We start from the raw sequence: 144,179 nt of genomic DNA, 5'->3' as shown, positions 1-144,179 counted from the left end.
TGAAATTCATTCCAAAAGGTAATCACCGAGACATCTTGTCCAATTAACGAATCATTTGAGAGAATTATTCTCTGTCAAAGTCAACTGCAAAATAAATTTACATGTACAACCTGAATGCGATATCACATTTCAGCCACAGTGAAAGTTACATGATGAAATTTCACCCACACGGTGACAATTCAGCAAGAAAAGTATCTGTCTACAATTCAACAATAACTACAACAAATTAAATTTCTGGTCCTTCACTGAAAACAACTTTATCAATAATGTAAACACAGTTGCAATTATTCTGTTAGTGTAGTCCGCAAATTCAGATACTGGATGATTACCATAGTCAGAAATTAACAAGATAATTCACCTGGAACTCCGATAGCAGCAAGGACGGGATAATAAATAGCAAACACTGGACCTGTCGTTATCGCATGCATTTCTATCGTAAGATTTGCGTGTTTACTGCACTTCCCGGGAAAATGCTCTTATTTATACCTGATGTCAGTCTCCTGGTAGATAATTAGGGAGGTTTCATCATTATGGGCATTGAGGATATTCTCAGAAACAAAGCTATGAGTTAATGCTCACCTGTTTATCTTTTGAAGGAACAGCATTTTCTCATGTGCTGTGACTGTGTTCCAAAGGTCAACAAATGTGGATCGCAGAGTTATCCTGACAACATTTGTGCTTAACAAACAATAACAGCCTGCATAATACCACTTCGTAAGATGTAGGGGCGCTGTTCCTAATCAAGGATGATGAGTGATTTTTTTAAGAGTGAAACAAGATCATGTTTTCATTTCTGATTGTCTGTACGGCAAGTGCTCACCTAAAAGTAATGATTCCAAATTGTCCAATATATTTGCTGTCGATAGCCTTTAATGTGCAGAGTTCCACTTCAGTGCTGTATATTTTCTGTGCACTTTGAAAGAATCAACAAGACAAGGGAGTGCACAATAAATGGTAACAACTTGGGAGGCTCAGAGGGGAAAAAAAGATCTTTGGTTTCTTGCCCATTGATCCCAGATTATGGAACGGCAATCTAAAAGGGTAGTTAAGGTTTCATATCAGATGCTTCCCTTTGTCAATGGTTGACAGATTGTAAACACGCAGAGTTAATGTGGAACAGGCAAACATTAGCTTTGAATATCCTTTATTGTCACGTTTTTCCAATATAAAATGTGAAATGTGTGTAACATCGTTCGTACATAAGCGCCAGTCACAGAATAAAATAAAGACGGATAATTTAAAGAAAGTTCAACTTTTCCTTTTCCACTGCTGCAGCATATCACTGCCAGAGTCCTGCTCCTTCACCATGCTGTGAATAGTGTCCTGTTATGGACTTCCTAACCCAGGCCATGCTGTGGCGTGTGTCCTGCTCCAGGCTTCCCAGTTCATGCCATGTCACAAGACTGCCCTGATCCAGGCTTCGCAGCTCATGCCATGCCGAGTGTTCTACTCCAGGCTTCCCAGTTCATGCCATGCTATCGAGAGAGTGGACAGCTAACTGTGTGCAGCATGGTTACTACATTCTTGTAAGGGTAGTGTTATGGTGGAGGGGGTGCAAAGGAGATTCAGAGGGACTTTGTTTTATGGGCTAGATCGGACCACTCGAAGATTCTTAAGCAGGTAACCCCAGACCTAACATTGCAATTTGTTTTGGTAAGTGTACAATGAAAATTATCTGGAGTAAGATAGCTAGATTGACTACTAGATTTTAAAACAGACAAAACAAATTCACAAAATGACACAATGAAGCAGAAAGAACAGAATAAAGAATCCCTACAGAACTTAACATATCCAGCCAGACTTAATGCTGCTGTTCTGAATACACAAAACAGCCCCAAAAATCAAACTCCATTTAAAACCCAGTATAAATGGAACATGTGCTGACAGGTTGAAGTTGAAGGGCAGAAAAGAGAGAGAGTTCCCACACAGTTCCCTGTTGAAATTCCCAGTTCAAGACTGAACTAAAACCTGCTCAGCTCAGCGAGAGAGCTGACAACTCCCCTCTGTTTGTGCGGGGCACTCCTAAAGCATGACCGCTTTGGCCAGATGTTTCACCTGTTTACATAGAAACAAAAGGCCTCTCAAAGTCCTTTTCATCTCTGACCAAACCATACTAATCGGAATCTGGCCCAGTTTATTGCCCTTGTGAAAATAAAAAAAATCAAGGAAAGAGTCTCCTTGAGCCAAGGAACAGCTTTTTAGGAAGAAAAGGACTAGCGTTGTGACATTTGCCTCTGAAGGATTATTTCAGCTATGAAAAGAGAACCTTGAGTTGTTTGTGATAGAAGATTTTGAGGGAGAACCTGAGAGATTAATTGACTGAGTACTTGGAGGCTCCAAATCTAATGTGGCAAAATGGTCGTACTGTGAGCCGTCACAGAATCATGCAGTCTTAGAGCACAGGAACAGGCCCTTTGGCACAAACTGGTCCACATTGAGTACTGTGCACCTGAACCCCAAGATCCCTTTGGTCCACTACACTTCTTAAAGCCCTACCATTCACCATGAAACTCCTACCTTGACTTGACTTTCCAAATGCAAGACCTCACACTTATCTCTATCAAACTCCATTTGCCATTTCTCAGCCCACTTCCCCAGATGATCAAAGTTCTTCTGCAAAATCGGATAACCTTCCTCACTGTCCACAATACCACCTACTTTAGTGGCATCTGCAAATTTACAAATCATGCCTTGTACATTTTCATCCAAACCGTTGACATAGATAGCAAACAGCTTGGCCCCCGCAATTTCTTTTCTAGCCTCTTGCAATGTTCTTGGATAAACTAGTCAGGACCGGGAGATTTAAACACCTTCATACATTCTAATACATCATACATCCGTCATTGTTCAGTCTCAATGGGTTAAATTACTTTTTCTGTACTGAATAATTCTGTGAACCTGATAAAAGCTTATAAGGAATATGTACAGCTTAAGTAGAATGCAGCTTGATTCTTAATCAAAGGTCAATATTTAAGTGAAGTTTGAAGGAAATGGCAACAGTTTTAAGTTGGATTAATAGAGAAAGATTTTTAAGAGCGTAATTGTAGTCTGGAATATACTGCCGAGGAGGAGAGCTGAGGTGGAAACCTCACAGTGTTTAAACATACTTCATTGAGCACACCTCATGTCTTTCAAGGCTTTGACATTAGTGCAGGAAGTAGGACACATACAGTTCTAGTATGTTCCGGGTGTACATAAACAATGGGCTAAAGAGCCTCTCATTATGGACAAGGCCACACTCCCTTGAAATATTTTAAGAAACTAACCTAGACCCTAACCTCTTATTTAAAAGGTAGATGTGAAGTGGGTGCTCCAGGTGTGAAGCAGCTGGTCAAGCAAAACAGAATTTATTTAAACACTACGGTTGAAACACAAACAAAAGAAAGCGGGATTTAGAATAGCTTAACTGTTGGAAAACTTAACCGACCAGATACAGTCAGTATCACTAACTAACTGTTCCAATACAATAACTTCCCATAAACTTGGAAAAAAAGATAATTTCAAACAAAGATTCCTACAGGCAGCAGGGAGTAGCATCAAGAGAGAAATCTCAAAAGAAAGTCAGAGTAATTCTTCACTGAAGCTTGTAATTCCCCTGGGATTGACACACCTTTAGACTGCTTCAGTTAAAAACAAATTAGGATAAACTAGAACTGGGAGAACTGGCCACTCCCCTTCCATTATTAAACTAGACTCGTTGGTACTTCTGCCTTTACAATTTCTCTTCAAAAAAAAACTAAGGACAAAATAATCTTTTTTAAGTGACAGCATCATCACACTCTTCTGAATGAACTGTATGATTCAATGATCCTATATTTAGACCGATATCTTCCAAAAGGATCAAATTTTATATCATATCTAAGAATACTCTTCTCCTGCCCCTTTCAGGTTGAAGAAATGACTGTTACGTCCACATCTGTCTCTCTCTCTCTGTCTTACAAATATTACCACGGGGGAGAGCATGAGAAAAACGTGACACGACTATTTGGAAAGATGAGAGGGCTTGCGATAGCCTAATACCTGATCAGAGCTTATGAAGAAAATATTACAAATGGACCAACAAATATTCCACGAACTGTATATTGAAAGGATTTTTAAACATTTTTAATGTCAAGCTGATGGATGCAACATCAATGCAGCTCTCAGGGCCATTGAGACATTTGAATCCAAGCATTTAGATTTCGGAATATTGTTGACGGCATCAAAAGTTGTCAGGGTTAATGTAAACTAATAGGGTTGGGGGATGGGTCTGAGTGGGATATTTTTTGGTGGACTTTTTGGGCCGAATGGCCTGTATCCACACAGTTGGGTTCTATGATACAGTAGCTCCAGCCAGCAACCATTGCAGTTCAAACATCAACGTTCCTTGCAATGGAAGGAAATTGAATGTTCAGTTTTGTCTTTTCCCTTCTGAATAAGCCAGGGACATACAGAATTCAAGGCGAGACGGTCATTTGCTTACAATTCTTTCAACCGATTACATTATAACCTCTGTTCCAAGTTTGTTCTTTAATTCATGGATGATTTTGGCCAACTCCTGTGAGTCCCAGCAACCCATATGATAATCTGCATCTAATTCAAATTATTCCACACAACAACACACCACATAGGAAGGCATTGTATCCAACAACTTTCCTGGGGCTTGAAAACATATGAACAGTAACACCGTGGACTGATGTGGAACAATTAGCTGTACATGGAGCCAACATGTTCTCGAACGGAAGCAATGCTCAGACGTATTGGATCATGTTGGAACATTGGTCAAACACATCCTGTTCACACAACAGCAACAATACCAACAACAACAAAGACAACTGGGAGAAAGCCGATTAGATTCTAACATTATCTAACATTCGGTATCCTGACATGATTTGTTCAGACTCGTGTTCAGTTAGAATCCACTTTTAACCTCTTCATAAATGAATTTTCATGCATCAAATTGTTAAATGTGCAACAAATAAATACGCCTGAAGAAAAGCGATGTACAATTTACACAAAGACATCACCTTTCCCCAGCAATGGCAAATGTAGTTACGATCACTGATCATTTTGCTCGTTACTGTTTTGTTTTATCAGACAGTGACACACCTTCTTTTCATGAATATTCTTGTGTGTCTGACAAGGTAAATGTGAATCAGGTAATAGCTTGAAAATTGCCATCTCCAAAACGAAAGCAAAGTAGAACAAAGAGCAAACACACATCCAGAATATCGAATGTAAAGATACCCACCATCGTTTATTCTCCAATCATTACCATTATGGAGTTCAAAACAACCAGCAAACTCATTGCAAGAGCGCAGAAATACAATGGCTAACAAATGTTGAGGATGCAGTAGCAAGTACCTTTCCACTGGACTCCCATCAAGACGACATCTGGGGAATGTGAACACATGTTCTCCCTTGGTCCAGATGGCTCCAGTCCCAACAGCATTGAGAATGTTGGACATGATCCTGGAAAAATCAGTGCAGTTGGATGGAGCCCTGTCCACTCTCAACATCAAGTCCCTTCAATAATGGCGCATAATATTCAACATGGGAAACATAAACAAAATGAACTGCTCAGATTGCAAATGACAGAGACATGTCTTGGGGATTCTGAAACCGTAAGCTCCAGGCTGGCCGTATCCTCCTCTCTCTCTCTCTCTCTGTCTCTCTATATGTCCTTCTCTTTGCTGTCTTTTGCTTTTTCATCTCTGTAGCTGTGGTGGTGGCTGAAGCGAGGCCTGCTGATTCTCCAGGGCCAGAATCTGGTCTCTGGCACTGGCTGGGCAGACGGCTGTGGAGTCGAAAAGTGTGGTGCTAGAAAAGCACAGAAGGTCAGGCAGCATCCAAGGAGCAGGAGAATTGGCGTTTCAGGAAACAGACAATGGGGATAATGCAGCTCGTTTATCAAATCGCGATAGTGCAGATAGAGGCCACTTGAGACTGCAGTGACCCTTGTGATGATCATCCCTTACCAGCCCCCAAACCCCCACATTTAGTGCAGTCAAACTACCTAGCCTGCACATTTCTGCATTCTACTGGGCCATTTAACATGGCATTTAACTTCCACACCTTTGTGGGAGGAAACCAGATCATCCAGAGAAAGCCCACACAGACACAGAGAATGTGCAAACTCCAAACAGAGCTGGAATTGAACCCCAGTCCCTAATTCTGTGAGGTAGCGGTGCCAACCATTCTGCCAACATTCCACCCCTGCCACAGTGCCAGGCAGTGACTAGCAGAGTACCAGAAGGATCTAGTATCAGTATAGATATATATATCGATACACAATACATCTATGGAAGGGTTCTGAAGGTTTGTAGCTCAGGTTGAGGTTTAGGATGTAGGTTTGCTTGTTGAGCTGTAGGTTTGATAAGTTTCATTACCTGGCTAGGTAACATCATCAGTGGCGACCTCCATGTGACACGAAGCTGTTGTCTCCTGCTTTCTATTTATATGTTTGTCCTGGATGGGGTTCCTGGGGTTTGTGGCGATGTCATTTCCTGTTCGTTTTCTGAAGGGTTGATAGATGGATTTAGATCTATGTGTTTGTTGAGGAAAACCACCTATACACTGTATTCAAGAAGAATGGATACTCAAAAAATACAGTGCGCAGATTCCTCAAGAACAAACCATGACAAGCAGACCAAACACAGCCAGAAGCCCTAACCACCTTACCATTCATCAAAGAAGTTTCAGCTCGAAATCCGAGTAGCACACAAACCCACCAACACTCTCAAACAAAAACTAACAAACTTAAAAGACCCAGTACAACCCATGGACAAAACCAACGCCATCTACAAAATTCCATGCAAGGACTGCCACAAACACTACGTAGGATAAACAGGAAGAAAGTTAGCCACCAGGATACACGAACCCCAGCTAGCCACAAAAAGACACGACCCTCTCTCCTTCATAGCCCTACACACGGATGAAAAAAACACCAATTCGACTGGGACAACACATCTATCCTGGAACAGGCTAAGCAAAGACATGCCAGAGAATTCCTAGAGAAAATGAGGACTGCAGATGCTGGAGATCAGAATTGAAAAATGTGGTGCTGGAAATACACAGCAGGCCAGGCAGCATCCGAGGAGCAGGAGAATTGACGTTCCATGCATAACCCCTTCCTGAAGAAGGGCCTATGCCCGAAACATCGATTCTCCTGTTCCTCGGATGCTGCCTGGCCCGCTGTGTTTTTCCAGCACCACATTTTTCAACAGAGAATTCCAAGAGGCCTGGCACTCCAACCACAACACCATCAACAAACACATAAATCTAGATACCATCTATCAACCCCTCAGAAAACCAACAGGGAATTACATCAGCACAAACCTCAGGAACCCCATCCAGGACAAACATAAATAGGAGGCAGGAGACAACAGCTTCGCTTCACTTGGAGGTCGCCACTGATGATGTTACCTAGTCAGGTAATGAAACGTCTGGGTATCAGACCTACAGCTCAGTGAGCAAACCTACACCCTAAACTATACATCGATAGATAGATTAGATAGATAGATTAGATAGATAGATTAGATAGATAGATTAGATAGATAGAAATGATCAGGCTGAGGGAACCAAATGTCACATTCCTGACTTCGCTGACAACACAAACCAGCGTGGCTGTGAGTTGGAGGGAGGTAAATAGGCAACAGGTGATTCAGACACGTCGAGTGAGTGAACAAAGAATGAGTGATTGATGAAGTATAATGTAGCAAATGTGAAGTTATAAACTGTAAACAAAAACAGAACGGAAGAGTGCTATTTAAATGCTGGTAAAAGTTTGGAAGTATTGACATACAAAGCACTCCAATGTCTTTGTGCTGCAGTCACTGAAAGCAGACAGACACATGCAGTGAACAAGAGGAAGGCAAATGGTAGATTGGTCTTCATTGCAAGAGTAAAAAAATCACATATCACCGGGTGATAGTCTAACAGGTTTATTTGGAAGTATAAACGTTCGGAGCACTGCTCTTTCATTAGCTAGCAATCTGAGGAAGGAACAGCACTCAGAAATCTGGAACGTCCCAATAAACTTACTGAACTCTAACCTGGAATTGTATGTTTTTAATTAAGCCACTAAGATGAGGCAACATTTATTCACTAAAAGGGAACTGAATCTATGGAAGTTCCTACCACGGAAATCAGTGGAGATCAAGTTACTGAATATATTCACAGAACGAGGCAGATAAATGTTTGGGTTTTAAAGGCATCAAGCTTCATGGGGAGAAAGCGAGAATGTAGAATGTGATTGAGGATTAGTTCTGATTATATTTAGTGGCCGAAAAGAATCAAAAGACCGCTGTCTCTTCTAGCTTAAAATGTCTGTGTTTCAGAATATTGATCACCGATATCACCATTTTTTCTGGAGCAATGCAAGTGATTTCTAAACACGATTCATGTCTCTTGGTGGTTTATGGTTAAGATTTGACATGTTTAACTCTGACCCCAGTTTGACTCCAGTTCAAATAATGAATCCTTGCTCATTTAAGAATTGTTCAAATCGCTGAAAACATTGGAGGGCTCTTGTGTTACAGTGGTAATGGGTATGCATCAAGCCAATTGGTCTGGCATCAAGATCCAATACAGATGCATGCAATGTATGTAAGGCAGATATTCCAGGAGATGCAGCTGGCCAAACCACTCAGTTTTAAACAGAACAGAATTTATTTGCAAGATTGTCAAATGAAACACAAATAAAAGAGAACAGAATACAGAATAACTTAACCTAGCAGACTGTACCAGCGTAATGATGCTGTTCCAAATACTTGCAAGAATGCCCATAAAAGCCGCTTGGCACAAAAGGTAAAATCAAACTTAGGGTTTTACAGGAGAGATGTCAGAGAGAGAGGAGGATCAGCCTGGACCTGCTTCTTTGGGTCCAACAGCTTTTCAACACTATTGCTCAAAACCAAACCAAACCAGAGTAAAACTGAGCTGGGAGAACTGGCCGCTGAAGAGTCATTGTACAAGTGCTTGTTTTTAAAATTGAAAGCCTTCTACCTGAGGCAATATCTGTTAGTTATAAACAAATTGGCTCTAAACCCCTTCAATTAGACTTTTCTGTGTCTGTGTTGTTAACAACCTCTCTGAAAAATAACGAAGGACAACATTACCTTGTTAAATAGAGCAACATCATCACAATTGTTTTCTAAATGTGGTTGAATTGTACTTGGAATGATAAAATCCATCATGTGGCTGATGATTGAATGTAGGGTACAAGGCTGTGAATGAGAAGTGCTACATGTATTCTGTCCTTTTTGTGGGTCAAAGTAAGGAACACTTGAGGTTGATCAATGACCTCATTTGATGATGAAATGGGAAGGTTATATCATGTTGTGTTATGACATCAATGAGGTGAACTAAGATGTTTTATTTTGGGATATGAATCTTGGAATTGCAGAGCAGCAGGTCATTTAGTGCCAGGCTCAGCTGATTTCTAAAACTGGGACAGGAGCTGATGCTGTGATTCTCAGTTGGTCAGACTGTAGCAGGGATCTTGGTAGTGCCCAGTACCAAAAAGTTGTCTGATTTGTATTGTACTCTGTCACAATGTCACAACGTGAGTATGTACATTCTGGGCAAATGTTCCTTGAAGCAGAGACTTAGAAAACAACCTGCAAGGATTTAAAAAATGTAGAAAGATCTCTGATATTGTGGTAGCAACTGGCATTTTAACCATCATGTAAGCGATACATATTTTTAACTTATTTGTTCAGATGGGTCAAATGTGGATACCATTGGCTTGCTGCCCAGTATTTATTGTCTTTACTGAACTGCCATTGAAAAGGGCCTCCTTTTTAACATGTGCAGTCCACATTTGTCGGTTAACCCACAACATCCTTAAGGAACGAATTTCAGGATTTCAAACCAGGGACTGTGATGGAAAAGTGTTAGTGGCATTCCGATGTATCTGCTGCTCCTGTTCTTCTTGATGAAAGGGCTTGGAGAAGGTGCTGTTGAAGAGCCTTTGGTGAATTTTTACAGTGTACCTTGTAGATAGCACACACTGCTGGAACAAGGCATCACTAGTTGAGAGAATGGATGATTGTGGATGTGAGAGCAAAAAATCAAGCAAGTTGCTTTGTCCTAAACAATAATTAAGTTTCTTGAGTGTTGTTGGTGTTGCCAGGAAAGTGGGAAGTATTCCATGAAGATGGTGGAAACACTTTCAGAATGAGGACCTGAGTTATTTGCCATTGTATTGCTCACTTCTAACCTGCTCTTCTACCCATTGTGTTTATATGGTGAGTCCAGCTGAGTTTCTTGTCAAAGACAACACTCAGGATGTTGATAGTGGGGGGGGTCCAGTGATGGTGATATCATTGAATGTCAAGAGGCGGTTGTTAGATTGTCTCTTATTGCTGATAGGCATTGCCTGACCTTTGTTTGGCATGAATGTTACTTGCTACTCATCAGCCCAAGCCTGCAGACTGTTGCATTTGATCATGGATGGCTTCAGTATCTGTGGAGTCGTGGATGGGTTGAACTTTGTACAGTCATCATTGAACATCTCCAATTCTGACCTGATGATGGGGGTAAGGAATTTGATGAAGCAGCAGAAGGGTTAGGCTTAGGACCCCACCCTGATGAACTCCTGCAGTGATGTCCTGGAGCTGAGCTTACGGACCTCCAACAAGCACGACTATCTTCCTACATTCCTGAAGAAGGGCTTATGCCCGAAACGTCGATTCTCCTTCTCCTTTTATGCTGCCTGACCTGCTGCGCTTTTCCAGCAACACATTTTTAAGCTCAGATCTCCAGCATCTGCAGTCCTCACTTTCTCCTATCTTCCTACATATGATAGCTATGTGGAGAGTTTGTCCCCGATACTAATTGATTCTTGATTTGCTCAGGTTCTGTGATGCCACACTCAGTATAATGCAGTCTTGATGCCAAGGGTTGTCACTCTCATTGATTCATTCTCAAGATAAGGGCATCATTGGTTAGACCCAGCGGGCATTCCAACTACATTCCTGTTAGTCTGGAGTCACGTGTAGGCCAGATGAGGTAAGAATGGCAGTTGGCTTCCCTAAAGGGCATTTGTGAATCAGAAACATTTCCTTCCAACAGTCTACAATGGTTTTATGGTCTCATTGGATTCCTAATTCCAGATTATTTTACCGAATTCAATTTCCACCATCCGCTGTGACAGGCTTCAGATTAAGATCCCCAGAGCATTTCCTAGGTCTCTGCATTAACAGTGCAATGATAATGCAACTTAATCCATCACCTCCCCTGAAGCCTCACCTCTGCTTTTCAGGTGCTTTATCCATGTTTGAACCAAGATTGTAATGAGGTCAGGAGCTGGCAGAATCCAAATTAGGCATCACTGATTGTGGCTGTTCTGAGGAGACTCGGGTCATCGCCGATGGCTGAAGAGGGGATTGCTAACTGGGGAATGTACCAAAGTCATAATGGAGTATGACTGAGAGGGGACTCAGTCTGCAGTCTATATTAGGGAAGAACGATGGTTGGCAGCAGCTGAGTGAATGGTTTGTTTGCCAGGAGCAATGACATCCTCGGGTAATAATGCAGAATTGTAATGTGATATTAGAATTGTAAGATTGCAAAGATTTCAAGGGAAGCAATTGCGAGGGGTCTTGAGCTGCAGTTGATGCCAAGGAAGAATTGTATGCATACAGAGTGGGCCAATAGTGGCTGTTCTGAGGAGAGCAGGGCCACAGCTGAAGGCTGAAGACAGGAATGCTAACCCAAGAACTTACTGAAGTCATCATGGAGTGCGCCTGCAAGGGGATTCAGTCTGCAGTCTGTATCAGGGAAGAACAATATGCCAGCAGAGTCGGTGAGGGAGTGGCAGACACAAGAGCATTCATTGAGGTGATTCAGGGTCTGAATGGCAACTTTACTCGAGTGGCAAGGAAAATTCCCAACGATGGGAAAAAAAAGAGGTGTGTCAATTTGTAGCCATGGAACCAGTTTCTGAAAGACAGAAAGTTGGATGGTATACCCTGAGCGTTTTAGTGGTTTCGTAATGGAGTACAAAGTGGTTGAATGCTTAATAGTACCAGTTTTCTTGAACAACATTGGGCATAAGTACTTCAGGATTCTAAGGATCTGGTGCAACCAGAGAAAATTATGGAGAAGACAAGTGATTGGAAGTTAATTTGCACCAAAGCCACTGGTGAGCGTGGAGCATTTCCATTTTTATAAACTGGTGCAGAACAAAAGAGACTCCATCGCCAATTTGTGGCTACCTTATAGTGTTTAGAAGAATTCTTGTGAATTGGGAGAGTTCCTCTAAGTTGCTTTGTGACACTGTTTGATTTATGTCCTGAGACAAGAAGCATTTCAATGGAAGCTACGATCAAGAAAAGGCCCGGAGGCAGCTTTTGAAATTGCTATCTCGATAGAGTCGGCCACCAGAGAAGTAACCCAGTTAGGTGACGATGCCTGAATGCATCAAGTCGCAGTTACTCAGCAGAGTGTGGTATCCACTATGGAATGCCGACAACATGTCAAGAATGGCCACATTCTGTTGCCACATTCTGTCAACCTGTTGGAGTCAAGAATCCCAGTGCTGCAGGTGTGAACGGGTGGGCATTATTGCCAGAATTTGCCCCATTATAACTCAAGCAAGGGAATGGGCCTCTGAAGGAGACAATAATTCACAGGGCAATGTCTAAGCACATGCTGCCAGCTCGGGATTGAGGAGCAATCAGTCAGGTCTGAAAGAGAGATCAAAAGCCCAAAGTCAGTAGAGTTTTGCTTAAACATCCTGTTGAAACATCCTGTGTGAAGCTAATAGTTTCTGGGTTCTTTGCAAATTATATGAGAAGAAGGGTAAAATGGGAGTGAATACGTGTGCAGTGTTATCTCTGAATCCTGAACCAATATATAGGAAACAGTTAAGGGGGGTGCCATTGAAGTCTGCCAAAAATACTTCACAGACATACCCAGACAATTGGTGCTACTGAAGGTCTGTGTAAGGGAACAGTGTGCCAGCATGCACCTCTGTGTCATGATATTCAAAGACTCCTGGTTACAGAAATTAAAATTAATTTGGGTAATGGTTAATAGACCGGTGGTCTCAAAACAAATTCGCAATAGATTTTCAGCAAGTATTAAGATGTCTTCTAAGGAACCCTGGGTCAAAAGAAAGGAATAGAAATCAAACATCAGTTGAGGCAGGAGGCTTATCCAATGAATCTGAAGGTGTGTACAGTACTTTATGCAATCCGCCCAAAGTGGAAGGCAGAGCTGGAATGACTGGTGAAGGTGGGAGCATTGGAACCAGGAACCACCAATTGATGGGCCACTCCAATCATTTCTTTCTTAAACACAGAAGGCACAGCGAAGACTTGTGGCATCTGTTAGATCAGAGTCAACTCAGGCCAGTGTGAGGATCAATACCCACTTCACTGAGGACCTCTTCAGTGGACTGGTTGGGGAAAAGGAATTCTCAAAAATGGATCTGTTGCATTCCTGATCACAGCTGAGAGTCATGAAGGAGACTCAGCCACTGCTGATGACAGTGACACCCAGGGGACAGTTCTGCTGCAAACTACTTCCGTTTGGCATTATCTCAGCACCATGTCTGTTTAAGAGGACCATGGAACAAATTGTGAATGAATAATGGGGTGTCCAGCATTATTTGGCTGAAAGTTCAGGTTACTGGATCCTCCGAAAATAATCATTTGAGCAAACTATAAGAAACCCTAATAAGGTTGCAGAAGAATGGCCTCCAAGTAAAATGGGAGAAATGTGAGTTTTCTTCTTAATGACTCCATCAAGTATCTGACCATAAACCGATGGTGATGGACTGCACAAAGTGCTGAAGAAAATGGAAGTTGTCATCAAGGTACCTTTACCAGAGAAAGTGTCCCAATTGAGATCACTCTTGTGACATGTAATTCACTATGGCAAAATCCTGCCTGATCGGTCAACCCTGCATCAGTTTCTGCATAAATGGCGGCTGCAGAAATGGATGCAGGAATGTGAAGGAGGTCACAGAGAGTTGAAGCAAGCCTGAAAAATGTCACAAGTGTTGATTCATTTTGACCCGAGGTTGCCACTGCAGTTGACATGCGATGCTTCACCTTATGGGGTTGGCATTGTACTGTCACAGATCTTGCCGAATGGAGACGAAAGGCCCATTGTTTTCACACTGACATTGCTAATGACAGAGGTTAATAATGCCCAAGTGGAAAAGGAAGGATTGGGCATCATGACAGTGTTAAGAAGAACAGTCAATTCCTTTATGGCAGGCTGCTGACAGACCACAGGCCACGAACCTCCATTTTTGGCCCATACATAGGAATACTGTTAACAACAGCAGCACACCTGCAGGGATGGCCACTGGTTCTGTCAGGTAGGTAAAAAAATGGCTGCAGATGCTGGAAACCAGATTCTGGATTGGTGGTGCTGGAAGAGTACAGCTGTTCAGGTAGCATCTAAGGTGCTTCGAAATCGACGTTTCGGGCAAAAGCCCTTCATCAGGACTGGTTCTGTCAGCCTACTTCATGTGAGATGCGGATCCAACAAGAAGAGAATAATGGCAAGGCAGATGCTTTGTCAAGGTTAGCACTGCCAAGAAATTAAGATGTTGTTGACTGCAACCTAGAAATTATACACCTTTGCCCAGAAGACAAGATACTGGTGTTCATCTGTCAGGTGTAGAGCTCTACTCAGAATGATCATGTCTTGAAGTCATCAATGGACTTTGTCCTGGAAGGAAGGACTTGTCATAGAAACCACCCAAAATTAAACCTTTGCCTGTCCAGTAGGTGGGAGTTGTCCATATCAGATAATGTGTGGAATGAGAGTTGTTATCCCTTCCCCATTAAGAGGATTGGTACTAGAACAAATGTACCCAAGGGCACCTCAGCATGGTATGAATGAACGAAATGGCCAGGAGCTCCTGTTTCTGGCAGACGATAGAGTCCAACGTTTGAGGAGAATATGGGGTCATGCCAATTTTGCGCATTAATAAGGAAGCTGCTGACACTGTCATCACTTCAGCTGTGGGAATGGTCTCAATCATCATGGCAGTGGATTTGTGTTGATTTCGCAGGACCAATAGAAGGACAGATGTTACTTGTGGTCACAAAATACTCACTCCAATTGTCTGGAGGTGTCAGTCATGGGGTCATATCAGGCAGAAGCAATGTTGCACCAACTGGAAGAAATATTTGACAGATTCAGGAGCTCAAAACAATTCACAAGAGCCAACAGTGGACTATTTCTGGTGCAAGTATTCAAGGAGTAACTGAAAAGTCACTGAATCAGACAATTGACCTCAGCTCCCAATCATCCTGCAATGGCTAGGTGGACAAATTTGTACAAACCTTGAAGCAGCCTTATAGGCCTCTCAAGGGGAGGGTTCGCTAGGATAGAAATTCAAAAAGTTCCTCAGCATTGACAGGAACAGCAAAGATGCAGCACTCGCTAGTGTTCTTAATGTTCCACCACCAACTGAGAACCACATCTCACTTAACACACCCAGTAGAGACCAGAGCAGTGGTTGAGTAAAATCTAGGATGGCCAATAGTCAGAAGGGCGGGAACTGCATGGTCATGTGTATTCCAAAAAGGAGAGTGTTTTGGCCTGGAATTATATAGTTGGTGACAAATGGATCCCAGTGGAGAATGTGCAAACTCCACACAGTCAGTCACCTGAGGCAGGAATTGAACCCAGGTCTCTGGCGCTGTGAGGCAGCAGTGCTAACCACTGTGCCACTGTGCTGCCCCTCCCAGGACATGGGCCCCTCCCAGGACATCCACCACTGCTGCTGCCTGGGACTAAGTTTTGGGGCTGCCTGGGACTTGCCTTGGGGACCCCCCCAACAGGCCTGCCTCCACCGCCAAGACCGGGACCTACCTGAGACTCACTCTGGTGCTGCCTGGGACATGCCTGAGGCCTGCCTCCACTGCTGCTATTGCCTGAGGCCTGCCTCCATCACCGCTGCCTGGAAGTTGATTTGGTGCTGCCTCGGACTTGCCCTAGGCCCCTCCCCACAACCTCCACCACTGCTGCGACAAGAAGCCTACCTGGGACTTGCTTTGGAACCCTCCCAAGATCTCCACTGCTGCGACCTGAGGCCTGCCTCCACCTGCTGCTGCTGCCACTGCCTGAGACCTCACCCGGACTTAACAACACAGCTGGTTCCTGGGGCCTACTAACATACAGCAACACAGTATGGCCAGAACCAAAATTGCAGGACCCAGCCGCACCTACACCGGGGAGGCCGCTGCCTTAGGGGCGGCTGCTCCAACCCTGGCTGGAACCCCAACCCCCTTCAGGCACCTGACTAAACGTCTGGGGGTAAAGGCCTATCCCCACTCCAACATGACCATCAAGGCCTGCAGCAAGGCCATGGCTAGTGTGGTCGGCCCACTGGCCATCGTCGCTGCAGCCAGAATGTACGGGGAAGGCCGTGTTTTTCCTAAAGACCGAGCAGGCGGTCCACCTGGCCATGGAGAGGGTGCTCACTGTGGGCGGGACACATCTGCCCGTCGACCCTTTGGAGGTTACGGCCCAGAGGCTCGTGATCTCCAACGTCCCACCCTTCATTTCCAGTGAGCTCCTTCTTCCCCACCTTAACACCTTGGGGGAGATCCGGTCGGGTGTCCAACCGTTCCTGCTCGGTCTCAAGGACCCTGCCCTCCGGCATATTTACTCCTTCCGACGCCAGGTGTTCACTTGCCTGGCCTGGGAGGAGGTCACAGAGGGCTCTTTTAACCTCCTCCATGAAGGCGCGGCCTACCGCATCTTCTGGATGGCGGACGGCATGCGATGCCACTTGTGCCGCAAAATGGGGCACATTAGAAAATACTGCCCCCCCCAGAAGGCTGCCCAGCCCACACCAATGGCTGAGGGTGGCGCCGCTGCATCACTCCCCCTCCCCTGAAGCCAACACCACAAGCCCTGGCAGCTGGGGCTAAGCCAGAGGCTTCCAATGCCTCAGCCTCTGGCGGGGAGGGGGGTGAGCATCCAGCCAGCCAGAAGGAGTTCAGGAAGACGCAACACACCAGACCCGCCCATGGCGAGACCACCCTATCACCTTCCCCTACAACTAGCCCACGACCTGCCCCACCCCGGCACAATAATGTCCCCGCAGCCGTGCCAGCAACACCCCGGCGCAGGAACCCTGACCCCCAGACCCCCAAACCCGTACCTGATCCTGGCCCTGCTGCACCCACAGACCCCACACTCAACCCCCACCCCGTTACAGACACCCCTGGGGCTTCAACGCCTGCTCCTGGCACTACAACACCTGGCCCTGGGGTCCCTGAGCCCGAGCCCCACTCCACACAGCCACACACTCTGGTACTAACCTGCGGGGATCCACCACTGCCTCACCTCCTGCAAGAGCTGCCTCTCTGGGCCCAGAAGAGGGAACTGGGCCCCTGCCCCACCCACCATCACCTGATAAACCAGGGGCGGGGCAGGAAGTGACAAGGCCGACCATCTCCACCCTGGCCAAGCCCCAGCTAATAGTATTCCGGGAAAGGTGGGGGGGGACCTCGGGCCCCATGACCACCAATTTGGGCGGGGAGGGGAAGGCCCATAAATTCCCCCCGTCTCGCTGGGGAAGAGGTACTGGCCCTTGGAGAGGAGAGACACTCCAGCAGCATGCCAGTGGTATTGCTCCTCTCCAAGGGATCTTGCCTGTCCTGCTCTGTGGCCTGGCCTACCTGATCCCCCAGGGGCAAAAGTAGGACCTTCTGCTGCCATACCTCCTCTGGCCCCTGGGGAGGACTTTACTAACCACATGGGCTGTGGTGTGGGTGACAATGGCGAACTCTCTGCTGGGTCTTGGAGGGGAGGAAGGTGCTATCCTCACTCCTCCCTCCCAGACTGTTTTTCCGGGGTGCCTGGCCCTGGGGGAGGACCTTTTCCCTGAGGAGCAGGGCGTCCTGGTGTCGGGAGAGGAGCGGGGCCCCGAGCCTCTGCTGCCTGACGACTTGAACTCGGGGTGTTCCAGGAAGGGGTGTGCCGAGGAAGGTACTGCCGGTGATCCTGGGGGTGGGGTTGCTGGGGGTCTGAGGCCAGTTGGTGTTGGTGTTGGTGGTGCCGGACCAGCCCCCACTCTCTTGGTGGGGGAGGGGTCGGTGACCGAGGGTGACTTCCCGGCGGAGGGTTTGGGATCAGTGGCGGATACTGGGGATGATTCGGAGTCTATCTCCAGCAATATTTTTGAGTTGCAGGTGCCCCCCCCCCCACCGATCTCCCGCCTCGAGGAACTCTGGGAGTTTGCCGAGGAAACCCGGAGTCGCCAGGATAGAGCCCAACTGGCGCTTGACCGCTGGAGCTGCTTTGAGAGAGTCTCCTGGTTGGCCCACGCTGCTCGCGAGGCGCCTGGTCTTGATGTGAATGAGTGAAAGTGAGTCAGGAACTTCCTGGGGGGCACTCCTGGTGAGGGTGAGGGACTTCTGTGCCCCTCCCTTGTCCTCCCAGTAAATGTATATAGCTTTTAACTGTACTGGTGGTGGTTACACAATGCTTCCGACATGAAGACAACTATAGCCAGCCTCAACATCAACAGCACCAGGGGGTCACAGTGCAGATTCCAGACCCCTTCGGTTCTTCGGGATGGGAGGTATGCGGTGTGCTTCCTGCAAGAAGCCCACACTACCCCAGGAGACAAAGCCACCTGGCTCCTGGAGTGGTGGCGGAGGGGTCTACATGAGTCACCTCACCCGCAGATCTGGCGGGGTGGCGATCTTGTTGGCCCCTCATTTTCAGCCGGAGATCTTGGGGGTCAGGGATCCTGTGCCAGGCCATTTGCTTCACCTGACGATTCGGCTGGGGGGGGACACGGTGCTTCCATTGGTAAACGTCTACGCTCCCCTGGCCAGGCCAAGGCAAACGAGCTTCTTCGGAGAAGTGTCCGCTCATCTCACCTCCATCGAGAGCCAGTGCGTCATCCTCAGGAGATTTCAACTGCGTCCTCGAGGGCAGGGACCACGGCGGTGCCCGCATGGGTTGGGCATCGGGGAGGAGGTTGGTCAAGTCCTTCGACCTGGTGGACGTCTGGCGGAATCTCCATCCTGACTCCATCGCTTTCACCTTTGTGAGGCCTGGGGTCGGAGTGTCCAGAATTAACCGCCTGTATGTTTCGCGGGCGTACGCCTCCTGTTTTCCGAAGGCCTCCACGCGGCAGGTGTCGTGCACAGACCATCACCTGGTGTGGGCGGAACTCCTTCCATTCAGCGCCAGGCTCGGCTCCGCGTACTGGCACTTTAACAACCTGCTGCTGGAGGACGAGCAGTTCTGGGACTCGTTTTGTCGTTTCTGGGCCGGCTGGAGAAGGAAGCAGGGAAGCTTCCCCTCCCTGAGGCTATGGTGGGACGTGGGCAAGGCTCACATTCGCGTTTTCTGTCAGGAGTAAACAAGGGGGTCGACAAAGAGGTGGAAATCCAGGATCGGGGAGTTGGAGAGGGAGATGCTCGACCTGGAGTCACGCCTCGGTCAGCCCGACGTGGACCCGGCCCTGCGTGGGGTATACGAAGAGAAGAAGGCCGCGCTCCGGGACCTGCAGCTCGTCGGGGCTCGGGGCGCGTACGTGAGGTCGCGGATCCAGCTCCTCCAGGACCTGGACTGCGGCTCCCCCTTCTACTCGCTGGTAAAAAGGTGTGGCACCCGTCAGCTGCTCCTTGTGCTGCTGGCTGACAATGGGTCCCTCATCTCAAGATATCTGGGCCTACGTGCAAAACTATTACATGGCTCTGTTCTCTCTGGATCCATCCAGCAAGGATGCTCGCAGAGTTTTGTGGGAGGACCTGCCGCAGCTCGGCCCAGAGGACGCCGAAAGGCTTGACGCTCTCGTCACCTTTAGAGGAGCTGACTGGCGCACTCGACCGGCTCTCTAGGAGCAAGTCCCCGGGGCTGGACGGGCTGACTATAGAGTTCTTCAGGGCGTCCTGGGGAGCGACTACGCACAGGTCCTGGGGGACTGTCTAAATGCCGGAGAGCTGCGCCTTTCTTGGCGCAGAGCGGCCATCGTCCTGCGGCCAAAGAAGAGGGACCTTTTGTTCTTTGAAGAACTGGCGTCTGGTCTCCGTCCTCAGCACGGACTACAAAATCTTTGAGAAGGGTGTTGTCGTCTTGTCTGGTTTCTGTGCTGGCCCACATGATTCACCCGGACCAGTCCTACACTGTCCTGGGCCGGACGATACACAACAACATCCACCTGGTCTGGGACCTGATTCATTTCTGTCAACAGGCTGGTCCGCCGAGCACCTTCCTATCTCTCGACCAGGAGAAGGTATTCGACAGGATCGATCCTGAGTACCTGCTCTGGACTCTGCGGGCATTCGGGTTTGGGACACAGTTCGTCACCCAGATCTGACTTTTGTACGCCACCGCAGAGTGTCTGGTTAAAGTTAACGGGTCCCTGACGGCGCCCCTTCATTTCGGGAGAGGAGTGTGTCAAGGCTGCCCCCTGTCCGGCCAGCTGTATTCCCTGTGCGTGGAGCCTTTCCTGCGCCTCTTGCAGAGGAAGTTGTCAGGGCTGGTTCTGCGCAGCGCGGGCACAGGGGTGGTCCTCTCGGCCTAAGCCAATGACGTGCTCCTCACTTTCACTGACCCGGCTGACTTGGAGGATGCGCGAGTGCCAGGCCGTGTACGGCAGTGTCTTCCGCCAGGATCAACTGGGCCAAATGTTCCAGACTGCTGGTCGGTCCGTGGCGGGTGGACTCACTGCCGGAGGAGTTACGGGGGTTCAGCTGAGTACCTTCTCTACCTGGGGGTCTACCTCATCCCGGCTAAGGAATCCTGGCCGGCCAACTGGCAGGAGCTGGAGGCCAAAGTCTCGGCTCACCTAGGCCGCTGGACAGGATTGCTCCAAGTGCTATCTTACAGGCGTTGAGTGCTGGTCATAAACTAGCTGGTAGCTGCCATGCTGTGGTACCGGCTGGTCACATTGGTCTCTGCTCCTGGTTTTGTCACTGACCTCCAGAGAATGTTGGCTGACTTCTTTTTTTTGGGACAAATAGATGCACTGGATCGCTGCGCAGGTTGAGTCTCCCTATTGAGGAGGGCGGTCAGTCGCTGGTGTGCATCCGCACCCAGGTCACGACGTTCCGCCTTCAGACCTTGCGGCGATACCTTTATGTCGAGCCTCCTCCTAGGTGGTGTACCCTGGCGATGTATTTTTTTTTCCGCCAGGTGCGTAACCTCAACTACGACACGCAGCTCCTGTTCGTCGACCGTGATGGTTTGGAGGTCGCCCTCAAGACACTGCCTGTCCTTTTACCAGGACCAGATCACTGTCTGGAACATGGTCGAATCGCGTCGCACCTACCCTCCGGCTGGAGTAGCGGCCGTCGTCAGGGAGCCGTTGCTCAGGAATCCGCACCTCCGTACTCGCGGGTTCGAGTGGCTGTCGGAGGGGAGGGCCGTGGCGGAGAGGGCAACCAGGGTCAGGGACGTGCTGGGGGCCTGGGCTGGACACTGCCGCAGGACATAGCGAGCAGGGCAGCGGTAGACATCCAGTACATGGCCACTGCCATCCAACACCTTAAAACGGCAGTGCTCGGATCCAACGTAGTGTACCAGTTGGAGGATGCTCAGGTGTGCGGTGGGATCCACTCCGTGCATGCAGCGTTCCCCTACAATCGCAGATTGCAGTGTTTCACTGACTCCCAGCCCAACTGCTTGTTCTGTGCACCATGTGTCTATTGGGTGTGGGCGTTTGCACTCCCCTTTTTGATTTTTCTTAAAAACCTCCTCCTCTGCTTTTGGTTGTACTTCAGTCCTACGCTCCTGATTTTTGGGTACCCGGTACTGAGGGAGGGCAGGTCTGAAGACCTCCTTCATGGGTCTGCTCCTGGGCCTGGCCAAACTAGCCATAAGCAGGTCCATAGAGGGGGTCATTAAGGCCAACTACCTGCCCCTCTTCTGCAGTTACGTTAGAGCCTGGGTGTCCTTGGAGAAGGAGCACACAGTGTCCACCAATACCCTGGAGTTGTGCAGGGAGTAGAGTGCATTATTTCCCCCACCCCTTCAATTCTCTTTTGATTTAGTGCCTGCCCTCCCCTTTCACTGTTTGTTTGATCACACAGCATTGCCCTTTGATGTGAAGGGCAGTGCTTGTCACTGGCCACTCGGGTGTTTCCTTCCCTTTCTTCCTGGTGGTGGAAATTGAATACAGATTCGTACACAGTGTCTCTCACTGTGTCTCACACCTGCGCACACACCCAATATGGGTGCTGGGGCAAACATAAGTACTATCCCAGTTAGGCGATAGTGAGGGGGTTTAAAGGAGGAAAAAAAAGTAAACTGGGTGTGTACTCTCATTATGCTGAGAGTCGACCCCAGGCATGTGAAGGATTTGACCTGACAATCCAACCATTCCGCGCCTGGGCTCCACAAAAACTAGTTCTACTAGTGGAAAGGGAAGTTTAGGACCAGCACAAGGCAAAGCAAACAGTCTGCATAAGAACCCTCTAACACAACCCACAGTCTAATTCCAGCCTAGAGGAGCAAGGGAGGGAAGCAGAAATAAATACAGGAGATTAAAGAATAATCCCTTTTCATAAAAGTCCCCTTCATACAAGGTAGTTCATCAGGAACACTGCGAAACATCTATTTCCACATTGGTGACAACCCACCTCTCCACTCTACACCCTGCATACAGGTCATTTATTATATCACATCACTTCTTTTGTGTCCTTTTAAAAACCAAAAAGGAGGGCCAGGAATAAGTGACAGTTGGACAATTTGACAATTTTCTAATGCCATGTAAAACATGGTGTCAGACATTAGGCCAAAATATTTATAGAAAACACTCCTGTTCTCTTTATAGGAAGAGCATTGGAGCAGTCATTCCAACGCAGTGATGTGACCCTTCTAGAGTATCTGTTGTGTATTATGTATAAACATTATAATGAAAGCGTGTAAAAATGTAGCATAGGTACAAGGGAAAACGAGGTGATACCTGTAGTACTACCAACCAGATCTCGCAGTATATGTGTAGATGGAGCCCTCTGGGCCCATCCAGCAAAGTTGGTGGTATTCGGGTGGAACAATCAGCTCATGGTGTACAGGAACTCCTATGAGAGTTCTGCATTTTGTTATATAAGCATGGGGACCATGGAGGATTGGTGAGAATGGGTGCATAGTTGAGAGATGCCAAGCAGACAGCCTGGACAAAGGGTCAGAGTTAGGATAGTGATGCCCAAGGAAACCCCACCAGGCAGAATTACACACACACACACAGACACAGACACACACAGACACACACAGACACACACACACACAGACACACACACACACAGACACACACACACAGACACACACAGACACACACAGACACACAGACACACAGACACAGACAGACACAGACACAGACACACAGACAGACACAGACAGACACACACACACACACACACACACACACAGACACACACACACACACACACACACAGACACACACACAGACACAGACACACACACACAGACACACACACACACACACAGACACACACAGACACAGACACACACAGACACAGACACACACACACAGACACACACAGACACACACACAGACACACACACAGACACACAGACACACAGACACACACACACACAGACACACACACAGACACACACACAGACACAGACACACACAGACACACACAGACACACACAGACACAGAGTCACCTTTCATAACTTTTACCACAAACAAATGCCAACCATAATAGATGTATCAGGGATACTGTGACTGGAGTGGTGTACTTCCCCATTAAAACAGCTGTATTTCCACCTGACCTGTGGAATAATGGGATGAGGGATAACCCAGACCTGCTGGTAATAGACAAAGAGAATGGTCTAGCCATAGCATATGGGCAGGAGTGTCAACAGGTACTACTCTTGAATTGGCTCATTTGGGCAATGATAAACTTTGGGTTTTGACCCAGCAAGTCGAACGAGCCCAACAAGAACTGAATGCAGATGATGGGACAACTGGCAGAGAATCAGGCTAGCCGCCACTTCGTGACCATACTACAGGGTCATGCCAAAATAATTAACCAGATCAGGGATGATGGTGAGCAGCAAAACCACGCCCAGTGCTGCATCGATGGTAAATGGATGATTGAACAGCTGAGGGAGGAGCTCAGACAGGCTTGCAAGGGTAAGTTCCATACTGGATTAGTGACAAACAGCATGAACCTTTGCTCCAGAAAGAAATCCACATGAACATCTCTAGCTGTCAGCTGCAGCAGCTCATCAAGGTGTGGTTTCTTTACAGGGACAAGGGGTAAGACAAGCCAATCCCTTGTATGCCCACAGCCTGTCATCCATGAATTTGGTTCCTCTCACATCTAGCTGTGGTCCTAATGGCACTCGCCTTGATATACCTCATGAGACTGCTGATTAAGATTGCAGGCTGGAAACACAGGTGGGCACAATCGCAATTCTAACAGGTGGGCACAATCGCAATGAATAATTCCTGTCCACATACAAGGAGATGATTAAGATAAATTTAACTTCTGGGATTATCACTATTGTCACTTCTATTTCTTCTGATTACTGAATGTTGTCCATGGACCACAATCCTGAATGGATTATCATGACAAGATTTTCCTTTTTGTTTCGTACACGTAATTATATCACTTATCAGACATATAGGCTTGACCAATGTACTAAGTGGCTTTGACATGAAAACATGTGAGGCTCCCCAACAACAAACAGAACCAATTTTTACAATTAGATTGGAACTTCATTTGCATAAACTTCTTTCCATTCAAAAGGGGGACATATAAATAGACAACTTGGTCAAACAGCAAGGGATGCTGGGCACATTGGCAAGTAAGTCATTAAACCTAAACACCAGACACAGTGCAAACACAGCAGCAAGTTGTGAATTACATTTGTATAATCAAGCAGACATATCCCCAATAATGTATTCACCAATCAAAGAAGGGCTCAGAGAAAAAGGCACCAGGTGATGCAACACAAAGCAAAAAACAGGAACTAACCACCCCAGTGGTTCACAATGTTTCAAATTATTGAGTGAGTCTCCCTGATTGTCCAGGACTATAGAAAGTTCCAGAAATCCACCCAAGGAGGTAAAAACAGGGTACACCTACAAACTGTTCTCTTACGCCTTTTGAAGGCCTTCTGAGGAGATCTGCATGGGAAAGGGCAGAGACCATTTGACTGTCTTGAGAGTCAGAGGGGAAGAGAGAAAGCAGCTTCACAGTCCCACAGATGAGAGAGAGAGAGACTGCATAAGTCTACAAGAGGCTCAGGAAGTATTGTAAGCTTAAGAGAGCTGAATAGAATGAGAGATAGTATTGTTTAGCATTGAAGATTATTGTAACTCTTTTCCTCTTAAAATAGAGTCTGTTTAAATTGGTACCAGCTTGTATTTGTAGTGATTTGACTGTTTCAGTATTGAGGACACCTTGGCAAATTCCTTCATAACATTCATAACCACAGCATTGGTTAAAATTGCTGCCTCACAGTGCCAGGGGCCCGGGTTCAATTCCAGCCTCGGGCGACTGTGAAGTTTGCACATTCTCCCCGTGTCTGCGTGGGTTTCCTCCGGGTGCTCCGGTTTTCTCCCACAATCGAAAGATGTGCACATTAGGTGAATTGGCTGTGCTAAATTGCCCATCGTGTTCAGGGATGTGTGGGTTAGGTGCATTGGTCAGGGGTAAGTGTTGAGTAATAGAGTAGGGGAATGGATCTGGGTGGGATACTCTTCGGAGGGTCGGTGTGGACATGTTGGGCCAAATGGCCTGTTTTCACACTGTAGGGATTCTATGATTTGGGCTGAAGTTGGCTAACTTGTTTTAAGTAGGGATTAGACAACATCTTTCTATTGAGGGGAAATGTTTCACTCTATCTACCCTGTCTAAGCCTCTTTGAGCTTTGAACACTTCAGTCAGATCCCCCCTCAGCCCTCCTTGCTCCAGGAAAACAACCCAGCGTATCCAGCCTGTGTTCAGAGCTAAATCATTCCAGCCCATATATCTCCTCACTCCCCTTATCTACCTGTCAAGCTGCCTTCAAGTAGTTATAGACATGCACACCCTCTGATCCTTTGTGCTTCCTAGAGTTTGACAATTAAATGTGTACTCTCTTACCTTGTTCATGCTCCCAAAATGTATCACCTAACACATTTCTGTTCACCCCATCAGACCAGCCCACCTAATATCATCTCATAGTCTAAGGCTTTCCTCCTGTCTGTTTACCACATCACTAATGTTCCTATTATTGGCAAACTTACTGATCATCCGAACCTCCATTTCATGTCTTAATCATTAAAGTGCACTGCAAATTGCAAAGGACTCAGCAGTGAACCCTGTGTTGTTCCACTGGTCACAAAAGCATCTGTTGACTATTTCCCTCTGATTCTTGCTGCTGAGCCCATTTTGCATCCATTTTGCGAAATTTCTCTACATCCCTTGGGCTGTTAGCTTTCTAATCATGCGAGAACCTTACTGAAATCCACGTAGACTACATCAACTATACTACCTGCATCTACGCATCTAATCACCTCTTTGAAAAATTAAATCAAAGTTGTTAGACACGACCTTGCCTGACAAAGACACACTGTCTTCTCTTGGTTAAACCTTCCCTCTCCAAATGTAGATTAATCCTGTCCTTCTGAATTTTTTTCTGCTAGTTTCCCATCACAGACATTAGACTAAATGTAATGTCCTGGTTTAAACCTGAAACCTTTGTTTTACTCATGGTACTACATTAGCTATCGTCCACTACCCTGACTCCCCTCGTCAGGTGGAGAGGAACTGAAAATTTATGTCAGAGCAACTGCAGTCTCCTCCTTTGACTTACAAAGCAGACTGGGATACATCTCATCTGGGCCTGGTAATTTACCCACTTTCAAGCCTGCTAAAACCACTCTTTCCTCCCCTCTCTCAATGCTAGTTCATTCAAATATATCATAGTTCCCTCTCCAATTTATTTAACTATTGTTGTCCTTCCACTACTTTGAAGCTTTTCGCACTTTGTCTATTCCAGTTAATATTGGGGAAATTGAAATCCCGTACTATTACTACTCCAATTGTTTTGCATTTCTCTGATATTTCTCCCTGACCATTTGAGGGTCTATGGTTCAAACCCAGAAAAAGATTGCTTCATTTTGTTTTTAAGTTCTACCTGTATGGCCCCATTTGAGGCACTTTCTAAGATATCATTCCTGCAGTAACTGATTCCTTGATCATTATTGTGATACCACCACCTTTTGTGCACTCCTCTCATCTTGCTTAAAGATTATATATCCTGAATACTAAGCTGATAATCCTGTCCTTCCCTCAACCATATCTCTGTGATAGCAATGATATCACATCCCCATGTATTAACCAACACCCTCAACTCATCTGACTACAGCTCCACCTTCAACACCATAATTCTAACTAAACTAATCTCCAAACTCTGAGACCAAGGTCTCTGTACACCCTATACAACTGGATCCTGGACTTCCTGATGCACAGACCGCAGTCAATGAGAATAGGGAACAACACCTCCTCCAGGATAGTCCTCAACACCGGTACCCCGCAAGGCTGCGTACTCAGCCCCTTACTATAATGTCGTCCTAACTCCGTCTACATGTTTGCTGACAGCACCAACCTTAGTAGGCCAGATCCTAAACAATGACAAGACAGAATATAGGAAAGAGATAGAGTTCTTGGTAGCACGGTGCCAAAATAACAATCTCTCCCTCAACATCAGCAAAACAAAAGAGTTGGTCATTGATTTCAGGAAGCAAGGTGAAGGGCACACCCCTTTCTACATCAACGGTGCTGAGATGGAGATGGAGATTCCTCGGAGTGACAATCACCAACAATCTGTCCTGGTTCACCCACATTGTTGAGACAGTCAAGAAAACATAACAACGTTCTACTTCCTTGGCATGTCCGTAAAGATTCTTGCCAATTTTTAAAGATGCATCATTGAAAGCATTCTACCAGGATGCATCACAGCTTGGTATGGGAACTGCTCTGCCCAGGACGATAAGAAACTAAACAGAGTAGTGAACACAGCCCAGTCCATCGCACAAGCTAACCTTCCAATCATTGACTCCATCGAATGGTACCCTACTCTTTGTTTAGCTATTTGCTTTCCCTTGATATGATTGTGCAATGTCTTGGGATTTTCATTTATTCAAGCCTTACCACTGTTTTCTCATGCTCGCTCTTTGCTCTCCTAATTGCTTTCCTAAGGTTTCCTCCCTTCCACTTTCTGTACTCCATCGAGCCTCATTGATTCACTCCCTTTGTACCTGTTGCATGCTGCACTTTTCTTTTTTTATCCAGTTCTGAGCATCCCTAGATATCAAGGGTTCTCGGGGCTTGTTGCTCTTACAGTTCACCTTTTTACCAATTTATCATCTCAGCTCTTCAGTTTAAAGTTTATTGTTTTGAAGTAAGTCTTCGAAAAGATTAAGAAATACTCAGAATCACCGAATCATGCAGTACAAAAGAGGTCATGGAGTCATAAAGTCACAGAGTCATACAGCACAGAAACAGAACATTCAGTCCAACCAGTCCATGCTAAACATAATCCCAAACTAAACTAATCCCACCTGCCTGCTCCTGGCCTATATCCCTCCAAACCCCTTTCCCATTCATGTACTTATCCAAATTATTTCCTAATCAGTCTGTTCAGAGATGTTAGTACACACCTCTAGAGCAAATGGAACCAGAAGCCAGGCCTACTGGCTCAGATTTAGGGACACTATCACTTCACCGCAGGGGCCTTCTTACATATACAATATGTAATTGCTTTAAGCTGGCCCAGAGAAGATGAACAGTATGTTGACATGTTAGACAAGGGGACTTACCACTTTGGCTGCTGGCTGTCTGCACTGTAACATTCACAGGACCTGTGATGTTTTGAAATGTTGGACACACAGCCGTGCTACCAGTTTGCACTGTCTGCTGAGATCGAATGAGAGTCCGGGGTCCAGAATGTGTAGGGGAGCTGGGATTGTGGCTTTCTGTTTGAAATTAAAAGGAATAATCAAATCAATGTTTAATATGCTCACCAAGAAATCACAAACAAATGTCCTTTCGTGGTACAAGGCAACCTCGATTATCCGAACAACACAGGTGGGGAATATTTTGTTCAGATAATCAAATGTTCGGATAATGAAATGTTTGAATAATACAGTTTACCCAAGCATCAGGATCTTGAGATCTTGTACAGATAATCTGAAATTAGGATGATCGACATTCGGATAATCGAGGTTGCCCTGTGTTGGGTTGAGATACAAATATTCACTTGCTAATATATCTTCTGTCCTAACCATTAACACGATGTGTGTATTGCTGGTGGGGCCAGCATTTATTACCCACTCCTAAGTTATCCTTGAGAAGGTAGTGATGAGCTGCCTGCCTGAATCACTGTATTCCATGTGCTGCATGTTGACACCCTATAACATTAGGGAGAGAGTTCCGGGATTCTAACCCAGAAATGTTTTATTTCCAAGCTAGGATGAGAAGTGGCTTGGAGGACTCTTGCAGTGATGGTGTTCCCATGTGCCCAATAGGAAGTGCACCCTGTAAGCATTATCACATTGAAACATTCTGGGAAAAATAATATCAAAAAGTAATTTGGGATAAGAGGAAGCAGCTGATTGAGTGAATAGGTTTGGGTGAGAATTTATACCATGTTTTTATTGCTTAAAGTTTGCAAGTTTTTTGTGGGTTATTAATTTGGAAGGGCTTTGATGTAGTGGTTCAGAGAATATGGGCCCTAGAGTAGTTAATGTGGGAAGTTGGGCACAGTTCCAGTGCCTGGGGCCAGAATGTATACAGGAAGTGTCTCCAGCTGCAGCTCCTGGAAGCCTGAATTTTGGAGCTGGAGCAGTAGCTGGGAACATTCTGGAAAATCTGTGTGGCTGAAACAATTGTAGATGGCACACACATAGAGGTGATCACTTCAAGGTCGAAGACTGCAGAGGCAAGGAGAGAATGGATGACACCAGGCAGAGAAAGGGGTCGAGGTAGGCTGTGTAGGAGTCCCCTACAAAATAGAAAATGCCACTTTGGATACTACTGGGTGGGGGAGGGGAATGGCCTCTCAGTGAAAAGTAGTAACAGGCAAATTTGTTGCATCATGGTTGGCTCTCATGCATGGGAGAGTGCGAAGGATATAGTAATAAAGAATTAAGTTGGAAGGGAAATGAGACCACTGAAAGTAAGCTTGTGAATGCAAAAGCTGGTGAAGAAGGCAAATGGTATGTTAGCCTTCATAGAGACAGGAGTAGAAGGACAGTGGATCAATGATTAGTACTGCTGTCTCAAAGGGACCAGGTTTGATATCACTCCTGGGCATCAGTCTGTGTGGAATTTGTACATTCTCCCCATCTTTGCATGGGTTTCTTCTAGATAATCTGGTTTTCTCCCAAAGATGTACAGGATGGGTGGTTTGACCATGCTAAATTGCCCATTCTGTTCAGTGACAAGCAGACTCGGTGGATTAGCCATTGGAAGTACAAGGTTACAGTTAGGTAGGGAGGGAGTCTGGCTGGGATACTCTTCAGTGGGTCTCTGTGGATTTGATGGGCCAAATGGCCTCCTTCCACATTGTAGGGATTCTATGATTCTACGAACAGAGATATCTTGCTATAATTGTACGGAGCTTTGATGTGACTACATCTGTATTATTGTGTGAAGTGTTTGTCCCCTTATCTGAGGAAGGATGTTCTAGATTGGAAGGAATACAACAAAAGTTTACCAAATTGATTCCAAGGACGGCAGGACTGATGTATGAAGAGAAACTGAATCAGTTAGTTCTATATTCAGTGGAGTTTAGAAGAATGGGCGTAATCTCAATAGAAATGAAAAATTTCTAACAAGGATGTCCAGAACCAGGGGCCGTTATCTAAGGTTACAAGTTAGGTCATGTTGGACTGAGATGATGAGAAATTTCTTTGGTGGTTTTAGCAGTGACCCTTCTGGCAGCTTCACTTGGTACTAGCTCACCAAGCTGGAAATGACACTGTTAACTGACCACCGGCCAGTCCTCTACCCTCCAGGGCACAGCAAACACCATTACCTACATGGCACAGTCTGACTTAACATCGTAATGGTGTCATGTACTCTCTGAAAACAACTAGAGAAAGTTCATGGAGGGATGTAGAGAAATGAAAGGTAAAGAGAAAGAGAGAATGAAGGAGACACAAATGGAAGGATAGAGACAATATGTGTGTGTGTGTGTGTGTCTGTGTGTGTGTGTGTGTCTGTGTGTGTGTGTCTGTGTGTGTGTGTCTGTGTGTGTGTGTGTCGGTGTGTGTGTGTGTGTGTGTCGGTGTGTGTGTGTGTGTGTCTGTGTGTGTGTGTCTGTGTGTGTGTGTCTGTGTGTGTGTGTGTCTGTGTGTGTGTGTGTCTGTGTGTGTGTGTGTCGGTGTGTGTGTGTGTGTGTGTCGGTGTGTGTGTGTGTGTCTGTGTGTGTGTGTGTCTGTGTGTGTGTGTGTGTCTGTGTGTCTGTGTGTGTGTGTGTCTGTGTGTCTGTGTGTGTGTGTGTGTGTCTGTGTGTGTGTGTGTCTGTGTGTGTGTGTGTGTCTGTGTCTGTGTGTCTGTGTGTCTGTGTGTGTATGAGTGAGAGAGACAGAGGGAGAGACCTCATGGAACTGACTAGCTCCCTAAATGATTAAACAAAATTCAGTGACTGACCTACTGTTATCGGATAGTGTGGAGATGGCATTTCAAACCCATGGCCAAGGAGTGTTTGATGGGAACAGGGTAGAGGTGGGATGTTATTCTCTACCTAACACATGCTGTCCCTGTCTTGGGAGTGTTTGATGAGGATGGAATGGAGGTAGATTTATGCTGTATCAAACCCAGGAGTGTTCTGTGTACAGAAGGTATTACAGAAACAGTATTTCTCTTTGTATAGCCTCTAGTCACTGTCCTGTGAATTTTGATGGAAGACAGATGAAATGGCGGTATTTGAGTCCTTGAAATGCTAAGCAAGCTCCATTAAACAATTCCTGGATGTCAGACTAACATAGGATATTCACACACCTGGGTCAGGTTCCTATATTCTGTATGGAAACCACCCCAAAATTCTCGATTAGATTCCAGTCTGTAACTCAATCCCGGGTATCTGTTATTCTGTATATAAACCACCTTGATTAGATTCCAGCCTGTAACCTGTTACTTTATATATAAATTACCCCAAACCCTTCGATTCGGTTTCAAACTGAAAGTCACTCCCCATTGTATTGTGTAATAAATAAACTCACTGAGACCATTAATGTGATTCCAGTTTCTAACTCAGTATAAACTAACTGGTTGAATCTAAAATTGGGAGCAGAATCAGAGAAAGCTGCATTTTTGTTTCGCTGTCCCATTTTTGTTTTGCAGCAGGAGGAGCAGGAGCGATGACCAGAGGGCTGCTGGGAAGGAACATCACCTCCTTAAAAACTTGTGACACACGCTGAGCAGGAGCTGAGTAAGTGAAGTAATGTATTTGTTCGGGTGCGTTACCCGAATCACTACTTAAGTAGTGTCTCCCACCCATCCTCATCCTCTAAACAAAAAAAAGAGCTCCATGCGTTGGATTGGTAAGGTAACTCGTATTATTTTTATTCCTTATTTTTCAATAGTCTCTTTGGGAATTCAGAATAGTGGGAATGGTGGTTAGGGCAGTTATATGGTCCCCCTGCAGAATGTGGGAGGTGAGGGTCACCATGAGTGTCCCTGTTGACTTTCTCAGTGGGAAGTGCACCCAACTCCAGCTCCACAAAAACCACGTTAGGGAACTGGAGCTGAAGTGAATGAACTTTGGATCATTCAGGAGGTGGAGAGGAGTTACAGGGAGGTAGTTACACATCAGGTAAAAGAAATAGGCCAATGGGTTACAGTCAGCGGACGGAAAGGGAACTAGCAGGCAGTGCAGGCATTCCCTGTGGCCGTTCCCCTCAATAACAAGTATACCATTTTGAATACTGTTGGGGGGGACAAATTGCCAGGGGTAAGGCATGGGGTTCATGGAGCATGGAGTCTGTCCCTGTTACTCAGAAGGGAAAGGGGGAGAGGAGCAAAGTATGAGTCACTGGGGACTCCATAGTTAGAGGGACAGATAGAAGGTTCTGTGAGAATGATAGATACTCACGGTTGGTGTGGTGCCTCCCAGGGTTTTTGATGTTAGATTAGATTAGATTACTTACAGTGTGGAACCAGGCCCTTCGGCCCAACAAGTCCACACCGACCCACCGAAGCGCAACCCACCCATACCCCTACATTTACCCCTTACCTAACACTACGCGCAATTTAGCATGGCCAATTCACCTGACCTGCACATCTTTGGACTGAGGGAGGAAACCGGAGCACCCGGAGGAAACCCACGCAGACACGGGGAGAACGTGCAAACTCCACACAGAGAGCCGCCTGAGGCGGGAATTGAATCCGGGTCTCTGGCGCTGTGAGGCAGCAGTGCTAACTACTGTGCCACCGTGCCGCCCTGTCTCGGATCACGTTTTTGGGAATCCTGAGGGGTTGAGGGAGTAGCCCCAAGTCGTGGTCTACATAGGCACTAATGATATAGGTAGGAAAAGGGATGGGGATTTAAGGCAGAAATTCAGGGAGCTAAGGTGGAAGCTTAGAGCTTGAACAAACAGAATTGATATCTCTGGTTTGTCTCCCATGCCACGTGCTAGCAAGGCGAAGAATAGGGAGAGAGAAGAGTTGAACGCGTGGCTACACAGATGGTGAAGGAGGGAGGATTTCGTATACTTGGATAATTAGGACTCTTTCTGGTATAGGTGGGACCTCTACAAACAGGTTGGTCTACACCTGGACCAGAAGGCTACCAATATTGTGGGGGGATACCTGCAAATGTCTTTCGGAAATGTTTAAATTAATTCAGCCTGGGGATGGGAACCTAAATTGTCATTCCAGTGTCCAGGAAGTCAAGAGTAGTGAAGTCAGGAATAAGGTTTCATTTCACAAGTGTGCACCGGCAAGCAAGAAGTTGGCTTGAAGTGTGTGTAATTCAACCCCAGTGTGTGTATTCAATCCGGAATAAGGTGGGTGAACTTGCAGCATGGGTTGGTACCTGGCACTTCAATGTTGTGGCCATTTCGGAGACATGGATAGAGCAGGGTCAGGAATGGTTGTTGCAGCTTCTGGGATTTTGATGTTTCAGTAAGGACACAGATGATGGTAAAAGAGGAAGAGGTGTGGTGTTCTACGTCAAGAACAGTATTACAGTGGCAAAAAGGATGTTTGAGGATTTGTCTACTGAGGTAGTATGGGCTGAGGGTTAGAAACAGTAAAGGAGAGGTCACCCTGTTGGAACTTTTCTCTCGGCCTCTGAATAGTTCTAGAGGAAAGGATAGCAAAGATGAATCTGGATAGGAGAGAGAGTAACAGTGTAGTTGCTGGGGGGGGACTTTAAATTTCCAAATATTGACTGGAAGTATTGCAATTTGAGTACTTTAGACAAGTTGTCTTTATGTCCAATGTGTGCAGGAGGGTTTCCTGACACAATATGTAGATAGGCCAACAAGGGGTGAGGCCACACTGGATTTGATACTGGGTAATGAATTCGGCCAGTGTTAGATTTGGAGGTAGGTGAGCACTTCAGTGATTGTGACCATAATTCAGTTATGTTTACTTTAGCGATGGAAAAGGATAGGGATATACCGCAGGTCATGTTGTATAGCTGGGGGACAGGCAATTAGGCAAGGTTTAGGATGCATAGGATAGGGCAAGGAAACTGCAGGGGATGGGCACAATTAAAATATGGAGCTTAATCAGGGAACAGCTAATGCGTGTCCTTGATAAGTATGTACCTGTCAGGCAGGGAGGAAGTAGTCAAGTGAGTGAGCCATGATTTACTAAAGAAGGTCTTGTCAAGAGGAAGAAGGTGAGTCGTACCTGAGGACTGGAGAGAGGCAAATGTCATTCCTCTCTTCAAGAAAGGAAATAGGGAAATCCCAGCAATTACAGACCAGTAAGTCTCACGTCTGTCGTCTGCAAGGTGTTAGAAAGGATTCTGAGGGATAGGATTTATGACCATCTGGAAGAGCGTGGCTTGATTAAATGCAGTCAACACGGCTTTGTGAGCTGCAGGTTATGCCTCACAAACCTTGAGTTCTTTGAGGATGTGACTAGAAAAGTTGATGAGGGTCAAGCTGTGGATGTGGTGTATATGGACTTCAGCAAGGCATTTGATAGGTTTCCCCATGCTAGGCTCATTCAGAAGGTCAGGAGGAATGGGATTCAGGGGAACATAGCTGTCTGGATACAGAATTGGCAGGCCAACAGAAGACAGCGAGTGGTAGTAGAAGGAAAATATTCTGCCTGGAAGTCTGTAGTGAGTGGTGTTCCACAGGGGTCTGTCCTTGGGCCTCTATTGTTTGTAATTTTTATTAATGACTTGGATCAGGGGATTAAAGGATGGGTCAGCAAGTTTGCAGATGACACAAAGGTTGGAGGTGTCGTTGACAGTATAGAGAGCTGTTGTAGGCTGCAGCGGGACATTGATAGGATGCAGAGATGGGCTGAGAGGTAGCAGATGGAGTTCAACCTGGATAAATGCAAGGTGATGCATTTTGAAAGGTCGAATTTGAAAGTTGAGTACAGGATTAAAGACAGAATTCTTGGCAGTGTGGAGGAACAGAGGGATCTTGTGGTGCAGGTACATAGATCCCTTAAAATGGCCACCCAAGTGGACAGGGTTGTTAAGAAAGCATATGGTGTTTTGGCTTTCATTAACGGGGGGATTGAGTTTAAGAGTCGTGAGATCTTGTTGCAGCTCTATAAAACTTTGGTTAGACCGCACTTGGAATACTGCGTCCAGTTCTGGTCGCCCTATTATAAGAAAGATGTGGATGCTTTGGAGAGGGTTCAGAGGAGATTTACCAGGATGCTGCCTGCACTTGGAGGGCTTATCTTATGAGGAGAGCTCGGACTTTTTTCATTGGAGAAAAGGAGGAGAAGAGGAGACCTAATTGAGGTATACAAAATAATGAGAGGCATAGATAGAGTCGATAGCCAGAGACTATTTCCCAGGGCAGAAATTACAAAACAAGGGGTCATAGTTTTAAGCTGGTTGGAGGAAAGTATAGAGGGGATGTCAGAGGCGGGTTCTTTACACAGAGAGTTGTGAGAGCATGGAATGCGTTGCCAGCAGCAGTTGTGGAGGCAGGGTCATTGGGTTCATTTAAGAGACTCCTGGTCATGCATTTGGTCACAGAAATTTGAGGGTGCGTACATGATGATCAGTGGTCGGCACAACATCGTGGGCTGAAGGGCCTGTTCTGTGCTGTACTGTTCTATGTTCTATGTTCTATGAGACTTGAAGGCTCAGTTAGGGTGCTTGAGAGTTACATGTTACCCAAGAAAGACCTAAACAGAGAACTAAGAAGAACCAGGAAGAAGTCGTTAGCAGATAAGATCAAGGAAAACCCTAAAGCATTCTATAGTTATGTCTCAAATAAAGAATGACTAGAGTAAGATTAGGACCAATCAAGGACAGTTGTGGGTAGTTGTGTGTGAAGTCTGAGGAGATAGGAGAAGCGCTAAATGCATATTTTTTCCTCAATATTCACACTGACAAAAGACAATTTTGTCGATGAGAATACTGAGATATAGGCTACCAGACAAGATGGGATTGAGGTTTACAAGGAAGAGGTGTTAGCAATTCTGGAAAGTGTGAAAATAGGTGAGTCCCCTGGGCTGGATGGGATTTATCCTAGGATTCACTGGGAAGCCAGGGAGGAGATTGCAGAGCCTTTGACTTCGATCTTTATGTCATCATTATCTACAGGAATAGTGCCAGAAGACTGGAGGATTGCAAATGTTGTTCCTTTGTTCAATAAGGGGAGTAGAGACAACCTTGATAATTATAGACCAGTGAGTCTTACTTTGGTTGTGGATAAAGTGTTGGAAAAGGTTATAAGAGATAGGATTTTTAATCATTTAGAGATGAATAAGTTGATGAGGGATAGTCAGCACAGTTTTGTGAAGGGTAGGTCATGCCTCACAAACCTCATTGAGAACTTTTGAGAAGGTGACCAACCAGGTGGATGAGGATAAAGCAGTTGATGTGATGTATATAGTTTTCAGTAAAGTGCTTGATAAGGTTCCCCATGGTTGGCTGTTGCACAAAATACAGAGGCATGGGATTGAGGATGATTTAGTGGTTTGGATCAGAAACTCGTTAGCTAACAGAAGACAGAGGGGGTGGTTTAATGGAAATGTCCATCCTGGAGTTCAGTTACTGGTGGTGTACCACAAGGATCTGTTTTGGGGCCACTGCTGTTTGTCATGTTTATAAATGACCTGGATGAGGGCGTAGAAGGATTGGTTAGTAAATTTGCAGATGACACTAAGGTCGGTGGAGTTGTGGATAGTGCTGAAGGATCTTGCAGGCTACAGAAGGACATAGATAAGCTGCAGAGCTCGGCTGAGAGGTGGCAAATGGAATTTAATGCAAAAAAGAGTGAGGTGATTCACTTTGGAAGGAGCAATAGGGACAAAAAGGATACTGGGTTAATGGTCAGATTCTTGGATGTGTGGATGAGCAGAGATCTCAGTGTCCATGTACAAAGATCCCTGAAAGCTGCCACCCAGGTTGATCGGGTTGTTAAGAAGTCAGACGGTGTGTCAGCTTTTTTTATTGGTAGAGGGATTGAGTTTCGGAGCCATGAGGTCATATTGTAGCTGTTCAAAACTCTAGTGAGGCCGCGCTTGGAGTATTGTGTACAGATCCGGTCACCGCATTATAGGAAGGATGTAGAACCTTTGGAAAGGGTGCAGAGGAGATTTACTAGAATGTTCCCTAGTATGGGGGAAAGGTCTTACAAGGAAAGGCTGAGGGACTTGAGGCTGTTTTTGCTGGAGGTGAAGAAGGTTGAGAGGTGACTTAATTGAGACATATAAGATAATTCAGAGGGTTAGATAGTGTGGACAGTGAGAGTCTTTTCCCTCGGATGGTGATGGCTAGCACAAGGGGTCATAGTTTTAAATTGTGGAGTGAAAGATATGGGACAGATGTCAGTGGTAGTCTCTTTACTCAGAGAATAGTAGGGATGAGGACTCGTCAACTTTAAGGGTATTTAAATAGTCATTGGATAATCATACGGATGACAATAGAGTAGTGTAGGTTAGATGGGCTTCAGATTATTTCCACAGGTCAGTGCAACATCAAGGGCCAAAGTACCTGTACTGCGCTGTAATGTTCTATCTTCTATATTCTATGTTCTAATTTCTGCAACATTCTGTTCTCCCAAAGCAGTTAGTTCTTTGGAGTGCAGCAGTTCCATAAGGCAGCTCAAGGGCATGGAAGGTAGATACTGGCCCAGCTAGTGAGGCTCACATCCCGTGACTGAATAAGAAAAGAAGTCTAAGTCTGAATTGGACTGATATCTGTTGGGAATCGAAATATCATTCTGTCACTCTCTGTCCCTTGGTTAGTGTGTGTCTGCCTATTTCTCTCTCTCAACCATATTGTATTCAATCTGCCAATTACTGACCTACTCAGTGAAGCTGTCCATATCAGTTTACAGTCTCTTTGTTCATCCCCACAGCTTTCTTTCCCACTCAGCATGCGTCTTGTCAGTGAACTTGAGCAACTTGAAGTTGGGGAGCATTTCAGCAGTCAGGGGCATTAGACCTCAGACCTCCAGGTGACCATTTTCCAAGGCGGACTTCAATTAAAGTGGCCGAGCAGAGGCTGATAGCCAAGTTCGGTCCCCACAGGAATGGCCTCAACCAGGACCTTGGGTTCACATAACACTACAGGTGACCCCACTACACACACACACACACACACACACACTCATATGCACTCACTGTCTCTCTCTCTCTCTTTCTCGCTCTCTCTCTTCTGTACACGCACACACATACAAGTTTATGGGGTGAAGTTATATTTGCAGAATTATATTTGCAAATACATTCTAATTTAAACTAATTTGGCAGGGGGATGGGATCCGGACTTGTAGTCCAGCAAGTAAGCTAGCTGTGTGTCAGGATGTCCAAGACTGTAGGGAGGCTGTGGAGAAGGTAGCACTGACAGGGACTACTTGCGGACACAGAGATGGGCTCAAGTGCGTATACTTCAATGCAAGGAGTATCAGAAATAAGGTGGGTGAACTTAAGGCGTGGATCGGTACCTGGGACTACGATGTTGTGGCCATCACGGAAACATGGATAGATGAGGGACAGGAATGGCTGTTGGAGGTTCCTGGTTACAGATGTTTCAGTAAGATTAGGGAGGGTGGTAAAAAAGGAGGGGGGGTGGCATTGCTAATTAGAAATGGTATAACGGCTGCAGAAAGGAAGTTTGAGGGGGATCTGCCTCTGGAGGTAGTATGGGCTGAAGTCAGAAATAGGAAAGGTGCAGTCACCTTGTTGGGTGTTTATTATAGGCCCCCCAATAGCAGCAGAGATGTGGAGAAACAGATTGGGAAACAGATTTTGGAAAGGTGCAGAAGCCACAGGGTCGTAGTCATGGGCGACTTCAACTTCCCAAATATTGATTGGAAGCTCTTTCGATCAAGTAGATTGGATGGGGCGGTGTTTGTGCAGTGTGTCCAGGAAGCTTATCTAACGCAGTATGTAGATTGTCCAACCAGAGGGGAGGCCATATTGGATTTGGTACTCGGTAACGAACCGGGACAAGTGGTGGGCTTGTTGGTGGGTGAACATTTTGGTGCTGGCGACCACAATTCTGTGACTTTCACCTTGGTTATGGAGAGAGATAGGTGCGCACAACAAGGTAGATTTTACAATTGGGGGAAGGGAAATTACGATGCTGTAAGACAGGATTTGAGGAGCATACGTTGGGAGCATAGGCTGTTAGGGAAGGATGTGGTGGAAATGTGGAACTTTTTCAAGGAGCAGATACGACGTGTCCTTGATATGTATGTACCGATCAGGCAGGAAAGAAATGGTCGTGTGAGGGAGCCTTGGTTGACGAGGGAGGTTGAATGTCTAGTAAAGAGGAAGAAGGAGGCTTACATAAGGTTGAGGAAACAAGGTTCAGACAGAGCAGTCGGGGGATACAGGATAGCCAGAAGGGACCTGAAGAAAGGGATTAGGAGAGCTAAGAGAGGGCATGAAAAATCCCTGGCGGATAGGATCAAGGATAACCCCAAGGCATTCTATGCATATGTGAGAAACCTGAGAATGACGAGAACGAGGGTAGGTCCGATCAAGGACAGTGGTGGGAGACGGTGTATTGAGTCGGAAGAGATAGGAGAGGTCTTGAACAAGTACTTCTCTTCAGTATTTACGAACGAGAGGGACCGTATTGTTGAAGAGGAGAGTGTGAAACGGACTGATAAGCTAGAAGAGATACCTGTTAGGAAGGAAGATGTGTTGGACATTTTGAACAACTTGAGGATAGACAAGTCCCCCGGGCCTGACGGGATATATCCTAGGATTATGTGGGAAGCAAGAGAGGAAATTGCAGTACCGTTGGCAATGATCTTCTCGTCTTCACTGGCAACTGGGGTGGTACCAGGGGACTGGAGAGTAGCGAATGTTGTGCCCCTGTTCAAAAAAGGGAATATGGATAACCCCGGGAATTACAGGCCAGTTAGTCTTACTTCTGTGGCAGGCAAAGTAATGGAAAGGGTACTGAGGGATAGGATTTACGAGTATCTGGAAAGACACTGCTTGATTAGGGACAGCCAGCACGGATTTGTGAAGGGTAGGTCTTGCCTTACAAGTCTTATTGAATTCTTCGAGGAGGTGACCAAGCATGTGGATGAGGGTAGAGCAGTGGATGTAGTGTACATGGATTTTAGTAAGGCATTTGATAAGGTTCCCCATGGTAGGCTTATGCGGAAAGTCAGGAGGCATGGGATAGAGGGAAATTTGGCCAATTGGATAGAAAACTGGCTAACCGGTAGAAGTCAGAGAGTGGTGGTAGATGGTAAATATTCAGCATGGAGTCCAGTTACAAGTGGAGTTCCGCAGGGATCAGTTCTGGGTCCTCTGCTGTTTGTAATTTTTATTAATGACTTAGAGGAGGGAGTCGAAGGGTGGGTCAGTAAATTTGCAGATGATACAAAGATAGGTGGAGTTGTGGACAGTGAGGAGGGCTGTTGTCGGCTGCAGAGGGACTTAGATAGGATGCAGAGCTGGGCTGAGGAGTGGCAGATGGAGTTCAACCCTGCCAAGTGTGAGGTTGTCCATTTTGGAAGAACAAATAAGAATGCGGAATACAGGGTTAATGGTAGGGTTCTTGGTCAGGTGGAGGAACAGAGGGATCTTGGGGTCTATGTACATAGATCTTTGAAGGTTGCCACTCAGGTGGATAGAGTTTGTAAGAAGGCCTATGGAGTATTATCGTTCATTAGCAGAGGGATTGAATTCAAGAGTCGTGAGGTGATGTTGCAGCTGTACAGGACTTTGGTTAGGCCACATTTGGAGTACTGTGTGCAGTTCTGGTCGCCTCACTTTAGGAAAGATGTGGAAGCTTTGGAGAGGGTGCAGAGAAGATTTACCAGGATGTTGCCTGGAATGGAGAGTAGGTTGTACAAGGATAGGTTGAGAGTTCTCGGCCTTTTCTCGTTGGAACGGCGAAGGATGAGGGGTGACTTGATAGAGGTTTATAAGATGATCAGCGGAATAGATAGAGTAGACAGTCAGAAACTTTTTCCCCGGGTACAACAGAGTGTTACAAGGGGACATAAATTTAAGGTGAAGGGTGGAAGGTATAGGGGAGATGTCAGGGGTGGGTTCTTTACCCAGAGAGTGGTGGGGGCATGGAATGCGCTGCCTGTGGGAGTGGTAGAGTCAGATTCATTGGCGACCTTTAAGCGGCATTTGGATAGGTACATGGATGGGTGCTTAATCTAGGATAGAAGTTCGGCACAACATCGTGGGCCGAAGGGCCTGTTCTGTGCTGTATTGTTCTATGTTCTATTCTACTTTGCTCCAAAAATGCAGAACCTTCAAGCAGTCAATCCATGTAATATTTTATAAATTCCACTTTAGAAGTAGAACCAGTCTGACTCAAGATTAAGATACAGACAGACACTAACCTCACACTTTTGAAGAATTGTCATCTGAGCTGAAATGTCACCTTTTGTTTTAAAACTTTGTTATCTTGAGAATGTGACATAAAAGAAGTTCTGAGATTTACATATTAAAGAATCAAACCAGCAAACCCATTCTAAAAGATGTAACAATCTAGGTTTGTTCAAGATATCATTTCAGTTGCATGACATTGCAATCTTTTGCTATTAATTCTGTGTCTTATGGTCCCGCTTCACAAACACCTGATGAAGAAGCAGCACTTCGAAAGCTAGTGCTTCCAAATGAAGCTGTTGGGCTATAACCTGGGGTAACTAGAGAAGAAATAGCTGGTGCCATAACAGGTATCTTTGCAACATCCTTGGACACCTGTGAGGTCCCAAGGACTGGAGAATTGCTAATGTTATCCCCTTCTTAGAAGGGTAGCAGGGATAATCTAGGTAATTATAGACAGTGATCCTGATGTCAGTGGCAGGGAAGATGCTGGAGAAGATAGTAAAGGATAGGATCCATTCCTTTTTGGAAAAAAATGCGCTTATCAGTGATTGGGAACATAATTTTGTGCAGGGAAGGTCATAGAACATAGAACATAGAACAATACAGCACAGAACAGGCCCTTCGGCCCACGATGTTGTGCCGAACTTCTATCCTAGATTAAGCACCCATCCATGTACCTATCCAAATGCCGCTTAAAGGTCGCCAATGAATCTGACTCTACCACTCCCACGGGCAACGCATTCCATGCCCCCACCACTCTCTGGGTGAAGAACCCACCCCTGACATCTCCCCTATACCTTCCACCCTTCACCTTAAATTTATGTCCCCTTGTAACACTCTGTTGTACCCGGGGAAAAAGTCTTACCAACTTAATAAAATTCTTTGAGGAAGTGACAAAGTTGATTGATAAGGAAAAGGCTGTAAATGTCATAGACATAAACTTCAGTAAGGCATTTGATAAGGTTCCCTATGGTATGCTGAAGGAGAAAGTGAAGTTGCAAAGGTTCTAAGGTGTACTAGCTAGATGGATAAAGAATTGGCTAGGCAACAGGAGACAGTGCGTTGGAGTGGAAGGGAGTTTCTCAAAATGGAGAACTGTGACCAGTGGTGTTCCGCAGGGATTTGTGCTGGGATCACTGTTGTTTGTGATATACATAAGTCTGGAGGAAGGTATCGGTGGTCTGATTAGCAAGGTTGCAGCTGACATTAAGATTGGTGGAGTAGCAGATAGTGAAGACAGCTGTAACAGAGTACAGCAGAATATAAATATATTGGAGAGTTGGGCAGAAAAATGGTGGAAAAGTCCTGGGGAAAATTGATGTACAAAGAGATCTGGGTGTTCAGGCCCATTGGACCCTGAAGCTGGCAATGTCAATAGAATGGTCAAGAGGCATATGGCATGCTTTCTTTCATCAGACAGGGTATTGAGTACAAGAGTTGGCAGGTCATGTTATAATTGTATAAGACTTTGGTTTGGCCACATTTGGAATACTGTGTACAGTTCTGGTCACCACGATACCAAAACGATGTGGATGCTTTGGAGATGGTGCAAAGGTTGTTCCCAAGGATGGTGCCTGGTATGGAGGACGCAAGCTATGAAAAGAGATTTTGGTAGATTATGATTATTTTCATTAGAAAGACAGAGGTTAAGGGGGGATCTGACAGAGGAATACAAAATCATGAGAGACATAGACAGGGTGGATAGCAAGAAGCTTTTTTTCCCAGAGTGGAGAACTCAATTACTAGGAGTAACGAATTCAAGGTGTGAGGGGAAATGTTTAAGGGAGATATGCATGGAGGGGGTGATGGATTGCCTGGAATGCGTTGCCAGTGGAGGTGGTAGAGGCGGGCATGATAACATCATTTAAGATGTATCTGAACTGATACATGAATGGGCAGGGAGCAGAGGGATACAGATCCTTAGAAAATAGGTGACAGATTTAGATGGAGGATCTGGATCGGCACAGGCTTGGAGGGCCGAAGGGCCTGTATCTATGCTGCAATTTTTTTTTGTTCTTTGGTGTTGTGTGATTTTTAACTTTGTCCACCCCAGTCCAACATTGCCTCCCACAAATTGTAATCTATACCAAGGCAGTGGTCACTCTGCTGAAACTGCTGGGATGGGGCTGTGTATTTCTCAGCTTAAAGTTACTATTGATTGAAACTGGTATATGGTACCATATTCACATGTTGAGAAGCTCATGGTAGCAGCTCCTTGCCTGATCTGATGCATGTTATTTAAACAATGTGGTTCCTGAGTTGTTGGCACCTTGAGCTCAGCCACGATTATCGCCCAGCCCTAATTGCTGTTGATCTGGGTCACTTTTCAGGATGTCTGAAGGAGCAGGAGAATCAACGGTTCAGGCAAAAGCCCTTCATCAGGAATGAGGTTGGGAGCCTAGTGGGTGGAGAGATAAATAGGAGAGGGGTGGAGCTGGGGGAAGGTAGCTGAGAGTGTGATAGGTAGACGAAGGTGGGGTAATGGTGGAGCAGATAGGTGGGAAGGAAGATGGACAGGTAGGACAGGTCGTGAGGGCGGTGCTGAGTTGGAGTGTTCGAACTGGGTTAAGGTGGGGGGAGGGGAAATGAGGAAACTGGTGAAATCCACATCCCAGAACCTCTTTTAACATTGTCCACCCAAGTCCAACTCTGGCTCCTCCACATTCAGTTTTGAAGAGACACTAAATAGGCTGGGATTGTTTTCCTCAGAGCAGAGAAGGCAGTGAGAGAGATCTGGATTGTGGCCAACAAATTCATGAGGGTTGATAGGAGGAAACTTTTTCCTTGGAGGTTGTGAGGGTTGGAGGAATGAGAAGAGACTTAAAGTAAGGGCCAGGACATTTAAAAGAAAAGTTTTTCACCCAGACAGTGATGGGCATCCAGAAATCATTGCCTCAAAGGGTGGTAGAGGTGTGAACCATGACAACCATTTAAGAAACATTTGGAAGATAATATAGCACCACAGCATAGAAAGCTAAAGGTCAAGTCCTGGAAAATTGAATTAAAAGTAGATGAATATTTGATGACTGGGAAAGATGGGATGAGTTGAAGGTAGCGTTTGTGCTGTAATAAATATCAATGATGCCATCTCCCACATTCCAATTTCAAAACCAATCTCTTTCTCCTTCTCTACTTGGGCAACTGGGACCTCCATTCTCTTGGGCAACTGTCTGTGTGGGTCTCCTCCACAGTCCAAAGATTAGATTACTTAGTGTGGAAACAGGCCCTTCGGCCCAACATGTCCACACTGACCCTCTAAAGAGGAACCCACCCAGACCCATTCCCTACATTTACCCCTTCACCTAACACTACAGGCAATTTAGCATGGCCAATTCACCTAACCTGCACATTTTTGGACTGTGGGAGGAAATCAGAGCATCCGGAGGAAATCCACGCAGACACAGGGAGAATGTGCAAACTCCACACAGATAGTTGCCTGGGGCAGGAACCCGGGTCTCTGGCGCTGGGAGGCAGCAGTGCTAACCACTGTGCCATCGTGTGAATTGGCCATTTCTAAATTACCCATAGTTTTTGGTGGGAGATGGGAGATAGTTTTCAGAGGGAAATGGGTCTGGGTGGGTTATTCTTTGGAGGGCGAGTGTGGACTTGTTGGGCTGAAGGGCCTGTTTCCATGCTGTTAGGAATCTAATCTTCTAAAATAAAACTGTAGATGCTGGATATCAGAAGAAAAATCTGAAATTGCTGGAAAATGTCGGCAGCATCTGTGGGGAAAATCACACTAAACGTTACAGATCAGTGACCCGGCTTCAGAATTCCCATTAACTTTACCCACTCTCCTTCATTCCAATTTGATACCAATGCCCACCCCACTCCTTTCAAAGATCACCATTCAGGTATTTAGAAGGTCAAAACAATGACTGTAGATGCTGGAAACCAGATTCTGGATGAGTGGAGCTGGAAGAGCACAGCAGGTCAGGCAGCAAAACTCCCGCCTCGCCCTCCTATTGGCTACTGAAAGTGTAGATTGGCAGCTTGGTGGGCAAATCGGAAACGCCGAGGACTGAAGCCCCGCCCATGCACTGTCGGACTGTGCACGGACCCGGAACAGTCAGCGGGAGATTTCCTGGTGTCTTGTGCAGACGGTGAGAAATAGGGTTAATGTTCTTTCTGGGAAGGCTATCGTGAGGATACTGTAATGGAGGTCCCAGAGAGGTCAGACAGTGTGTGACCCCAGGGAGGATGGAGGTCCCAGAGAGGTCGGACAGTGTGTGTCCCCGGGGAGAATGGAGGTCCCAGAGAGGTCAGACAGTGTGTGACCCCAGGGAGGATGGAGGTCCCAGTGAGGTCAGACAGTGTGTGACCCCAGGGAGGATGGAGGTCCCAGAGAGGTCAGACAGTGTGTGTCCCCGGTGAGGATGGAGGTCCCAGTGAGATCAGACAGTGTGTGACCCCAGGGAGGATGGAGGTCCCAGAGAGGTCAGACAGTGTGTGTCCCCGGGGAGGATGGAGGTCCCCGTGAGGTCAGACAGTGTGTGACCTCGTAGGATGGAGGTCCCAGAGAGGTCAGACAATGTGTGACCCCGGGGGGGGATGGAGGTACCAGTGAGGTCAGACACTGTGTGACACTGGGGGGGAGGGATGGAGGTACCAGTGAGGTCAGACACTGTGTGACACCGGGACTAAGGAGGCCCCAGTAAGGTCAGACAGTGTGTGAGCCCCTGGGGAGGATGGAGGTCACAGAGAGGTCAGACAGTGTGTGACCCCGGGAGGATGGAGCCATAAGGAAAGGAACGGCTATTCTCATCTGGTCTACTCACGACAAGGTTGTTGACCCTTCTCTGCTGTCTGGGTTCTTGGGGATGGGCAGTGAATGCTGGTTTAGTTAGTCATGTTAATTCCTGTTAAGATTAGAATTCCCTACAGTGTGGAATCACGCCATTTGGCCCAACAAGTCTCCACTGACCCTCTGAAGAGTTACCCTCCCAGACCCATTCCCCTACCCTATTCTCTTACGTTTACCCCTGACTAATGGATTGAACACTATGGGCAATTTAGTATGGCCAATTCACCTGATCTGCACATGGACTGTGGGAGGAAACCCACGCAGACGTGAGCAAAATGTGCAGATTATACACAGACAGTGGCCCAAGGTTGAATTAAACCCAGGTCCCTGGTGCTTTGGGCACCAGTGCTAATCACTGTGCCCCCCTCACCCCCACCCCCACCCCCATGAACGAATAACAAAAAGAAATCTGATGTGGAGAGTTTATAAATTTCGATGATCGGTGAAAGGAGGGAAGGTTGATCTGTTTAGCAAGGAACTGTTCTCCTCACTGCAGTATTCTTTATCACAGCTATTGTTATGGATCTATTACAGAATCTGAGAATACCTGTCACTGCATTGCTGAAGGACTAAACAGGGAAGAACATCCCACATTTCTCAAAGTATTAGAATGGATGCAGGTACGTTGGCAAGTTATGACTTTTCTTTTCTTGAACTGGGCCCCTGAACCCCTGCAACAACCTGCAGCCCAGACTGGAAGAGGATACAAGATGGGCTGTGTCGAAAGAGGGAAATGAGTCATCACCTTTGTCCTTCACTCTGGAAAAGATGTGGACTTCAGGAAAAGGGACTATGAGAAACTTGCACAGTTTGATATAAGAGCCAGGGAGTTAATGGAAACTCTAACTGGCTTAAAAAAGGACAAATCCCCTGGCCTGGATGAATTGCATCCCAGTTAGCTGTGGGAGATAAAGTAGGAAATTGCAGGAACTCTGTGTGTGGATGAAGAAAGTTCAGGTCATAGAGTCATAGAGCTGCACAGCATGGAAACAGACCCTTCGGATCAACCCGTCCATGCCGATCAGAAATCCCAACCCAATCTTGTCCCACCTGCCAGCACCATATCCCTCCAAACCATTCCTATTCATATACCCATCCTGATGCCTTTTACGTGTTGCAATTGTACCAGCCTCCACCACTTCCTCTGGTAGCTCATTCCATACACGTACCACCCTCTGTGTGAAAAAGTTGCCCCTTAGGTCTCTTTTATATCTTTCCCCTCTCACCCTAAACCTACACCCTCTAGTTCTGGACTCCCTGACCCCAGGGAAAAGACTTTGCCTATTTACCCTATCCATGTCCCTCATAATTTTGTAAACCTATTTAAGGTCACCCATCAGCCTTCGACGCTCCAGGGAAAACAGCCCCAGCCTGTTCAGCCTCTCCCTATAGCTCAGATCCTCCATCTTTTCTGAACCCTTTCAAGTTTCACAACATCTTTCCAATAGGAAGGAGACCACAATTGCACACAATATTCCAACCAATGTCCTGTACAGTCACAACATGACCTCCCAACTCTTGTACTCAATACTCTGACCAATAAAGTGATGTAGTTTATATAGATTTCAGTAAAGCATTTGGCTGGGTCCCATATGGGAAACTGAGAAGGTTAAAGGACATTGAATTGAGGGAAACTTGGTGAGATGGATCAAAAACTGGCTTTATAATAGGACACAAAGGGTAGTAGGAGAAGGCTGTTTGAGTGACTGGAGCCCAATGTCTGGAGGTTTACCTAATCAAGGATTAGTACTGGGACCCTTATTGTTTATTATATACATAAATGATTTAGATGAAAATGTGGGCAAGATGTTAAGCAAGTTTGCAGCCAACAAAGGTTGGTAGAGTGATTAATAGTAAAGGAGGAGAATGTGAGGACTGCAGATGCTGGAGACCAGAGTTGAAAAATGTGGTGCTGGAAAAACACAGCAGGCCAGTCAGCATCCGAGGAGCAGAAGAATCGACGTTTCGGGCCCCTCTTCAGGAATGATTAATAGTAAAGAAGATGGTTGCAAGAAGATATAGATGGGTTTGTCAGATGGGCAGTGGCAGTTGGCATTTAACCTGATAAGTATGAGGTGATGCACTTTCGAAGAAACAATAATATTAGGGATTACTTAATGGCAGGTCACTTGGAGTCTAAGAGGATTATCTTGGGGTAATTATTCACAGATTTCTTCAGTCCACAGAGCATGTGAATAAGATATTTAAGCAGGCAGATGGGACACTTGCTTTCATCAGTCGTGACTGAGACTATAAAAGTAAGGAGGTACAGGCTATCAGTTAGGCCACAGCTGGAACACTGTGTGCAGTTCCGGTCACCTCACTGCAAGAAGGTATTAGCACTAGAAGGAGTACAGAGGACATTCACCAGGATATTGCCTGGACTGGAGCAATTGAGATATAAGGAGACACTCGATTGGTTTGGATTGTTTTCTTTCGAGCAGAGAAGACTGAGGCAGGGACGTGATTTGAGGTGGATAAGATTGAGGGGGTATAGACAGGGTGATTAGAGACCAGCTGTTTCCCTTGGTTGAGGGGTTAATCACAAGAGGGCATAGTTTTAGGATAAGGGTCAGGAGATTCAGAGGGAATTTGGGAAATATCTTTTTCACTGAGAGTGTTATGAGCATCTGGAATGTAGTAGAGGCTGGAAACCTTACAACCTTTAAAAATATTTGGATGAGCATTTGAAATATCATAACATTCAAGGATATGGGGCCAGTCCAAGAAGTTAGAATTAATGCATTTTTAGTGGTAGTTATGTCAGTGTAGACTCAATGGACCCAAGTACCTTTTCTGCACTGTATGACTCTGACTCTATATTGAAAGCTGTTACAGTCACAGATGAAGGGAGCTCCTGTGTGCTGAAACTGTTCAGTTTGTAACTGGTATTGGGACTGGAAGGGAGATAAAGGTAGTGATTCAGAGCAGAGTCTTCCTGAACGACAATGAGACACCAAGGTGGCCACCCTGAGTGTGCCATCAATGAGAGGCAAGTGGATCAAGGTATTGGAAAAAGGTAATAGTTAGAGATTCTATAGTCAGAAGACTCATAGACCTGATCTATGACCAGATCAGGAAGGGTAAGTCACCTCCCTAAAGAGAAAAAACATTGTGTTCATAGAAGGAATATTTAAGTAAAGCATAAGACTTAATAGTCAAGGCTTTGGGGTTGTTGATTTCAGGGTTATTTTGCACTTGTCTGCTTGAGGAGAGGAATGTGAGGCAGGTCAAAGTGTGGTTAAGGCCTTAAGTAGGTGGGAAGTGTTCATGTTCTTGGGTAATTGAAGTAAGTTCAGAGAGAAGGGAAAGAACGGCTGTGATTTTTAAAATTCTTTATTGGAGTGTTGGCATCATTGGCATTTATTGCCCATCTCCAATTGTCCTTGAACTGAATGACTTGGTGAGTTCAGTCAGCATTTCTAATTTGACCACACTACTGTCTGTGGAGTCATAGCCAGGCCAGATCAGTTAAAGAAGTTTTGGCTTTTTGTAAAGGACATTTGTGAATGAGATGATCTTTTTAAAACAGTGTTTGTTTGTTTCTGGTCCAGGTTTCAATTCCAGCTCTGACTAATGAATTGAACTTAACTTCCAGCAGCTGCTGTGTCCCAGCATATTAGCTTCAGCCCAGTGACATTACCAATCACACCATTGACTGAACCAATCCACCACCAACACTGACCCTGAATCAGTGGGCCGAGTCTGACCTCATGTGATGGAGCTTTTGAAGTATCCAGGTCTTAGGCAGTTCATAAAGCTATTGGAGATTAAACTGTTTGGAAGTGCCATGACTTTGACCCTGTGAGGAAGGAAGGACAATATGTGTTTAAATCTGTCAGGGAAGCCTGGTGGCTCAGTGGTTAACTCTGTTGCCTCACAGGGACCTGGGTTCGATTCCAACCTTGGGTGAATGTCTGTGTAGAGTTTACGTGTTCTCCCTGTCTGCGTGGGTTTCCATCAGGTGCGCCAATTCCCCATCACAGTTTAAAAATGTGCAAGTTAGGTTGTAAGTTTGCTCACTGAACTGGTGGACTTGTTCTCAGATGTTTCATCACCATGTTAGGCAACATCATCAGTGAGCGTCCAGCAGAGTACTGGTGTTCTGTCCTGCTTGCTATTTATCTGTGTTGGTCTGCTGTGGTGGGTGATATCACTTCTGGTTCTTTTTCTGAGAGTGCAGTAAATGGGGTCCAAATCAATATGGTAAAAACAATAACTGCAGATACTGGAAAGCAAATACTGGATTAGTGGTGCTGGAAGAGCACAGCAGTTCAGGCAGCATCCAACGAGCAGCGAAATCGACGTTTCGGGCAAAAGCCCTTCATCAGGAATAAAGGCAGTGAGCCTGAAGCATGGAGAGATAAACTAGAGGAGAGTGGGGGTGGGGAGAGAGTAGCATAGAGTACAATGGGTGAGTGGGGGAGGAGATGAAGGTGATAGGTCAAGGAGGAGAGGGTGGAGTGGATAGGTGGAAAAGAAGATAGTCAGGTCCGACAAGTCAAGGAGACAGTAACTGAGCTGGAAGTTTGAAACTAGGATGAGGTGGGGGAAGGGGAAATGAGGAAGCTGTTGAAGTCCACATTAATGCCCTGGGGTTGAAGTGTTCCGAGGCGGAAATGAGGCGTTCTTCCTCCAGGCGTCTGGTGGTGAGGGAGCGGCGGTGAAGGCGGCCCAGGCATGTCCTTGGCAGAGTGGGAGGGGGAGTTGAAATGTTGAGCCACGGGGCGGTTTGGTTGATTGTTGCGGGTGTCCCGGAGATGTTCCCTAAAGCGCTCTGCTAGGAGGCGCCCAGTCTCCCCAATGTAGAGGAGACCACATTGGGAGCAACGGATACAATAAATGATATTAGTGGATGTGCAGGTAAAACTTTTGATGGATGTGGAAGGCTCCTTTAGGGCCTTGGATAGAGGTGAGGGAGGAGGTGTGGGCACAGGTTTTACAGTTCCTGCGGTGGCAGGGGAAAGTGCCAGAATGGGAGGGTGGGTCGTAGGGGTGTGTGGACCTGACCAGGTTGTCGCGGAGGGAACGGTCTTTGCGGAAGGCGGAAAGGGGTGGGGAGGGAAATATATCCCTGGTGGTGGGGTCTTTTTGGAGGAGGCGGAATTGTCGGCGGATGATTTGGTTGATGCGAAGGTTTGTAGGGTGGAAGGTGAGCATCAGGGGCGTTCTGTCCTTGTTATGGTTGGAGGGGTGGGGTCTGAGGGCGGAGGTGCGGGATGTGGACGAGATGCGTTGGAGGGCATCTTTAACCACGTGGGAAGGGAAATTGCGGTCTCTAAAGAAGGAGACCATCTGGTGTGCTCTATGGTGGAACTGGTCCTCCTGGGAGCAGATACGGCGGTGGCGAAGAAATTGGGAATACGGGATGGGAGTTTTGCAAGAGATAGGGTAGGAAGAGGTGTAATCCAGGTAGCTGTGGGAGTCGGTGGGTTTTTAAAAAATGTCAGTGTCCAGTCTGTCGTCACTAATGGAGATGGAGAGGTCCAGGAAGAGAAGCGAGGTGTCAGAGATGGTCCAGGTAAATTTAAGGTCAGGGTGGAATGTGTTGGTGAAGTTGATGAATTGCTTAACCTCCTCGCGGGAGCACGAGGTGGCGCCAATGCAGTCGTCAATGTAGCAGAGGAAGAGATGGGGAGTGGTGCCGGTAAAATTACGGAAGATCAACTGTTCTACATAGCCAACAAAGAGACAGGCATAGCTGGGGCCCATACGTGTGCCCATGGCTACGCCTTTGGTCTGGAGGAAGTGGGAGGATTCAAAGGAGAAATTGTTAAGGGTGAGGACCAGTTCGGCCAAACAAATGAGAGTGTCAGTGGAAGGGTACTGTTGGGGACGTCTGGAGAGGAAAAAACGGAGGGCTTGGAGGCCCTGGTCATGGTGGATGGAGGTGTAGAGGGATTGGATATCCATGGTGAAGATGAGGCGTTGGGGGCCGGGGAAATGGAAGTCTTGGAGGAGGTGGAGGGCGTGGGTGGTGTCTCGAACGTATGTGGGGAGTTCCTGGACTAGGGGGGATAGGACAGTGTCGAGGTAGGTAGAGATGAGTTCAGTGGGGCAGGAGCATGCTGAGACAATGGGTCGGCCAGGGTGGTCAGGCTTGTGGATCTTGGGAAGGAGGTAGAACGGGGCAGTGCGGGGTTCCTGGACTATGAGGTTGGAAGCTGTGGGTGGGAGATCTCCTGAGGTGATGAGGTTCTGTATGGTCTGGGAGATGATGGTTTGGTGATGGGGGGTGGGGTCATGGTCGAGGGGGCAGTAGGAAGAGGTGTCCTCAAATTGGCGTTTGGCTTCAGCTGTGTAGAGGTCAGTGCGCCAGACTAACACTGCGCACCCTTTATCTGCTGGCTTAATGGTGAGGTTGGGATTAGAGCAGAGGGATTGGAGGGCTGCGTGTTGTGAGGGTGAGAGGTTGGAGTTGGGGAGGGGGTTCGACAGGTTGAGGCGGTTAATGTCCCGGCGGCAGTTGGAAATGAAGAGGTCGAGGGCAGGTAATAGGCCAGCGCGGGGTGTCCAGGTGGATGCAGTGTGTTGGAGGTGGGGTCCTCGGAAGGTGGGCGGGAATCCTGATTGTGAAAGTAAGCTCAGAAGCGGAGGCGACGGAAGAATTGTTCGATGTCACGGCGTGTATTAAATTAATTGATGCGTGGACGGAGGGGGATGAAGGTGAGTCCTTTGCTGAGGACTGATCGATCGTCCTCAGTGAGGGGGAGGTCTGTGGGGGGGGGATGGTGAAAACTCGGCAGGACTGGGAGCTGGGATCTGGTGTGAGTGTAGAGCTGGGAGTGGGGTCGGAGCCAGTACCTGGAGTGGGTGTGATGGTGGGGGGAATGGGGGTGGAGGCATGAGCAGGGGTAATGTTCCCCTCGGGGTTCTGGGGTGTGGGGATAGTGACAGTGGGGTCTGTAGGGGGCGTGTCAGCAGAATGCAGGTGAGTCGCGCTGGTGGGGGGTGGAAGTGGTGGTAATCATGGCAGTAGGGGTGGGGGGAGTCACTGAGCGTGTGGCATCAGCGATGATGTGAAGGCCGGAAATGGCTGTGGGAGTGGCCATGATGGGGGCGGAAGTGACATCATCACTCAGCGTGGGGGTGGTAGCTGTGTCAGCCGCATGGCTAATGGCGTTTCCCAGGCCAGAGGAATCTTCTGGGATGTTTGAGGAGTGCTGGTTATGCAGGGGGTGGATAAAAGTTTGTTGTACCTGATGTTTTTGATGTTTGAGATGGAATTGAAATACTGTTTGTTGAGAGTATGAATTCTCCTGAGGATGTAGTACAGAGTGAGTCCTTTGCAATTCTGAGAGTGTGTGGCCCTCAGCTGGGGCAGGGCTGACTGTAGAGAGGTTAGGTGCAAGCGCATTGCTGCAAGCGTGGAGCGGAGGATCCTGAAGGAGAACCGTTGCTGGTGTTTTTGAATCTGCAGTCTACTGTTTGTCCTGTTCGGGTCCGAACTCTGCTGGTTTAAAGGTGGTCTAGAGTCCGTGTGGGATGAGTTGGTTACGGAGGCATGCACTGAGGAAGCAAATGTGGCTGTAGTACCGCGTTTAATGTTCTTAATGGAGTTCCGGTTTGAATGGCAGGCCTCTAGGAATCCCCACGTGTGTCTTTGTTTAGCCTGTCCCAGGATGGATGTATTGTCCTAGTCGAACTGGTGTCCCTTTTCATCTCTGTGCATGGATATAGTGATAGTTGCTCATGTCTCCTGGTATCTGGGTTTCTTGTCCGTCTGTCTGATATAGTGTTTGTTGTAGTCCTTGCAGCGTATTTTGTTTATGACGTTTGTTCTGCTGGTAGTTGGTACAGGGTCCTTCAAATTCATCAGGAGCTGTTTGTGTGGTGGTAGGTTTGTAGGCTACCATGATGCTGATGGCCGGAATTGTCTGGTCGCCATCTCAGAGACGTCTTTAATGTATAGCAGGGTGGCTAGAGTTTCTGGGCATGTTGTGTCTTCTTGTTTAGGCCTGTTGTGTAGGAATCGGCAGACTGCGCTTATTGGGTACCTGTTGTTTGTGAATGCGTTGTACAGGAGTTTTTCCTCAACTTCTCTTAATTCCTGGGTGCTGCAGTGTGTTGTGGCTTATTTAAATAATGTCCTGATGCAGCTCCGTTTGTGGGTGTTGGGGTGATTGCTCCTGTAGTTCAGTGTCTGATCAGTGTGTGTGGCTTTCCTGTAAACGCTGATCTGTAGCTCTCCATTGGCTTTGCATTTTACTGTGACTTCTAGGAAGGGGAGTCTGTTGTTGCTGTCTTCCTCTTTGGTGGACATTATACCAGTAAGGATGTTGTTTATGTTTTTGTGGGTTTCTTCGAATTAGTTCCGTTTCATGATGACAAAGGTGTCATCCACACAGTGACCCAAAGCTTGGGCTGGATCGTGGGAAGGGCTGGTCGTTCTAATCTCTACATAACTGCTTCTGCTAAGAATCCTGACATTGGTGATCCCATAGGCATCCTGTGGTTTGTTTGTAAGTCTTGTTGTTGAAGTGAAGTGGGTTGTGAGGCACAGGTGTGAGGATGCTGTCCTTGCTGATGGAGTTGGTGCTGTTGGGACTTGTGACCAAGTTGTAAATCTAGCGATCTGTGGCAGACATTTTAAAAGTAAAGTCAGAACTTCTGAATGAATGGAAAGTAGACTTTTAAAAGAAGAGATTTGTGTGGCCAAGACATAAGGATCAATACATTTCTTGATAGGTTGTGAAAGCTGTTCAAGAGTGACTAAATTGGACAAGGAATATACTTTGTAAGGAGCTCTGGATTTCATATTTCAAGGTCAAAATAATGAAACTTATTGATGTACGGTGTGATCAGAGGAGGCTGTCACAGGTAGGATGTTTGACAGAGATGGTCAATTTTGAAGAACACCGGACAGGCAGATTGTACAGGTTTGACGACTGTGCTTGATATTGTCGTTCATACATTTATTTAATTACTCTGTATAAGAGGAATTATATCCAACTGATTAGAAAGGTAATAATTTGTTTTATTAATTTGTCTTCACAGATCCAGACTCCACAATCATTGAGTTCTTGACAGAATGTAAGACTTACCATTTATTCTGGTTGACAACGTTTTACCAGGACAGACTTGAACAGGCGATTGAAGAAGGGGTAGATGGTGTCAGCTCATTGTTAACATATAAGAGGATTTTCAGTGGAAAGGAACATGCGGTAAGTGGGAGAAGCACAGAATGGGTTCCAAATATCTAAGTCATAACAGTTACAGAATAATCGAAAAGGAAATACTCACAGCCTCATGCTGTATTAATATTGGAGTGTAATAATGGATCACCAGTCATCAGTTCATCTACAACAAACCCAGACATGAAATAAGAAAAACACTTGCAGTTCTGAGTTTCAGAACTACAGATAAGTCACTTGTGTCTCCTAAGTCTGTTACATGTGTCATCGGGAAAAGTTTAGCTTTCAATTTTAACAAAATCTTCAACATTTTACAGCAAAAATCAAGACGGGTCTTCCCCCATTCTTTGCTTATATCTAATTTTTCTGCCTAAACCAATCTTTTTTTTGTTTAATTTTTAAATGTTGACTCTTAGCTGCTCTCTGGGCAAAATAAGAATGGGCAATAACTGCTGGTGCAGCCAGTGCTGCCTTTATCCTGTGAATGAATTTAAAGAAATATGATGTTCACATGTCGAGATGGGACCAGCAAAAAACCTGCACTTTCATCATGAGTCAGATAACATGGGAGAATGGCACTGAGCTCTACAGACCAGAGCACAAGCGTATACAGATTCAGATAAACATTTTCGTAGCAATTTTAAAATCATATACCATGAGAAATCGGAGACGATGATGCCATTGAATGAAAATGCTAATGTTGTAGGTAATTGCAGAAAGTGATCAGTTGACAATTCCCTGCTATGAGCATTACTTGCCACTTGAAAATCAATCCTGGCTGTCATTCAGGGCTTGCTGTACATAGTTGAAAGCAGTTAGTCCCAGGACACAATGCAGAGAAACTTAATAATGTCTGGAGCTGAACAACAATTGTGTGCCTTTGCACAAGATATGAGGCCAACAAGTGAAGTGTTTTCCAGAAAAAATGTTATTGACCTGAACCATAATTTTGAATGATGAACAGGTTCGGCTCAAGGGGCTGATTGGCCCATTTCAGTTCCTCACTGTTTCGCTCCTGATCAGAATAGATCTGTAAATCGCTCCTGACCAGTAACTACTTGCTGTCCTAAAAACTATTGAGGTCGTACGGTTGATGGACAGATCATGCTTGGTGGTGCAACAGCCTATTTCAGATTGCATCTTTCCAGAAGATGTTTACAATATACTCATCCATATTCATCGGGGATTGGGATATGATGCAGTGACTGCTTTCCAGGCTCAGTATAAGAGGGATCCCACTACTGAGGAGATCCTTTCCTTCTCAGTCACAGTATCTGTCTTTCATTTTATTGCTCAATCTATTAATGATTATTCTTTACAGGAACTCACTGAGGTCGCGAAGAAGAGAAACCGAGCGGATAGTTCCAAACTTCTCCTCAACCTGGTGATGGAGAAAGGCTCTCAGGCCCAAAGGGTGATGTGGGAATCCTTTGTAAAAATGCGCCATGGTTTACCAAAGTTGGATAAATTACTGAAAACGATAGAGGAACATGGTACAGTAAAGTCTCACATTATTTAATTTCGGATTGGAGCATTTCCTATTTTGCTGAAGTATTACACCAATCTAAATTAATGAAATCTAAATCTGAACAGGTTCTGATCCAGTTCATTATATGGATAATGTCCGAAGTTTGTCTGAAATACCCAGTCACCTGAAAGGTAATTAACAACATGGAAATCTTAAACCGATTTATTTTCAATTCTGAAAAACAGATTGTCTGTTCTTAGCCATTTATATGGAGTTTCATAGTCTAATAATCTAAAGTTCAGAAGCTGGGAAACACAAATCTAAGTAATAGGAGCATCCTTCAAATATCAACTGTTTTACATAGATTCAACTTATGATTGATCCCATTTCTCCTGTAGATGTTTGAGAATTGAATTATTTCATCAAATGAAACTGCTGGTAACTGTTGTGTACAACTTTTAGACAGAGAATCCCAATACCATGTGCAACCCTGTACGCACCTGACAGGATCCCAATATACTTTAACGTCTACCCCTTGCACTTGGCATTTGAAAATAACAGCATTTTTAGTTTGACATATTTAGATATGCCTTTCCGAAAGAGGGACAGAGAAGTGAAAATAAGTGAATTGAAACACTTCGTTTTTATTCCTTCATGCGATGTGGCTCTCTGTAGTCAGGCCATTTATTGCCCATCCCTGTTTGCCCAGAAGGTAGTTAAGAGTCAACCACATTGCTGTTGGTCTGCAGTCACATGCAGACCAGATAAGGTAAGGCTGACTGATTTCTTTCCCTTAAGGATATTAGTGAACCAAGTGAGATTGTTTTTGCAATCAACAATGGATTCATGGTCGTCATTAGTCTCTTAATTTCAGGTTCTTTATTGAATTCAAATTCCACCATTTGCCATGGTGGGATTTGAACCCACCTCCTCAAAACATTAGCTGAGTTTTTGGTTTAATAGTCTAGCAATAATACCACTAGGTCATTGCCTCCCTGAATTGACATTACGTCTATACCATGGAAGTTGGCAGTTCAATTGAAGTGTTCGTAAATCTTCTGGTTGCTTATTCATCTGACTAGTTCCTTTTGTAGTGAGGTTCACATTCTAAATCTATCTGTGGTAATGATGTTTCACCCGTGTCACCCTCTGCGATAATTGGTGACCACCTTCATTTTCACCGTCCGTTCGGAGTGGCGAGGAGAGAGGGAGTGGTGAAGCGGGGGCTGCCAGGAAGGGTGAGTTTTCCCACATTAAAAGGGACTTACCTCGGGAGTCGGGCCTCCATTTGCCAAGAGGTGCCAGGGAGGAGCGAAGGACTTCTGGGAAGTCATATATTTGTGTGGTTGCGTTACCCGAAACACTGCTCGGGTGGTGTGTCCCACCCATCATCCTCTAACCAAAACAAAAAGGTTCTCTGCACCAGATTGGTAAGGTAACGAGTTTATTTTTTATTCCTTATTTTTCAAGTCTCTTTGGGAATTTAGAATAGTGGGAATGGAGGTTAGGGCAGTTGAATGTTCCTCCTGCAGAATGTGGGAGGTAAGGGTCACCACTAGTGTCCCTGCTGACTACATCTGTGGGAAGTGCACCCAACTCCAGCTCCTCAAACCACATTAGGGAACTGGAGCTGGATGAACTTCGGATCATTCGGGAGGCAGAGGGGGTTATTGAGAGGAGTTAGAGGGAGGTAGTCACTCCTCAGGTACAGGAAAAAGGCAGATGGATTACAGTCAGGGGACAGAAAGGGAACCGGCAGGCAGTGCAGGGATCCCCTGTGGCCATTCCCCTCAACAATAAGTATACTGTTTCGGATACTGTTGGGGGGGACGACTTACCAGGGGAAAGCAGTGGGACACAGGGCTCTGGCACAGAGTCTATCCCTGCCGTTCAGAAGGGAAGGGGGAAGAGAAGCAGAGCAGTAGTCATTGGGGACTCCATAGTTAGGGGGACAGATAGAAGGTTCTGTGGGGACGAGAGAAACTCACAGTTAGTGTGTTGCCTCCCAGGTGCCAGGGTTCGTGATGTCTCTGATCGTGTTTTTGGGATCCTTGAGGGGGAGGGGGAGCAGCCCCAAGTCGTGGTCCACATAGGCACCAAAGGCATAGGTAGGAAGAGAAATGAGGATTTAAGTCAGAAATTCAGGGAGCTAGGATGGAAGCTTAGAGCTAGGACGAACAGAGTTGTTGTCTCTGGTTTGTTGCCCGTGCCACGTGCTAGTGAGGCGAGGAATAGGGAGGGAGAGAAGTTGAACACGTGACTACAGGGATGGTGCAGGAGGGAGGGTTTTGGATTCTTGGATAATTGGGGCTGTTTCTGGGGTAGGTGGGACCTCTGCAAGCAGGATGGTCTTCATCTGAACCAGAGGGGTACCAATATCCTGGGGCGGGGGGGAAATTCGCTAAGGCTGTTGGGATGGGTTTAAACTAATCCAGCAGGGGGGTGGGAACCAAAATTGTAGTTCAAGTATCGAAAAGGTTGAGAGTAGGGAGGTCCGAAATCAAGTTTCAGGGACGCAAGATGGCACCGGCAAGCAAGACGTTGGTCTGAAGTGTGTCTCCTTCAACGCCAGGAACATCCGGAATAAGATGGGTGAACTTGCAGCATGGGTTGGTACCTGGGACTTCGATGTTGTGGCCATTTTGGAGACATGGATAGAGCAGGGACAGGAATGGTTGTTGCAGGTTCCAGGATTTAGATGTTTCAGTAAAAATAGAGAAGATGGTAAAAGAGGGGGAGGTGTGACATTGTTGGTCAAGGACAGTATTACAGTTGCAGAAAGGATATTTGGGGACCCGTCAACTGATGTATTATGGGCTGAGGTTAGAAACAGAAAAGGAGAGGTCACCTTGTTGGGAGTTTTCTATCAGCCTCCGAATAGTTCCAGAGATATAGAGGAAAGGATAGCAAAGATGATTCTCGATAGGAGTGAGAGAGACAGGGTCGTTGTCATGGGGGACTTCAACTTTCCAAATATTGACTGCGAACACTATAGTATAGATGGGTCGGTTTTTGTCCAATGTGTGCTGGAGGGCTTCCTGACACAGTATGTAGACAGGCCAACAAGGGGTGAAGGCACATTAGATTTGGTACTGGGTAATGAGCCCGGCCAGGTGTTAGACTTGGAAGTAGGTGAGCACTTTGGTGATAGATGTATACCACTGGGCAAGAGTTACAGTTGGGGGAAAGGCAATTACGATGCGATTTGGCAAAAATTAGGAAGCATAGATGGGGAAGGAAGCTGCAGGGGATGGGCACATTAGAAATGTGGAGCTTATTCAAGGAAAAGCTCCTGTGTGTCCTTGATAAGTATGTACCTGTCAGGCAGGGAAGAGGCTGTAGAGTGCGGGAGCTGTGGTTAACGAAGGAAGTGGTCAAGAGGAAGAAGAAGGCTTATGTTAGGATGAGATATGAAGACTCAGTTAGGGTGCTTGAGGATTACAAGGTAGCCAGGAAAGACCCAAAGAGAGAGCTCAGAAGAGCCAGGAGGAGACATGAGAAGTTGTTGGCGGATAGGATCAGGATAAACCCTAAGGCTTTCTATAGGTATTTAAGGAATAAAAGAATGACGAGATTAAGATTAGGGCCAATCAAGGATAGTAGTGGGAAGTTGTGTGTGGAATCAGAGGAGATAGGGGAAGCACTAAATGAATATTTTTGACAGTATTTACTCTAGAAAATGACAATGTTGTCGAGGAGAATACTGAGATACAGGCTCCTAGGTGGGATTGAGGTTCACAAGGAAGAGATGTTAGAAATCCTGCGTAGTGTGAAAATAGATAAGTCCCCTGGGCTGAATGGTATTTATCCTAGGATCCTCTGGAAAGCCACGGAGGAGATTGCTGAGCCTTTGGCATTGATCTTTAAATCGTCATTGTCTACAGGAATAGTGCCAGAAGACTGGAGAATAGCAAATGTGGTTCCCCTGTTCAAGAAGGGGAGTAGAGACAACTCTGGTTATTATAGACCACTGAGCCTTACTTCAGTTGTTGGTAAAGTGTTGGAAAAGGTTAGAAGAGACAAGATTTATAATCATCTCAAAGAATAATTTGATTAAGGATAGTCAGCAGGGTTTTGTGAAGGGTAGGTCATGCCTCACAAACCTTATTGAGTTCTTTGAGAAGGTGGCCAAACAGGTAGATGAGAGTAAACCGGTTGATGTGGTCTATGTGGACTTCAGCAAGTCGTTCGATAAGGTTCCCCACAGTAGGTTATTGTACAAAATGCAGAGGAATGGGATTGTGAAAGATATAGCAGTTTGGATCAGTAATTGGCTTGCTGAAAGAAGACAGAGGGTGGTGGTTGATGGGAAATGTTCATCCTGGAGTCCAGTTACCAGTGGTGTACTGCAAGGGTCGGTGTTGGGTCCACTGCTGTTCGTCATTTTTATAAACGACCTGGATGAGGGCGCAGAAGGGGGGGTTAGTAAAATTTCAGACGACACTAAGGTCGGTGGAGTTGTGGATAGTGACGAGGGGAGTGGTAGGTTACAGAGAGGCATAGATAAGCTGCAGAGCTGGGCTGAGAGGTGGCAAATGGAGTTTAATGCTGACAAGTGTGAGGTGATTCACTTTGGTTGGAGTAACCGGAATGTAAAGTACTGGGCTAATGGTAAGATCCTTGGTAGTATAGATGAGCAGAGAGATCTCGGTGTCCAGGTACACAGATCCTTGAAAGTTGCCACCCAGGTTGACAGGGTTGTTAAGAAGGCATCCGGTGTTTTAGCTTTTATTCATAGAGGGATAAAATTCCAAAACCATGAGGTTATGCTACAAAACTCTGGTGTGGCCGCACTTGGAGTATTGTGTACAGTTCTGGTCACCGCATTATAAGAAGGATGTGGAAGCTTTGGAAAGGGTGCAGAGGCGATTTACTAGGATGTTGCCTAGTATGGAGCGAAGGTTTAGATTAGATTACTTACAGTGTGGAAACAGGCCCTTCGGCCCAACAAGTCCACACCGCCCCGCCGAAGCGTAACCCACCCATACCCCCACATCTACATCTACCCCTTACCTAACACTATGGGCAATTTAGCATGGCCAATTCACCTGGTCTGCACATCTTTGGACTGTGGGAGGAAACCGGAGCACCCGGAGGAAACCCACGCAGACACGGGGAGAACGTGCAAACTCCACACAGTCAGTCGCCTGAGGCAGGAATTGAACCCGGGTCTCAGGCGCTGTGAGGCAGCAGTGCTAACCACTGTGCCACCGTGCCGCCCACAAAGGTCTTACGAGGAAAGGCTGAGGGACTTGAGGCTGTTTTTGTTGGAGAGAAGAAGGTTGAGAGGTGACTTAACAGAGACATATAAGATAATCAGAGGGTTAGATAGGGTGGACAGGGAGAGCCTTTGTCCAAGAATGGTGACGGCGAGTACGAAGGGCCACAGCTTTAAATTGAGCAGTGATAGATATAGGACAGATGTCAGAGGTAGTTTCTTTACTCAGTAGTAAGGGTATGGAATGCTTTGCCTGCAATGGTAGTAGATTCGCCAACTTTAAGTACATTTAAGTCGTCATTGGACAAGCATATGGATGTATAGTGTAGGTTGGATGGGCTTCAGATTGGTATGACAGGCTGGCGCAACATCGAGTGCCGAAGGGCCTGTACTGCACTGTAATGTTGTAATGTTCTAAAAATAATGTTCCACTATCCGTCTACTCTGTCAATCAATCGTATTCATGATAAGAAATACCTTTAACATGTGAACCTTGCCCTTCACTCCCTTGGAGTGAGTAGATTCCTTATCTGTTCAGCCTTTCTTGATAAGGATAAACTTCCACTCCTGTTCGAATGTTTTGAACCATATTGCTTTCATATTTATTATATGGAAACGAGAACATTTCTGTGATGTGTCGTTCTTATTCAGTCTAATATATTAACCATTACAGGGAAATGATCACTTTTCTCGAAATCTTCACGTTCAGTAATTACCAAAACTAAAAGAATTTGATTTTTTTTCTCAACCATCCTTCACATCCAAGTGACGTTTTCATGAACTGAGGTTTAATTTCTACACAATCCTAGACTGAATCTGTGCACTAAATGCAACATTTCACTGTCAAATTAAAACAAATTGAGACTTTTTATTTTTCTTCAATGTTAATATAACTAACAGTGAGAACCACTTTCTGTCTATTTTAATTGAAGATGTTCAGCAGAAACACAAGGAAACTCTCCGGGTTCAAACTGAAACATTGAGAGTGAACACTATCCTAATAAAGGAGAAGGTGAAGGTTTTCCAGCTGATTGATCGATATGCTGAGCTAACGGTCATTTCTACTGTTCGAGATCGGACACTTGTAGAACATGAACTACTGGCAAGAGGCCGAGACCATGAAGAGTGGAGAGAAAAGCATCTCCGTCATGAACTGGAAAAAATCAGAGCTGATCAATTGTTCTATAGCAGCTTTTCTCAGAGAAAATTTAACTCTGGGGGTACAGCAGCAGTGAGTGGAGTCCCAGGAATTGGAAAAACAACAATGGTACAAAAGATTGTTTATGACTGGGCCATTGGGAAAATATACCCAGAATTTCAATTTGTTTTCAGTTTTAAATTCCGTGATTTAAATGCTATCAACTGCAGAATAAACCTGAAGAGTCTGATACTAGATCTATATCCTTACTTTGGGAATGTTCTTGGAGAGCTCTGGAAGAACCCAGAGGGTTTGCTGTTTATATTTGATGGTTTGGATGAATTCAAGGACAGTATTGATTTTTCTGACAGTCGGAGAAATACAGAGCCTCCGCTGATGTGTATGGATCCTGATTGCTGGTGTGAAGTGTCTGATGTTGTGTATGGTTTAATCCAGCACAAGCTGCTCCCAGGATGTTCAGTGCTAGTGACCAGCCGTCCCATTGCATTGCATTTATTGGAAAAGGCTGAGATCAGTGTCTGGGCTGAAATCCTGGGATTTGTTGGTGATGACCGGAAGGAATATTTCAACAGGTTTTTTGAGGATCAGACAGTGGCAGCAGCTGTTTTCAAACATGTGGAGGAGAATGAGATCCTTTACACCATGTGCTACAACCCTTCGTACTGCTGGATCCTCGGTCTGTCACTGGGTCCCTTTTTCACAGAAAAAGACATGAAACAGCAGCAAGTGCCCAAGACCATCACCCAACTCTATTCCTACTATATTTACAACATTCTGAAAAACCATAGCCGAGAGATTGAAGACCCCCGTGATGTGTTGCTGAAGCTTGGTGAGATGGCTTTCACAGGAGTCTCTGAGAAGAAAATTGTGTTTCGGAATGGAGATTTGATCCAGTACAATCTGCAACCCTCCCGGTTCCTGTCTGGGTTCCTGATGGAACTTTTGGAGCGAGATGATTCTGTCCACAGTGTGTTTTACACGTTTCCACATCTCACCATCCAAGAGTTTGTAGCTGCACTCGCACAATTCCTGATCGCACATCCCAAAAACATCCAGAACCTCCTTTGTGAAGCCCATGGTAAGGAGGATGGGAGGTTTGAAATATTTCTCCGTTTTGTAGCTGGTCTCTCTTCCCCACAGGCTGCACAGCCCCTGGTGAAGTTTCTCAGTCCATTTCTTCATCAAACAACCTGTCAGGTTATTGAATGGGTGAAGAAAACCCTTATCAACTTGGCTGGAAGTGTAATGGATCACAGTGGGAAAAGAAGTCTCCTGATGATGATGCACTGTCTGTTTGAATCTCAGAATAAAGCACTGGCTCAGGCCACAGTGGGATCTGTGAAAATACTTAACTTTGATGGATTGCAACTGACCCCTATTGACTGTGTGGTCCTCTCTCACGTCATTGGGTTCTGTGATTCAATAAAAGAGCTCAGACTACGTGAATGCTACATTCATTGTGAAGGACTCCAGCGGCTGGCATCCGTTCTGCACAAATGCCACATCTTGAGGTACCTGCTTGTTCAATACTTTAATTGATGATAAACCACTTGCTATGTTGCCAAAAAAAGCACCTTTTTCAGCTTAAACAAAGGAGGCAGAGTCAGAAAAACTTTGGAAGATAAGACTAGTGTGAAATGCTGAGGTATAAAATAAGAATGATGCTTTTGCTGACCAGTTGTTGGTCTGCTTAGTGGATTCTTGTAGAACCTGACCATGGAAGTGAGATGAAAAGGAAAAATGTGGTATTTATTCACTAGTCTGGAATATAGGTCCTCTCAGTATTTTAAACACCAATGGTGTGGAAAGTGAAAACGGAAATAATACTCTGGTTCCTTAAAAGGAATGGGATGTATTTGAAATTGAGATAATTACTTTAAATGACTTTTTTAAGTCTAATTATTTATGTGGATCACAGTCCAGTCAAAGAAGGAACCTGTTGTTTTAAAGACTCCAAATCACTAAATGTCCAACACATTGATCAGATCTTGCTTGTAGGGTACAGTCTCTGAAAAAAATTACATTGATAAATAACAGAGGTTTTTAACAGTCCATTCCCACTGAGTTTATGCCTGGAGTTGACTCCGAGAAATTCCCTTGAAATATCAAGAACAGCTGCACCTGCTGTAAACATGCCTTGTATTGAATGACGAATGCAGTAAGAAACTCCCCTTCCCTATAAACCAAGACAACTGTGATATTTCAACAATATAATGACAGAGAATAAAATTTCTTCCTTACATAAAATTCAGTGGACTGGATTTTATAGCAATAGCTAATGTAATTTCATAGTATTAGTCACCATGAAATAGTCGAATAGTATGGTGCTGGAAAAGCACAGCCGGTCAGGCAGCGTCCGAGGAGCAGGAGAGTCGATGTCTTGGGCATAAGCCCATCTTCATCCACCCCAAAATAGTATAAAGATTAAAATGATGTGCAGTTATCAAGTACAAGGAATTGCTGGTTTCTGATTTAATTCGTGGAAAATTGTGCCATTCCCTCAAATTCCCAGATTTCGCAAGATCCAAAATGAGAGAAATTTTCCAGAACTTGGCAGGGCCAGCCACTGAGCTTCTGGAGATTTAAATCTGATTATTGAGGAATGAGACCAATATGAAAGGAAAGAGTTGAATTATTGTTTCTGTCTGAAATAAGGGTGATTTTAGTTTATTTTCTTATCTCTTTTCCTTTTGGAATTAGGCCATGCTGTTTAATCTCAAAATCCATGTTTGTGAAGTTCAATTTTTAAATGACTCTCAACAACTCTTGAGGATTAAGACCAAAAAACTGGTTTAATCCACGCAGGCGACTGGGGATTAAATCACAACCAATGCATTGGCAAGTGGGCACACGTACAGACCCAAGGAAGCAGGAAGAGAAAAGCAGGAAAGAGAGTTTAAAAATATGAATTACTCTTTTTCTTTCAGCAAAGGAAAGGTATTAGCTTAAGTAATGTGAATTTGACTCCAATAAAATGAATGTTTGTAGTTAGCTTGTAGCAGCTCTGCTGGTGGATTACAGTTGAAATTACAGCAATAATGTTATTTTATGTGGGGTATTGGCTTACTTTGCAGGATTCTCACCAGAAATAAAACCGGAATAACTTTTCTCAGTTTCTCATGTATAAGTTTACTAAGTAAAACTCTATTAAAGTAAGTCAAAGACTGTTTTAAAACTTCCAGGGACACAATTAAAAAAAAACTGTTGTTGGATAAAGGGAGAAAACATTATCGAGCGAATATAATAGCCCCTCTCCATTGAGGTCACTGAGATGTTTTTATTTACCAGTACATGCTGATCTTCTCTAGGTTCACTTCCTTGCAGGAAGCACTCAGTGACCTGAAATTATGAAGTTCTCTAACTTATTGGTTAAAAGCAACACCTTCCAGTAAATAGTGACGACGAATAAACTGACTTTCCTCAAGCTTCAAGTATTTCCTACTGCAATGAGATACACCACTTCCTCTTCAATAGATCTGAAGACTTGTGGCAGTATTGTTCACATCCATGAGCTGTTCAGCTGCCCAAAAACCCAATCACACATTTGTTGGCAGACAGCTGGCCTTTGTCATCCACAGCTGGTCACATCTCCACAAACCAGTCAGCAATTTTTGCAGACTAAATCTGATTTTGTGTACACACGGTGGTATCATCCAGTCATGAGGCAGCATGGTGGCTAAGTGGTTAAGATCTGTTGTCTCAGAGCAGCAGCGACCCAGGTTCAATTCCAGCCTTGGACGACTGTCTGTGTGGAGTTAGCACATTCTCCCTGTGTCTGCATGGGTTTCCTCCGGGTGCTCCGATTTCGTCCCGCATTCAAAAGATGTGCTGGTCAGGTGTGTTGGCTATTCCAAATTGCCCATAACGTTAGATGTATTAGTCAGAGGGAAATGGGACTGGGTGGGTTATTCCTCGGGGAGTCAGTGTGGACTTTTTGGACAGAAGGGCCTGTTTCCACAATGTAGGGAATCTAATCTAATCTAATCTAATCTAATCCTCACTGATTGAACAAAGCAACAGTGTAAATGCCACTTAGACTGAGTGTTGGCAACTTACTTTAGTGTGGTGCAATACGTTCCAAAATTTTCAAATTTAACATTGTTCTTTTCCTATTTCAGTCCACAATCAAAAACTACTTCCTATTTCTCAGCCTCCTGAGAAAAACTCAGTCCATATTAATGTACATTTCTCTCTGTTTAGACTGCGCGGTAATGATCTGGAAGATTCCAGAGTGAGAATTGTGTGTACAGCTCTGAAGAATCCAGACTGTGAAATAGAGAGACTGGAGTAAGTACCTGAGTGACAGACTATTTACAAAAACTGTATGTCTGACATTGTGTATTATCGTCATTATCAGGAATACTGCTAGCTGTAATATACATTATGGGTAACTGTATGAGTAGAGACAGTGATATCAGGTAGTGAAAATGGACATGGGGCAGAATGTAAAAAAAGAGAACATTGCATTTGTTGGTGGTTATAGGAACACGTGATATTCCAGAATAGACCACACTGTTTTTATATCTGCATCAAAAATACAGTTGCAGACGACTGTGAAGATTTTATCATGTTTCAGTAATTGGTTTCTATCCCTGAGATCTTGTTTTCTTGTGCTATCGTCTTCATCTTGCTTCATTAACGACGTAACCTGCTCCTCCAGTGCCCTCTCATCTATTCTTCACCCACTCCTGCTCACATATCCTAGAATAGTCCAGCATCCCTGGTGCATTTTTTAAAACAAAAGTAATTATGCATCCAGACAAACAGTATCAGTCCAGAACTGCCCTTCATGGAGCCTGACATTTATCACAGACATAGCTGAAATGGGGAAATTCGGCATCCTGCTCTACAGTTAGGTGACTGGAGGTCCTACTGAATCATGTTATCCTGAAGGGGGCCCTCCTCTTCTGCCAGAACTGACAGAGTAGGCCACAACACCAGCCCCTGCGAGCCTGGTCTAAGGATGCCACCTGGAACGAGGATGCCACCTGGAACAGTATGGTCTCGGCCACCTGGAAGAAAGCCCTGCACTGTAGGAGGAAGGACAATGATTTTCTCTGATCCATTACAGTAAATTACAGAATCTACTCTCTGTTACCTCATGCTCACTCTGTCTCTGCTGCTGCATGTACCTCACACCCGTCCTGGTACATACTGTTCCATCTTCCCTTACCCAATCCCCCCCCCCACATCCTTAACCCTGCATGGCCTCTGTGCTGCCTACTCAGAAGGCCGCACCACATTTTTCCCACCATCGCGAGCTGTAACAGCTGTATCACCCACTATCATTTCCCTTAATCTATCCCTTTTCCTCATTTCTGCAGAAAATTGCCCACAATAAGGCAGAAAGAGTCAAGGCAGATGGTGGGCTGCCCAATGTTCAGCTCCTTCTCCCTTATGAGGAGAGGATCCTGACTGACCACCCCAAGCGGCTGTCTGACAGTGTCCCAGCTCCTGGACTGGTATCAGAGGCTGCCCTGGATTCTCCTATGACTGTGTACAGTTGGCACACCGTTTCCTTGCTTTACTTCTGCTCTAAACAACAGGGCAGTCAGTAGTATTGTAAGCTTGGTATCTTTGCTTAAAGGGGGAAAGTGCTTAAAAGCAAGGCAAAGCAGAGATGCTGTGAGCATCTGGACAACACGCAATCACTGAGCCCAAGAAGTAATCTGGTCTGATCCATCAGCTTGGTTTCTGTCACTGAGCACAAAATGTCTTTACAGCAGCATTGTAATGCAGTGCTGACTTCGTCCATTGGAAGTGCACCCAGCTCCAGCTCCACAAAAACCGCATTAGGGAACTGAAGCTGGATGAGTTTTGGATCATTCGGGAGGTGAAGGGGGTTATTAAGAGAGGTTGGGAGGTAGTCACACCTCCGGTACAAGAAAAAGGCAGTTGGGTTACTGTCAGAAGACAGAAAGGGAACTGGCAAACAGTGTAGGGAACCCCTGTAGCCATTCCCTTCAATAACAAGTCGGATATTGTTGGGGAGGGTGACTTACTGGGGTAAGCCATGGGATACAGGTCTCTGGCACAGAGTCTGTCCCTGTTGCTCAGATGGGAAGGTGGACGACGAGTAGAGCATTAGTCATTGGGGACTCCATAGTTAGGGGGGACAGACAAGAGGTTCTGTGGGAATCAGAGAGACTCACGGTTGGTGGGTTGCCTCCCATGTGCCGGGGAGGGGGAGCATCCCCAAGTTGTGGTCTGCATAGGTAGGAAAAGGGATGGGCATTTAAGGCAGAAATTCATGGAGCGAGGGTGGAAGCTGAGAGCTAGAACAAAGAGTTGTTATCTCTGGTTTGTTGCCTGTGCCATGTGCCAGCAAGGCGAGGAATAGGGACAAAGAGGAGTTGAACACGGCTACAGGGATGGTGCAGGAGAGTGGTATTTTGGATACCTGGATAATTGGGGCTCATTCTGGGGTAGCTGGGACCTCTACAAACAGGATGGTCTACACCTGAACCAGAGGGATACCAATATCTTTTGTGGAAATTTGCTAATGCCCTTTGAGAGGGTTTAAGCTAATTCAGCCATGGGATGGGAACCTAAATTGTAGCTCCAGTGTCCAGGAGGTTGAGAGTAGTGTGGTCACAAATATGGTTTCAAGGTGGCAAGTTTGCACCGGCGATTTGCAGTGTATCTATTTCAACGCCAGGAGCCTCCGGAATAAGGTGGGTGAACTTGCAGTATGGCTTGGTACCTGGGGCTTCGATGTTGTGCCATTTCGGAGACATGGACAGAACAGAGACTGGAATGGCTGTTGCAGGTTCTGGGTTTAGATGTTTCAGTAAGAACAAAGAAGATGGTAAAAGATGGGGAGGTGAGGCATTGTTAGACAAGGACAGTCTTAGGGTTGTAGAAAGGATGTTTGAGGACTCATCTACTGAGGTGGTATGGGCTGAGGTTAGATACAGGAAAGGAGAGGTCACCTTGTTGGGAGTTTTCTATTGGCCTCCGAATAGTTCAAGATGTAGAGGAAAGGAAATCAAAGATGATTCTGGATAGGAGTGAGAATAACAGGGTAGTCATTATGGGATATTTAGTTTTCCAAATATTGGCAGGAAATACTATACCTTGAGTAGTTCACATGAGTCAGTTTTTGTCCAATGTGTGAAGGAGGGTTCCCTGACTCCATATGAAGATAGGCCAACAAGAGGTGAGGCTACATTGGATTTGGTACTGGGGAATGAACCTGGCCAGGTGTCAGACTTGGAGGTAGATGAACACTTTGGTGATAGTGACCACAATTAAGTTATGTTTACTTTAGCAATGGAAAGGGATAGGTAATACCACAAGAGTTTTAACAGGGAGGGAAAGGCAATTATGATGTGATTAGGCAAGATTTAAGACGCGTAGGATGGGGAAGGAAAGTGTGGGGAAAGGGAGAGTTGAAATGTGGAGCTTATTCAAGGGCCAGCTACTGCATGTCCTTGATAATTATGTACCTGTCAGGCAGGGAGGAAGTGGTCGAGTGAAGGAGCCATGATTTACTAAATAAGCTGAATCTGTTATCAAGAGGAGGAAGAAAGCTTATGTTAGAATGAGACGTGAAGGCTCAGTTAGGGCGCTTGACAGTTACAAGCTTACCAGGAAAGACCTAAAGAGAGAAGAAGAGCCAGGAGGAGATATGAGAAGTTGTTGGCAGATAGGATCAAGGAAACCCGTAAAGCTTTCTCTAGGTATATTTGGAATAGAAGAATGATGAGAGTAAGATTAGGGCCAATCAAGGACAGTAGTGGGAAGTTGTACATGGAGTCTGGGGTGATAGGAGAACTAAATTAATATTTTTTGTTGGTTTTCATACTGGAAAAAGACAATATTGTTGAGTAGAATACTGAGGTACAGGCTACGAGACTAGATGGGATTGAGGTTCACAAGGAGGTGTTAGCAATTCTGGAAAATATGAAAATAGATAAGTCCCCTGGGCCATATGGGATTTATCTTCGGATTCTCTGGGAAGCCAGGGAGGAGATTGTAGAGCCTTTGGCTTTGATCTTTGTCATCATTGTCTACAGTAATAGTGCCAGAAGACTGGAGGATAGCAAATGCTGTCCCCTTGTTCAAGAAGGGGAGTAGTGACAACCCTGGTAATTATAAACCAGTGAGCCTTACTTCACTTGTGGGTAAAGTGTTGGAAGATGCTATAAGAGGTAGAGTTTATAATCATCTAGAGAGGAATAAGTTGTTTAGGGATAGTCAACACGGTTTTGTGAAGGTTAGGTTGTGCCTTACGTACCTTATTGAGTTCGTTGCGATGGTGACCAACAAGGTGGATGAGGATAAAGCAATTAGTGTGATGTGTATGGATTTCAGTAAGGCATTTGAAAAGGTTCACCACGGTAGGCTATTGCACAAAATACAGAGGCATGGGATTGAGGGTAGTTTTGCGATTTGGATCAGAAATTACTAAGCTGAAAGAAGACAGAGGGTGGTAGTTGATGGGAATGGGGTAGTGAATTTGTGGTTGACACTGAGATCAGTGGAGTTGTGGACAGTGCGGAAGGATGTTGCAGGTTACAAGGAGACATAATGCTGGGCTGAGAGGTGGCAAATGAAGTTTAATGTGGAAAAGTGTCAGGTGATTCACTTTGGAAGGAGCAACAGGTATAAAGAGTACTGGGCGAATGGTAAGATTCTTGGTAGTGTAAATGAGCAGAGAGATCTCTGTGTCCATGTGCATAGATCTCTGAAAGCTGCCACCCAGGTTGATAGGGTTGTTAAGAAGTCATACGGTATGTTTGCTTTTATTGGGAGAGGGATTGAGTTTCGGAGCCATGAGGTCACATTTCAGCTGTACAAAACTTTGGTTCAGCCGCACTTGTAGTACTGCGTACAGTTCTGGTCACCATATTATGGAAGGATGTGGAAGCTTTGGAAAGGGTTCAGAGGCAATCTACTCAGATGTTGCCTGGTATGGAGGGAAGGTCTTGTGAGGAAAAGCTGAAGAACACATGAGGCTGTTTTCGTTAGAGAGAAGGCGGCTGAGAGGTGATTTAATTAAGACATATAAGATAATCAGAGGGTTAGATAGGGTGGACAGTGAGAGCCATTTTTCCTGGGATTGTGATGGCCAGCATTAGGGGAAGTAGCTTTAAATTAAGGGGTGATAGATGTAGGACAGATGTCAGAAGTAGTTCCTTTACTCAGAGTAGTAGAGGCGTGGAATGCTCTGCCTGCAACAGTAGTAGACTTGTCAACTTTACGAGCATTTAAATGATCATTGGATAAACATATGGATGAAAATGGAATAGTGTAGGATAGATAGGCTTCAGATTGGTTCCACAGTTTGGCGCACCATTGAGGGCCAAAGGGCCTACTGCCCTGCACTGTTCTATGATGATCTCTGGTGCACCACATTCTTGTGCAGTCCAGGCCATTAGAAAAGCTTTTGTACCTTAGCCTGAGTCTTCCGTACACCTAGATGACCTGCTACAAGTAGTTCATGTGTGACCCAGAACACTTCCTGTCTTTATGCTACTGGCAAAACAATCTGGTGTACTTCTGCCCATTTCTCCTCTGCACTAACCTGCCGTGGTCTCCATTTTCGTCTTTGGACTCTATCTTTAAGATGATAACCCTCAGGAGTATCCTCTGCCTCCTTTTCTGAGTATGCATCAACATGTTTATCTTTTATTGTCTCGTCTTTCTGTTGCAAGTCCCTTAGCCTTTCAGGACTACACACTTCTGTCTGACCCTCTGACTGTACAGGTTTTTCCTGCACCATTACAGTAAACAGGGGGTCCACTAACTGAACCTCAACTCCTTCATCTGTCTCTTTTGTTTTTGTCTTGTGCTGTGACTTTGATAGTGGGATCTGGTTACTACGAAGTCTGGGAAAATATCTGGGTTTTTTTAAACTCCTCAGTTCCCATGTCTTCTTTGGGCTTTTCTGCAACAAGGGGTGCTGCTCCTACCTTGGATGCTGCTAAATCATTCCCAAGAACTGAATTCCTGGAACTGACACTCTTGTCAATTACTCCTATGGATACTTCCCCAGTCTTGGGTTTGCACTGCAACCTGATCTTGCGTAGGGGAATACTGTATTTCTGTCCATCTATCCCACAAATTACACTCTCGGCTAACACGGCAGAAGGTGTGCAAATACGTTCATTGGGTTTTGAGAAGATTTGTCACTCAGGTTGAGGTTCTGGATGTAGGTTTGCTCACTGAGCTGGAAGGTTCATTTCCAGACATGTCATCACTCTACTGGGTAACCTCTTCAGTGAGCCTCCAGATGAAGCACAGGTGGTATAGACTGCTTTCTATTTTTGTTTAGGTTTCCTTGGGTTGGTGATATTATTTCTTGTGGTAACATCATTCCGTGTTCTTTTTCTCAGGAGGTGGTAAATGGGATCCAAGTCAATGTGTTTGTTGATAGCATTCTGGTTGGAATGCCATGCTCCAGGATTTCTCGTGTGTGTCTCTCTGTTTGGCTTGTCCTCGGATGGATGTGTTGTCCCAGCCAAAGAGTGTCCTTCCTCATCCATGTGTAAGGATACTAGCAAGAGGTGGGGGTGGGGGTTCATGTCTTTTTGTGGCTAGTTGATGTTCATGAATACTGGTGGCTAGTTTTCTACCTGTTTGTCCAATGTAGTGTTTGTTACAGTTCTTGCATGGTATTTTGTAAATGACATTAGTGTTAAGTGTCTGTATCTGGTCTCTCAAGTTCATTAGCTGTTGTTTTAGTGTGTTGATGAATTTGTGGGCTACCATGATACCAAGAGGCCTTTGATGTAGACAAGAGTGGCAAGGGTTTCTGGATGTGTTTTGTCTGCTTGTTGGGGTTTGTTGCTGAGAAATTAGTGGACTGTGTTCATTGGTACCCGTTCTTTTTGAACACTGTATAGGTGATTTTCCTCTGCTCTGCATAGTTCCTCTGTGCTGCAGTGTGTTGTTGAAATAACGTTTTAATACAGCTCCATTTATGGGTGTTGGGATGATTGCTTCTGTAATTCAGTATTTGGTCCATATGTGTTGTTTTCCTGTAGATGCTGGTTTGAAGCTCCCCATTGGCTTTTTGCTCTACTGTGATATCTAGGAATGGCAGTTTGTAGTTGTTTTCCTCTTCTTTAGTGAATGTTATGCCAGTAAGGGCATAATTGATGTTGTTGAAGGTTTCCTCGAATTTGTTTTGTTTAATGATGACAAAGGATTCATCCACATCGCGAACCCAAAGTTGGGGTTGCATGGTTGGCAGAGCTGTTTGTTTGAGTCTTTGCAATACTGTCTTTGCTAAGAACTCTGATATTGGAGATCCCATGGGTGTTCTGTTGGTTTGTCTGTAGGTTTTAATGTTGAAGATGAAGTGGGTGGTCTATTGTCCTTTCCGTGATGAAGTTGGTGGTGTTTGGTGCATGTGTCTTTGGTTCTTCTAATAGCATAATCAGTGTTCATTGGCCAGGTTGATGTTGATAGATGTGAACAGGGCTGTTACATCAAAGGAGACCATTATTTTACCCTTTTCTATCTTGGTGCCTTTGGTCTTCAGGAATTCTTGGATGGAGTGGCGTGAGTCATCTTCTCAGTGTTTAGTCTTTGGTGTAGCTCCTTGGCCAATACGTTCATGTCTTGCTTTTGGGGATTGATTAGATTCTGTATCTCTCAAAATGATAACTGCTTTCCCTTCTGTTTACCCACAGAGGCGCATTCTTTATCGAGATCCGGCACTAACTCCATAGCCAGTCCCTGCCGAGGCTGTGCAGTCTCCTGCAGCTCCTCGACTTTTCTTGGGTCTCCTTTACTACTTTCACTAATGCCACTGGCTTAACTCCTTTTACCACGTCTTTTCCCACAGTGCCTTTCTTCAACAGCCAGCACTGTGTCTTTACATGTCCCACCTTTTCCCAGTACCCTCCTTAAACCACCAGCACTGAAATGTTTTGTGTCCCACTCCATTACAGTGAAAACACCCAAGTCTTTTAACTCCTGTCCACACTCTTGGGGTTCTTTTTTCACCTGTGGTAAACTGTTACCAGTGTACTCTACTCTACTCTTTGTTTGGCATGGAGGATCTCCCTCTCTCCCAATATCTATCCCTCACAGGATTAAGTTCTTGCCGGAAGCTAAATTTTGCTGTATGTACCAATACTCATGTGCCACCTCTGCTGCTGTTCTCACTTCTTGAACTTTCTGTTCTTCCACATGAATTCTTATCATCCCTGGAAGTGAGTTTTTAAACTGCCTCAGCAGAAGAATCTCTCGTAGTGCCTCAGGTATTTTTAAGTCCCGCACCCATCTATCAAAATTACTATGTTTAAGTCTTTCAACTCAACTTGGTTCCTTCTTTATGTTTCTGAACCACTGTCTATATGCTTCTGAAACCAATTCATAAGTACTCAAAATAGCCTGTTTGATACCTTCATAATTGCTTGACTCCTCAGATGCCAGCGCTGCCTATACCTCACTGGTTCAGCCCACCGGCTTAGTCTGAACTAGCATTACTCACAAGTCCTCTGACCACTCCATCTGCCTAGCCAATTCTTCAAATGAAATAAAGACGGTTTCTACACCTTTCTGATCAAATTGTGGCAGTGTTTTAACATTTTTGTATATATCACTATCTTCTGTCTTCATCTCCATCCTGTTAACTTGACTTTCCTGACTAAGTCGTAAGTTCTGAGGTTCAAATTCTCTCTCCTTTTCTCTTTCATTTCTCGCTATCTCTCTCTCTCTCTCTCTTTGCTCAGCTAAGAGCCTTCTATCTCTTTATTTTTCCTCTCTGTCTTTGTTTATCTTCTAACTCATGGTGGCTCAGTGGTTAACACTGATGCCTCACAGCACCAGGGTCCCAGGTTCAATTCCAGCCACAGGCGACTGTCTGTGTGGAGTTTGCACATTCTCCCCGTCGGCGTGGTTTTCCTCCAGGTGCTCTGGTTTCCCCCCACAGTCCAAAGATGTGCAGGTTAGGGGAATTGGGGGTGGTAAATTGCCCATAGTGAGAAGTGCATTAGTCAGAGGGAAGTGGGTTTGGGTGGGTTTCTCTTCGGAGGGTCGGTATGGACTTGTTGGGCCGAAGGGCCTGTTTCCACACTAGTAATTGTAATTTAGGTTTTTTCTAACTCTACTGCATTTGTCTGTTTCTCTGACACACCTAAGTGCTTGACCAACTCCTTTACTATTTCAGCTTTACTTTTGTCTTGGTTAAACCCAATTCTAACCTCTTTGCTAATTTTAAAGGAATGATCTTTTTCTGTCCTTCTAAAGATTCTTGGCAAATTTGGGAATCATCTTCAGACCCCAGAACCTCTCTATCAATCTTAAGAGCCACTTTTAATTTAACCAACCACAAGTAATCAAAATTATATAAATTGTCTCACCTATTTTTTTTTAAAAGATCTAGGACACTAATCGGCAAGTGTTTAAATCTACTGGAATCTTTAATACCCCAAATAGAACATAGAAAATAGAACATAGAAAAATACAGTGCAGTACAGGCCCTTTGGCCCTCGATGTTGCGCCGATCCAAGCCCACCTAACCCACTATCCTCCATATGCCTATCCAATGCCTGTTTAAATGCCCATAAAGAGGGAGAGTCCACCACTGCTACTGGCAGGGCATTCCATGAACTCACGACTCACTGAGTAAAGAATCTACCCCTAACATCTGTCCTATACCTACCACCCCTTAATTTAAAGCTATGCCCCCTCGTAATAGCTGACTCCATACGTGGAAAAAGGTTCTCATGGTCAACCCTATCTAAACCCCTAATCATTTTGTACATCTCTGTCAAGTCACCCCTAAACCTTCTTTTCTCCAATGAAAACAGCCCCAAGTGCCTCAGCTTTTCCTCATACGATCTTCCTACCATACCAGGCCACATCCTGGTAAATCTCCTCTGCACCCGTTCCAGTGCCTCCACATCCTTCCTATAGTATGGCGACCAAAACTGCACACAATACTCCAGATGCGGCCGCACCAGAGTCTTATACAACTGCAACATGACCTCAGGACTCTGGAACTCAATTCCACTACCATTAAAACCCAATACGCCATATGCCTTTTTCACAGCACTATTTACCTGGGTGGGAACTTTCAAAGATCTTTGTACATGGACACCAAGATCCCTCTGCTCATCCACACTTCCAAGTATCCGACCATTAGCCCAGTACCCCATCTTCTTGTTACTCCTTCCAAAGTGAATGACTTCACACTTAGCTACATTGAACTCCATTTGCCACTTTTCTGCCCAGCTCTGCAACTTATCTATATCCCGCTGTAACCTGCCACATCCTTCTTCGCTGTCCACCACTCCCCCGACTTTCATATCATCCGCAAACTTGCTCACCCAGCCTTCAAGCCCCTCCTCCAGGTCATTTATAAAAATGACAAACAGCAATGGTCCCAAAACAGATCCTTGTGGAACACCGCTAGTAACTGCACTCCAAGATGAACCTTTACCATCAACGACTACTCTCTGTCTCCTTCCAGCCAGCCAATTCCTAATCCAAACCTCTAATGCACCCTCAATGCCATACCTCCGTAGTTTTTGCAGTAGCCTACCATGGGGTACCTTATCGAACGCCTTGCTAAAGTCCATATACACCACATCTACTGCTTTACCCTCGTCCACTTCCTTAGTCACCTTCTCAAAGAACTCAATAAGGTTTGTGAGGCACAACCTGCCCTTCACAAAACCATGCTGACTATCCTTGATCACATTATTCCTATCCAGATGTTCATAAATCCTATCCCTGACAGTTCTCTCTAAGACTTTTAAATTTGTTTAAATTTGTCCTAATCTCAGACTGGATCTGTCTAAACCTGTCAAAATCTCGGACTTGAGTTCCCAAACTGTTTCGACACAGCGGTATGCTTCTGCTAATTAAAGTGAACACCCAGAAAAGCTCACCTTGCCTCCTAATCTGCTAAAGTATGAGTGACAGAGAACTCCCAAATTCTACTATTTAAAAAAAAACAATTTATTCTTTAACTCCAAAAGTGAACTCTAAAAAATAACTGTCTACAACTCTAAGCCTCCTTTCCCTTAAATGCTTATCTGCTTCCCACTCTATAACATTATACTCTTCCCATAAAACCCTGTATTAAAATTCACTGGGACTGCTAGTCAGTCACATGACAGGTACCTGGAAGGTCCGTGCAAAACAGCTTTCACTCTCTCTTACTGCGCATGCGTTCAACTTCATAACAATACTGAGCACATACTGTGTTTTCCCAGTCTTTGCCACCACAAGTATATGCCCTTCCTTCTCAATGTGCCTGTCCTCCATGACTCGTCAGTGCCTTCTTGCTATTCCTTGCTTTTCCCAATCTTTTCTTTCCTCCTCTTCCATATCCCTTCTTAAAATCGACTGTTTGCACTTGCTCAAATTTGATTCTGCTGCTGTCATTTGTTACTTGGGGCCTTTTGAAGCTGCTTGCTTTGTGCCACATTTGCCCATCAGTTCCCTAACTGAACAGAGTCTGTTCCCTTCTGATTGTGCTTTAATCATTATGGCTCCAGCCTCTCGTGGTCCTCTGGCAGATTCTTCTAACTCCTTAATTACAGTCTCACGTTCTAGATGTACCTACCCACCCTCCCCCCAACTCCATGTTACCTTACAATCATGTAACTACCCAAGAGCACACTGACTGTCTGTTAGTACCTGATGGGTGTTGTAGCACATTGAAAACAAAATCAAAATGTAGGGTACAGGTCATTACACTCCGTGTCATTCCTTCTGTCCACCACACTTGAAGATGTGATGATTATTGTCTCTGTCTCTCTGGTAGCAGCAACACCAAATCACTCCACTCTCAAACAGAAACTATTTCTAATTCTTAATTCCTGGCATTAAGACTGCCAATCTGTCTTATTCATGAGTCTTAGGGAGCCTTCAAGAATATTCTAAGAATACTTCTTTGGATAGTAAAACACCAATCAACATTTCTATTTGATTCCAGGCACAAACATTACTTGAATGTTCCTTCTTTACATTTGAGTACTTGGGTTTCCCAAAAGAAACTTATTAATTTCTGTAACCATTTCATATTTCAAAATGTTTCTCATTTCAATTTCTTTTTAAATAAAATTGTTTTGAGGGATTCATCTGTTTTTCTTTCTATTCTCCATCCCAGGCTGCATTGTGAGAATGGAGAACAAGGGGAAGTGTCTTGCTTCAAACAGTAGTCAGTCCACCAATGAGGTCATAGCTTCCTTTTTAGCACCAACTAATCTTTGTCATGTTTTAAAATTCACCTTCCAATTTCTCTCCAGGCGGCAATTATTTCACCTGCCTGTGCGGTCTTAGTTTCCTAGGGAAAAACAATGACTGCAGATGCTGGAAACCAGAGTCTAGATTAGAATGGTGCTGGAAAAGCACAGCAGTTCAGGCAGCATCCGAAGAGCAGGAAAATCGATGTTTCTGACAAAAGCCCTTCATCAGGAATACAGGTGGAGAGATAAATGAGAGGAGGGTGGGGGTGGGGAGAAAGTAGCATAGAGTACAATAGGTGAGGAAATGACCTGGGAATTGCAGTGGGGGAGGGACTACCTGAGATTCTTGTAGAGAGAGGAGGAAAACGTCTTCAAGGCAGGTATCCTTGCAAGATTCCTAACCTATTTTGGCCTCACTCATCTGCTTGCAACTCCTGAAGGATCTGCCCTCTATCTTTGGATTTTTGTCTGTCCCACTCAGTTACCACTTACTTGGTTCCACCCTGACCTGGCCTATCCTGAATTTACATTACATTCTTTGGGTCTCGTCCCTAACTCTTTGGTGCAGCTTTCTACCATCACCACTGGTGGTAAATGAAAACATATTTGTCTCAATGCAGTGATGGTTCTGATGATGTGGCCTGAGATCCTCCTGACTCCACCAGAATCAACTCAGCAAATTGGTAGGAAACTCAGGTGACAGGTTCATGATCATTTTATTTTCATACATTCGCAAGGAGAGCTAGTCTTATTGCTGAGGTGTAAAACCAGCATTATAGATACTGACGAGCTTTGTTCTAATATTACAATCTTCCATATTACAGTTCTCATTTTCATCATCCATGTGTATTATGTAATTTCCTGCCCCCATTTACACAGTCACTGTCTATATTTTGCTTAAGGCATATGCTATCCTGCTGACAGTGCAACGTCTGCACACCATGCTTGTCTTTTTATCTCTGTGGTTACCATTTGCTTTGACTATTACTGACAATATGATTGAAAAGTAGCCCTTAACTAGCCATAACTCCTTTGGATGAGAAAGGATCAAAGAAAAAGTGACACAGGAAAGCACCCTTTTGTGCATAGACTACATTACTCATTAAATATGTTTACCATCAGGCTTCCTGCCTGTATTAGGGCAGCTTTGTTGCTGGAGGCAGTGCCTCTTCAGAAAAGCCATTATTGAACAGCGAAATATGATGGAGGATAAATGGAGCCTTCAGGGAAGTGGTGAATGCCTCATGCCAATTGATATTACCAGTCACTGTGGCACTGAATTTCCAGAGCTCAGTTTAATTCCAAAGATCTTGTGCAGATGTTTGTTGTAATTCTCAGTCTGTGGATCTTCGTGACATCAGTGTTTTCTTTAAGAGCACCGGCCAGTACAAGTGATTCGACACCAGTTCAGTCAGTTAGGCTGTAGGGCTCAGGGGCTTCATTAGATTACCACAGGTGCAGGGATGGAGGTGTTGCTGGCTGGACTAGCACTATTTGCCCTTGAGAAGGGGGTGATGAGCTTCTGCCTTGACCTTCTATATGTCCTGTAGGTAGATCCACAATGCTATTACAGAGGAAATTCCAGGATTTTGACCCAGTGACACTGTGCGAATGGTAATTTATTTCCAAATCCGGATGGTGAATGTCTTGGAGGGGAAATTGCAGGTAATAGGGGGTTCCCAAGTATCTGCTGCCCTTGTCCTTCTAGATGGAAGTGGTCATCGATGTGGAAGGTGCTGTCCACGTATCTTTTGCAAATTTCTGCCGTGAATCTTATCAGTAATATAAACTGATGCTATAAAGTGTTAGAGGTCACATGACATCAGGTTATAGTCCAACAGGCTTATTTGAAATCACAAGCTTTCAAAGCGCTGCTTCTTCGTCACTTCATCTGATGAAGGAGCAACATTCCAAAAGCTTGTGATTTCAAATAAGCCTGTTGGACTATAATCTTGTGTCGTGTGACTTCAGATCTTGTTGATGGGGGAGGGAGTACACATTTGTGCAGGTGTAAGTGTTGCTATATATAAAGAGTTGCGAATGGTGCTGAACATTGTGAAGTCATCGGCGAATGTCCCCATTTCTGACCTTGTGATGGAAGGGAGGTCATTGATGAAGCAGCTGAAGAGGGCTGGGCCAAGGGCACCTCTCTGAGGAACTCCTCCAGAGATAAGCTGGAGCTGAGATGACTGACCTTCAGTAACCTTCCTGTTTGCCAGATCGTACTGCTACTAGTGGAGATTCCCAATCATTCTAGCTGTGTTCAGGTTCCATGGTGCTCCATTCAGACAAATGCAATCTTAATGCTGAGGGCTGTCACTTTCAGTTCACCTCTGGAATTGGGCTGTTTTGTCCATGTTTGAGCCAAGACTGTAATGCGATCATGAGCTGAGTGGCCCTGGCAGAACCCAAACTGGATGTCACTGAGCGGGTTATTGCTGATCAGGGCTCGTACTAGTGATGTCATCAATAGTGCTATCACTAGTAGATTGGAGTGTAGATTGAAGTGATGAGGGTTTTTCCTGCTTTATACATACAAGATTATACTTGGGCAATTTTCCTTGAGCTGGGTTAGGTTCCAACATTGTAACTATATTGGAACAGATTGGCGAGGCATACAACAAGTTCTGGAGTACACCTATTGTCGGCATGCTGTAAGGGCCCATAGCTTTTGCTGTTTACTATTGACTGCATGCATGTGTCCATCCGACAGCTTTCACAGAGTCAGTAGGAATGATTTTCAGTCTCAAATTCAAACTCATCTGTGACCACCATCAACAAATCCTTCATGACTGTGCAAACCCCCACAATACCTACAAATTGTGGCAATTCTTGATGCTTGACTTTTTTCAGCATCTCTCTTTGCCATTAAGCCTTGGTACTGGATGACAGGAGTTGGTAGTTTAATAGAAATGTCACTGAACTAGCCCCAAGCATGTCCATCATTTACGAGGCTCCAGATGATGGATTGCTGCTAACGTGTCTGGATCAGTGTTGGTCCAACAACACTTACAGCTCAACCTCTTCCAGGGAACAAAGGAATCCACTCACTCCATCACCATAGCCCTCTGCTAGCTTTGTGAACTGGATGGAAGATGCATGCTGTAACTCATCAGCATTTTGTCCAGTTGGGACATTGATATCTCGTAAATCCTTTACTCCCTGGAAGATTAAATACAAATAGATGAAGGCAGCATGATCTGCAAGTTCCCTCCAACCTACACACCATCCTGGCGTGGACCCATATCACTGCTCCCTTGCTGTCACTGGAACAAAATTCGAGTACTTCCTTATGAACAGCATCGTGGATGTATATACACCAGATGGGCAGCAGCAAGTCAAGGTAGCTCACAAATACATACTCGAGGACAATTAGGACGGGCAACAAATGCCAGAGACGCTTAAAAGAATACGCAAAAGCAAGCTATACTCCTGCGAAGGGTACTTGAGCTACTTGTGGAACACATGCAGAGGAGTGATACACCCAGCAAAAGTCCTGTGTGCTGTGGTATGTGTAACTTGGAACCACAGTGGGGAGAAGTTTTTTCAGTGAGGAAAACCCTGAGTTCCTTCCCTTCTGAACAATTAGGAGTGAGAGTCCATGTTAACCAGAGACAACATAATTAGGAGCCCCAGGGATCACAGACAAGGCAATGTCAGATGTGTGCAAGTGAGGCTCGAGATTCTGTCGTGCAGGTGGATTTCAACTGAGGCTGACCCTTTCATCCATTAGATGTAGAAAAAGATTTTCTCCCTTTGTTAGCCCTAGTGCTGTTGTTTGAATGTCTTTACTATCTTGTGCACCCACGACAATATGAAATACAGTAACTAAAAATGTTTTGTCATTTGGCACTTTCTTTCTCATTCTCACTGTTTGCAGGAGCCAATGAACTCTTGAAGAAACGGTGGTGTGCAAAAGTGAAGGGAATTTTTGTCATGTGTTCTCTCAGAATTAATTTTAAAATGCCTATACAGCAAGGTGACATCTAATAAGACTGTAATCATGTGAAATCTAAAGGCTTCAAGGTCATCAAGAGTGGATTTACCCTCAGTTCTCATTTTATTCTCTCTGATCCCCAGACTGGGTCATAATGGCCTCACAGATTCTTGTGCCGAGGATCTTGCCTCTGCTCTCAGCACAAAGCAGTCGTTGACACATTTGGATCTGATGTCAAACTCCTTCACAGATGAATCCGCCCCCTTTCTCTTCCACCTCATACAGACCTGCAAGAGTCTCCGGGAGATTGTGTGAGTATTGATGTTAATTTTCAGTATAATGAACAGCATCGTGGATTCATTAAATATTAGGCTTAAAACTTAGATAGAATTGTGAAAATATGAACTCCAGTGAAATGAAGTGAGAGAGCGTCATATTTATAATATTAAATATACGCAGTATTTTAAACACCAATTCTGTGAATAACAAATTCGAAAAACAATACAACTAATTTAGAAGATTGATCTGAAGCTGCATTGACCATGAGGGAAGACAACTGATGTGTCATTGGAAATAATACACTGGTTCCTGACCAAAAATGGAAAGTGCTTTAGGTTGTGAAATTCGAAAGATGACTTTTTTGAGTCTAATTCTTCAAATGCATCTCGGTTCAGTAAAAAGAACCTGCTGTTTTTAAAAAAAGCTCAAAATCATCCCTTAACCATGACATAGGATCTTGCCCATGGGGGACAGTCTCTGATAAAATCTCAGTGTTAACAGGATTTTTTGACAGTCCCCTCCCATACATGAGCATCTGTGGAGTTTTGGGGTCTCCTAGAAACTCCCTTGAAAGATCACAAGAACTGCACCCACTGGCAATAAACATGCAGTGTGTTGAGTGCTGAACAAAGTGACAAACTCCCCTTCCTGACAAACCAAAAGATACTGATATTTCAACAATGTAATGACTGAATAAAATTTCTTCCTTGCATGAAATTTGCAGAATAGATTTTATAGCAGCAGTTAGTATAGTTTAATTATATTATTCTCCCTAAAATAGGATGAAGATTAAAATGGAGTTGATTATAACTCACTACTTTGTCATTTAATTCGTGGAAAATTGTGTCATTGTCATAAATTTCCAGACTTGGAAACATCTGAAATGAGAGAAGTTTTATTTAACTTGGCAGGACTAGTTACTGAGCTTCTGTAGATTAAATCTGATTATTATGGGCTGATACTGATGTGAACAGAAAAAGTTGAATTATTTTTACCATTCCCTTCTGTTTGTAACAAAAACGGTTTCAGTTTATTTTCCTTTTGGAATTGGGCCATGCTATCTCCCCCAAAAATCCATGTTTGTGAAGTTCAATTTTTAAGTAACTGCCAAAATCACACTGATGAAAACAAAAAGCTTGATTTAGAAACAGATGATAGGAGCATAAATGAGAACAGATGCATATGCAAGCACATACACCTGTAAACAGATACAAGAAAGCAGAAAGAGAAAAGGAGGAAACAAATTTAAAAATATGTATTACTTTAATCAATGCTGACATCTTATTTCTTTTAATATGTGTTTGAGTCCAGTAATTGGATGTCAAAGGAATGTTTGCAGTTACCTAATGGATTACAGTTGAAGATGCAGCAATAAAATTATTTTGTGGGTTATTAGTTTACTTTGCAGATGATATGAGGGATATCAGAACTAAAACTTTTGAGAAATTGATGTTGCTGTATAATTTTGCTAATTACAACTCTAACACTGTTATTGAACTCCCGTTATACACACAAACGTACAGACAAACACACATAGAATAAAAGAAATGGTGTTACGGATGGAGGGCGAAAAGAAACATGAAGATAAAGCAATAGCCACTCTCCATTGAGTTCACTAAGATGTTTTTACTTGCCAGGACTTGCTGTTCTTCGGTCACCTTTCTCTCACTGAAGGAGGCACAGAGTTTATGATTTGTGAAGCAGTCAGTTTCTGACTTATTAATTAAAAACAGCACCTTACAACAAATGGTAATGAGAAACAAACTGGCTTTCCTCAAGCTTCAAGCATTTCCTACTGCAGTGAGACACACCACCTCCTCTTCAAGAGATCTGAAGACTTCTGGCAGTGTCGTTCACATCCACAAGCTGTTCAGCTCCCCAGGAGCCAGTCACACATTTGTTGGCAGACAGGTGACCCTTGTCATCCACAGCTCGTCATCATTCCTCAAACCAATCAGCCACTTGCTGCAGGCTAAGTCTCATTGTGTAGGCACTCTGTGGTACCAGTCAGTCATCCTCACTGACAAAGCAGCAGTGTAAATGTAACTTACAATGTCACTGCTTTCTAGTGCTGCAATTGCTTCAAACTTTTCAGTTTTAACACCATCCTTTTTCTATTTCAATCTGTAATGATGCTGCGCCTTTAACAATGTATGTTGTCCTTGTTTTTTCAAAAGGGGTTGTATAATGCAGAGGTTCTGCTATGTTTTGGATTAAGCCACTTTGGTTTTGGTGAACAGATACTGCCTAAGGCAGCAGTCAGTGAAATGAGCTGTTAAACCACTTGTACAAATGAAAGGGGAGTGGTCAGTTCTGCCATTTCAGGGGTTTTAACCCTGGTTTGGTTTGGTTTTAGCAAGCAGACTGTTTGGAGCTGCTAGGGTAAAAGGCTCCCTGATTCAGCAGTTCCCACGTTGATTCCCTCTCTCTAACATCTTTCCTGTAAGAACCTGGGTTTGAATTGACCTTTTTTGCCCAAGGGTGTTTTTATGAGGATGTTGTAGAAAACCAGGACAGCTCTTTGTTAAGTTGTGGGGAATATCGTGTGTCCGAGTTTTCAAATAGCTGTTATTCTAAATTCTGTTTTCTTTTGCTTGTTTTATTCAGTAGTCTGTAAATAAATTCTGTTTTGTTTGAAAGTGAGTAGTTGGGCCAGCTGCATCGCTCTTGGAATATCCACTCTACATTGGCTTAAAACAACTCGCAAATTTATGGTCAGGCAACCTTCTTGAAATGTTTTAAGAGGATCTGGTCTGGTCCATAAATCCACAATCAAAAATACAGCAAAATTGCTTTTCTACTAATACAAAGCCAAAACTAGCTTCTGTTTTTCAGCCTACCAGTGTAAATGTAATCCATATTAATACATTTTTCCTGCTGTTTAGACTGAGTGAAAATAAATTGGGAGATTCTGGAGTGAGATTACTGTGTGCAGCTCTGAAGAATCCAGAGTGTAAAATTGAGAGGCTGGGGTAAGTACCAGAGAGAGACTGTTTACAATCACCGGATGTCTGACATTATTTATTATCATCATCATCAGGAATAGTGTTATATGTCATGTTATATTGTTGGTATCTATAATAGCATTAATGTCAAATAACAGTAACTAAAATGGATGTGGTGGGGTAGAATGCAAAGAAAGACAAAATTGCATTTGTTTGTGGTTTTTGGGACTCCTAACATTGAGATTTAATCCTGTAATGTATTGCATCTGCATCAAATTATAGTTGTAGACAAGGGAAAGATGAATTGAATATGGCCTTTCTGTCTATAAGAGCAAAATCTTGAATTTTTGATTCATGACCAACTGTGAAGAGAGTTAACAGGCTGAATCTTACTTTCTTTTGGCTCAGTGTCAATTTCGTTATGTTTTGTCTAAGGTTTCTGTCTCTGTGCTATCATCTCAATCTTGCCTCATTAACTACCATGTATATTTATATATAGGTTAATTTTGAAGACAGTTTTTTAAATCTGAAATTAGACTTGTACATGAAGTATTGTTTTCGAGGGATGAATATTTATCTACAAAATTAGATAAAATGGGAAATTTACCTTCCTGTCTGCCCCCGGTCCCTGGTTCTGGAACGTTCCCTGTAAATTGTATCTGACTTGTTGATCTTGCTTACTATTATTATAGTTCCCAAACAATTAATCATTCCAATCCGAATTTTATCCCTTCTATATTTCTTTCATCTGCACTTGCCTTCGCTCTAACTTGTTTAAATTTCCAAATCAATATCCTCAATTAAATTTCACTATAATAAATTAGTTCTTGTTCTCAAAGCATATTTGTTGCTTATGTCATGTCTTCTAATTGAGGCAATTCATGACTGCCATTCTGTCTTATTCATGAGCCTTCAGGAGCTTTCACAATTCAATAAAGTATTCTTAATACAGAAATCAAACGTTTTGAATTGATTCCAGATACTAATATCACTTCAATGTTCCTACTTAACACCTCACCATTTTGAGATTTCAAAAGCAACTTATTAATTTCTGTAGGCATTTCACATTTCACAATCTATCCAAATTCAAATAAATAATGGATGCTCTTTAATTTATTCCTATTTTTAAAAATATTGTTTTCATTGGAAGCAATTTGTGTTCACCTTTTGTTCTTTCTATTGTCTATCCCAATTTCATTCTGGGACTCCAGGCTGCATTCTGGGAATGGAGAACAAGGGGCAATGTCTTCCTTCAAACATACGCCCGCCCACCAATGACGGTTTAGTTTCCCTATCAGCATCAATTCACCTTTGGCTTTGTTGGAAAATACACTTTCCAATTTCTTTTTCAGGCAACCATCATTTCACTTGCCTATGCATCTTCGTTTCCTGACCTACCTTCTCCCTCTGACCTGAGTCTCACACCCACCTGCATGGTTCCATTCTCACCAGTCCAGTCCTGATACCTCATTGAGATTCTTTCGATCCTGTCCATATCTGCCTGGTGCAGCTCTCTGCCCTAATCACTGATGGTAAATGAATACATACTTGCCTCAGTACAGTGATAGTTCAGGAGGTGTGGCATGAGAACTTGCTGACTACATCAAAATCTTTTGTCTCAACTTGACATTGTCTGTTTCCAGAGGTTCATATCAATCATTTATTTTCATGCATGTGCAAGAAGAGATAATTTTATCACCTGAAAGATAAAACCAATTCCACAGGATTATAGGCATTTACAAGTCTCAAACAAATATTAACAGTATTACATATTGTAGTTCTCATGTTTCATCATCCATGTGTTTTATGTGATCAAATGTTTTCCCTCTGTTTACACAGACATTGTCTATATTTTGCCAAATCATGTGTTATCGTGTTTACAGTGCAGCTCCCAGACACCACACTTGACTTTGTACCTGTGTGGTTCCTATTTGCTTTGACGAGTGCTGACAATATGATTGACAATTTAACCATTAACTACTGCAAGCCCTTTAGGTGGGAAAGGAGCACAGAAAATTAGAGTAAGGAACACTGTGACCCTTTTTGTGCATAGACTGCATTACCTGCTAAACAGTTTTACCATCAGAGGCTTCCTGCTTGTGTTTGGGCAGCTTTGTTGCTGCAGTCAATGCCTCTCCAGAGAAGTCATTATCGAACAACGTGATAAGATGGAGGATAAACAGAGCCCTATGGGAAGTGGTGAATGCCTCATGACATTGATATTATCAGTCACTGTGGCACTGAATTTCTGTACCTCAGGTTAATTCTTCATGGATTAGTGTTTTCTTTAAGAATACCAGCCAATCCAAGAGCTTTGGCACCAGTTCAGTCATAAAGTCATCATCATAGAGATGTACAGAAGGGAAACAGATGCTTCGGTCCAACCTATCCATGCTGACCAGATATCCCAACCTAATCGAGGCCCACTTGCCAGCACCCAGCCCATATCCCTCCAAACCCTTCTTATTCATATTGCCATTCAGATGCCTTTTAAATGTTGCAATTGTACCAGCCTCCACCACTTCCTCTGGCAGTTCATTCCATACACGCACCACTCACTGCATGAAAAAGCTGCCACTGCCCTCTAGGTCTAGACTTCCCCACCTCAGGGGAAAGACCTTGTCTATTTATCCATGTCCTTCATGATTTTATAAACCTCTATAAGGTCGCCCCTCAGTCAGTTTGGCTGTATGGCTCAGGGGCTTCATTAGGTTACCACAGGTGCAGGGATGGAGGTGTTGCTGGCTGGACCAGCGCTAGTTGCCCTTGAGAAGGGGGTGATGAGCTTTTGCCTTGAAAAGCTGCAGTCCATGTGCTATAGATAGATCCACAATGCTGTTACAGAGAGAATTCCAGGATTTTGACCCAGTGACACTGTGCGAATGGTGATATATTTCCAAATTAGTGTGGTGCATGGTGTGGAGGGCAACTTGCAGGTGATGCTGTTCTCAAATATCCGCTGCCCTTGTCCTTCTCTATGGAAGTGGCCATATACGTGCACAGCACCTTCCACATCTCTTTTGGAAATTTCTGCTGTGTATCTTGTCCGTAATATAAACTGCTGCTATCAAGTGTTAGAGGTCACACAACATCAGGTTATAGTCCAATAGGTTTATTTGAAATCACAAGCTTTCAAAGCGCTGTTCCTTCGTCACATCACCTGATGAAGGAGCAGCATTCCAAAAGCTTGTGATTTCAAATAAACCTGTAATGTTGACAATATTTTGTCATTTGACTTTTGATCTTGTCCACTCTGGTCCAACACTGGCATCGCCACACCATGGCTGTACTGGGTTGGTGGGGAAGGGAGTGTACATTTGTGCATGTGGTGCCATTCAAGTGGGTTACTTTGCCCTGGATGGTGTTGACTTTCTTGTGTTGTTGGAGCTGCACCTATCCAGGCAAATCAGGAGTATTCCATCACACTGTTGATTTGTGTAGATGGTGGAAAGGCTTTGTGAAATCAGGCTTTGCGTGCGGTAGTATTCCTCGCGTGTGACCTGCTCTTGTAGCCTCTGTATTTACATGGTGAACCCTGTTGAAATTCTGGTCAATGGCAACCCTCCATAGTGTTGATAGAAGGTGACACAATTGAACACCCAGGGAAGTAGTTATTTAGTCTTTACTGGGGATAGACATTGCCTGGCATTTGTCTGGTGTGAATGTCATTTGTCACTTGTTAGCCCAATCCTGGATATTGTCCAGGTCTTGCTGCACTTGGACATCGATTGCTTCAGTATATAAGGAGGTGTGAATGATGCTGAACGCTGTGCAGTCATTGGTGACGGTCTTCACTTCTGATCCTATGACAGAAGAAAAGTCATTGACCCAACAATTCACAGCTGCTTCATAAATGAACATCCCGCTGAAGAATACTTGCAGATATGTTCTAAAGCTGTGATGACTGTCCTTTAGCAACCACAGCCATCTTCTTATGTGCCAGATATGACTTCAACCAGTGGAGACTCCCACTGCAGTTTTGTGCAGGCTCCAGGATGCCACATTCACTCAAATGCAGTCTTGAGGGCTGTCACTCTCTCCTCACTTCAGGAATTCAGCTCTTCTGTCCATGTTTGAACCAAGCATTTGCGAGGTCAGGAGCTGAGTGGCCCTGATAGAACTGAAACTGGGCGTCACTGAGCAGGCTGTTGCTGAGCAGATGCGAGTACGAGTGATGCCATCAATAACACTATCACTGTTGATAACACCTTCCATCACTAGACTGATGATTGAGAGTAGACATTGTACAAGACGTTGGTTTGGCTGCATTTAGAAACTGTGCACGTTCTGGTCACCGCGTTACTAAAAGGATGTGGACGCTTTGGAGAGGGTGCAGAGAAGGTTTACAAGGATGTTGCCTGGTATGGAAGGTGCTAGCTATGAAGAAAGGTTGAGTAGGTTAGGCTTATTTTCATTAGAACAAAGGAGATTGAGGGGGGACCTGATTGAGGTTTATAAAATCATGAAGGGTATAGACAGGGTGAAGGATTCAGTAACGAGAGGTCATGCTTTCAAGGTGAGAGGTGGAAAGTTTAAGGGGGATACATGCAGCAAGTACTTCACATAGAGGGTGGTGGGCATTTGGAATGCGTTGCCAGCAGAGCTGGTAGAGGCAGGCGCGGGAGATTCATTTAAGATGCCTCTGGATAAATGCATGATTAGGTGGGAAGTAGAGGGATACAGATGCTTAGGAATTGACCAACAGGTTTAGACAGGACATTTGGATCGGCTCAGGCTTGGAGGGCTGAAGGACCTGTTCCTGGGCTGTAAACTTTCTTTGTTCTTTGTTCTAGACTAATGGGGTGATAATTCACCGGGTTAGAGTTGACCTGCTTCTAACATACAGGACATTACCTGGGCAGATTTGCACATCGTGAGGTAGATGCCAATGTTCGAGCTGTACTGGAACAGCTTGCCAAGCAGTGTGACCAATTCTGGAGCACTTGTCTTTTGTCCTGTAGTTGGCTTATCAGGGCCTGTAGCCTTTGCTATGTGTCATTGACTGCATTCATGTATCCATCAGACAAAGCTTTCACAGAGCATATAGCAGCCTTCATCAGCAGGTAGGAATTTCACTCTTAAAGTACAACTGATCTGTGACCACCACAAATAAATCCCTCCTCAATGTGCTAGCTTCCACGATACTTAAAAATTGTTGCATGATTTTACAGGCTTTGCCTATTCTATTTAGGCTTAGTAATGGATGACAGGAGATAATAGTTTAATAGAAATGTCACTAAACAAGTAGTTCAAAGCATGTAAATTTTGTACATGGTGGATAACATTCTCAAGATGGGGATGATAGAATGCTGTTCACTTGTCTGGATCAGTGCTGGCCCAACAACACTTGCAGCTCAACCTCTTCCAGGGAACAAAGGAATCCACTCACTCCATGACCAAAGCACTCTGCTGGCTGTGTGAACTGTATGGAAGATTCACTGCTGTAACGCACAGATATCTCGCAACACTTAGAGCAAAGGAGACAAACACATGAAGCCAACACCATCTGTACATTCCTTTTAAGCTACACACCAACCTGACTTGAAACAATACTGCCATTCCTTTGCTGGCACTGGATCCAAATCCTAGCCCAACCTTCAGAGCGTTGTGGATGCATGTACACCAGGTGGGCAGCAGCAAGCCAAGGTAGCGCTCAGGACAATTAGAATGAGCAACAAATGCTGCCAGCAATGGATAAAAGAATAAACAACAGCAAGCTGTACTCACTGAAAGGTAGGCCAATTTGCATTTTTATGGAACATATTTGGAGAGGAGGGAGACACCCAGAAAAAAGCCCTGTGCCCTGATGGTGTGTTGGGTTCTGTGTAACTTGGAGTACAGTGGGAGAATTTTTTGAACAATGAAAAAAGCCCTGAGTTCTATGCTGCTTTGAACAGTCAAGAGCTGGAGTCCATGTTAAGCAGAGACTACATAATATGAAGAGCCCAAGGCACCACAAAAGGCAATCTCCGATGTGTGCAAGTGAAGCTCGGGATTCAGTAATGCAGGCGAATGTCAACTAAGGTTGACTGTCTCATCCATTCAATGTAATTTATTGGTCAGGGTATTGAGTACAGGAGTTGGGAGGTCATGTTGCGACTGTACAGGGCATTTTTTAGGCCACTGTTGGGATATTGTGTGCAATTCTGGTCTCCTTCTTATCGGAAAGATGTTGTGAAACTTGAAAGGATTCAGAAAAGATGTACAAGGATGTTTCCAGGGTTGGAAGATTTGAGCTATAGGGAGAGGTTGAATAGGCTGGGGCAGTTTTCCTGGAGCGTGGGAGGCTGTGGGGTAACCTTATAGAAGTTTATAAAATCATGAAGGATATGGATTGGATAAATAGAAAAAGTTTTTTTTCCTGGGGTGGGGGAGTCCAGAACTAGAGGGCATAGGTTTAGGGTGAAAGGGGAACGATATAAAAGAGACCTAAGGGACAACTTTTTCATGCAGAGGGTGGTAAGTATATGGAATGAGCTGCCAGAGGAAGTGGTGGAGGCTGGTACAATTGCGACATTTAAAAGGCATCTGGATGGATATATGAATAGGAAGGGTTTGAGGCGATACTGATACTGGCCAGGTACTGGCAGCTGAGATTATATTGGCTTGGGATATCTGGACGGGTTGGACCAAAGGGTCTGTTTCTCTGCTGTATGTCTCTATGACTCTCCTATGGACTTTTCTACCTTTGTTAGCCCTGGTGCTGTTCTTTGAGTGTTCTTTACTATCTCTTGGACCCCTCACTATATGAAACATAGTAATTGAAAATGCTTTGATATCATTTGGCACTTTCTTTCTCATCTCCGTGTTTGCAGGAGACACTGAACTCTTGAAGACCCAGTGGTGTGCAAAATTGAAGGGTTTTTAGTGCATACCTTGCCCACATCGCCACAACTCCTGACTTCAATCCTGTTAACAGGATTTCATAGTTTCCAGTGATATCATGACCCTTGTCTTCGACACCAGCACCAACTCCTTTTTTGCTCCACTGACTTATCCCATTATCCTTCCTAGCATCTCTGGGCAAGAACGTAAGGATGCAGAGATTATTTTGCACCCTTATCCTATTCTCATTTAATCACGAGTGCACTTCTGTTCTGTCCTTTTTTTCCCCTCTGTATCCCCTCCTCTTTCTATGTTGCTAAATCCTTTTCAATTGGTGCTTTTTTCCAGTTCTGATGAAAGCAGATGGGACTCTGATGTTAATTTTGCAGGATCAGTGCAAGTTCTAAATCAAATCTTGAGGACTTCACACTTCACATTATTATTGTCATTGGGAACACTGGATTTATCCTTATTTCTCATTTTACTCTCTCTGATTCCCAGACTGGCTGATAATGATCTCTCAGATTCTTGTGCTGAGGATCTTGCCTCTGCTCTCAGTTCAAAGCAGTCGTTGACACATTTGGATCTGGAGGCAAACTCCTTCACAGAACAATCCGCTCCCTTTCTCTGCCGCCTCATACAGACCTGCAAGAGTCTACAGGATATTCAGTGAGTAGTTACGATACTTCATAAAAAATTATGAATTGGATTCATTGAATTTAAGGCTTAATGCTTATTATTTGGTTGGAACTGAGAAATAAGAAAATGATGATCACCTTATTGGGATTGTAGTTTAGACTCTTCATAGTCAGTGGGGCAATGAGAAACAAATGTGTAAGGAGATCTTAGTTATCAGCAAGAATAATAGGGTGTTGTGGTAGGGGATTTTAACTTTCCAAGCATAGACTGGGACTGCCATAGTGTTTAAGGGGAGAGGACTTTAAGTGTTACAAGAAAATTTTCTGATTCAATTTGGAGGCACTGCTGTTTGTCATTTTTATAAATAATTTGGATATGGACATAGAAGGATGGGTTAGTAAATTTGCAGGTGACACTCAGGTAGGCACAGTTGTGGATAGTGCCCAAGGATGTTGTGGGTTACAAAGGGACATAGACAAGATGTACAGCTGGCCTGAGAAGTGGCAAGTGGAGTTTAATGCGGAAAAGTGTGAGGTAGTTCACTTCGGAAGAAGTAACAGGAAAGCAGAGTACTGGGCTAATGGTAAAGTTCTTGGCAGTGTCGACAAACAGAGAGATCTGTGTCCAGGTGGATATATCCCTGAGAGCTGCAACCCAGGTTGATATGGTTGTGAAGAAGGCATATGGTGTGTTGGTGGATGGGGCGGGGGGGGGGGGGGGGGGCGCTGAGTTCCAGAGCCATGCAGTCATGCTTCAGCTGTATAAGACACTGATAAGGCCACACCTGGAGTATTGTGTACAGTTCTGGTCACCGCATTAGAAGAAGGATGTGGAAGCTTTGGAAAGGGTTCAAAGGAGATTGACTAGGATGTTGCCTGATATGAAAGGAAGGTTTTATGAGGAAAGGCTGAGGAAACTGAGGCTGTTTTCATTGGAGAGAAGAAGGTCAAGATGTGACTTAATCGAGGCATATAATCAGAGGGTTAGATCGGGTGGACAGTGAAAGCCTTTTTCCTCGGATAGTGAAGGCTAACATGAGGGGACATAGCTTTAAATTGAGGGGTGACAGATTTAGGGCAGATATCAGGGGTAGTTTCTTTACTCAAAGTAGGGGTGTGTAACTGTCTGCCTGCAGCAGTAGTAGACTCGCCAACATTAAGGTAATTTAAATGGGCATTGGGCATACATATGATAATGGAACGATGTAGGTTAGATGGGCATCAGATTGATTTCATAGAATGGTGCAACATCGAGGGCTGAAGGGCCTGTACTGCGCTGTAACATTCTATGTTCTAATATGTGGAACATGCAAACCTTAGCCACTGAACATGATTCTATTAGTTTTGCATTAGTGATGGAAAAGGATAGACCAGATCAAAAAGTTAATGTTCTAAATTGGAGAACGTATTAATGGGAGGGTTTAAACTAGTTTGGTGGGGGAGGGGTGTGAACCAGAACTACATATCTGAGAGAGGGGTACTTGTAGGTGGGGTAGTGACAGGATTTAGTGAATCTATCAGGGAGGTTTTTCACGTGATGAAACAAAGGGATTGATTAAAGTGTGTCTGCTTTAACGCAAGGACTGTTAGAAATAAGTGTCACGAACTTAGAACATGGATCAGTACTTGGAACTATGATGTTGTACTCGTAACGGAGATGTGGGTTTCACAGGGGCAGGAATGGTTGCTAGATTTCAGGCTTTAGAACATTCAAAAAGGGAGGGGGGGAAGAGGAGGGGGTGTAGTGTTGCTAATCAGAGTACATCACAGCTACAGAAATGAAGGTTGTTGAGGAAGGTTTGTCTACTGAGTCAGTATGGGTGAAAGTTAGGGAGCAGCCACATCATTGGGAGTTTTCTGCAGACCCCCTAATGGTAGTAAGAAGATCGAAGAACTCAGGCTGGCAGGTTTTGGGAAAATGCAAATGTAGCAGAGTTGTTGTTATGGGTGACTCCAACTTTCCCAATATTGACTGGAACTTCTTTAGTGCAGATGGTTTGGATGGAGCCGTTTTTGTCAGGTGTGTTCAGGAGGGTTTCCTTACTCAGTGTGTAAACAGACCGACGAGGGGAGAGGCCATTTTGGATTTGGTGCTCGCCCATGAGCCAGGACAGGTGTCAGATCTCACGGTGGGAGAACACTTTGGTGAAAGTGATCACAACTGCCTCACATTTAACATATTCTTAGAGAGGGAAAGGAGCAGTTACCGAGGGAAGATACTTAAGTAGGGAAAAGGAAGTTATGATGCTATCAGACATGAGTTGGGAAGTACAGACTGGAGCAATTGTTCCACAGAAAGGGCACAACAGACATGTGGAAACTGGTTAAGGAGCAGTTATTATGAGTGATGCATAAATTTGTTCCTCTGAGACAGGCAAGCTTAAGGAGTCTTAGATAATGAGAACAGAGGAGCTTCTCCTCAAAAGGAAGAAGGCAGCTTACGTAAAGTGGAGGAAGCAAGGATCAAGCACAGCTTTAGAGGATTATACGCTTGCTAGAAAGGAGCTGAAAAATGGACTGGAGGGTGAGCCAGGAGGGAGCACGAAAAAGGCTTGGCAAGAAGGATTAGGGAGAACCCAAAGGCATTTTACTCATACGTGAGGAATAAGAGAATTATCAGGGAGAGGGTAGGGCTGATCAGGGATAGCGTAGGGAACTTGTGCGTGGAGTCTGAGCAGATAGAGGATGCCCTAAATGAGTCTTTTGCTTCGGTTTTCACTAAGGAAAGGCACCTTGGCGTGAATGAGAACTTTGAGGACCCGTGAAGCAGGCTTGAACAGATCGAGATTAAGGAAGTTGATGGGCTAGAAATTTTGGCAAACATTAAGATTAATAAGTCTCCAGAGCCAGACCAGATTTATCCTCGGTTGCTCCGGGAAGCGAGAAAGGAGGTTGCTAAGCTGTTGGCAACGATCTTTGCTTCTGCATTCTCCACGGGAGTTGTACCAGAGGATTGGAGGGAGGCGAATATTGTTCCTCTTTTCTAGAAGGGTAATGGGGAAGTCCCTGGCAATTACAGACCAGTCAGTCATACATCTGTGGTCAGCAAGGCTTTGGAAAGAATTCTGAGGAATGGATTGATGACTGCTTGGAAAAGCATAGCCTGATTAAAAGCAGTCAGCATGGCTTTGTGAGGGGCAGGTCATGCCTCACAAACCTTACTGAGTTCTTTGAGGAGTTGATGAGACAGGTCGACGAAGGTCGGGCAGTGGATGTGGTGTATATGGACTTCAAGTCATTTGATAAGGTTCCCATGATAGGCTCATTAATAAAGTCAGGACATATGGGATACAGGGAGATTTGACTCTCTGGATTCAGAATTGGTTGGCTGACAGAAGTGGTTGTAAATGGAAAGTATTCTGCCTTGAGGTCAGTGGTGGGTGGCGTCCCATAGGGCTCTGTTCTTGGGCCTTTGCTCTTTGTAGATTTTATAAATGACTTGGATGAGGAGGTTGAGGCGTGGGTTAGTAAATTTACAGATGACACAAAGGTTGGAGGTACTGTCGATAGTATAGAGGGCTATTGCAGGCTGCAGCGTGACATAGACAGGATGCAGAGCTGGGCTGAGAAATGGCAGATGGGGTTCAACCTGGATAAATGCGAAGTGATGCATTTTGAAACATAGAACTTGAATGCTGAATATAGGATTAAAGACAGGATTCTTGGCAGTGTGGAAGAACAGCGGGATCCTGGTGTTCAAATACATAGATCCCTCAAAGTTGCCAACTAAGTGGATAGGGTTGTTAAGAAAGCATATGGTGTTTTGGCTTCCATTAACGGGGGATCATGTTTAAGAGCCACGAGGTTTTCCCGCAGATTTACAAAACCCTGTGAGACCACATTTGGAATATTGTGTCCAGTTCTGGTCACCCTACTATAGGAAAGATACAGTGGCTTTGGAGAGGGTGCAAAGAAGGTTTACCAGGATGCTGCCTGGACTGGAGGGTTTGCCTTATGAAGAAAGGTTGACTAACTTGGACTTTTCTCTTTGGAGAGAAGGAGGAAGAGAGGTGACCTGATCGAGGTGTACAAGGTAATGAGAAGCATGGATAGAGTCGATAGCCAGAGACCTTTCCGTCAGAGTCTGGTTCTTTACGCAGAGAGTTGTGAGCATATGGAATGCATTGCCAGAGCGGTGATGGTGGAAACGGAGTCATTAGGGACATTCAGGTGACTGCTGGGTATGCACATGGACAGTAGTGAATTGAGGGGTGTGCAGGTTAGGTTATATTATTTTAGATTAGGGTTAATCATTGACATTACATTGTGGGCCAAAGGGCCTGTTCTGTGCTGTATTTTTCTATGGACGATGTTCTAATTAACGACACAGGTAAGGAAATGGAGGAGCACCTGAAAAGTGAATATTGGCAGTTCGGTTAGAAGCTAGAAGGCAGGAAGAGCTGAGTAGTAATCTCCAGATTGCAAGGTAGCTGCGATTGTGATAGGTAGATGAAGGTGGGGGTAATGGGGATAGGTGGGAAGGAAAATGAACAGGTAGGACAGTTCAAGAGGGCAATGCTGAGTTGGAATGTTGGATCTGGGATAAGGTGGGGGGAGGGCAAATGAGGAAACTGGTGAAATCAATAAGTTGGCATCCTGTCCCCCCGGTGTAGAATGTCCCAGAGAATATTCTACTGGCCTCCACTGCCAAACTCTAGCCGCTTGATGCCTGGAGGAAAAATGCCTCATCTTCTGCCTTGGGGCTATCCAACCACACACAATCAATGTGCACTTCACAGTTTCCTAATTTCGCCACCCCCCAAATTATCCCAGCTCAAACCTTCCAACTCGGCACCGCACTCTTGAAATGTACTCCCTGTCCATCTTCCTTCCCACATATTCACTTCACCTTCCTCTCTGACTGATTACCATCACCACCACTTTCATCTACCTATCACATTCCCAACTACCATCCCCCTAATTCCTGATGAAGAGCTCATGCTCAAAGCGTCAATTTCCCTGCTCCTTGGATACTGCTTGATTGGCTGTGCTTTCCCAGCACCACATCTTTTGACTCTGATCTCCAGTGTCTGCCGTCCTCACTTTTTCCTAACCAGGAAGGAACTGAAGAATGGACTTAGGAGAGTGAGAAGGGGGCATGAAAAAGCTTTCGCAGACAGGATGAAGGAAAACCCAAATGCATTCTACGTTTATGTGAGGAACAGGAAGATTCCCAGAGTGAGGGTGGGGATGATCAGGGACAATGGAGGGTATTTGCACCTGGAATTGGAGGAGGTTCGGGAAGTCATGAATGAATACTTGGCGTCAGTATTCACTACTGAGAGGGACCTTGATGTTTCTGAGGACAGCGTGACACAGACTGATATGCTCAAACAGGTTGATGTTAAGAAGGAGGATGTGCTGAAAATTTTGAAAGTTATGATAGATAAATCCCCTGGGCCACATGGGATGTACCCAAGGTTTCTCCAGAAGTGGAGAAAGAGATTACTGTGCCTTTGGCGATGATCTTTGCATCCTCACTGTCCACTGGAGTAGTGCTAGATGATTTCAGGGTGGCAAATGTTCAAGAAAGGGAATAGGGGTGATCCTCAGAATTACAGACCAGTCAGTCTCATGTCTGTATGGGTGAAGTACTTATGATTTATGATTTATTGGAAAGCATTAGCTTGAATAGAGATAGTCAGCATGGCTTTGTGAGGGCTTGGTCATGCCTCATAAATCTTATTGAACTTCTTGAGAATGTGACGAAACACATTGATGAATGTAGAGTAGTGGATGTGGTGGGTGTGGATTTTAGCAAGGCGTTTGAAAAGATCCTCATGGTAGATTCATTCAGAAAGTCAGGAAACATGGGATACAGAGAAACTCAGCTGTCTGGGTATAGAATTGGCTGGCCCATAGTGGTGGTAGGTGGAAGGTATTCAGCCTGGAGCTTGATGACTGGCGGTGTTACGCAGGAATTGGTTCTGGGACCTCCGCTCTTTGTGATTTTTATAAATGACCGGGGTGAGGAAGTGGAAGGGTGGGTTAGTAAGTTTGCCGATGACGTGAGCATTGTTGGAGTAGTAGATAGTCTGGAGGGCTGTTGTAGGTTGTAACGGGACATTGCCAAGATGCAGAACTGGGCTGATAAGTGTCAGATGGAGTTCAACCTGGAAAAGTGTGAAGTCATTCACCTTGGAAGGTCAAGTTTGATTGCAGAATATAGGGTTAAAGGCAGGATTTTTAGCAGTGTGGAGGAACAGAGGGATCTTGGGGTCTGTGTCCATAGATCCCTTAAAGTTGCCACTCGAGTTGTTAGGGTTTTGAAGAAGGCATGTGGTATGTTTGCTTTCATTAGCAGAGGGATTGAGTTTAAGAGCTGCAAGGTTATGCTGCAACTCTATAGATTCCTGGTTAGACCACACTTGGAGTATTGTGTTCAGTTCTGGTCACCTCATTATAGGAAGGACATCGAAACTTTAGAGAGGGTGCAGAGGAGATTTACCAGGATGCTGCCTGGACTGGAGGGCATGTCTTATGAAGAAAGGCTGAGGGAGCTGAGGCGTTTCTCACTGGAGCGAAGAAGGATGAGAGGTAACTTGCTAGAGGTGTACAAGATGATGAGAGGCATAGATAGAGTAGATAGCCAGAGACTTTTTTTTCCCAGGGCAGAAATGACTGTCACGAGGAGGCATAATTTTAGGGTGAGTGGAGGAAGGTTTCGGGGAGATGTCAGGTAGTTTCTTTACACAGAGGTGGGTGTGTGGAATAAACTGCCAGCAGTGGTAGTAGAATCAGATACTTTAGGGACATTTAAGCAACTCTTGCATGGACACATGGAAGATTGTACAATGAAGGATATGTAGGTTAGTCTGATCTTAGAGTAGAATAAAAGGTAGGCACAGCATTGAAGGTTGAAGGCTCTGTCTTGTGCTGTACCATGCCATGTTCTATTAATGCATTTTTCACTCTCTCTATGTTCAGATTTTATGTTAATAAATTGGGAGATTCTGGAGTGAAATTACTTAGTGCAGCTCTGAAGAATCCAGACTGTAAAATAGAGAGACTAGGGTAAGTACCAGAATGAGACACTGTTTACAATCACCGGATGTCTGACATTGTTTATTATCATTGTCATCAAGAATAGTGTTATCTGTCATGTTTTGTAATATGGGTATTTGTAATAGTATTAATATCAAGCATGAAAATGAACATGGAACAAAATGCAAAAAAGACACAATTACTGGTGGGTATAGGAACACCTATTATTGAAATCTGATGCTGTAATATTCTATTTGCATCAAATAACAGTTGTCGATAAGGGAAAGGTGAATTGAATTATTTTATGGCTTTTCTATCTGTAAGAGCTAACTTTTTAAAATTTTTGATTAATGATCAACTGAAGAAAGCTAACGGGCTGAATCTTACTTTCTTTTGGCTCAGTGTCAATTTTATCATGTATCATCGAGGGTTGCTGTCTCTGAGACCTTGAGTTTTCTTCTGCTATAATCCCAATCTTGCCTCATTAACTACCTAGCCTCACCTGCAATGCCCCTCTTGTCTGTTGTTAACCTGATTTCACTATCCGTCATTGCCCGCATATCGTAGATTAGACTGACATCCCTGCTGTATCTTTGAAAGGTAATTGCGCACCCAGACAAGCAGTGCCAGTTCAATAACTGCCCTTTGTGGAGACTTACATTTTGCCCAAACTTGATAGATAAGAGGAATTTGGCACTCTGCCTTACAGATAGGTGACTGGAGGCCCTATTGAAAGGGGTTGTGCAAAACAGGGCCCTTTTCTTCTGCCAGAACTGACAGAGTAGGCCACAACACCAGACCCTGTGAGCCTGGAACGAGGATGCCACCTGGAACGAGGATGCCACCTGGAACAGTATGGTCTCAGCCGCCTGGAAGAAAGCCCTGCACTGTAGGAGGAAGGACAATGATTTTCTCTGATCCATTACAGTAAATTACAGAATCTACTCTCTGCTACCTCATGCTCACTCTGTCTCTGCTGCTGCATGTACCTCACACCCGTCCTGGTACATACTGTTCCATCTTCCCTTACCCAATCCCCCCCCCCCACCCCCCCACATCCTTAACCCTGCATGGCCTCTGTGCTGCCTACTCAGAAGGCCGCACCACATTTTTCCCACCATCGCGAGCTGTAACAGCTGTATCACCCACTATCATTTCCCTTAATCTATCCCTTTTCCTCATTTCTGCAGAAAATTGCCCACAATAAGGCAGAGAGAGTCAAGACAGATGGTGGGCTGCCCAATGTTCAGCTCCTTCTCCCTTATGAGGAGAGGATCCTGACTGACCACCCCAAGCGGCTGTCTGACAGTGTCCCAGCTCCTGGACTGGTATCAGAGGCTGCCCTGGATTCTCCTATGACTGTACAGTTGGCACACCGTTTCCTTGCTTTACTTCTGCTCTAAACAACAGGGCAGTCAGTAGTATTGTAAGCTTGGTATCTTTGCTTAAAGGGGGAAAGTGCTTAAAAGCAAGGCAAAGCAGAGATGCTGTGAGCATCTGGACAACACGCAATCACTGAGCCCAAGAAGTAATCTGGTCTGATCCATCAGCTTGGTTTCTGTCACTGAGCACAGAATATCTTTACAGCAGCATTGCAGTGATAATCTCTGTGCTCTGAGATGTAACTTTAATGGGCACAAGCAGATTATAAGTCAATCAAAGCTGTGCCACGTTGATGCAGTAAATTCAGCTGACCACAAGAATGATCTCCCGAGAGAAAATCTCATCAAAACATTCAACTGATTAGGTGTCAAGATTGGCCTTGCTAGACTTCTCATGTGACTTTCCCAATGGTCTACATTGACTCCCCAAAAGCTGTTGACCATCGGTAAGGCAGGAGTATGATGGAATGCAGTTGCCTGGAGTGGCAGCTCCAAAAACACTCCAGCTTGACAAAGACAAAGCAGCCCATTTGGTTAATACCACATCCACAAATATCCACTCTCCCCACCACCAGCACTCAGTAGCAATGTGTATTGCCTTCAAGATGCTGAAATTTACCAAAGATCTTGAGACAATACCTTCCAAATCCATGAGAAGGATAAGGGCAGTAGAAATGTAATAAGAACAACACCTGGTAAAGGTTCCCTTCGAAGCCAGTCTGACTTAGAGTTCTGTTCCCATTCCTTCAATGTTGCTGGGTCAGAATCCTGGAAGTTCCTCTCTAACAGTGTTATGGGTCAACCTACAGCATGGAGATTGCTGCGTTTCAAGGATGCAGCTCTTCCCGCACCTTAAGGGCAACTAGGGACAGACAATACATGCTGGCCAGCCAGTGATGCCTAATCCCATGAATGAATAAAAAGAAAATGTAGTTAGGCAGAGAGTGTAGAGAGGAAGGATAATGAATATGGGAATGTGAGTAATAGAAGGCAAGAAAGGCAAAATAACAAAATACAGATGGTGCAAAACAAAAAGGGAATAAAACATCCTGAAGACATGAGCCTTAATTGTATCAGCAATGTTGAGATGGGCTGAGGGCTGGGATTTGTGTAAAACTGGCTGCAGCTGTGGTTCAGGGGAGAGTACATTGGATGTAGATATTACTGGGGATGGCCTGGCTGACAGATCTTGCTTGAATCTAATGGGATGGTAATTAACTCTCATAAACAGGCCGTTAACTGATTTCACAAGCTTTTTAGATACATTATAAGGAGGATGCATTTATTCAAGTGAGCATCAATTCTAAGTGGGCAAAAGTGGGTATTACAGATGCTGGAGACCAAAGTCTAGATTAGAGTGGAGCAGGCAAATCAACATTTCGGGCAAAAGCCCTTCATCAGGAATGAAGCAATGCCATCAGTTCTAGGTGGAAGGTCAGTCTTGCAATTGGCATCCATTGTGACAGGTAATATGTTTTGGTGATGCTGGTTGCATACAGCAGTAACAGTTTGGTGTAACGACAATGTTTCCGTCATAGTGAAGCACTGAGTGTTCTTTCTGACTTGGAATTTATATTGACTGACCCCGAACCTCTTGCTTCAATTCATGCAACTACTTGCACAGCTTTCCCACTGATCGTGTAACTCTGTGTTCTGCCACAACATCACCAGTAATCACCCTGCTGTCATTAATCCACGTGGAGTTGATCTGTTTTGCTCTACTGGATGTTGCCCTAAGTTCCATTTAAGATATGTGGTAGCAGATCTGTCCATCTCTGCCCTGTGTTTTGTACAGCTTTAGATAACGCTCTCTTTAATATCCTGTTCATTCACATGACCATTCCCAAGATCTGCAGATGATAGAGGCTGTGAAATCTTCATTTCATTCCCAGCAACTTACAAACTTCATGAGAACTTAGGAACAGAAGTAGGCCATTTGGCCCCTCAAGACTGCCCCACCATTCATAAAATTGTAGCTGATCCCCAGGACTTGAGACATCTTTTGTGCTATCTACTTATAGCCCTTCACTCCCTGATATTTCAGAAATCTCTCTACTTCCTCTTTAGATAGTTTGTGATCCATGCTCCACAACTCTCTGGGCCAGAGAATTTCCAACATTCACTATTCTCTGGGAAAATAAGTTCCTTTGCATTTCAATTTGAAATCTGTTTTCTCTTTTTCTGTAACTCCACCTCCTAGTTTGAGATTCACACACTAGTGGAAATATCTACTCAACATCTACTCTGTCGAGCTGCCAATCCCAAAATCTTTGTGTTTCAATAGCTCTTCCCTCATTCTTAAGAATAAAAACCTCATTCTTGAGTCAACATCTTCATCCCACAAATTGGCCTAGTGGACCTATTTTGAACTGCCTCCAGTACTGATATCCCTTTTGTTAAATATAGGGTACAAAGCTGTACACAGTAGTCTGGGTTCAACCTCATCAAAACCCTGTAGAGTTGTTGTAAGACTTTTCAAACTTAAACTCCATCCCCTGCAGCGATGAAGACTTTGCCTTCTGAATTGCTTGTTGCCTCTGAATCATTCCTTAATGCTTTAAAACTCATTGTGATCTCGATCCATCTGTCATGGTATTCCCCATCGAGGGGATTACCCCCTCTACCATTAGTTGAGTGACAGGTGTGGGTGAACAGTCTCGTGTGAAAGAGATTTCATCCACATTGTAAATCGGCCAATAACAATCAAACAATAAACCTTTCCCATGCCCGGTGAGTGGTCCTGAGGAATATTTGGAACTGCTCCCATGGCTCCTTTGGTCAGGGCTGTTACAACACTGGGACCTTGTTTGATGCTCCCAGGTTATGCTGAGCACATTCCATACATCAACATAGTGCTCTACTGTGCCTCTTCCCATTCCATGCCATCACAAGAATCTGCTCTTCCTCCTCAATGTGGCTTCCTTCCCATGCTGTGTAATTTTGTGAAATGCTGGGGTTAAGGTGCTGCCATCTTTCCTCTCTTCATCAGACTCGTCGGTGCCTTTTTGCCATTCTTTGTTTTTCCAATTGCTATTGTTCCCCTTCCTCCTCTTCTGTATCCCTGCTTACACTTCCTCATTCTCGATTGTGCCATTTGTTGCTTGGGGTCTGTTGTGCTGCTTGCTTTGTTTCGCATTTGCCAATTAGCTACCTGACTGGATAAGTCTGATCACATTTGATATGCTTTAATTGTAATGTCTGTAGCCTCTTGTGGTCCTCCAGTAGCTTCTTCGAATTCCTTAATTATAGCCACATGTTGTAGGGGTGTCCCTCCCAGAGTGATGTAGCTTCCATCCTGACCTCTGACGCCATGATACCACACAATCATGTATCTACCCAAAGGCATACCTACTGGCTGTTAGCCTGTGAGGTGAGAGTATATTGAGTATAATAATCTGTCCCAGACACTTCTGTTTGTTTTGAAGGTGTTGGTTCTTCTCCCCACCACAGCTGAAAATGTGATGGTCACTCTCTCTTGATGATATTGGTTACCTCTAGATGACTTCACTCTCAAAGAGAAACTATTCCTAATTCTTAATTCCTGGCATTAAAGCATAAATATATACCAAATCGAAAGAACTTAAAAGATCCTACCGTTGTCTCCTTTAAACTGTATTTAACTTGTTAGTGTTATTTGCTGTCCTTATTGTAGCTCCCAAACAATTAATTGTTCAGTCTAAACTTTATTTCTTATATACAAGTCTTATCTGCACTTTGTTTTAACATGAATAAATTCAAAATTAATATCCTCGATCAAATCAATAAAATTCTCAATCTAATATACTATTCCAAATGATTTGGAGATGCCGGTGTTGGACTGGGGTGTGCAAAGTTAAAAATCACGCAACACCAGGTTAACCAGGTTATAGTCCAGGTTATTTGGAAGCGCTAGCTCTTCGGAGTGCTGCTCCTTCATCAGGTGATTATGAAGAATAGGATTCTAAGACACAGAATTTATAGCAAAAGTTTACAGTGTGGTGTAACTGAAATTACATATTGAAAAAGACCTGGATTGCTTGTTAAGTCTCTCATCTTTTAGAATGGCCATGTTGGTTTCAGTTCTTTCATATGTAAATCACAACATTTTTAAAAACATTTTGGTAACTTTTAAAAAATGTTTTGTGATTTACATATAAAAGAACTGAAACCAACATGGTCATACTAAAAGATGAAAGACTTATCAAACAATCTGGGTCTTTTTCAATATATGAACTTTTGCTATAAGTTCTATGACTTACAATCTTATTCTCCACAATCACCTGATGAAGGAGCAATGCTCCAAAAGCTAGTGCTTCCAAATAAACCTGTTGGACTATAACCTGGTGCTGCATGATTTTAAACAATTTCTAGTTCTCAAAACTTGGATTTGCTGTTTCTGTCATTGTTTTAACTGAGGCATTTGTGGCAGCCATTCTGTCTTAATCATGAGTCTTAGGGAACCTTTACAATCTAATGAAGTATTTTTACAATATTCTTCAAACAGCAATCAAACATTTCTATTTGATTCCAAGCACTTGGGCATCTAAAAGATTCTATTCTAAAAGATATTTATTAATTCCTGTAGGCATCTCGCCATGTTTCCAAATTGAAATACTAGCCAATTCCCTTTAATTCAATCTCTTTTTAAAAGAATTGTTTCCAGAGAAACAATATGTGTTTGTTTTCAACATTTTGTTCTTTCCATTCATTGTCTGTCCCAACTGCATTCTGGAAATGTAAAACACAGGAACTTGTCTTGTATCAAATATTAGCCAGCACACCAATGAGGTCTTAGTTTCCCTATCAGCATCCCGATCAGCACCTTTGTTGGAAAATTCACCTTCCAATTTCTCTCCAGACAGGCACAATTTCATCGCCTATGAAGTCTTCGTTTCCTGACCTGATGTGTCCTCTCTGTTTGGATTTTTGCCCCTCTCGCCCCACCTGCTTGATTCCATCCTCACCTGGCCTGTCCTGAATCTGCATTCACATTCTTTGGATATCGTTTATATCTGTCTGGTGTGGCTTTCCGCATAATCACCTGCAAGTTTTCCACAAAGTATTGTAATATTACATACTTCAGCTCTCATGTTTTATTTTCCATGTGTCTTATATAATCTACTCTTTCCCAAGTTTACACATTGTCTATGTTTTGCCCAAGGCATGTGCTATTGTGTTCACAGTGGTGTACTGCAAGGATCTGTTTTGGGGACACTGCTGTTTGTTATTTTTATAAACTACCTGGATGATGGCGTAGAAGCTTGGGTTAGTAAATTTGCGGATGACACGAAGGTCGATACAGTTGTGGATAGTGCTGAAGGATGTTGTAGGTTACAGAGGGACATAGATAAGCCACAGATCTGGGCTGAGAGATGGTAAATGAAGTTTAATGTGGAAAAATGTGAGGTGATTCACTTTGGGAGGAGCAACAGGAATGAAGAGTACTGAGCTACTGGTAAAATTCTTGATGGTGTAGATGAACAGAGAGATCTCGGTGTCCGTAGATCCCAGTAAGTTGTCACCCAGGTTAATAGGGTTGTTAAGAAGGCAGATGGTGTGTTAGCTTTTATTGGTAAATGGATTGTGTTTCAAAGCCATGAGGTCATGCTGCAGCTGTACAAAACTTGGAGTATTGTGTACAGTTCTGGTCACCGCATTACAGGAACAGGCCCTTCAAGCCTGCGCCGATGCAGATCCTCTATCTAAACCTGTTGTCTGTTTTCTAAGGATCTGTATCTCGCTACACCCTGCCCCTTCATGTATCTGTCTAGATATATCTTAAATGCCCATCTCTACCATCTCCACTGACAACACGTTCCAGGCACCCACCACCTTTTAGATTAGATTAGATTACTTACATTGTGGAAACAGGCCCTTCGGCCCAACAAGTTCACACCGACCCGCCAAAGCGCAACCCACCCATACCCCTACATTTACCCCTTACCTAACACTACGGGCAACATAGCATGGCCAATTCACCTGACCTGCACATTTTTTAGACTGTGGGAGAAAACCTGAGCACCCGGAGGAAACCCAAGCAGACATGGGGAGAATGTGCAAACTCCACACAGTCAGTCGCCTGAGGTGGGAATTGAACCCGGGTCTCTGGCGCTGAGAGGCAACAGTGCTAACCACCGTGCCACCTTCTTGCTATCCACCCTAGCTATCAATCAGGTCCCCCTCAGCCTCTGTCTGTCTAATGAAAATAATCCTAATCTACTTAACCACTCTTCATACCTAGCGGTCTTCATACCAGGCAACATCCCGGTTAACCTCCTGTGCACCCTCTCCAAAGCAACCACATTCTTTTGGTAATGTGGCGACCAGAACTGTATACAGTATTCCAAATGTGGCCGAACCAAAGACTTGTACAATTGTAACTCTTATACTCAGTACCCTCTCCGATGAAGGAAAGCATGCTGTATGTCTTCTAGAACACTCTATCGACCTGCATTGCTATCTCCATGGTACAATTGACCTGAGCACCCAAATCTCTCTATACATCAGTTTTCCCCAGGACTCTTCCATTGACCATATAGTTTGCTGTTGAATTGGATCTTCCAAAATGCACCCCCTTGTATTTTCCCGGATTGAACTCCATCTGCCACTTCTCTGCCCAACTCTCCAATCTATCCATATTCTGCTGTATTCACTGACAGTCCTCTTCAGTATATGCTATTTCACCAAAATTAACGACATTTGCAAACTTGCTAATCAGACCACCAAAACCTTCCTCTCGATCATTTATGTATATCACAAACAGCATTGATCCCAGCCTGGATCCCCATGGAACACCACTGCTCACAGTTCTCGATTTTGATAAATTCCCTTCCCCTACTACTCTCTGTCTCCTGCTGCCCAGCCAGATTTCTATCCATCTAACTAGTACACCCTGGGGCCCATGCAACTTCACCTCCTCTATCAGCCTACCATAGAGAACATTGTCAAATGCCTCACTGAAGTCCATGTATATAACATCTACAGTCCTTCCCGCATCAATCAACTTTGTCACTTCCTCAAAGAGTTCTATTAAGTTGGTAAGACATGACCTTCCCTGCACAAAACCAGGTGATCTATCACTGATAAACCCATTTTCTTCCAAATAGGAATAGGTCCTATCCCTCAGTATCTTCTCCAAGAGCTTCCCTACCACTGATGTCAGGCTCATCGGTCTATAATGACCTGGATTACCCTGCTATCCTTCCTAAACAAGGGGACGACATTAGCAATTCTCCAATCCACCAAGACCTCACCCATGTTTAAGGATGCTGCAAAGACCTCTGTTAAGGCCCCAGCTATTTTCCCCTCTTGCTTCTTTCAGTAACCTGGGATAGATCCCATCTGGAATTGGGCACTTGTCCACCTTAATTCCTTTTAGAATACTTGCTCCCTCATGGCTCCCTCATGCCAACTTGACCTGGAGTAATCAAGCATCTATCCTGAACCTGTCATCTGTCATGTCCCTCTCCTTGCTGAATACTGAGGCAAAGTACTCATTAAGAATCTCACCCATTTTCATTGACTCATGCATAACTTTACTGCTTTGTCCTAGAGTGGGCCAAGCCTTTCTCTAGTTACCCTCTTACTCCTTGTATATGATTAAAAGGCTGTGGGATTTTCCTTAACCTAGTTTGTTAAAGATATTTCATGACCCCTTTTAGCCCTCTTAGTTCCTCTTTTCAGATTGGTTTGACTTTCTCGATATTCATCCAAAGCTTCATCTGTTTTCAGTTGCCTAGACCTTATAGAACATAGAACATTGCAGCACAGTCCAGGCCTTTCCGCCCTCAATGGTTTCACAGGTTGATGCAACAATCTGAAGCCCATCCAACTTGAATTATTTTATTATCATCCATATGTTTATCCAATGACCATTTAACTGCCCTTAAAGTTGGCAAGACTACAACTGTTTCAGGCAGACCGTTCTCCGCCCCTACTACTCTCTGAATAAAGAAACTATCTCTGACATCTGATCTATATCTGCCACCCCTCAATTTAAAGTCATATCCCCTCATGCTGGCCATCACCATCTGAAGAAAAAGGCTGTCACCATCCAATCTATCTAACCCTCTGGTAATCTTATATGTCTCAATTAAGTCACCTTTAAATCTTCTCTCTAATGAAAACTGCCTCAAGTCCCTGAGTATCTCCTTATCTATTCCCTCCATACCAGGCAACATCCTAGTAAATCTCCTCTGAACCTTTTCCAATGCTTCCACATCCTTCCTAGAATACTGTGACCAGAACTCCATGCAATACTTCAAATGCGGCTGCACCAGACTTTTGTACAGCTGAAGCATGATCTCATGGTTCCAAAACCCAATCCCTCTACCAATAAAAGCCAATGCGCCATATGCCTTCTTAACAACTCTCTCAACCTGGGTGGCAACTTTCGGGGATTTATGCACATGGACACCAAGGTCTCTCTGCTCATCTACACTACCAAGAATCTTAGCATTAGCCTCATACTCTATTCCTGTTGCTCCTTCCAAATTGAATCACCTCACACTTTTCCACATTAAACTCTATTTGCCACCTCTCATAAATCAAAACAAAATAAAAATTAGACACCTTACCAATCCAGCACATAGAACCTTTTTTATTAGATTAGAGAAGGAGAATGAATGGGAAACACTACTTTACTTTAATAGTGTTCCAGGTAAAGCAACCACCAAATATATTACTTTACTTACCCAGCAGCCCTCCAGTCCTCACTCCTGCTGTTAAAATGGAGGTCTGACTTATGTATACTTCCTTTTTCCTCTTAGGTCATCTCACAATTTCATCTGTCATCCATGATTCCCTAATCTTGCCATTTCTATCCCTCATATTCACAGGGACATGTCTTCACTGCATTCTAGTCAAAATCTCTTTAAAAACCTCCCACATTTGGGCGGCACGGTGGCACAGTGGTTAGCACTGCTGCCTCACAGCGCCAGAGACCCGGGTTCAATTCCCGACTCAGGCGACTGACTATGTGGAGTTTGCACATTCTCCCCATGTCTGCGTGGGTTTCCTCCGGGTGCTCCGGTTTCCTCCCACACTCCAAAGATGTGCAGGTCAGGTGAATTGGCCAATCTAAATTGCCCGTAGTGTTAGTAAAAAGGGGAATGGGTGGGTTCCACTTCGGCGGGTCGGTGTGGCCCCCCGAAGGGCCTGTTTCCACACTGTAAGTAATTATTTTAATATCAAATGTGGATTTACCCTCAAATAGCTGCTCCCCCAGCTCCTGCTGAATTTTGCTGCAGTAGGCCTTCCCCCAATTTAGCACTCTCGTCTTTACCCATGAGTGACTGAAACTTACGGAATTGTGATCACTATTACCAAAGTAATCCCCTACTGAAACTTCAACCACCTGGCCAGGCTCATTCCCCAACACCAGGCCCCTTCCCGAGTTGGGCTATTTACATACCACTCTTAGGAAACCCTCCTGGATGCCCCTTACAAATCCTGCTCCATATAGACCTTTAACATTAAGTGAATCCTAGTCAATGTTGGTAAAATTAAAATCTCCCATCACCACCACACTGTTGCTCCTACATCTTTCTGTTATCTGTTTACATATTTGTACCTCTATCTCACGCTAGCTGTTGTGAGACCTGTAGTACAGCCCTAACATTGTTATTGCACCCTTCCTATTTCTGAGCTCTGTGCATATTGCCTCACTGCCTGAATTGTCCATAATGCAACTCCTCGAGCCCTTTTACCTCCGTCTCTGTCCTGCCTGAAGCATCTATATTGTGGGATATTTAGTTGCCAATTATGCCATTCCCTCAACCAAGTCTCAGTAATAGCAATAACATACTCCCAGGTACTAATCCAAGTACATTCATGTGCCTTACCTACTACACTTCTAGCATTAAAACAAATGCATCTCAGACCAGTCTGACCCTGTTCTACAAAGCTTCCAACAACATACAGCAGCCATCGTCAATAGGAATGACTTTCACACTCAAAATGTAACTGATCTGTGACTGCTGCAAACAAATCCTTACTGACTGTGCAAGCTCCCTGATACCTACACATTGCGGTAATCCTGGATGCTTGACTTTTTCAGGCTCTCTGTTTGCCATCAAGGTTTGGTACTAGATAGCAGATGGTTGTTTAACAAAAATGAACTGAACTAATAGTCCAAAGCATGTCCACCATTAATGAGGCTCAAGACAGGAGGATGATGGAATGCTAGTAGAAAATGAGGACTGCAGATGTTGGGGATCGGAGTCAAAAAATGTAGTGTTGGAAAAGCACAGCCGGTCAGGCAGCATCCAAGGAGCAGGAGAGTCGATGTTTCAAGCATAGGCTCTTCATCAGGAATGAGGGGGTGGCACAAGGGGGCTGAGAGATAAATGGGAGGGGGGGGGGGGGCTAGAGGGAAGGTAGCTCGGAATGTCACAAGTCGATGGAGGTGGGGGTGATAGTGACCGGTCAGAAAGGAGGGTGGAGCAGATAGATGGAAAGGAAGAACGGTTCAAGAGAGCGATGCTGGGTTGCAGGGTTTGGTCAGGGATTGGGTGAGGGCAGGGTAGATAAGGAAACTGGTGAAATCAACATTAATTCCATATGATTGGAGGGTCCCAAGGTGGAAGATGAGGTCTTCTTCCTCCAGTCATCAGGTGGCTAGGATTTGGCAGTGGAGGAGACCCAGGACTTGCATGTCCTTGGCTGAGTGGGAGGGGGAGTTGAAGTGGTCAACCACAGGGCAGTGGGGTTGTTTCGTGTGTGTGTCCCAGAGATGTTCTCTGAAACATTCCACATGTTTGCGTCCTGTCTCCCCAGTGTAGAGGAGACCACATTGAGAACAATAGATGCAGCAGATGAGGTGTTTGGATGTTCAGGAAATTCTCGACCAGATGTGGAAGGATCCTTTGGGGCCTTAGATGGAGATGACGGGGGAGGTGTGGCACAGGTTTTATAACTCTTGCGGTTGCAAAGGAAGATGCTGGGAGTGGAGGGTGGGTTGGTAGGATGTGGACCGAATGAGGGAGTTGCGGAGGGAATGGTCTCTGCAGAATGCAGGTAGGGATAGGGAGGGAAATATATCACTGATGGTGAGGTCTGTTTAGAGGTGGCGGAAATGACTGAGTATGATGCGATGTATTCAGAGATTAGTAGGGTGGAAGGTGAGGATCGGGGGGTGGGGTGGAGGGTTCTATCATTGTTGCATTGGGAGAGGTGGGGTTCTAGGGCAAAGGTACAGGAAGTGGAGGAGATGCGCTGGAGGGCATTGTTAACCATGTGGATGGGGAAATTTCGGTCATTGAAGGAGGAGGCCACCTGGGATTTCCTGGAGTGGAATTGATCCTCCTGGGAGCAGATACAGGGGAGGCGGAGTAATTAGGTGTAAGGAATAGCATTTTTACAGGAGTAAGGGTAGGAGGAGATGTAGTCTAGGCAGCTAAGAGAGTCGATGGGTTTGTAGTAGATGTCCATATTGAGTTGGTTGCCAGATATGGAGATGCAGAGGTCCAGGACGGGCAGGGAGGTGCCCGAGATGGTCCAGGTGAACTTGAGGTTGGCGTGGAAGGTGGTTGTGAAGTTGATGAACTGCTCAACGTCCTTGAGCGCATGTGGTGGTGTCAAAACAGTCATCGATGTAGCGGAGGAAAACGTGGGGAGTGGTGCCGATGTAACTGTGGAAGATGGGCTGTTCCACGTACCCGGTGAAGAGCAGGCCCATGTGGGTGCCCATGACTATCCCTTTAGTTTGAAGGAAGTGGGGGAGGGCGGGGTGGGATGGAATTGCTGCTGACTTGTCTGGATCAGTGATGCTCCAACAACATTTGCAGCTCGACTTCGTTGTTACGACACGGAAATTAAACTCTCCGTTAATTAAGCCAAACACCCAGGAAAGCTCGTCTGACCTCGCCTCATAATCTGTTAAAATACGAGTGACGGAGAACTCCCAAATTCCACTCTTTAAAGGAAATATCATCAATTTATTTTTTAATTCTGAGTGAACATTAAACAACAACTGTTCATAACTCTGAGTCAGCACCCACCGCCCCCCCCCCTCCTCCTTTTCTCTTAACAGCTTATTATCTGCCTCTAACTCTATAACAATGCACTTCCAGTAAGGCACTTATTAAAATACATCAACTTCATTTCAAAGCCACACAGGCACTGTTTTCTTTTGTGTCTTCACTCTTCCAGCTGGAGATTTCCCTGGGTCGTTGTCTTTCTTTATACTGCCATTATGTTTCACATGAAAAGATACCTTTGATAGTGTTTTCTAAGTTCTTTGAGAGCAAGATATTAGCTGGGCAATTAGCTCTCCAGGGCTTTTTCTCTCTCTGCGGCAGTTGCTCTCTGACCAATTTTCAAAATGTCCACATTCTTTTACCCCCAGCTTTGGCTCATCTCATTGGTTCAATGTTGGCAAAACAATAAATTCAAACTCGATTGGGTTTTAGTATCTTTGGGCACAATTTTAACAGGTTAAATTTGAATTGTCAAAACAGCCACCAAAAACTCAGGTATCCATTTCTCAGCCAAATGTTACGCATTTACAATTTTCCAGTGCACTCTTGGACTGTCATTTAGTCATATACGCAGGTGCTTGTAATCTCTCAGTTCAGAACAACACTGTCTCTCTTAAAAGTACAGTACATGCCTTCAACTTCATACCATCATCTCAGGGTCAAAGGAATCCACTCACTCCATACCAATGGATTGTGCTAGCTGTGTGGAACTTTATGGACGATGCACTGTTGTAACTCATGAACACTACTTCCACTTACCGTATGGATATCTCGGAAAAAGAGTTAAGGCAGCACCATCTGCAAATTACCTTCAAGCTGCACACCATCCTGGCTTGGAACTATATTGCTGTTCCTTTGCTGTCACTGGGAAAAAAAATCTTAGCACTACGTTCTGAACAACATTACAGGTGTACCTACACCAGATGGACAGCAGCTTGCTGGCAATAAATGCTGGCTTTGCCACAGACACGTAAAAGCATGAACAAAAGCAAGCTGTATTCACTTGGGAACTCGGGCCATTGTGCATAGGAAAGAGACCTGTGTTCTGGTGGTGGATGGCATTCTGTGTAACCTGGAGCTACAGTGGGCTGCACTGTAATTTTCTGGCTCTGACAATATTGCATTCATGACTCTCCATACCCTGCCCATGTGGCCAAGCCACCTGATTCCAATCCTGTTAACAGGATTTTCTAACATCATGTCCTTATCTTCAGTGCTAGCACCAAATCTATTCCTACTCCACTGACTTATCCCATTATGCTTCCGAGCAACTCGGGGCAAGAAAGTGAAGATGTAGAGGTTCTGTTTTGGAACCTTATCCTGATCACTCCTGTGCTTCTATTTTGTTCTCTCTTTCTGTCCGTATCCCCTCTCCTTTCTTTGCCACTAAACCCTTTTCAATTGCTGCTTTTTCCATTTCTGATGAATGCAGATGGTGCTCAGACATTAATTTTACAGGACTAATGTAACTTTTCTTCTAAATCAAATCTTGAGGACTTTACACTCTACATTAGTGTCATCACGAGTGGATTTTCCCCTCATTTCTCATTTTACTCTCTCTGATCCCCAGACTCGGTTATAACAGTCTCTCAGATTCTTGTGCCGAGGATCTTGCCTCTGCACTCAGTACAAAGCAGTCGTTGACATACTTGGATCTGGGGGGGAACTCCTTCACAGACCAATCCATCCCCTTTCTGCTCCACCTGATACAGACCTGCAAGAGTCTACAGGAGATTCGGTGAGCATTTATGTCAATTTGAAGTTTGAATAGAATTATTTAAAGTTTAGAACCAAAATAGAAATTGCTGGAAAAGCTCGGCAGGTCTGGTAGCATCAGTGAAGAGAAATCAGAGTTAAGGTTTTGGGTCTAGTGACATTTTCTTCAAAGTCAAACAGACCTGAAACGTTAACTCTGAATTCTCTGCACAGATGCTGCCAGACCTGCTGAGCTTTTCGATCAGTTTCAGTTTCTGTTTTACAGTATCCTCAGTTCTTTAAGTTTTCATTAAATTTTAGGTTTAATATTTTTAGGTATTATTGAATTATGAACTCCAATTCCTCCAATATTTATATTGTTAAACTTTTTCCTGATTTAATTTTCATATTTCAGATTTTGGAGCAATCAGTTCAGTTCAAGTGGGAGAAGACAGTTGGCATCGCTGCAGTCACTGAAACCTAACCTTCGTGTGCATATGTGAGCATTTCAATTTCTCTCACCGCATGAACAATTTGATCTAATTTCCACCCCCACGCCCCCCTCCTTTAAGTGGCCGTGCTCCAGGCTGAAATCCTATTGGCTGTTGCTAGGTCTCCAGCTCGAGCTGAGTGAGGGTCATCTCCCATTGTGGGGTCAGAGGGTCAGGAGAGTCAGGGACCTGGCCCCACAGTGCAGCTTCTGTCGAATATCCAAGTCTCGATGTTTCCCCAATGGGAAATACACAACCAGGAAGGAGCCACTGTGGGGCTCACTCAGGACTGCGAAGGGGGTATGACATTTCTACTTGGGGCTTGGAGGGGAAGTCCCACTGGTTTCTATGTGGTATCTATGCCCAGGGACTCTGCTTGGGAAGTGAACCTACATATGTTTAGGATAGGATCGTTTCAGCTAGGATATATTCTATCATTCAGAAGGGTCAAATATCTACTGTATGGGGCACCTATTGTTGCAGATTATAGTGGATTGGCAACCAAGGAATTACACTGAAAATATAAATACTTTTCTGAGTTACCTCAGTAAGAAAGGAACAATTCCAGTGACCAGGAACTTGTAGGAGCAGCACCTGGAATTGCATGTCAGGAGCCTGCAGAAACCTGGACATAGCAGAATCTGTGGAAATCCCCTCGGGAATTGAAGACTCTGATGTGAGACCATTATCTGGTACCCTTCTAAAGGATCCATTAAAATTGGAACAATTTAAGGTTCTAATTCTGTACAGTTAAGAGTTGCCCAGGAAATGTTAGACAATGAGGACGCCAACCCAATACCATTTGCAGTCAGTTTGGTCGTTGCCTGTTCTAACATGTGCTGCCCATGATACGTGCCCAATATCCCTTTCCTCCAACCCTGACGTTTTCTGAAACCCTCCCATTAGCCCTAAAATCCCCAGCCACCAGCCCATAGCCCGAGCATCACTCAACTGTAACACTTAACTTACATAATTAGCCTTTCACAGCAAATGTCAGGGTCTGGCTGTACTGTTGGGTGTTTAATTCATGGACTCAGTGCACTCTTGCAAAAAAGGATTGGCATGACTTCTTCAGTACCCCTGAACTAGGGAAAACTGTGTTCATTTCAGCTACACTGTGCATTACTGATGAGGCTGGAATCTGAATGTCCAACTATAAATGTGAATCTCAAGTACTAACATTAAAAAAAGAGTGGAATAGCAATCACAGTCAGAATATCTGAGCCAGTGTATTTAATGCAGACTCTGTCCAATTGTTATTGGTATCACTTTTAACTGAACAATAAGTTTTCATAACTGCTGAAATGGCACACGTCATCTGGAGAATATCAAATACAGAATTGACCAGATAAATTTTCCTGCATTCACCAAAAATAACAAATGTAGAACTTGCTGATTCAGTGTAAACTGCACTACAGTAAATGGACATATACGATCCACATCTAAGCTACTGAGTATAATGCATGGCCTCTGGCCTTAACAGAGCAAGGGTATCAGAAGTTAAATAAAGGGAAGGTAGTTTGATATTCTGGGTCAGTTCATTATGACATAACTCTGTTCTTTTAATACTGTTTCAGAATCTGATGGATCTACAATACATTGTTGTTTCCTGCTTTATTTTACATTCCGATCCCATGTGGTTTGACCATTCTCTCTTCCCTCTTGGATAATAAATGGTAAGGTTTCACTGTATTTATCAGACTTCAAAAATCACAGACTGGGAAGAATCAAAGATTCAAGAAGACAGCCCAACAGCAACATCTTGGGGCAATTGATGTCAGTGACTTTACCAGCGATTCCCACAGCTGCAAAATGAATGGAGAAGAAACATTGCTCCAACATAAAACTGGTTTCATAGAATAGAATCCCTACAGTGCAGAAAGAGGTCCATCGTGTCTGCACCATTCCTCTGAACAGTATCCCAGCCTATCCCCACAACCATACGTTTAATGTGGTCAATCCACCAAACCTGCACCTCTTTGGACTGTGGGAGGAAGCCAGAGCACCCAGTGGAAACCCACACAGATACAAGGTAACTCTACACCTGAGAATCAAACCCAGGTCCCTGGTCCTGTGAGGCATCCAGGCTAACTGTTGAGCCACCGTGCTGCTCTTTCAATCTTTGAAATGTGTGGGTCAGTCAAAGAGACAGGATGGTTTCTGAGTATTCTCTCTCCGGTTCCAGCTTTGGTCTGACTATTCCTCACGGCGGAATGATTTGATTCTCTCTGTCTCTGCGTCATTTGAGCTGCCGCTCCCAAATCAAACCAAATAAGTGTTTCTTGGGCTAACCGAGATTATTATGTGTGTTTACTGGAAGGATTGAGCAGTGCAATTTCCCTCGAGGTCTGAATATTGCTCATGGTTTGTATGGCAGATTATTGTAACATTGTAACAAGTGTATTTGTCTGCATCAATGTCAATGGAAACCGCAATGACAACGTTGATGCCCCAGGACACCTTGGCTTTGCTGCAATTTGACACTTCCAAGGGTCCCCGGTCTGGGGTCCCTGCTGCCAGGGGTCCCTGCTCTGGGCTCCCTGCTGTTTATGTGCTGTCATACTGGTAAGTGGATATGATTGAATTAGTAGGCATGTCTGACTGTATCTATGAGCGTGAGACTGCATTTACAATTCTGTGAGTATATTAATGAGTGCGTATTAGTATTTATTTCAATATATCTCACCCCAGGCTGTCGGTATGCTTGGAATGTTTACACGCAGTTAGGAGAGCTTTCTTCTATAGTGGGTTTAAGAACCTTCACCACCTCAACTGAGAGTGCAGATTGCAGGAGGAATTTCAAAAGCATTGATTGATCAGGGGAGAGGGAATCCTGAATAGGGGTGGGTGACCAAAAACTGGGTTCACAGAACTGGATCAGGGAAGAAATCCTGCAATAGGTATACTCCTCGTTCCAAGCACCATCGCTAAGAGTCCCGGCTCTGGACAGTGCCACCACCAAGAGGCCAGGGTACGTGCCCTTATCACCCTTTGAGAAGACGGTAGGCTGCCGCCTTCATCTGCTGCAATCCATCTGCTGTAGGTTGACCCACAATGCCCTTAAGGAGGGATTTCCTCAATTTTGGTCTAGTGACACTGAAGGAGCAGTGATATATTCCCGAGCCAGGTCAGTGAGTGGCTTGCAGGGGATGCTGAAGTTGATGGTGTTCCCATGTATTGCTGCCCTTGTGCTTTCAGATGGAAGTAGTCATGGGTCTGGAAGGTGCTGTCTGAGGATATTTGATGAATGTCTGCTGTGCATCTTGTAGATAGTATCACCAGTGTGTACTGTTAGTGGTGGAGGGAGTGGAAGGATGTGGTACTAATCAAGCTGACTGCTTTGTCCTGGATGGTTTCAAGCTGATTGAGGGTTGTTGGAGCTGCACCCATCCAGGCAAGTGGGGTGTATTCCAGGCAAGTGGGATGTCTTGTTGATGGTGGACAAGCTTTGGAAGCCTGAAGGTGACTTCCTCACTGTAGTATTCTTAGCATCTCACCTGCTAAGAATCTGATCAGTCTGTTTATGGGGTGAGACCAGTTTTTAGGATCTGTTCAGTGGTAACCCCCAGAACCATTGAATGTCAACGGGCAGAGTTTTGATTCTCTCGTTGGAAATGGTGAATACCAGGCAATAAGAGAGAATCTAATCGCCTTCTCTTGCCAAGAAAATATTATGATTTGCACTGCTCTCTCGCCTCTCTCTACCAAGTGGGACTGAGAAAAGTATCAAATTGTTCTAGTGAGAGAGGACGAAGTATAATCTATTGGCCTTTCCTTGTCTCCATACCAATCAATCAGCACCCCTGTGTTCCACACTGCCCAATACTCCATCTGTTCCTGACAGGCTTGTTTCACTCCAGACCTGATTGTTCTACTGGTCCCCAGGTATCACCCTGCATCTACCCAGCTCCAACTCCTGGGTTTCCTCCACTGAGTATACCTGTTCCAGGACTTGTTCCCCTGATCCAGTTCTGTGAACCCAGTTTTTGGTCACCCACCCCTATTCAGGATTCCCTCTCCCCTGATCAATCAATGCTTTTGAAATTCCTCCTGCAATCTGCACTCTCAGTGGAGGTGGTGAAGGTTCTTAAACCCACTACAGAACAAAGCTCTTCTAACTGTGTGTAAACATTCCCAGCATATGGACAGCCTGGGGTGAGATATATTGAAATAAATACTCATCCGCACTCATTGATTTACTCTCACAATTGTAAATGCAGTCTCACGCTCATAGATACAGTCACACATGGCTGTTAATTCAATCATATCCACTTACCAACATGACAGCACATAAATAGTCTTGTGGGTTAAAACTGTGACAAACACCCATTAATACAGCCATAAATACTCGTAATACAAGTCACATTCATTAATGCTCATTGAATTCAGTCACATGAGTACAATTGCCCATGCTCACTAATACATTCAAGCACACTCATCAGTAGTCACACTATATTAATACAGTCAAACAATCAAATACAGTCACACATTTGTAAATAATCATAAGTACTGTCACTCGTTAATTGTTGCACACCTTCGCTAATGCAGAACATATCATGTTAATACTGCAACACATTCAAATACAGTCACATAATTGCATCTTGTTGGTAAATGCATTCATACCGCCTCATAATTCATCTCTCACTTATAATTACAATCTTTCATACTCCTTACAGCTCCACCCATGTACAAATACAGCAGTCACTGATAAACACCCACACACATACAAATACAATCACAAACACAATGCATTTGCACACACTCATTAATACAGTCACAGACATTCATTCATACAGCCTCACATTCATATTGTCAAATGTCTTACTAAAATTCATGTAGACAAGGTGCTGTTTTAGTGTCCATGTACATTTTTAAAGATATTTTATGAATGAAGTATATTTTTAAAATTAAAAAGAATTGACAAGCAGACTGTTCAAAGCAGTGAAGTCCGTAGGATTCAGGGGTAATGTGTCAATTTGGATCCAAAGTTGGCTTAGGTTCAGGAAACAAAGAGTTTGTGAATGGAATGCTATTTCAGCTGTTTCAAGTGGTGTTCTGTCGAGCTCAGTGTTGAGACCCCTGCAGTTTGCTTCGTACATTAATGATTTGGAATTGAACATGGGAGTCTCAATTGGAAAATTTACAATTATGCCAAAACTGCCCATGCAGTGGATAGTGTTGAGGATAGTTGTAAGCTCCAAAATGATTTAGGTGGATTGGTGGAACAGGCAGGAAAGTGGCAGATGGAGTTCAACTCTGATAAATGTGAGGTAATGCATTTAGTGGGGGGGGGGGGGGGGTCAGACATTAACTGGGAATACACAGTAAACGGGAATATACTGAGGCAGGGTGGGAGAGTCGATGAAGTGAGAGATCTTGAAGTGCCAGTCCACAGATCCGGTACAGCTGTCCAGGTAGATATGGTTGTGAAGAAGGTTAACGGAATGTTGTCCTTCATTGGCAGGGAAGTAGAACACAAAAACACGGAAAAATGATGGAAATGGTATAAGACATATTTGAGACCATAATTGGAGTAATATGTGCATTCTAGTCACCACATTACAGAAAAGGTGAAAGCGCAGAGAAGATTTACCAGGGCTGGAGAATTGGAGCTACAAGGAGAGATTGGATAAATTGGGTTGTTTCCTTTGGAACAGCGAAGACAGAGGGTGACCTGATTGAGGTATTGTGAGGGGTAGAGATGGGGTAGAGGTAGAGTAGACAGGAGGAACTTGTTTCACTTGGCAGAGAGGTCAAATACCAGGGGTCACAGAGTCAAGCTGAGTAGCAGCAGGATTAGAAGAAAACCCTTTTTATGGTGGTGGATGCCTGGAGTTTGTTTCCTGACTTGGTGGTGAAGGCAGAGACCATAAACTCTTTGAAAAATTACCTGGGTCTGCTTCAGCTGTCAGCTGTGTGAGGGAAGTTAGGATTAGAAAGGGCATCTTGGTGTCTTTGCATCAGCATGGACAAGATGGGCCAAATAGCCTATTTCTGTGCCATAACATTTTATCGTGTAGAAGTGTTTCCAACCTTTCAGAGCAGCAAGACAATTCAACACAACACAATCCTCCTTCCCCATCTTGACAAAAGCTGCAAAACCTGCTGTGTATGTGCAACATCTTCTCTGATGATTGGAGATTCCCAGTGGGATCAGGGAGTATTAAAAGAATCCCTGTACAGGAATCGAGGTTGAAATACAGATTGGAAAGTAACAAGGGGAATGTTTCAGGAATTCAGAGAATCTAAGGATCACTTTCCCATTCCACACTGGAGTTCTCAGATAATTGTCATAATGAAAATAAGAAACAGTTTGAATGTTATGTTTTCATTGATAAAGCAGCTGAAAATGGTTGGATCAAGGACATTCCCTGAGGAGCCCTTGCAGGGATTTCCTGGAGCTGAGATTACTGATTAGATTACTTACAGTGTGGAAACAGGCCCTTCGGCCCAACAAGTCCACACCGCCCCGCCGAAGCGCAACCCACCCATACCCCTACATTTACTACTTACCTAACACTACGGGCAATTTAGCATGGCCAATTCACCTGACCTGCACATCTTTGGACTGTGGGAGGAAACCGGAGCACCCGGAGGAAACCCACGCAGACACGGGGAGAACGTGCAAACTCCACACAGAGAGTCAACTGAGGCGGGAATTGAACCCGGATCTCTGGCGCTGTGAGGCAGCAGTGCTAACCACTGTGCCACCGTGCCGCCCACTGATATAAATGATGACAACCATCTTCCTTGTTGGTTATCACTGTACCCAGCAGAGAATTTTCTCTGGCCTCCCATTGACTTTGGTTTTGCTTGGGTTCCTAATGTCACACTCGGCTATTTGGTGCCTTGATGTTAAGAGTACATAGAACATAGAACATAGAACAATACAGCACAGAACAGGCCCCTCGACCCACGATGTTGTGCCGAACTTCTAACCTAGATTAAGCACCCATCCATGTACCTATCCAAATGCCGCTTAAAGGTCGCCAATGATTCTGACTCTACCACTCCCACGGGCAGCGCATTCCATGCCCCCACCACTCTCTGGGTAAAGAACTTACCCCTGACATTTCCCCGATACCTTCCACCCTTCACCTTAAATTTATGTCCCCTTGTAACACTCTGTTGTACCCCTGGAAAAAGTTTCTGACTGTCTACTCTATCTATTCCTCTGATCATCTTAGGAACCTCTATCAAGTCACCCCTCATCCTTCGCCGTTCCAACGAGAAAAGGCCGAGAACTCTCAACCTATCCACGTACGACCTATTCTCCATTTCAGACAACATCCTGGTAAATCTTCTCTGCACCCTTTCCAAAGCTTCCACATCTTTCCTAAAGTGAGGCGACCAGAACTGCACACAGTACTCCAACTGTGGCCTAACCAAAGTCCTGTACAGCTGCAACATCACTTCACGACTCTTGAATTCAATCCCTCTGCTAATGAACGATAATACTCCATAGGCCTTCTTACAAACTCTATCCACCTGAGTGGCAACTTTCAAAGATCTATGTACATAGACCCCAAGATCCCTCTGTTCCTCCACCTGACTAAGAACCCTACCATTAACCCTGTATTCCGCATTCTTATTTGTTCTTCCAAAATGGACAACCTCACACTTGGCAGGGTTGAACTCCATCTGCCACTCCTCAGCCCAGCTCTGCACCATATCTAAGTCCCTTTGCAAACGACAAATGCCCTCCTCACTGTCCACAACTCCACCTATCTTCGTATCATCTGCGAATCTACTGACCCACCCTTCGACTCCCTCATCCAAGTCATTAATAAAAATTACAAACAGCAGAGGACCCAGAACTGATCCCTGCGGAACTCCACTTGTAACTGGGCTACAGGCTGAATATTTACCATCTACCACCACTCTCTGACTTTGACCGGTTAGCCAGTTTTCTATCCAATTGGCCAAATTTCCCTCTATCCCATGCCTCCTGACTTTCCGCATAAGCCTACCAGGGGGAACCTTATCAAATGCCTTACTAAAATCCATGTACACTACATCCACTGCTCTACCCTCATCCACATGCTTGGTCACCTCCTCGAAGAATTCAATAAGACTTGTAAGGCAAGACCTACCCTTCACAAATCCGTGCTGGCTGTCCCTAATCAAGCAGTGTCTTTCCAGATACTCATAAATCCTATCCCTCAGTACCCTTTCCATTACTTTGCCTACCACAGAAGTAAGACTAACTGGCCTGTAATTCCCGGGGTTATCCCTATTCCCTTTTTTGAACAGGGGCACAATATTCGCTACTCTCCAGTCCCCTGGTACCACCCCCGTTGCCAGTGAAGACGAGAAGATCCTTGCCAACGGTACTGCAATTTCCTCTCTTGCTTCCCACATAATCCTAGGATATATCCCGTCAGGCCCGGGGGACTTGTCTATCCTCAAGTTGTTCAAAATGTCCAACACATCTTCTTTCCTAACAAGTATCTCTTCTAGCTTAACACTCCGTTTCACACTCTCCTCTTCAACAATACGGTCCCTCTCGTTCGTAAATACTGAAGAGAAGTACTTGTTCAAGACCTCTCCTATCTCTTCCGACTCAATACACAGTCTCCCACTACTGTCCTTGATCGGACCTACCCTCGTTCTCGTAGTCACTCTCCCTTCTCTGGAGCTCAACTTCTTGGGAGCAAGACTGTAATCAGCTGAGTGCCAGTGGCAGAACCCAAACTGGATGGCAGTGAGCAGACTGTTGCTGACCAGATATTGATTTATAAGAGTCATAGTCATAGAGATGTACAGCAGGGAAACAGACCCTTTGGTCCAACTTGTCCATGCCAACCAGATATCCCAATCCAATCGAGTCTCACCTGCCAGCACCTGGCCCATATCCCTCCAAACCCTTCCTATTCATATACCCATCCAGATGCCTTTTAAATGTTGCAATTGTGCGAGCCTCCACCACTTCCTCTGGCAGCTCATTCCATACATGTACCACCCTCTGAGTGAAAGATTTGCCCCTTACGTCTCTTTTATATCTTTCCCCTCTCACCCTAAACCTATGCCCTCTAGTTCTGGGCTCTCCCAACCCCAGGGAAAAGACTTTGTCTATTTATCCTATCCATGCCCCTCACGATTTTATAAACCTCTATAAGGTCACCCCTCAGCCTCCGATGCTCCAGGGAAAACAGCCCCAGCCTGTTCAGCCTCTCCCTATTGCTCAAATCCTCCAACCCTGGCAACATCCTTGTCAATATTTTCTGAACCCTTTCAAGTTTCACAACATCTTTCCGATAGGAAGGAGACCAGAACTGCACACAATATTCCAACAGTGGCCTAACCAATGTTACAGCCACAACATGACCTCCCAACTCCTGTACTCCATGCTCTGACCAGTAAAGGAAACCATACCAAACACCTTCTTCACTATTCTATCTACCTGCGACTCCACTTTCAAGGAATATGAACCTGCACTTCAAAGTCTCTTTGTTCAGTAACACTCCCTAGGACCTCACCATTAAGTGTATAAGTTTTGCTAAGATTTGTTTTCCCAAAATGCAGCATGTCACATTTATCTGAATTAAACTCCATCTGCCACTTCTCAGCCAATGGCCCATCTAATCAAGATCGTGTTGTAATCTGAGGTAACCTTCTTTGTTGTCCTCTACACCTCCAATTTTGGTGTCATCTGCAAACTTACTAACTGTATCTGTTATACTCACATCCAAATCATTTATATAAATGATGAAAAGTAGTGCACCCAGTACGTATCTTTGCGGCACTCCCATTGGTCACAGGCCTCCAGTCTAAAAACAACCCTCCACCACCACCCTCTGTCATTTACCTTTGAGCCAGTTCTGTATTCAAATGGCTATTCTTCTGTATTCCATGAGATCTAACCTTGCTAACCAGTCTCCCATGGGGAATCTTGTTGAACGCCTTACAGAAGTCCATATAGATCACGTCTACTGCTCTGCGCTCATCAATCTTCTTTGTTACTTCTTCAGAAAACTCAATCAAGTTTGTGAGATATGATTTCCCACGCACAATGCCATGTTGACGATCCCTAATCAGTCCTTGCCTTTCCAAATAGGTGTACATCCTGTCCCTCAGGATTCCCTCCAACAACATGCCCACTACCAACGCCAGTCTTACTGGTGTGTAGTTCCCTGGCTTATCCTTACCACCCTTCTTAAACAGTGACACCACGTTAGCCAACCTCCAGTCTTCCGGCACCTCACCTGTGACTATCGATGATACAAATACCTCAGCAAGGGGCCCAGCAATGAGACATTCCTTCACATTTTCACATTAGAGAATGGACAGATTAGTCATTAATTGGTTGCATTAGATTTGACTTCATTTTTGTGCGCAGGACATACCTGAGTAGGTTTTCACACTTTGGGTACATGCCAGCACTGTAGCTGCACTGGATCACCTTAACTAGGCATGTGACCATTTTTAGAGACTAATGTTGTCAGGACCCACAACCTTTGCAGTATCTGTGGGTCCAGTCTGGTGACGCTTTGTGGAACAGGGAGGGTTAAAGCTGGACTAAGTGGGATTTCCAGCTGCAGGACCCAGCCTAGGAGCCCCCACCATCCCCACACCCACCCTCTGTCTCTGTCACACTCACCTGTTAGGAATGTGTTACATGGTGGTCTTTCTCCACCACACCTTAGCGGCAGCTACCCCAAGCTTCAGCATATCCCTCAACACGTAGTCCTTGACCTTGGAATGTGTCAGTCTGCAACAGTCAGTCGGGGTCAACTCCTGCAGCTGGAAGATCAACAGGTTTTGGACCACCCTAAAAGCGTCTTTCACCGAGTTGATGTTCCTCCAGGCACAGTTGATGTTCGACTCAGTGTGTGTCCTGGGGAAATACAGGGGAACCTCGATTATCAGCTGTGTGGGATACCACACCTCAGCAGCTACAGGAGATGGTCAAGCTTATGGGCCCATGGGCTGTAAGTTTGGTCGGGAGCAATGGTAGCCACACCTCCAGCCTGGATATCCTGTTGTGAGGGGGCAACTTCACCATGTCTGAGGTTAAGGAGGTGGTGGGCGGGCACCACCTCATCACTGAGGTCATGTACAGGAATGCTCCCCTGAGACTGATTAATGTGTACGCCCCAGCGGGCAAGAGTGAATGGTTGGCCGTTCACTACGGCAGCTTCCACTGTTACTAGCTACGTCCAGGCTGGTATTCAGCCGGAGTTTTCAACTGCATCATTGATGCAGATGGACGATCCGGCGGGGGGACAGTAAACTGGACACCACGTCCAGAGCCCTGATGGACGCAGTAAAAGATGCCAAGCTGCACGACATCTTCAGCACCCCTGCAGATGGAGCACAGCGTAGATACACCCAGTCACTGGCAGACAGGTCTATCTGCTCAGGGATAGATTATCTGTTTGTGTCCCAAATGCTCTCGGTCAGATCCACCGACATTCTTCTCTGACCACTGCCTCCTGCTGGCCGTCTGTCACCTACAGGATGAGCAGCGGGCTGGTAAGGGAACATGGAAGCTATTGACCCTGAGAAACATTGAGGAGCTCAAGAGGGATTACAGAGGTTGGAGAACCATGAAGCCCCTCCTTGAGTCCCCAGCAGACTGGTGGGAAACAGTAAAAGGGAACATCAAGAGGTTCTTCATCCTCAAAGGCATTCAGAAGGCGAGAGAGAGGTGGGGAAAACTGTCCCAGCTCCAGGAAAGTATGCAGAACCTGCTCCTGCTACAGACGATGGGGGTCGATGTCATGGAGGATCTCGAGGAGGTGAAGGGCCAGCAAGCCTCACTCTTTGCCTCGGAGGCCTCCAAGATAATCTTCCGGTCGAGGGTCTGTTCCATGGAGCAGGAAGAGACGTGCTCACATTTTTTCTTCCAGAAGATGCACAAAGAGAGCTCCGTGCTCAGCAGCCTGAAGGAAGAAGATGGCTCGGTAACGTCATCTCAGGCTGACATCATGAGGATCACCAAATCTTTCTATGCCAGTCTGTATGATTCAAAGCCAACCAACAGCGTGGCCTCCCAGTTGTTCCTGTCCTCTATCACGGAGGTCTTAGACGACAGAACACGGGAGAGACTGGACCAGCCGCTATCTCTGGATGAGCTGACCAAGGCCCTCAAGTCCTTCGAAAAGAATTAAAACTTCCGGAAGTGACGGCTTACCGGTCGAGCTCTATTCTGCTGTGTGGGACTTGATTGGCCAGGACCTGCTGGAGGTGTATGACAGTCTGCTTCGGGCAGGTACCATGAGTGAATCCATAAGGAAAGGCATCATCACCCTCATCTACAAGCAGAAGGGGGAGAGAGGAACTCAGAAATTGGAGACCAATCTCACTATTAAATGTGGATTACAAAGTCTTGTCAAAGGTCATTGCCAACCGGGTGAGGTCTCCTCTGGGACTGATCCACCCTGACCAAACATGTGCTGTACCAGGCAGAAGATCTCTGAGAGTCTCGCACTCCTCAGGGATGCGATCGCCTACGTGCAGGACAGAGGATTGGACACCTGCCTCATCAGCCTGGACCAGGAGAAAGCCTTTGACAGGATATCACAAACATATATGAGAGATGTTCTCTCCAAAATGGGCTTTGGGGAGGGAATCTGCAATTGGATCAGACTGCTCTACCCCAACATTGTCAGTGCAGTCTCAATCAATGGGTGGGAATCAGATAGCTTCCCAGTCAGATCTGGAGTCAGGCAGGGATGCCCTCTCTCGTGCCTTGTTTGTGTGCTGCTTAGAGCCATTTGCCGAGTCCATCAGGAAGGATGCGAGCCTGAGAGGGGTGACTATTCCTGGCAGCAGGGGCCTACAAGTTAAAGCCTCTCTGTACATGGATGACGTCGCCGTTTTCTGCTCAGATCCGCCATGCTCTTCAGGGAACTGGGCCGACCAATTCTCGATCCCCTTCACCGTCAGGGCTGACCACCTGAAGGTGCTGGGTATTTGGTTCGCGGGGAGCTGGGGCGTGAGCCAAGTCTTTTGTAAAGATTTTGAGGAGTTCTTCCTCAATTACCCTCCTGGACAGTGCATTGCAGGCTCCTCCCATCCTGTGGGTGGTGTGTCCCCTCTAAACCCTTTGCTTTTCAGCTTAAATTTATGTCACCTTGTTATTTGCCGTCCGATTGAGGGGGGAAACTGTTTTCTACTCATTCTGTCCACATCTTCCTTGGTCTTAAATATCTCGATTGCTGCTCTAAAGAAAGCAGCCCGAGCTGATCCAATCTCCGTCTTCACAGCTACAGCCCAAGCCATGTGCTGGTGAATGTCCTTTACCCTCCCTCCAGTGCAATCATATCCCCTGGTGCAGTGACCTGAACTGCACACAATACTCCAACTGTGGCCTATCCAAATGGCTGTAGAGCTCCAGCAGGACCCTCCCTGCTCTGATAATCTCTGCCTCAATGGGTAAAGGCATGTATCCTATTTGTCTTATTAACTGGGATCTGTTAGCAAGCACCTCAAGACCTTTCTGTTCCCCTGAGCTTCCTCGTATTCTCCCATTCATTGAGCACTGTCTTGTCTTGTAACTTCTGCCAGAGCACATCACCTCTCGTTTATCAGTTACATTTTGTCCATCATTGATCTGCCCATCGGACCAATCTTTCTATTTCTATTGTATCCTAAGACTTTCTTACTCACTGTCAACAACCTGATCAATATTTGTGTCGTCTGCAATCTTATCATTCCAAGTTTCCTCCTGCCCTATCCCTCCCCCACAACACACACACACACACACGCACCACACGCATAGACACACACAGACAAACGCGCACGCGCGCACACACACACACACACACAATCACCCTGACTCTCTGAGTTCACGCTTCCCTTCCTTGACATCTCTGTTTCTATTTCTTGGGATAGACTGGCCACCAATGTCCACTGTCTCTCACAGTCACCTGGACTACACATCCTCACACCCTGCATCCTGCAAAATCTCTATTCCATTCTCCAACTTCCTCCATTTCCATCGCATCTGTTCCAATGATGCCAACTTTGATAAGGGAGACTCCAAAATGTCCACCTTCCTCCTTAATGGAGAGTTCCCCAGCTCCGTTGTTGACATGGCCCTCAGCCAGGTCCACCTATCTCCTACAATTCAGTCATTCCCTCTTCTCTTCCCTTCCACACCAGGGATAGGGTTCTCGTTGTCCTTACCTATCATCCCACCAGCAACCACAACCACATCCATAGAACATAGAACATAGAAAAATACAGCGCAGTACAGGCCCTTCAGCCCTCGATGTTGCGCCGACCGAAGCCTACCTAACCTACAATAGCCCAATAACCTCCATATGCTTATCCAATGCCCGCTTGAATGACCATAAAGAGGGAGAGTCCACCACTGATACTGGCAGGGCATTCCATGAACTCACAACCTTCTGAGAAAAGAATCTACCCCTAACATCTGCCCTATACCAACCTCCCCTTAATTTAAAGCTGTGTCCTCTAGTAACAGCTGACTCCAAACGCGGAAAAAGGTCCTCACTGTCAACCCTATCTAAACCGCTAATCATCTTGTACACCTCTATCAAATCGCCCCTAAACCTTCTTTTCTCCAATGAGAACAGCCCCAAGTGCCTCAGCCTTTCGTCATACGATCTTCCTACCATGCCAGGCAACATCCTGGTAAACCTCCTCTGCACTCGTTCCAATGCCTCCACATCCTTCCTATAATATGGCGATCAAAACTGCACACAATACTCCAGATAAGGCCGCACCAGAGTCTTATACAACTGCAACATGACCTCAGGACTCCGGAACTCAATTCCTCTACCAATAAAGCCCAGTACGCCATATGACTTCTTCACAGCACTATTTACCTGGGTGGCAACTTTCAGAGATCTGTGTACATGGACACCAAGATCCCTCTGCTCATCCACACTGCCAAGTAGCCTACAATTAGCCCAGTAATCTGTCATCTTATTACTCCTACCAAAGTGAATGACTTCACACTTAGCTACATTGAACTCCATTTGCCACCTTTCTGCCCAGCTCTGCAACTTATCTATATCCCGCTGTAACCTGCCACATCCATCTTCGCTGTCCACCACTCCACCGACTTTCGTATCATCCGCAAACTTGCTCACCCAACCGACAAGCCCCTCCTCCAGGTCATTTGTAAAAATGACAAACAGCAATGGTCCCAAAACAGATCCTTGTGGAACACCACTAGTAACTGCACTCCCAAGATGAACCTTTACCATCAACTACTACCCTCTGTCTCCTTCCAGCCAGCCAATTCCTAATCCAAACCTCTAATGCACCCTCAATGCCATACCTCCGTAATTTTTGCAGTAGCCTACCATGGGGTACCTTATCGAATGCCTTGCTAAAATCCATATACACCACATCTACCGCTTTCCCCTCGTCCACCTCCTTAGTCACCTTCTCAAAGAATTCAATAAGGTTTGTGAGGCATGACCTGCCCTTCACAAAACCATGCTGACGATACTTGATCACATTATTCCTATCCAGATGTTCATAAATCCTATCCCTTACAGGTCTCTCTAAGACTTTGCCCACAACAGAAGTGAGACTCACTGGCCTATAGTTAGTAGGGTTATCCCTACTCCCCTTCTTGAACAAGGGGACCACATTCGCTACCCTCCAGTCTTCTGCCACTATTCCTGTCGACAACGACGACATAAAAATCAAGGCCAATGGCTCCGCTATCTCCTCCCTAGCTTCCCATAGGATCCTAGGATAAATGCCATCAGGCCCAGGGGACTTATCTATTTTCACCCTTTCCAGTATTACCCGGACCTCTTCCCTACATACCTCAAAGCCATCCATTCTAATCACTTGTGACTCAATATTCACATCAGCAACAATGTCCTGTTCCTGAGTGAATACTGATGAAAAGTATTGATTTAGTGTCTCTCCAATCTCCTCTGCCTCCATGCACAACATCTCACTACTATCCTTGACTGGACCGATACGTACCCTAGCCATCCTTTTATTCCTAACATACCTATAGAAAGCCTTAGGGTTTTCCCTAATCCTACCAACCAAGGACTTTTCATGTCCCCTTCTTGCTGCTCTTAGCTCTCTCTTTAGATCCTTCCTGGCTACCTTATAACTCTCAACCGCCCCAACTGAACCTTCACGCCTCATCTTTACACAGGCCGCCCTCTTCCCTTTTACAAGGGATTCCAATTCCTTATTAAACCATGGCTCCCTCACAAGACTCTTTCCTCCCTGCCTGACTGGTACATACTTATCAAGGACTCCCAATAGCTGCTCCTTGAACAAGCCCACATATCATTTGTGTCCTTCCCTTGAAGCCTATTTTTCCAATCCACACATCCTAAGTCATGCCTCACCGCATCATAATTTCCCTGCCCCCAGCTATAACTCCTGCCCTGCAGTGCACACTTATCCCTCTCCATCACTAGAGTAAAAGTCACCGAGTTGTGGTCACTGTCCCCAAAGTGCTCACCTACCTCCAAGTCTAACACCTGGCCTGGTTCATTACCTAGAACCAAATCCAGTATGGCCTCACCTCTTGTTGGCCTGTCTACATATTGTGTCAGGAACCCCTCCTGCACACATTGGACAAACACCGACCCATCTAACGAACTCGAGCTATAGCTTTCCCAGTCAATATCTGGGAAGTTAAAGTCCCCCATAACAACCACCCTACTACTTTCACTCTTCTCCTGAATCATCCTTGCAATACTTTCCTCTACGTCTCTCGGACTAGAGGGAAGCCTGTAGAAAACTCCTAACAGGGTGACCTCACCTTTCCTATTTCTAACCTCAGTTGGCAAGTCTTCCTCCATCGTCCTTTCCACCACTGTAATACTATCCTTGACACTGTAATACTATCCACACCTCCCCCTCTTTTACCCCCACCTCTGACCCTACTAAAACATTTAAACCCTGGAACCTGCAACAGCCATTCCTGTCCCTGTTCCACCCACGTCTCTGTAATGGCCACAACATCAAAGTCCCAGGTACTAACCCATGCTGCAAGTTCACCTCCCTTATTTCTTATCCTTCTGGCATTGAAGTATACACACTTCAAGCCACCATCCTGTTTACCGGCACCCTCCTTCGAGATCGATGCCTTGTTCCTAACCTCCCTACACTCAAGGTCCTGTACCCTTAAGCTACAGTCCAGGTTCCCATGCCCCTGCAGAGTTAGTTTAAACCCTCCCAAAGAGCACTAGCAAACCTCCCCCAAGGATACTGGTGCCCCTCAGGTTCAGGTGGAGACCATCCTGTTTGTAGAGGTCCCACCTTCCCCAATGATGATCCAGAGGATCATTAGCCACCATCTCCAGCGCGATGCCACCACCAGACACATAATCCCCTCCCATCCCTTGTCAGCCTTCCACAGAGACCGTTCCCTCCAGGAAAACCCTCATCCACTCTTCTTTCATTCCCAAATCCCATTCTCCACCAGCCTCACCCCACCTTCCCCTGTAACTACTGAAGGTGTAACAGCTGCCCACCCTCCCCCCCCCACCCCCTCACCAGTGCAAGGGCCCAAACACATCTTCCAGGTGAAGCAGTGCTTTACCTGCCCTTCACACAATCTAGACGACTGCATTCGCTGCTCACAATGTGCTCTCCTCTACACTGGGGAAATGAAGCAGGGACTGGGTGAGTGCTTTGCAGAACATCTTTGTTCATGACAAAGACCCTGAGCTTCCAGTTGCCTGCCACTTTAACACATCCCCATGTTCCCTGGTCACCATCTCAGTCTCAGGTTTGCTGCAGAGCTCCAGTGAAGCTCATCACCTCATTTTCCACTTGGGGACCCTACAGCCTTCAGGACCCAATATTGAGTTCAATAACTTTAGGGCTTAAACTCTCCCATGGCCTTACTCCAACACCAGGAGACACTGACGTCTGCAGATGCTTGAGTTCAGAGTTGAGAGTCTGTTGCTGGAAAAGCACAGCAAGTCAGGCAGCTTCCTAGAAGCAGGAAAATCGATGTTTCTGGCCAGAGCCCTTCATCAGGAATGGCCCGAAATATTGATTTTCCTGCTCCTTGGATGCTGCCTTACCTGCATGCTTTTCCAGCAACACAGTCTGAACTTTGTTGTCACAGAATCTGCTATTATACACAACCCGTTGTTAGCCAGTAACAGTCTCCATTAACAGATATTCACCCTCCCAGCCAGAATACTATCCACTGTTTTGTCTCCAACTGTCCTTCTCTCTCTTTGAGCTCTATCCCGATCTCTCGTTTCCTCCTTACACCCTCCCCCCACCTTATCTTTTAGAATTAGAATACCATGTATTCTCACAGGCACTCAAGTACAAAACTACTGGAGTACAATGAAAAGTTTTACAATGTTGCCTCTTATGGCTCCATCTTAGGTATTAGTATCGAGGTACAATTCTTAGAGACAAAAAGAGGAATTAAAAAGTAGTTCCATTACTTTACAGAAATCAGACACAGTAAAAGGGTAGTTGTTATCGTGCTATAAACAAATTACACATAACCATTACATTACTGTAGCCACTGTACTACTGTACAGTGCAGAGGCTACCACACATGGTCTGACCGCCCACATCCGAGCCCACTCCGCTCCAAGTCTCCACTCAACTCCGTACCTGCTCTCACCTGCTCCAGGGTACGTTTTCTCTGGGACTCGTTTCTCCTCACTGCTCTCCTCACTGGGACTCGACTCCCCTCACTGGCCTCCGCACTGGGACTCGACTCCCCTCACTGGCCTCCGCACTGGGACTGGATTCTCCTCACTGGCCTCCGCACTGGGACTGGATTCTCCTCACTGGGACTCTATACCCCTCACTGGCCTCCGCACTGGGACTCTATACCCCTCACTGGCCTCCGCACTGGGATCTATACCCCTCACTGGCCTCCGTACTGGGACTCAATTCCCCTTGCTGGCCTCTGTACTGGGACTGTTTCCCCATGGCTTTCGGATTTACCCTCAGTTCTCACCAGCTCCTTCATTCTGCTCCTGGTAAATTGAAGTTGTTAGTTGGAAAAAAAGGAGGAAACAAAAAGAGAGAGAGAAAAAAAAAGCTAAGATTGGAAAAAGACCAGGTTGGAGGAATAGAGTTCTGGCTGGAGCATCTTATTCTGCCTCCATCTTTCATTGGCACAAAAGGTTGACATTTTCCCAACTACCGTCAGGTCTGAGGAAGGGCCACTCAACCCAAAACATTAACTCTGATTTCTCTCCAAAGATGCTGCAGACCTGCTGAGCTTTTCCAGCAAATGTTTTTGTTTTTGATTTGCAGCGTGCACAGTTCTTTCAATTTTTATTTCATGATCAAGTCTTGCCTCTCAAAATGGAGATTAATTCTTTATTTCAGAATTTTCTCCAACAGTTTCCCTGACACCGATGGGACACTCACCGGTCTGTTATTCCTGGTCTATCATTACCACCCTTCTTGAAAAGTGGAAATACATCAGCTGTCCTCCAGTACCCTGGCACTTCCCCTGTGGCCGGGGAGAAATTAAATGTTTGGGTCAAAGTCCCTGTAATTTCCTCTCTCATCTCCTTGGTTACAACTCCTCCAGCCCTTCAGGTTTGTCCACTTTTAAGCTCCTCAATACCTGCTCACATCATATATAAATATGCACATCAGAAACTGAGAGAGAGGGGTTTTTTTTGCAGTTTTTCTTCCCAATACTGTTCCCATCTTTACTGAGATGGGGAAAATGTGTTCCCTGAACCCTGGTTTCTGAATTCCAATTTTTCAGATAAACACATTCTAAAATCCTTTCGGAGTAACCGAAAGATAGTGTTGTTAACAAAATACTCATGATGTAGAAGAATGTCAGGTATTTTACGCACATTCTGGTCTCCCTCTTTTTGGAATGATGTTGTGAAACTTGAAAGGTTTCAGAAAAGATGTCCAAGGGTGTTCCAGAGTTGCAGGGTTTGAGCTGAATGGGCTGGGACTGTTTTCCTAAGAGTGTTGGAGGTTGAGGGGTAACCTGATAAAATCCCGATGGGCATGGATAGGGTAAATAGATAGGGTTTTTTGTTTTTCCCTGGGGTGGAAACCAGAGGGCACAGGTTTCAGGTGAGAGGGAAGAGATTTAAAAGGGACCTAAGGAGCAACTTTTTCATGAAAGGGTGGTACGTGTATGGAATGAGCTGTCAGAGAAAGTGGTGGAGGCCGGTACAATTACAGCACTTAAAAGATGTCTGAATGGATAAATGAATAGGAAGGATTGAGAGAGAGATGGGCCACGTGCTGGCAAATAGGATTAGATTAATTAAGATATCTGATCGGTATGGATGAGTTGAACCAAGGCAGTCTGTTTCCATGCTGTATATCTCCATGATTCTGTCTATCTCTCTCTCTCTCTCATACACATGCACAAATACAAACACACACACACACACACACAGGATGTACCTCACCCACATGTAAATATTGTTCCTGCCTTTCTACATAACACCTTCCTTTGCATGGGAAAACAATTCACTCTCCTCATCGATAGTTCCTTTGAACTTTGTACCAAGTGAATACATGAACCGATCTCGATTCGAATCAGATTGGGTGATCTCACTATTATTCAGACAGGATTCAAAATAATGGAGTTGACCACCCTCAATTAATCTATCTGTATTCCCATTTTCTAGGGACCAAATAGAGACAAATTAATCCGAAACTCAATGATCAATAACAAGACTTTAACCTTTACTTTGTAATTGGAACAAAAATATCAAGTTAGATTCTAAATCAGTCCAGAGGTCAGCCATCAAACTGGAACATATTCCGAAACGGCCGAACTATTATCAAAGACCCAGCTCAAATCCTACCAATGACAGATGTCAATTAAAACATGTGGAATTATGACTCTCATGTTGACCGTGAAATCCTTGTCAATTGTAAAAACCCATCTGGATCGCTAATCCCTTAAACGAAACATAACTGCTGTACTTATCTGGTGTACATGTGACTCCATACCACAGCAATTGGTGTGGTTCTTGGAGGTCAACCATCTGACTGCAGGGGGTCCTCAAGATTGTGTTCTTTAGTGACTGTATAACTGATCATCCCTCAGTCAGAATGTCATGAGTCAGAACTTGCACAATGTACAGCAACATGCTTCCCTCCTCAGATACTGAAACATTCCATGTCGCTTTGCGGCAAGATCCTGGCAACTTCCAGGCCTGGGCTGACAAATGGCAATTAACATCCGTGCCACACAAATGTGAAACAATTACCACCTCCAAAAAGAGATCACCAAAATAATGCCTTTTGACATTCAATGGCCTTGCTGTTGCTGAATCCCCTACGATCAACAACCTGGGAGCTATCATTGAGGTGAAAATGAAATGGATTTACAATGTGGCTACAAGAGCAGGTCAGGGGGCAGGAACACTGCAGTGAGGGATGTACCTCATGGCTCCAAAAGCGCCTCCACCATCTCCAAGGCACACGTCAGGAGTGTGATGGAATACTCCCCACTTGCCTGGATGGAAATATCCCCAAGATCTCTCAAGAGATGGGATCTCAGCATGACCAAGCAGCCATATAAAAGGAAAATGTTGCAGACACTTGAAATCTGAAATTAAATCAGAAAGTGCTGGAGAAATTCAGCAAACCTGGCAGCACCTGTGGAGAGAAACATAAAGTTAACCATCTGAGTCCAATATAACCTTTCTTCAGAACAGTGCTGACGAGGAGTCATGTTGGACTAGTAGAAATATTAATTCTCTTTCTCTCTTCGCAGTTACACCAGGCCTGCTGAGTTTCTCTAACATTTTCTCTTCTCTGACAAAGTAGCCAGTTTCATTGGCACCACTTCTACAAATATTCAGTCCATCTACCACCGGCATTCAGTAGCAGTATTAAGTATCATTGACAATACACACTGCAGAGACTCACCAATGCTCCATAGACGTCATCTTCAACATCAATGACCATTACCTTTCTAGAGCCAAAAGGAGTAGATGCATGAGAACACCATGACTGCATGTTCCCTTCCAAGCCACTCACCATCCTGACTTGGGTATGTATTCTTTCAGTAAAGTCCCTGAAATCCCAGTGGACCATAGGGCTGCTGTCTCATTAGTGAGAAACAACTGGCCGTGAGTTTAACCTGAGGGTCACCGTGCCTCAGGGGAACGGTGAAGTTGGGAAGGTGGGACCTTCATGGTGTTCTCAGTCAGTATGGGGATTGAACCTGTGCTGATAACATAGAACATAGAACATACTATAATACAGCATAGTACAGGCCCTTCAGCCCTCGATGTTGTGCCAACCATTTATCCGACTCTACTGAGGTAATTTTTTTACTCAGAGAATAGTAGGGGTGTGGAATGCCCTTCCTGCAACTGTAGTAGACTCGCCTACTTTAAGGGCATTTAAATGGTCATTGGATGAGCATATGCAGGTTAGATGGGCTTCAGATTGGTTCCACAGGTTGGTGCAACATTGAGGGCCAAAGGGCCTGTACTACGCTGTATTGTTCTATGTTCTAAATGTCCCTAATGTATCTGACTCTACTCCCACTGCTGCCAATGCATTCCACACACTCACCACTGTCTGTGTTAAGAACCAACCTCTGACATCTCCCCGAACCTTCCTCTAATCACCTTAAAATTATGACCCCTCATGATAGCCATTTCCACCCAAGGAAAAAGTCTCTGGCTATTCATTCCATCTATGCCTCTCATCATCTTGTACACCTCTAGCAAGTTACCTCTTATCCTCCTTCACTCCAGTGAGAAATGCCTCAGCTCCCTCAACCTTTCTTCATAAGACATGCCCTCCAGTCCAGGCAGCATCCTGGTAAATGTCCTCTGCACCCTTCCTAAAGTTTCCACATCCTTCCTATAATGTGGTGACCAGAACTGAACACAATATTCCAAGTGTGGTCTAACCAGGACTCTATAGAGCTGCAGCATAACCTCGTGGCTTTTCAACTCAATTCCCCTACTAATGAACCAAACACCTTCTTAACAACCTTGTCAACTTTGGTGACAACTTTGAGGGACCTACGGACATATACCCCAAAATCCCTCCATTCCTCCACACGGCCAAGTATCCTGCCTTTAACCTTGTAATCTGCATTCAAATTCAAACTTCCAAAATGAGTCACTTCACATTTTTCCAGGTTGAACTCCATCTGACACTTATCAGCCCAGTTCTATATCCTGTCAATGTCCTGTTGCAACCTACAACAGCCCTCCACACTGTTCACCACTCCATCAATCTTCATGCCACTGCCAAACATACTAATTCACCCTTCCACTTCCTCATCATTTATAAAAATTACAAAGAGCAGAGGTCCCAGAACTGATCCCTGCGGAACACCACTGGTCACCAAACTCCAGGCTGAATACTTTACATCTACTACCACCCTCTGTCTTCTATGGGTCAGTCAATTCTGTATCCGGACAGCCAAGTTTCCCAGTATCCCATGCCTCCTTACTTTCTGAATGAGCCTACCATGGAGAACCTTACTAATGCTAAAATTCATATACACTCCATCCACTGCTCTACCTTCATCAATGTGTTTGTCACATCTTCAAAGAATTCAATAGGGTTTGTGAGACAGGACCTGCCCCTCACAAAGCCATGCTGACTATCTCTAACCAAGCTATGGTTTTCCAATTAAACATAAATCCCGTCTCTCAGAATCCTCTCCAATAATTTGCTCACCACAGACGTAAAACTGACTGGTCTGTAATTCCCAGGATTATCCCTATTCCTTTTCTTGAACAAGGGAATTTGCCACCCTACAATGATTTGGCGATACTCCAGTGGACAGTGAGGACACACAAATCATCATCAAAGGTGCAGCAATTTCTTCCCTTTCTTCCTGTAGTAACCTTGGGCATATACCATCTGGCCCAGCGAAGTTAGCTATCCTTAAAACTTTCAGTACATCCTCCTTTTTAACATCAACCTGTTTGAGCATATCAGCCTGTTTCACGCTGTCCTCACAAACATCAAGTTCCCTCTCAGTACTGAATAATGAAGCAAAGTATTCATTAATGACTTCCCCTACCTCCTTCAACTCCAGGCACAAGTTACCTCCACTGTCCCTCCTTGGCCCTATCCTCTCTCTGGCCATCCCTTTGTTTCTCACATAAGTGTGGAATGCTTTAGGGTTTTCCTTAATCCAACCCACTAAAGCCTTTTCATCACTCTCCTAAGTCCATTCTTCAGTTCCTTCCTGGCTACCTTGTAACCCTCGAGAGCCCTGTCTGATCCTTGCCTCCTCAACCTTAAGTAAGCTTCCTTCTTCCTCTTGACTAGATATTCCACATCCCTTGTCACCCAAGGTTCCTTCACCCTACCATCCTTTCCTTGCCTCAGTGGGATAAACCTGTCCAGCACTATCAGTAAGTGCTCCCTAAACAATCTCCACATTTCTGTTGAGCATTTCCCTGAGAAGCTCTGTTCCCAATTTAGATGCCCCAGTTCCTGCCTATTGGTAATGTACTGCCCCCTCCCCCAATTAAATACTTTCCCACACAATCTGCTCCCATCCCTCTCCATGAGTATAGTGAAGGTCATGGAGTTGTGATGACTATCACTGAAATGCTCTTCCACCGAGAAATCTGACACTTGACCTGGTTCGTTGCCAAGCACCAAATCCAATATTGGATGTTGGTGTCACTCTCCATCACAAACCAGCCGTCCACCCACTGCTGCTGCAGGGGGTTAGTTAGCACAGTTGGCTAGACAGCTGGTGTGAGATGTAGAGAGGTGAGGTGGTACTTTGGTTAAACTCACCATCGGTTGTCTCTCCACCTCTCTCCAAGATAGAATAGCCTTTTGAATAGGGCAATTCCTTCAGTATCTCTCTGTCAAAATCCTTGCCAATTTTAAGGGCATTTGAATGGTGATTGGATAAACATATGGATGAAAATGGAATAGTGTAGGATAGATGGGCTTCAGATTTGTTCCACTGGTCACTGTAGCACGTCGAAACTGACGGTCGATGAGTTGAACATCGTACCCTGTTCTCATGATGACATCCTTGAGCATGTTCAAGTGTCCGTCACATTCCTCCTCATCTGAGCAGATCCTGTGTATGTGGATGGCTCCTCAGTCTTACATAGCATTGGGACACAGACAGACTTCACACCTAACGTTCGAAAAGCTGAGCTATCTTGAGAATGTAATTTAAAAGAAGTTCTGGGGTTTATATATCAAAGAACAGAAACCAGCAAATCCTGTTAAGAAGATGAAAGAGTTAATTTAAAATTGCTTACTGTATTACATCTCCATGACACTGGACTCCTTTGGCTATAAATTCTGTGATCATAATCTTAAACTCCACAACCACCTGATGGAGGAGCAGCACTATGAAAGCTAGTGTTTCCAAATAAACCTGTTGAACTATAATCTGGTGTTGTGTGATTTTTAACTTTGTCCTTTCTATACAGACTGAGCCTCGGATTTCTATATGGATACCTTCAGTTCACCTTTTTCTGAGCAAAATGATCAGAAGTTATTGTGTTCCTGCTGAGCCACAACAAACACTCTCAGTAGGTCACGGTAAGAATGGAATCAGAAGTTGACATTCCCACCCATCTGGGAAATGGAGGTGAGGCTGGATTACTGCTAAAGTGGAGATGCTGGTGAACAAGAAGAGGCTGTTATGGTGTTAGCCCCTGGCAGGTAAAACAATTTGACTGGATGGAGGGTAAACACCATCAGGACTGTTACCCCATGAGGAATGAGCAGGTATCAAATAGTTTGAAAAATGTATTCCAAGAGCGTTTCATTTTCACAAGTGGAATTTTTTAAATTAGATTCCCTGCAGTGTGGAAACAGGCCCTTCGGCCCAACAAGTCCACACCGACCCTCTGAAGAGTAACCCACCCAGGACCATTCCCCTCTGACTAATGCACCTAACACTACGGGCAATTTAGGACGGCCAATTCATCTGACCTGCACATCTTTGGACTGTGGGAGGAAACCCACACAGACACAGGGAGAACGTGCAAACTCCGCACAGTCGCCCAAGACTGGGGTCGAACCTGGGGCCCTGGTGCTGTGAGGCAGTGGTGCTAACTGCTGAGCCACTGTGCCATCCCCAGCTTTGTTTCTCAGCCATAATAGAATAGGCTTTTCTGGTTGAGATCACATTTACTTAGTTTTGGAAGAAAGTTTCAGTTTAATTTTTTTTTAACCCAAGTCAATATGAAAATGAAGTGAGATTTCATCACCTTCTTCATCTCTTCCCTGAATTTGATTTGGGTAGCTACATAAATACACGTGTTTGTGCAGAAACTCAAATACATTAGAATGTCCCCAGTATCAGTGGCGATGTATGTTGGAGCTGTATAAGCACCTCGGTAATGTACTGTCTCCGTCATTTTACTGGTTAAAAAGTTAATGTCAGCTGTAAGCCACAAAAGGACAAAACTGCTTAATAGACTGAACAATAAACCTTCCGAGTTTCATCTCTGTATCAGTGCTATTCTCATTGCTGAGACCACACAATCCCATGCAGACTCTGCTGTCCACTAAATACACCGAATTGTTAAACAGTTAAACAGTAATCTCAAACAAAAAGGCGGCCATGCAACTAAGACAGTCAACAAGACAAACATATCCAATGTGGCAGGAATACCACACAGGATGAATTTACAAACTGCAGCATAGGACAGAAATAAATCTGGAACATGATATCTCAAAATGTGATGACACTGAAAAAGAGGACCAGGAAATCTGCTGTTGCCATGGAGATCATGTGCACTGAGATACATCGGGAAAGTCCACACTTTCCATTGGAGAGAATGATGATGGGCAGTAGGTTTGCTGTAAGAGGGAGAGAGAAGAGATAGCAAGGAGGACCTCCATATAAAAAAATCACAGCAAATGTTTGTGATGTATTGGTATGTGATATTCCAGAGAGCTTGCCACAGATTTGTTTTCATGCTACAGATCAATGCTTCTGACAATTTGTCTGAGGAAAAGAAATCTTTGAAGATTTAACATATTTGTCTTTTCAACAAACTTTACTTGGAGGAAGTGAGGACTGCAGATGCTGGGGATCAGAGCTTAAAAATGTGTTGCTGAAAAAGCGCAACAGGTCAGGCAGCATCAAAGGAGAAGGAGAATCGACGTTTCGGGCATAAACCCTTCTTCAGGGTTCAATTCCCTCTTCAGGCAACTGTCTGTATGGAATTTGCACATTCTCCCCGTGTCTACATGGGTTTCCTCCTGGTGCTATCTACCCTATCTAATCCTCTGATCATCTTGTATGCCTCTATCGAATCCTCCCTTAGCCTTCTTCTTT

General features: G+C 44.9%; 1 protein-coding gene across 1 annotated transcript; it reads left to right on the top strand.

Moving 5' to 3' along the window:
* Window positions 1–45,978: 45,978 nt before the first annotated feature.
* On the top strand, window positions 45,979–118,805 carry LOC140489154 (NACHT, LRR and PYD domains-containing protein 3-like). Its single transcript, XM_072588379.1, has 14 exons — window positions 45,979–46,022; window positions 47,258–47,343; window positions 55,721–55,887; window positions 57,179–57,350; window positions 57,451–57,516; window positions 63,476–65,213; window positions 67,903–67,989; window positions 83,940–84,107; window positions 86,961–87,047; window positions 94,347–94,514; window positions 101,411–101,497; window positions 116,377–116,544; window positions 116,917–117,000; window positions 118,570–118,805. Exons 2-14 carry the CDS (start codon window positions 47,334–47,336, stop codon window positions 118,574–118,576), a joined length of 3,009 nt encoding a protein of 1,002 aa, XP_072444480.1. The 5' UTR covers window positions 45,979–46,022; window positions 47,258–47,333; the 3' UTR covers window positions 118,577–118,805.
* The last annotated feature ends 25,374 nt before the right edge of the window (window positions 118,806–144,179 follow it).

The sequence above is a fragment of the Chiloscyllium punctatum genome, chromosome 18 (genome assembly GCF_047496795.1).
Source record: "Chiloscyllium punctatum isolate Juve2018m chromosome 18, sChiPun1.3, whole genome shotgun sequence".
Lineage (NCBI taxonomy): Eukaryota > Metazoa > Chordata > Chondrichthyes > Orectolobiformes > Hemiscylliidae > Chiloscyllium > Chiloscyllium punctatum.
The sequence above is the reverse complement of the archived record's forward strand: the minus strand, read 5'-3'. Positions and strand labels throughout refer to the sequence as shown.

Bases quoted from the DNA above. Each gene is read 5' to 3' on its own strand.
- LOC140489154 (XM_072588379.1), top strand. The intron at 87,048-94,346 runs GTAAGTACCAGA...TCTGATTCCCAG, and splicing joins TGTAAAATTGAGAGGCTGGG to ACTGGCTGATAATGATCTCT. The intron at 101,498-116,376 runs GTAAGTACCAGA...TCTGATCCCCAG, and splicing joins TGTAAAATAGAGAGACTAGG to ACTCGGTTATAACAGTCTCT.